Here is a 144,179-nt window from a genome sequence, read left to right on the forward strand (position 1 = left end):
CGAACGTACTCAGACATTTCTCTCTTTACTTATTCTGATCATCACTAAACTGACACACAATATTTTTAGCGCAACGCAGTCTGACTTCCAATAATCCCTACAAAAGAATGGCCCTGACTAACAATAACCTATACCTTTCATGAATCACTTACTTCACAAAAATCTTCATTACTCGAACTTCTGCAATACAGCGAGTGCCAATAGTGCCAGCTAAATAAAAGATTATAACTACTGAAGTCACTAACTACTGATAGGCATAGTTAGCAAATGAAAGATTTTGATAAAGAACAAACAATGTATTTACCTTAATAGGGTTCAAAAGTCATAATATGACATCCAGTATTACAAATTTACTTTCTCTGGTGGACACACGTCCAGATCATCCAATCTCAAAACTCCGCCATCTCTCTCCTCATATCCACCACCGCTGGCGGCTCACCTCCAACTGCGCAACGGTACGCGCTGTTAACAGCCAACTGCCCAACACTACAATGGTAAATATTCCAACAATGCAAACCAGCCACAGACTGTACACAGCACAGCCAGTGATTTTCATACAGACCGTTAGGTGACGTTACCAACATAAAAACCTAAACAGCCTACTTACAGTCAGCCCAGTTGGCAATTTAGCCTAATGATGGACTGTGTTAACGTGAAGAGCAGCAGATATACAGGTAAACAGAATCAATACAGGACCATAAATAGAGAGTTTTGAGAGACGAATGTATGAACAGGAATATAAACGTAATTCTTTATTAATTGAATCACCGATGTAGTAGACATAGGCATAATCTGTAAACAATTGGAGGTTCAGCACAGTAGTGTAGCTCCGAATAACCAGTTGAAAGGTTCTTACAGATCGCTTGCATACTACAACAATATAAGCTTCACAACAAATATGCTGGCTAACAAATTTTGAATATTAATTTAGATTTTCGGCAGCCTCCTAATACACTGTCAGATTGTGTAACTGAGACATCAGCATTATCATTCGCATGATCGCCGGTTGCTGGCAGAATTAACCAGCTGAATGCAAACAATAAAATTCTCTTCGAACATACGGTGTCTGACAAAAAACGTGAATCATCCACAAGTCAAGGTCAGATGTCACTGTAACTTGGTGCATGCACACACCTCTGGCGGGTATATCAGTGATTACAGTTGGAACTTCTTATCACAGACGGAACGGCCACCAAAATGCAATGGCGTTATTTGTGTTTAGTGTTACCAAATTGGTTCAAATGGCTCTGAGCACTATGGGACTTAACATCTGAGGTCATCAGTCCACTAGAACTTAGAACTACTTAAACCTAACAAACGTAAGGACATCACACACAGCCATGCCCGAGGCAGGATTCGAACCTGCGACCGTAGCGAGCGCATTTCCATACTGAAGCGCCTAGAACCGCTCGGCCACACCGGCCGGCTAGTGTTATCAGCAGGCTCGGTACGGTAGGTAAGGAATGTCAACGGTGTCAGATGTTAAGTGATCTTGTGCTGGACACGTGTGTGGCGGCAGGATCAGCAAAAGGGAGCCACTGTTTGTCTCCATTTGGCTAACTGCTCGTCTCGTACAATATGCAGATTTCTAGAACATTCGGATGTGGCAGTGGTGCAGCGTTTGACTGCACAGCAACTTGAGGGCTGACATACTCGTCACCAAGGTTCCAGTCAACCACTCCCGGCCACCACTGGGATCGCCATTTTGTGGATCAAGCACACTGCAACCCTTTCATATCTGTGCCTGCCAACCAGAAGATAGTATTCTGCATCGTCCATCACCCCTGGTAGGTGACTGCCAGCATCCGATCTAAGGAACTACCGTACTAAGCGCAGCTGCCGTTAACCCCTCAACACTAAAGGCTTCATTTGGAGTGCTGCCACGTCCAGGAAGCATGGACAGCTGATGAAAGGTGTCGCATTGTGTCCGGCGCTGAATCACGGTTCTTTACTACGCTTGATGAGCCTCGTCGGCGGGTATGGTGGAGACCTGTGGAGATCTTGCATTCTTCCAACGTTTTGAAGAGGCTCAGTGATGTTACATTTGGTGTCATGGTGTGGGGAGACATCGCGTGTGAGCCCACAGACGATAATGTTTGAGGGAGCTCTAGCGGCAAAATTGTACGTCCGCGATATCCTGCGTCTTCATTTGTTACCTCTGAGGTGACAGTGTCGTGATACCATTTTTTAACGGGACAACGCTCGGTCACATAATGTGGCATGTCTCAGCAAACTTTCTGTGTGACGTTGAGATACTCCAGTGGCCAGTAAAATCACCAGATCAGTCCCCGATAGGAAGATGTGTGGTACCATTCCGTATGTCATCTCTGTCCCAGTGTGAGTATCAAGGATATGAAGTACAAGCTACAGCGGATTTATGAGACCATTTCCGCCAGATCAGTGCATGCCTCCAGGTCAGAGGGAGCGCAAAGTCATACTGCTAAGTGAACTCGATTTTTATCCGCAAATATCACATACACGAATTAAGTGTCATTTTAATTCTGCCTCCCCGTCCGCGTGCTTCACTCTTTTTTTTGCAGGCAGTGTGTCTATCTTTGTCTTAAATATTTTCTTCTGTCGATTCTTGGGGATGACTGTTTCCTAAATGTTACTAAGGTCCTTTGGTTTCCAACGCAAGGTCATACTCGACGGGGTCCTGAAAAGTGATGTCTCCGTATTTTCTGCGAAATCTCTTAAGGCTTTTGAAAAAGACTATAGAGTAGACCGGGGGAAGATGCCATACTTAAGGTTTGGAGGATCACAAGACGAGTTAGAATTGGAGATTCAGGATCAGCACTAAAATATTGTTCACCGATGAGATTTTTCTATGTAAAGGGCAGTTGGCGTTACGAAACCATTAGTAATTATATGCGTATTTAATTTAGGCATCTCACCGCAGGCATCGGGGTGAGATGACAGTTATATTGCAAGGAGATCTCAGCACTAGTTTTGTGCATTTATGATACAACATAGCTACATAAGTAATTCATAAAGCAAATTTATTACGCTTGTAAGGAATAGAATACAAAACAGATATATAAATACATTTAAGAAAAAGCAAATGACAAGAAAGCATCCAAATGAAATCAGAATTCATTTGCACTGTTATTGCACATATTTTCCTCCTCTGTACAGGTTTCATGCAACCATTTATTGCAAATGACACACCGAATCCAATCCACCTGTGGTCCATTTTTATCATAGTAAGTCTTTTCACACTCAGCACAATAATCACTATCATTTGCTGAGTTACTTGGTTTGCTAAACTTAGACCGACCTGTGGCTGATTTTTTGCTTTTAATTCGCTGTGACCTAGCTCTTGCTGCTTCTTTTCGACTACCTTCTGTGAGAACATCACCCGCTTTCTTTCTGCCTTTGATGTGTAATGAATCCAAGATAGGCATAGGAGTAATTTCTTCGATCGATGTTCCTGGTATCGGCTCATTATCGACCTGTACTTCAAGTCTTCTATTGCCTTTCTGTGGGAGAACAACCTGAGCACATCCTCTACAGTCAGTGTTATATCCTTTATTCTTCTCTGCCGCACCAGTAGCAACAAGATCAGAAATTTAAAATGCCTCCTCTAGAATTATTTCCAGGTTGCGTGGGTAAAAGCCACAAGCTTCAAATTCAGATTGAGCATTGTAAGGAGCCGCAGCTTTCTTCCAGGCTTCGCTGAGGAAGACTGGGAACTGTGCTCTTGAGACTTTACGTCCAGGATGACACAATGTCCAGTTGCGCATTGTCCTGTAAAAAGCTTGTTTCAGTGATTTGAAAATACACATGTTAAGAGGCTGAAGGTAGTGTGTTGAACGCGGAGGTGAACAAATCATGGTCACATAATTTTCTGTTGCAAGATCAAGCATATCTGGACCAGTAGAATGTGAGGTGTGCCCATAGAGAAGCAGAACTACTTTTTCTTGTTGTTTTCTGGGAATAAAGTGGTCTTTCATCCAACTCATGAATATATAAGAGTTGACATACTCTGATCGCTCATTCATAAATACAATCGTACCGTTCGGAAGTCCATCCTCCCATTCAGACTTCTTTCTTTTACCTTTTAAAATGCACGCTGGAGGACTGAAGTTGCCTTCAGCATTGCAGCAAGTGATTACAAAGAAGGAGAACCTTTTTCTGTTATGTCTTTGTCTGGCCTAGGATTCATCTGAAACTCAGTTTCGTCCATGTTGTACAGGCGGCCAGGCTTATCCAGTAAATAATTTCCTCTTAAGACTTCCAGAACTAAAGAAAAATATGCTGCAATAGCTTCTTTATTCATTCCCATAGTCCTGTCAATAGAGATACCTTGTAGCTTCTTCATAGGTAGCTGTGGTTCAGAAAGGACTGTAACCTGTCCCAACCTGCCATTTGATTTTCTTTAGAAAATATATGAGGAATTCCATTTCTTTCCGCAAACTGGAATACCAGCCTACGAAGAGTTTCTCCAGTTGGTGGAAATCCACACATTTAAAATTGTCTTATGTAAGTGAGCAATTGTTTCTCATTTTCTTCACGAAGGCTACCTATAAATCAAAACAATAATTATAATGTGATACTTATTCATCACTGAGAAAAGTTTGAGGAATTAAAAAAGTCTAATTCAATCATTAATTTCTAGGTGAATGATTATATGAGTTAGATATTATCCTCATTTTGCTCCATAATCGAAGAAAACATAATGAATAGAATAGTGCTTACTTTGTGGGCCCATGCCATGCTTCCTTTCATCTTTCTTCAACAGACGTCGCTTCAGAATTCTATATTGGATTCCATATTCCTGGGGCGCTCAAAACAATTCATTCCATCAGTTCTTGCATGTTCCATAGCCATTCTTCAGACCACTGACTCCTGTTTGATGTTCTAACATACGTTCGAGACATTTCTTACGAAAAGAAAGTCTGTGTACCTGGGGGATACGATTCGGAATCTTACTCAAAGAAAACAATGGCGTCTCTCCCGAGGATCGGGGTGAGATGCAACTTAACATGACTGGTACCACATGGCCGTTGTGTGGCAACGGCGGATGAAACTACAAAGTATCTCCTACGCTCAACATGTGCAGCATTTGGTCCTACTACATTATTCAGACGCTCGTACGCTCTTGAAAATAGCTATGCACTATGAAGAAGGCGTCAGTTTTAGCTCTTACCTTGTATTTGTTCCTTCCAAAGTGGATAAACAATTACCACAGCGATACACCGAGCTGCCTTCGCCCCATACTACAGCTAGCTATTGCCGTTCAGGTTGGTGTGGCGAATTGTCGAGAGCCGGCGGAAATGTCAGCTCTAGGCATCACACCCCGATAGGCATCTCCCCCCGATCTACTCTATGGAAAAAATGAAAAAAGACGCGCCGCGAATGAATTATCCGACAGGACGGAAATCGGTAGATCCACAGACAAACAAAAGATAACACTTTCAGAAAACGTAGATGTTTTATTCAAGACAAAGAGCTTCACAAATTGATCTAGTCAATAGCGCGTCGGTGCGTCTCAGGCCCTTACCCTGAGGATTAACGTGCCAAATTCTGTCCAATTGGCGCGTTACATTATCAAAATCCACAGATGTTGGAGGGCCCTGTCCAAATGCTACAAACGTTCTCAGATGGGGAGACCCAGCGACCTCGCAGTTCCAGATAGGGTGTGTCAAGCACGCAGATGAGCAGTAGAAATACTGACAGCGTATGAGTGGGAACTTGGTGAAAGGTAAACCACGCATGGCTTGCAATGAAAGGCAACGGAAAGGAGCGCGGAATATCGTCGATGTACCACTGTACTGTAACGGTGGCTTGGATGACAACCAAAGGGGTTCTGCTATGAAAAGAAATGGCTCTGCAGACCATCACTTCCTGTTATGGGACCATATGGTTGGCGATACTCGTGTTCGTATCGCACCACAGTTTGGGACATCTTCAGACATGGTTCCGGCCTGGACTCTCATTGTCTGGAGTAGAACTGTCTTCAGTGATGAGTCCCAGTTAGAACTGAGCCCCTATAAGTAGCGAACTCGTGTCTGGAGAAGCCCTGGGCAGTAGTGGGATGCCAACTTGATTGTCGCTCACTATACGGCTCCACAAGGAATAGTGACAGTGTGGGGTGCCATTTCTACCGGCGGCGTCCTTACAGTACAGTGTTACGTCGACGATATTCTACGCCCTTTAATGGGATGCCATTCTGGGCTTACATTTAAGCAAGATAATGCACATGCCCACAAAACGAAAGTTTCTACTGCTTGTTTTCTTGCTTACCAATCCCTACCTTGGCCAGAAAGATTGCCAACTCACTCCCCAGTTGAGAACGTTTGGAGCATTACGCCTATGGCCCTCTAACCATTTCGGGATTTTGGCGATTTAACATTCCAATTGGACAGAATTTGACACGATATCCATAAGGAGGACACACACATCAACTCTGCCAGTAAGAACGTGCCTAAGGGCCAGTGGCGGAACAAGGTGTTATTGACTTGCTCAGTTTCTGAAACACTTTCTCTTGGATAAATCATCCAATTTTTGTGGTACTTTAATTATTTGTTTGTACGTAAATGTACAATGCAGCTACCAATTTTCGACCCATTCGGCTAGTTTCTTCGTGACGCTTCGTTACTTTTTTTCTGTTCTTGCCTTAGAGTGTAAAAGAATCGGCGTTAACAATCTACATCGTTGCGTCTACATAATGCATTGAGTTTGACGGACCTCATTTTGAGCATTTATTGCATTAATGTGGTATTTACAGGTAATCACATTGTAACAGCATGCGTTCTCAGAAATGATAAGTTCACAAAGGTACATGTCACATTGGAACAACCCAAATAAAATGTTCAAACGTACCTACGTTCTGTATTTTAATTTAAAAAACCTACCTGTTTACAGTAAATTGATGCCCAGGAGTCACTCGACTGCAAATTGAGACGTTTAATCCCAATACAGAACATAACACATTTCTACTGTGCAAACAGAAAATGAAGAAAATGTGCTCAAAAGTTACTTATTTTGCCATTTTGCGCAAAAAGCAAAAAAAAAAAAACTTATCGCTTTTTACGAATTGTGGCTTCCTTGGTATAGGACGCAGAAAAAAATTTTTAGAGAATTTTGTGTTCATTTAAAAAGAATATAGACATCAAGGCGCTAGGAGCACAAGAACTGAGAAGTTTTGAAGGAAACTGAAAAACAAATTATCGAAATTTTTGTCTAGCAAAAGCTTAGCGAACATAAATTTTGTTGACAAAACTTGGTCTTCTGGCCTTTCCAAGCATATGAGCGAGTTAAAGAATTAAAATCTTCTATCCCACCTTTTGCGGGGTACGTCTACTATTTGGGTGGACTATAGTCATTTGTTCGTTAATACAAAATAAAGATTCAAGGGCAGCAGTTCTTCGACGTCCACATTCCTATATACTTTCATCTATGCTCTATAGGGCCGATACGTGCAAAAATTTGCCAGTGTGCTACAGTGTGGTGGCTAATAGTCTTTTGGCATACAAGGGGAGAAATCGTAACTAAATTGAAAGTATTAAGGAATAAAGTGAAATGGCAAAGAACCATGGCAACAGTGGGAATAGAACTGGAATCAACGAATGGCCAGTCCACACACAGAAGCAGTAGGCTAATGAATTGATGTGTGCACCGCTGTTCAAACATCCCTCATACTCTTAGATAACTTAAGCGCTAATGGCGTGTTTATGCGGCCTGTTCCGCCGACCCTCTCACTGCTATAATACGGTTGGGTTACTTTCATATCTCGGTGAATAAAAAACCTTCAAATAACTATCATAAAATACACGTGCCTCTTCGCTTAATATTTGCAAAGTACCTCGTTTCGATAACTTGAAACGTTTATGAAATGTGACGACTGTTATGACCAAATGATTCTCGATGCGTGATAACAGAAGTGCCCGACTCATATAAAAACCAATAGCCCAACAACGAAATGAGATATCGTTCTGATTTTAGTTATAAATAATATTTCGATATCTTATTTACATTCAAGACAAAATTTGGCTTTAAATTAACGATACACAGAGTTTAAAATGTTGTACAATGCTTTACTTAATTCAGAGCAGCACAGTAACTGTGACCACTAAGGAAAAGAAATTCAGTCCTTCATCAAGCCAAGATATCAAGCTGTAAGACGCGCAAAAATATTTTTTTTCACTAAATAGTTTTCTTAAAACTGGATAATAAATGTCTCATAGCGGCCGTCACACTGTGCCTCAGCGCATGCAGCAGCCTAACCGAGCAGTACAGCGACAACAAAGCCCTCTCAGCACAGACTGTAGAGACCCCGTTGATACGTGGCGCCATTGAGTTAGTAGATTGTTCTTCCTGGCGCCACCGGCTCAACGAGTATCCCTCCTGCGGCCCCATTGCCAATATCTATGAGGAAGAGTTGGTATCTGTGGGTTGTGTCCTTAGAAGGTCTGTGCTTGCCTATATATCTACGGGTTCGCGGCCCGAGAAAAGGAGGCACGAAATTTCGGGATTGGCGGCAGCGTCGCGACAGGAGGTGGTCACGAGGTCCGAGTGGTGGAAGCCACGAGCTTCGCAAGGAGAGCTTCCGCAGAGCGAAGCTACCGGAGCACTTCACTAGGATCACCGTCGACTACAAGCAGCAGGCCGATATCCCGTCGGTCGGTTGGCAACATTTGCGTCGGACGACCGCTCGTGGCCTGGCTGCCCTCTTCTACCTATCTTTCATCGGCACCACTCACTAACCGTTGCAAAATGGTTCAAATCACCCTGACCACTAAGGGACTTAATTTCTGACGTCATCAGTCCCCTAGAACTTAGAACTACTTAAACCTAACTAACCTAAGGACATCACACACATCCATGCCCGAAACAGGATTCGAACCTGCAACCGTAGCGGTCGGGCGGTTCCAGGCTGTAGCGCCTAGAACCGCTCGGCCACCCCGGCCGGCAACCGCTGCAGCTGACTGTGGATCCATGGAACTACTTGCTGATAAAGGGGACTAACATTCTGTAACCCTCGTGGTGAATTGTGTCATTGTCTACCTGACCCCCTAATTATTTTCTGGTTTGTATCCGACCATCAGAGTTTTACTCGGTCGGCTCTTTGGTCGTAAATATAGGCGTAGTGTTGTACTAAGACACTAGTTGTCGTTTTTGCAAATTTGCTCATGTGGTAAAAGAAATTATGGTTACATATTGTTAAATAAGCATGTTGTATGAAAAGAAAATTGTATTGGTGGGTCCTCCCTTCTACGTTTTCCTTAATTCCAGTGATAACCATGTCTCACCCGTCTGTAGCAGCAAAAGATTAAATTTTATAAACAACAGTTTAACACTGAGAGGAATAATATAGAATGAAAAATATATTGGTTGTAGAAGAATTTAAATATAGGACAACAAATTACAATTCTATGTGCTAAACTGCTCTGCCGCAACACTGCAACAAAAAGCGCTGCCCTAGAATTCCTCATAAAAGTACTCTACGTTTGCACAACACCTTACACCTAATGCTCAAAGAAAAATGTCCTCAAAGAAAAATGTCTTGGTGCTGTGAGCAACGTTGCACCATCAGTGCTGACAGTGGTCATACTGAAGCATGCATAATCGAAAACAGACAGCTGTGTCCTTCTCTGAAGTGACTGTAGCGTGGCTGATAATGATTTCAGCGCACGGCGCTGGTTTCTAGTAATCGCCCAAAGCACACAACGAAACATGTTTCCGTCCGTTGTATTTGCATAAAAGCATACATTCGAAGAGAACTGTTGTAATTTTAATGCAGTTTAGAGCTTGCATTCAAAGATAAATGGCATAACCTCAGTGCAACATTTACAGTGTGCTGTAGCACAGTTGCACATGATCAAGAGTCGCCACTAATCCTCCAAAAAGGCAGTCAATTGTAGTTTGTACAAAACATAGTATAGTGCCTCAAGTTGCTTACTGGCATCACAGGCATGCTACTTTAAATGGTGTCTCCACGTCAGTTGTTCAGTATTATCCAGTACATTCTCGAGTTCGCATGTTTACGACACATCAGGATACGTGTTCATCAATACGTGTTCACACACGCACTTAGCACAGTAACAGCATTTATTGCTGCTTGAGGGTAAATCTTTTGCATATTTTACCGTTTGGCTATGCCGAAGTAGTTTTACTCACCTTTTACCGCAATGTAATGTCAGTTCACATACTCGTGACTCAGTTGTTTAATGTTTTAAATTTTCATATTGTCAGTTTACGAATGCAAATCTGTATGGGTGACACTGAATCCTCACAAAACAGCATGTTTCACTGCTATCCCAGCCGGCCGAAGTGGCCGTGCGGTTAAAGGCGCTGCAGTCTGGAAGCGCAAGACCGCTACGGTCGCAGATTCGAATCCTGCCTCGGGAATAGATGTTTTTGATGTCCTTAGGTTAGTTAGGTTTAACTAGTTCTAAGTTCTAGGGGACTAATGACCTCAGCAGTTGAGTCCCATAGTGCTCAGAGCTATTTGAACCATTTGAACTGCTATCCCAACTACCCCACGAATGGAATAACTATGCAACGCATAAAACTTATCACTTTAAAACAAGTAATTCAAATAGATCTTAAATATGGATAATCTAAAGCACGAGTATCACTACCGCATCTGTTCCAACTTGTCCTTTTTTATTTCCTTGGTTGCTCCTCTCAAACTCAAGTGCTTCGTCCATACAGCAACTGGCGGTACAGAGTGCTGCGTATTTGGTTGCTTCCGCGTCCCCCCCCCCCCCTCCCAATAAACTATTTTGCACCAAATTCATAAGGGTTGCAAGACGAACAAAGCTAAGCAAGATAGTCAAAACGTAGTTAGCTGGGCAGTAATGCGTAATACTCTTAGCCTAGCATGAAATATTCTTTCCTCTAACGATCGCTCAAATTCAGCATACTTAAGCCTCAAATCCACTTGACCTATAAAGAGCAAGCTACGTCGATTGGCTTTGTGCAAGCAATTTTCCGTAGCTTTTACCTCTACATCTACATCTACATACATACTCCGCGCAATCCACCATACGGTGCGTGGGGGATGGTACCTCGTACCACAACTAGCATCTTCTCTCCCTGTTCTACTACCAAACTGAACGAGGGAAAAATGACTGCCTATATGCCTCTGTACGAACCCTAATCTCTCTTATCTTATCTTTGTGGTCTTTCCGCGAAATGTAAGTTGGCGGAAGTAAAATTGTACTGCAGTCAGCCTCAAATGCTGGTTCTCTAAATTTACTGAGTAGCGATTCACGAAAAGAATTCCTCCTTTCCTCTACAGACTCCCACCCGAGTTCCTGAAGCATTTCCGTAACACTCGCGTGATGATCAAACCTTCCAGTAACAAATCTAGCAGCCCGCCTCCGAATTGCTTCTATGTCCTCCCTCAATCTGACCCGATAGGGATCCAAACGCTCGAGCAGTACTCAAGAATAGGTCGTATTAGTGTTTTATAAGCGGTACGTCACATGATATGAGAATGCTCTTCGTGCACACATAAAAAATAGCATTCATTATGTAAGCCTTACCTTACTATTTTTTTTATCGCTACATAAACTTACTTCCCTTACACAAAGCGTCTTACAGGGATTGGCTAGACTACCTCAGCTAATGCTTCCACATTTCTCACAGTTAATATAACTTTTATATCAGTGAGAGGCACTTCTTTTCCCGTTTCATTTTACATTCAGTAGATATTGTTCAGAGATTAGCAGAAAATACAACTTAATTTAAGATATACACACAATGCAACACGTCTTTCTCTCTCAGTGGCACTACCATTATACACTCTCACATTGTATCAATACACCTGTCCATCGACAACTCATTATCCGCGGCATATAATTTCTTTTCGAACCACGCATATTCACTGTTGTTCATGGTGTATCACCGCTAGTGAAGATAGTTCTCTTCACTGCCCATACGTCCAGTGATCTTTATCACATATTCAACATACTCGTGAATAAGTTGTCAGGCATATTTTCTTTGGTGTTTCGGAAGATATTTGCAATTTATTTTATGCAACTGTAGCTGGGATCAGTCCAAAGAAATCCTGCTCATCTGTTCCTAATGGGGCAAGACAAACGAAACCAATAAGGTAGCCCAACTTCAATGGAAAGCGTAGATTTGTTTCCCGTCACAATCCAAATAATTTTTAATGGATAATTTTACGTGCCCATTACACAGAGCGGCCCCAAATTAACCTAGTGCGATAATCGTTTTATCGATATTTATTAACAGGGACAATAAAACTCAAAGAAGAACTAATACTCCAGTAGTGACACCACCGCTCTGGCCCGCGATGACGGCTGCCTCGTTGCAGAAGCGCTGCTCAGTGACTGCCTGAGTACTGGTTACTCTTCGTGTTTTACTGTCCTGTTATCGTATAGTTATAAAGCTTTGAGGTCACTCTATCGAAGGGGTGAGAAACAAACCAACGCTTTCTGTTGGCGCTGGATGTCTTGTTGTTGCTGTTGTTGTTGTTGTGGTCTTCAGTCCAGAGACTGGTTTGATGCAGCTCTCCATGCTACTCTATCCTGTACAAGCTTCTTCATCTCCAAGTAACTACTGCAACCTACATCCTTCTGAATCTGCTCAGTCTATTCATCTCTTGGTCTCCCTCTACGATTTTTACCCTCTGCACTGCCCTCCAACACTAACGTGGTGATCCCTTGATACCTCAGAACATGTCCTACCAACCGATCCCTTCTTGTAGTCAAGTTGTGCCACAAATTCCTCTTCTCCGCAGTTCTCTTCAGTACCTCCTTATTAGGTACGTGATCTACCCATTTAAACTTCAGCATTCTTCTGTAGCACCACATTTCGAAAGTTTCTGTTCTCTTCTTGCCTAAACTATTTATTGTCCATGATTCACATCCATACATGGCTACACTCCATACAAATACTTTTAGAAAATACTTCCTGACACTTAAATCTATACTCAATGTTAACAAATTTCTCTTCTTCAGAAACGCTTTTCTTACCATCGCCAGTTTACATTTTACATCCTCTCTACTTCGACCATCATCAGCAATTTTTCTCCCCAAATAACAAAACTCAATTACTATTTTAAGTGTCTTATTTCCTCATCTAATTCCCTCAGTATCACATCATTTAATTACACTATATTCCATTATCCTCATTTTCCTTTTGTTGATGTTCATCTTATGTTCTCCTTCCTAGACACTGTCCATTAAGTTCAACTACTCGTCCAGGTCCTTTGTTGTCTCTGACAGAGTTACAATGTCATCGGCGAACCTCAAAGTTATTGTTTCTTCTCCACGGATTTTAACATCTACTCCGAATTTTTCTTTTGTTCCCTTTACTGCTTGCTCAATATACAGATTGAATAACTTTGGGGATTAGCTACAACCCTGTCTCACTCCCTTCCCAACCACTGCTTCCCTTTCATGCCCCTCGACTCTTATAACAGCCATCTTGTTTCTGTACAAATTGTAAATAGCATTTCGCCCCCTGTATTTGATCGCTGCCACCTTCAGAATTTGAAGTAGAGTATTCCAGTCAACATTGTCAAAAGCTTTCTCTAAGTCTACGAATAGTAGAAATGTAGATTTGCCTTTCCTTAATTTATCTTCTAAGATAAATCGTAGGGTCAGTATTGCCTCACGTGTTCCAACATTTCTACGGAATCCAAACTGATCTTCCCGTATGTCGGCTTCTACCAGTTTTTCCATTCGTCTGTAAAGAATTTATGTCAGTATTTTGCAGATGGATGTCTTATGCAGGATATAATGAAGTGGATTTGTTTGAGCCGACTCCAGCTACACGTTGTAAAAACGAAATTGAAAATATCTGCCGAAACACCAGCAAAATATTGCCTGAAGACCATAGGAGAGACAACCGGTATATCCAGGGTGAATCACCTAACACTTGCACCCAAAATATTATATAAATGGAGAGTGCTATTGGTGTTTGTTTTCACAGAAGGGATTGGTTGTCAGGAGCTTGTATAGTTAGCCAATTTACAGATTGTAATAGTACTTAGGAAGTGTACTTTTTGTGCAAACATACATTTTTTAAATGGAACAATGCCTCTTGACATTAACAAACTAAATACAGTGTAAATTAGAATGTCAGTTGTGTTTGCTGCACGATTATAGTGCTACTCGTTTACGAGATATCGAATTCTGAAAAGTTTCCACACAGAAACTTGCACAACACTGTGACAGCACACATTAGAGAACCACGCAAGTGCTTATGCTAGTTATGCGGATTCTGGCCAGTAACGAGACGACTGATAGCCACAGGTTGTGTTCCAAGGACCAACGGCAGTGACAGCACACGCTTCCTGACTGGTATTGAACGACTACTGCACATGGCCTAGCATTTCTTAGGAGATATCCGAGCAGACTGCTGTAATAATCAGGTGCAATTGGTGTGTCCTTGTAGGCAGAGTCTCTCGGATTCCCCACAGAAAAAAGGTCTACGAACGTCAATTTTGGGGAACGGGCCGGTCAATGTATAGATTCTTTACGTACAATGCAACGATTTGGAAATAATTCTTGAAGAGATGCAATTGTACTTCGTGCACTATGGGCTTTCTACCCATCAGGTTGGTACCACAGGTTCCTCCTAGTCTGCAGAGAAACGTCTTCTAGCATCCACTGAAGCCTCTTCCTTGTGGACATTATGAGCTGAACTCTTAATTCTTCCTGCATCATTTGCAATGAGTCTTCGCATGTTTGGAGATATACAAATCAGGGAAATCTTCTGTTACTTGTTCACTAATAATTTCTGCTCCTGTCCGGCTTTCCTACAATGACAGTTGCCGCATTAGTCAGTAGCTCACGTCTCCTTACCGTTGTGCACAAAGTCGCATCTAACACTCAGTTCCTGTACATAAGCGGCGGTAGCAAATTCTGGTGGCTGCTCATCTGTGTAACCAGTCTCATGCTTAGCATTTTAATCCTGAGGCTCTGGCAATGTTTACCAAGCCCTACTCCACAATTTAACTAATCTCTCTGTATCCTGACACCATTAATAGCTATGAGGCTTTGCCTCTTGGAAAGGTCCATTGTGGCGTCTCTTTCCTGTAGAAATTCAATGCTTAGGATACAGTCCACAATTAAAAATTCAACTTCCAGAAACATGAATAGCCGCGCGGAGTGGCCGCGCGGTTAGAGGCGCCATGTCAATGATTGCGCGGTCTCTCCCGCGGGAGGTTCGAGTCCGTCCTCGGGCATGAGTTTGTGTGTTGTTCTTAGCATAAGTTAGTTTAAGTAGTGTGTAAGTCTAGGGTCCGATGACCTCAGCAGTTTGGTCCCATAGGAATTCACACACATTTGAACATTTTTTTAACATGAAAAACACAGCTATATTTTTTGTGTTATGGGTATGCAAACTTGCCATCTTATATTGTGCGACCTAGAGCCCGTCGCTCGATGTATTTTGCAGTTACTCACTGGCAGGATATGTGCATTCATCCTTTCACCTACATTTTTGTAATAAGGTATTCGAAATCACGTTGTCAGCAGTTCCTGCCTCCAGGAGACTTGGGGTATCGCCTACATACACATTTACTGGTGACTGTCAGATCGTTACATGTTTATGTCACAAATAAAGTCTCTCTTTTTCACTTCGTGGAACTCTTCTGCTGTGGTGCACATACAGGAGAACAATATTCTTGCCCACCTAAGGGTCTCTCACCAGGCTTTCAAATTTCAACTGAACACAGGTGCATCTGTTTGCCTAATCAATAAAAACATCTATGGTATGTTCAGTAGCTCAGGGCTACGAAATCCTGTTTCTGTTTTATCTGCTTATAATGGACACGAGATACCAATACTAGGTATGCGCAGTTTGCCAGCAACATGTACGTCATATGAAGAACTGTGCGATGCGTTAATGTTCAGTGTACAGTAATTTTACTCTTTTTATCACTGCATTTTTTCATTTGCAATCTGACACTTGCCTTTGCAAACAATTTTAGTATATTCTTCACCTGTGTGGCCATAGTACCCGTAGCTGCTTTACAATTCTTGAGGGTAATTTTGTTCTGTCGTACCAACTACAAAAATGCGTCATTATTTTACCAGACGTGTTTGGCTTTATTGAGGTAGAACATCATCAGTGGTCTGTAATAAAGCTATTTACATTTTGATTTGCTTTTACATCGAAAAACAGTTCGTTAAGAATATGTTGATTTGTACTTACGGTGATTATTAGACTGATTTCTCGCTTACATCGGGAAATCCGTGTGCTAGCACATCGTTATTTTTCTGTGTTAGACACTGATAATTTTGGTCTAATTTTTAGATGTTCTGCAGCCCTATGCATTTCTCATATTTTTCACAACACACTAATTAAAAAAAAAGAAATGTTGTAGGTCAAAGAATGCAGTCGCGATAGTTTCGGCTATGTCGGCAATCGGGAACACCTCGGGCCAACGGGTAAAACGATCGATGGCTGTAACGCAGTAGGTGTATCCTTCGGATGGTGGGAGAGGTCCTACTAGGTCTATGTGGACATGATACAATCTCTGATTTGGAGGAAGAAATGTGCCAAGAGGTGATCTAACGTGACGGCTAACCTGATTCCGTTGACAGGCCACACATTGTCGCACATGTTGCTTGCAATCTTTGTCCATGTGTGGCCAGACAAAAGCTCGCTTCACCGTGGTGGTAGTGGCTTGTATTCCAGGGTGCGACAAGTTATGTAAAGAGGCGATTGCCTGTTGGCGAAAGTCAATAGTCACAAAAGGTCTAGCTTTGTTGGTGGCGACATCACAATACAGGAGCGCAGTTGACAGTGGCAGCGTAATAAGGCGGAGTTGTAGGCCTGATGGTTGCGCCAACAAATCTCGGAGCTCACTATCAGATTGTTGCGCTACGGCGAGAGCTTCAAAATCAACTGCTTCAGTGATTGCTTCAATCCTAGAGAGTGCATCAGCTGGCACATTTAGTTCTCCTTCAACGTGGACAATATTGGTGGTGAACTGTCCGATATAGTCAAGGTGTCGCAGCTGACGTGGCGATGCCTTCTCAGGGCGCTGGCGGAAAGCGTATGTTAGTGACTTATGGTCTGTGATGAGAGTGAACTGCTGTCCTTCCAACATGTGACGAAATTCCTTAATAGCAGCAAATGCAGCATACAGTTTGCGATCATATGTCGACCAATTCTGCTGAGATGGCGATAGCTTTTTACTGAAAAAGACTAAGGGCTGCCAGTGTCCGTCAATATGCTGTTGCAGTGCAACACCGATTGCAGTTGCAGGTGCATCGACCATCAGAATGAGAGGCGCCTGCGGAACTGGGTGCACTAACGATGTAGCTTCTGCGATGACAGTCTTCAGCTTGTTAAATGCCAACTAGGCCTCACTGTCCCACTGGGGTTTGTCTTTCGGCTTCGGTGAACCCTGCAAGAACTTATTCAGTGGTACAGCTAGGAAGGCATGATTGCGAACGAATCGACGGTAAAAATTGGTTATGCCAAGAAATCTACGTAATTCTTTAGCGGTCGTAGGCTGGGAAAAATTCAGTACAGCGTCCACTTTCTCCTGTGATGGCCGTATGCCTTGAGCGTTCATAGTGTAGCCTAGGAACTGTACTTCAGCTACTCCAAAAATGCACTTCGACGGGTTGATGAACGGGCCATGTGCACGTAAATGAGTGAACATCTGTCGTACGTGTGATAGGTGTTCCGCCTCTGAATGTGACATGACCAAAACGTCGTCAATATACACATAACAGAAGTCGAAGTGACGTGTCACTTCATCCATGAACCGTTGAAACGTTTGGGCAGTATTACAAAGTCCGAAAGGCATTCGGGTAAATTCAGAGTCCGAACCGCGTGCAGACGCCAGTCTTAGCAACGTCTTCAGGTGCCACAGGTATCTGGTAAAACACACGATTTAAGTCCAGCGCAGAAAAGATTCGCTTACTGTGGACACTTGTAACCGCTCAATGTCATTCAATACGATCACGACGACACCCCTCGATCGACGTTAACACTCGTGGTGTCACTCACCTTCATACATGGCAGTTGACGTTTGAAAATTCGTGACGCCAGCTCAATGGTCGTCAATTGATTTAAATGTATTTCCCGGCTGACTCTTAATTCAATTACTGCCACGGGGGTGAGGAGAAAGAACACATCCTGGTGGTACCAGCATTATGCGTATTTAGATGTTCGATTAATCTGAATGGTTTGCAATGTTCCAGCGATTCTATTCGAACTCTATGCTGATATACCGACAAGGACAATTTTCACAGATAAACATGCAAGTACGTAATGTTTGTTCAGTTTCTCAATATAGTTCGTCGCACTCACACATTATACATCCGCTGTAAGAACAATTTCATGCATTTACATTTTTGGTGTCCCACAATATTGGTTGGCTAAATATTATGACGATACGTTGCATAGAACTTCCACAAATATTGTTTATCATGTAGTCAAGACTACGTAATGAAGCCAACATCGTGGATAAAATTAAAATGTAGTTTGTTTATTAACACTTCTCTTTTCACTAATTAAATATGAAATATGAATCGAGATTGGAGGTGATGATCCTATCCTTCCTTTCTAGTATTTTAGGTCCCCGTTAATTAATATCTGGTAGTTAATAAGCGAACTATTTTTTATGCTGGCGCGTTGTTTGTATCAGTTACCCCGGCAACCGTCCAAGGATAAGATTCTATTAATGTTCCGCGCACAAGCGTTTCACCATTTTATAAAATACAGAATTACGTAAACTATAGCTTTACGTTGCGTACAACTGTCGTGGATTCCACAACCATAATAGTTTCCCAAGAGTATTTTTCCCAGCTAACACAAAGTTCGAATTATGCTGTCGGATTCATTTTCACTTCACCCGACAATAAACGTCTCTGATCACTTCATCACACGTAATGTATTTTCAACGTGCTTGAAGAGTCTTTAAATAATCTCCTTAACGAATTTCGCAGTCGCGTACCACTTTTTCATCGACTAGCCCGATCGCGATAACTGAAGGTAGAGAGCTCAATAACGTGTTACATGTTCTTTTATATGTATTAAAAACAAACGCGCCCCTATATCTTTCTGTCCCGCTTGGTCTTTGTTACTTTGCTTTTTACTACTTTTCATTATATTGCTTCTTAGTAATACTGTGCAGTTATTAAAGTTTCGTATAACTTTCCCCTTTTTAATTCTTCCCCGATTTTAATTAATATGATGCTAATTGACACGCCTGCCCGCAAAGTACCGTTATGCACTGAATGTAATATCTTCGATATGAGGTGCTGTATAACGATCTGGAATGGTTCTGGCGTTGAGCTGTCTGTAGTCGCTACTTGGACGCCTTCCGTTATTCTTCTTTGGTACCAGGTGTAGAGGAGATGACCAACTACTGCTCGATGGGCGCAGATTCCTTGTGCTAGCATATACGAGAATTCCTGCTTAACTATCTTCAGTTTCTGGGGTGTCAAGCGGCGCGGTCGAGCATGAAGTGTTGGCCCAGGTGAAGTCAAAATACAGTACACTGTCGAATGCTGCACAGGTGCTAGTGTGGGAGTCTGGCCTGTTATCTCCGGGAACTGTCTGAAGAGCTCTATAAATGGAGAATCACCAGTAACTGCTGTGTCTTCCACACAACGTACTCGAGCTTGGCTTGTTAGGTCGGTAGTAGTGTCAAGAAGGCGTCGGTGACGAAAGTCAGGCAGGAGTCCATAAAATGATAAAAAAATCCGCTCCAAGTACGGGGTGCGTCACATCTGCTACCACAAATTGCCATTCAAATTTGCGCCGCAGTCCCAAGTGGCAGTCATCACATTTGCGACGTGACAGACAGGCAGATGGATAGACTGATACGTCAGTACCTGTGTCTACCAAATACTGTAACTTTGTGCTGTTCCGTTACAAACAGTCAACAGCTGCCGTCTGGAGAGCCAATGGCCATCATCACTGACTTCCTGCTAAATTTTCCTATTCACACGGCAGTTTACACCTGCGCGCCTCGGAACCATACCGTCTGTGATACCAACATATTCTTACTGACGAAGGTGAGCGGCTGCACATACCCGCTAATCGGTGGCGACGAGGTCGGCGGCTGGTAGTCTGGGTCCGTAATGCAGCTACTCGCGCGGTGAGCTGAGCGACCTGAGCTTGTAGCGCGGAGAGAGTATTATCTGTCTGAGGCTGCGAGCGAACTGCTGCCACGCATGCGGATGGGTACATTTCCGTTACGCAATCTGCGGTTTGCGTGAGTGCATCCAGGTCGCCGGCACACACTGTCAATATTTTCTGCGAGTCGGGTGGCAGGCGCGATAGCCAAATATTCCGCAAAATGTCATCACTGACGACGTTGCTCGCTAACGTACGCAGTCGGCGTAGTAGCCACGATGGCGTGCGATCGCCTAGCTCTTCTGTGCGGAGTAGCTTCTCCAACCTGTTCGTCTCGGACTGTGAGTGCCGGGCTATCGGGGCGTTCTTGATGGTTGTGTAACGATCAGTACTCGGTGGTAACGCCAGAATATCTTGCACTTCTGTGGCCATATCTTTACCGAGTGCAGCATCTACATAACTGTACTTCGCTTCGTCTGAGGTTATGTGCGCTAGCACAAATTGACTTTCTAGCTGAGCAAACCGCAGCATGGGATTCTGTTGCCAAAACGATGGCAGTTTTACTGTCTACTGTGCCAGAAGACACTTCTGCAGTTGGTGGTGGGTCTGCCATTGTGAGTAACGGCGAAATGGATCACGGAAGATGGGCGACGCGGCTGACGCGGATGTTTGTATTTAACGCGACGCGGCACGATACGGAGCGTTAGTGACCGTCGGATTTCACGTTAGTGACCGTCGGACATCACGTCGGGGTCACCAGTGTTGCGAGACTGGTTGTACTCACTTAATTGCAAGACACCGTAACTCATACAACTGCTTTACTACCAAAATAACACCAAATAACATCCATCAAAGAGAAAACATAGGTCAGAGACTGCGTCAAAGATAATAATTACAAATAGCAATCACTCGCGCATAGTATTGCACTGCACCTAACACTGCACTTCAATGTTCTCTTTCTTCAGTACATGGCTACCACATACATGAACTCCATATAGCGACCAACGAACTGACTCAAAATAAGCCTGAAGCTTTCTTGAAATACTTACGAGACACGATTTAACTGTGCTCAGTATCGCTATTCCTGATAACGGTACCTGTTTTATTTACAAAATATGATTTTGTGTAGCGCTATTTATGGATAAATTTAAAAGTCTGTCCACCATTAGATCATCTGACAGCCTAACAAGAGTAATTATTTTGTTTACAGGGCCCGTACGTCATAGACTTAGAGGAATTTTCACCATGTCATGATGTTGGCAGTCTTGGTATTGAAGTCAATGTGCGCTATGTTCAAAAATACTGCAGAATTGCTTACAATGGAAACCTGACATTTCCATATCGCCAAGACGACGAGGAACTGCTGGTATGTAGCTACAAGGGCAATGCATGTCGCCCTCTATCCTCTATTATCGTGTACATCTTTCTCCTCCGTTTAAAATTTCTGCTAATGTTACTTCGACTACTACCTGCATTCAACTGTCATATATTTTTTGAAGGAACGGCTTCAACTTCTGTCCGTTTATACAGAGTGCTGCTGGTGTTAATTATCCGGAGCAGAAACAATGACGATAAATTCCAAATTCTCTCTGGCTGTAATAGCTTCTGAGTTATCTAACACCAGTTCCTCAAAAGAAAGCCAATAATTTGAATTCTATGTGATAAGTCTCATTAAAGAAGAAAATGGAGCATATCCTGTGGAAAAGGCAGCATTATAAAAGCACAATACTGCTTGAGTGAGTTAATTAGTTGCATTTTTTCTCTTTGATGGATGATTGACTGATCTGGCCTTGTAACAATAACCAAAACGGCCTTGCTGTGCTGGTACTGCGAACGGCTGAAAGCAAGGGGAAACTACGGCCGTAATTTTTCCCGAGGGCATGCAGCTTTTACTGTATGATTAAATGATGATGGCGTCCTCTTGGGTAAAATATTCCGGAGGTAAAATAGTCCCCCATTCGGATCTCCGGGCGGGGACTACTCAAGAGGATGTCGTTATCAGGAGAAAGAAAACTGGCGTTCTACGGATCGGAGCGTGGAATGTCAGATCCCTTAATCGGGCAGGTAGGTTAGAAAATTTAAAAAGGGAAATGGATAGGTTAAAGTTAGATATAGTGGGAATTAGTGAAGTTCGGTGGCAGGAGGAACAAGACTTCTGGTCAGGTGACTACAGGGTTATAAACACAAAGTCAAATAGGGGTAATGCAGGAGTAGGTTTAATAATGAATAGGAAAATAGGAATGCGGGTAAGCTACTACAAACAGCACAGTGAACGCATTATTGTGGCCAAGATAGACACGAAGCCCATGCCTACTACAGTAGTACAAGTTTATATGCCAACTAGCTCTGCAGATGACGAAGAAATTGAAGAAATGTATGATGAAATAAAAGAAATTATTCTGATAGTGAAGGGAGACGAAAATTTAATAGTCATGGGTGACTGGAATTCGAGTGTAGGAAAAGGGAGAGAAGGAAACGTAGTAGGTGAATATGGATTGGGGCTAAGAAATGAAAGAGGAAGCCACCTGGTAGAATTTTGCACAGAGCTCAACTTAATCATAGCTAACACTTGGTTTAAGAATCATGATAGAAGGTTGTATACGTGGAAGAACCCTGGAGATACTAAAAGGTATCAGATAGATTATATAATGGTAAGACAGAGATTTAGGAACCAGGTTTTAAATTGTAAGACATTTCCAGGGGCAGATGTGGACTCTGACCACAATCTATTGGTTATGACCTGTAGATTAAAACTGAAGAAACTGCAAAAAGGTGGGAATTTAAGGAGATGGGACCTGGATAAACTGAAAGAACCAGAGGTTGTACAGAGTTTCAGGGAGAGCATAAGGGAACAATTGGCAGGAATGGGGGGAAGAAATACAGTAGAAGAAGAATGGGTAGCTTTGAGGGATGAAGTAGTGAAGGCAGCAGAGGATCAAGTAGGTAAAAAGACGAGGGCTAGTAGAAATCCTTGGGTAACAGAAGAAATATTGAATTTAATTGATGAAAGGAGAAAATATAAAAATGCAGTAAATGAAGCAAGCAAAAAGGAGTACAAACGTCTCAAAAATGAGATCGACAGGAAGTGCAAAATGGCTTAAGCAGCGATGACTAGAGGACAAATGTAAGGATGTAGAGGCTTTTCTCACTAGGGGTAAGATAGATACTGCCTACAGGAAAATTAAAGAGACCTTTCGAGATAAGAGAACCACTTGTATGAACATCAAGAGCTCAGATGGAAACCCAGTTCTAAGCAAAGAAGGGAAAGTAGAAAGGTGGAAGGAGTATATAGAGGGTCTATACAAGGGCGATGCACTTGAGGACAATATTATGGAAATGGAAGAGGATGTAGATGAAGATGAAATGGGAGATACGATACTGCGTGAAGAGTTTGACAGAGCACTGAAAGACCTGAGTCGAAACAAGGCCCCCGGAGTAGACAACATTCCGTTAGAACTACTGACGGCCTTGGGAGAGCCAGTCCTGACAAAACTCTACCATCTGGTGAGCAAGATGTATGAAACAGGCGAAATACCCTCAGACTTCAACAAGAATATAATAATTCCAATCCCAAAGAAAGCAGGTGTTGACAGATGTGAAAATTACCGAACTATCAGTTTAATAAGTCACAGCTGCAAAATACTAACTCCGAATTCTTTACAGACGAATGGAAAAACTAGTAGAAGCCGACCTTGGGGAAGATCAGTTTGGATTCCGTAGAAATACTGGAACACGTGAGGCAATACTGACCTTACGGCTTATCTTAGAAGGAAGATTAACGATAGGCAAATCTACATTTCTAGCATTTGTAGACTTAGAGAAAGCTTTTGATGATGTTGACTGGAATACTCTCTTTCAAATTCTAAAGGTGGCAGGGGTAAAATACAGGGAGCGAAAGGCTATTTACAATTTGTACAGAAACCAGATGGCAGTTATAAGAGTCGAGGGGCATGAAAGGGAAGCAGTGGTTGGGAAAGGAGTGAGACAGGGTTGTAGCCTCTCCCCAATGTTATTCAATCTGTATATTGAGCAAGCAGTAAAGGAAACAAAAGAAAAATTCGGAGTAGGTATTATAATCCATGGAGAAGAAATAAAAACTTTGAGGTTCGCCGATGACATTGTAATTCTGTCAGAGACAGCAAAGGACTTGGAAGAGCAGTTGAACGGAATGGATGGTGTCTTGAAGGGAGGATATAAGATGAACATCAACAAAAGCAAAACGAGGATAATGGAATGTAGTCGAATTAAGTCGGGTGATGTTGAGGGTATTAGATTAGGAAATGAGACACTTAAAGTAGTAAAGGAGTTTTGCTATTTGGGGAGCAAAATAACTGATGATGGTCGAAGTAGAGAGGATATAAAATGTAGACTGGCAATGGCAAGGGAAGCGTTTCTGAAGAAGAGAAATTTGTTAACATCGAGTATAGATTTAAGTGTCAGGAAGTCATTTCTGAAAGTATTTGTATGGAGTGTAGCCATGTATGGAAGTGAAACATGGACGGTAAATAGTCTGGACAAGAAGAGAATAGAAGCTTTCGAAATGTGGTGCTACAGAAGAATGCTGAAGATTAGATGGGTAGATCACATAACTAATGAGGACGTATTGAATAGGATTGGGGAGAAGAGAAGTTTGTGGCACAACTTGACCAGAAGAAGGGATCGGTTGGTAGGACATGTTCTGAGACATCAAGGGATCACCAATTTAGTATTGGAGGGCAGCGTGGAGGGTAAAAATCGTAGGGGGAGACCAAGAGATGTATACACTAAGCAGATTCAGAAGGATGTAGGTTGCAGTAGGTACTGGGAGATGAAGAAGCTTGCACAGGATAGAGTAGCATGGAGAGCTGCATCAAACCAGTCTCAGGACTGAAGACCACAACAACAACAGGCCATGTTAGTTATTACGTAACATGTAACATCTATTCACACCATACTACACGAAAATAATAGTGATTTTTTGCCATGTCTGTATGAAATAACAATGATATTCCAATGAAAGTGCCGGTCTGTTTTTAAAACTGCGCTGTCTACTAATAACTTTGAGTGGTAACTGGTGGCATATTTTTGTGAGGTATATAATCTAAGAATAGAAGAGCATAATTTAGCGCTCGAGATGGAAGGATATACGACACTGATGTCGTCTTTGCCCCCTACTGTCCACTCTATACATCGAAAAGACAGTGGCGAAATTAAATGAAAATATTCAGGAACTGGATTAAAACTCAGGGTGAAAGGATTCCAATAGAAAGATTCGCGACATTTGTATCGTCTGTGAAAGTGGGGAACAATTACAAGATCTGTTGAATGGAATGAACTAAGCATTTAGAGTAAACCAGAGAAAGATGACAGCAATAGGCAGTAGCAGAAATGACATTAGAGATAAATTTAACATAAAAATTGGGGACCATGAAGTAGACGTAGTGAGGGAATTCTGCAGTCTATAAAGCAAAATAACGTACAACTTGAGATACACGGAGAAACTGAAAAGCTGACTAGCACAGACAAGTAGAGCGTTCCTGACGGAAAGAAGTAATCTGGAGAATAAATTTCGTAGAATGTACGTCGGCAGTAGAGCATTGATTGGAACGGAATAATCAGGTGTGGAAAAACCATAAAAGAAAAAAAAATGAAGTGTTTGGAATATGATACTGTAGAAAGATGTTGAAAATTAGGTGGACTGATAAGAAATGAAGAGATTCTCTGCTGACTGGCTTGAAGACGATTATATGGAAAACTGGTACAAGAAGAAGTGGGGAAGTTTTAGACACGTTTTAAGGCATCTATAAATAAGTTCCTTGTTAGTTGTAACAAGTTCTGTAGGTGGTAAAAACTACAGAGGAAGACAGAGGTTGCAACGCATCAAACCAACAATTGAGACTTTGGATCCAAGATCTATTCTAAGACGAATCAGTTTTCAGAGACTTGTAAACTGTGGCGGGCCACATCAAAAATATTCAGAAGACGGTCTTTCCGAACCCTGATTACATTTTAGCAATAAACTTCCAAATAAGTAAAATTGTGGTAATCCTGTTGGTAATGTGTCCAGTTTAAGCAACTCTCTGCGTGAGGATTGAGCATTTTATGCTCCATACAATCCTTATTACATGATTTTCTGCACTAAACTCATCGTTCAAGGTTAAAATAGCTTGAATACTATTCCTTATCTGCATGCATCCTTAAAAATTTGCAAAAGTATGTCCCGCTTGTTCCACTGTTTGCCACCTCCCTTGTATAAATTGTGTGACATATGAAATGAAGTAACTAGGATATCAATTAAAATTACACAGTCACCATACATCGGATAAATAAGACTATGCTCACATCGAATGAAGTTTGTACCGTCTTTAACTTCGTATTAATTTTCATTGGACATTTTCACCGCCTCAGCAAAATGCTATAGATGTTTAAAATAATGCCCTTCGTTTTTCCCAATAAAATTCGTATCAAACAAAGAGGTTGGAAAAGATGATTCACATCAGTTTTTCGAAATGTTATAAAAAATATTCTGCTGTATAAACACACCGTTGTCCTTCAAAAGTGAAACATTATTAACGCGACACGCAATAAACATTCAATTGTGTTTAAGTGTAGGCCAACTGCTTGCTTGGTTACGCAAAATATTACCATTTCAGCACAACCCTACGTACGAGTTGACCCTATTAGATTCCGTATGTAGTGAAACATTTCGCAGCCTGTTTTCCATTCATAATTATTCGTCTATGAAGTTTTATTGTTTGTGAGAATATATTGATCTCTTGCAAGAAGGAGAAACATCTACCAGTGAGAGTCGAATTTCTAGCAGTGGCAGAATCGTGGCCTAGAAAGACTCTGGTTTTTCACTACACAGTGTTGCTGCACGTGCTGCCTGAGGTCCCACGGTTGCCTAGTGACTATTGAATCGGTGGATTCAGGATGGCTACATTCAACGCCATGCCTGATTTCAACGACGCCACGTGTCTAGCGCAAGAGGAGACAGGTCTATTTTCCGCTCAGCTGTGCAAGATTGTACGCCCTTGTCACGGATCCTGAGGCAGGATATGAGGTTGTGTAAGGCTACGAAAAGAAAGATGTCCGGCCCTAAGTTCGGAAAACCCATCCTTCGTCCCACTACTTACACTTTATTTTTATTATTGCTTAGTTCGATCGCTCATTTTAGTAATCTTAAACGCGGCACTATCGGACGTAAGCATTTGATTTTGAAAAATTCCAGGCTCAGTTAGGTTAGCTTTACAAGAACATAGATACGTGTAAAATAATTCTAACGTGAGATCAATTAAAAAGTATAGGCTGCTTTCCACCTGAAATGGTGTATCGTCCATATACAGACCACCCTTATGGATAATGTTTCATCTGACAGCATCAAATACCTAACTACATAGTACTCTAGGTGGTAAAGCAACTCTACCGATTAGACTGTAATAGAAAGAGAATAACAACATAACTCTGTATCATTCGACCACCCTAGTCCGATCCTACTTCTACGTGAATATAGTTAACCACACCATTCTTTATAAACCACAACACAGGTTCACGAATTTTCTATTCAACCATTCGCATATTTCGGTCTAGGATAAAGTAATACAGTGCTGTACAGATATTTATGGTTAGTTCTGAGTAATGACACTAAATTGACTGTTTACTACCGCCTCTTTTCCTAAGCTCGATACTAGGTATCGTAGCTCTACCGATAATCTGTAGGCGTTCAACTTTCAAAGTGATCTACGTACCCTATTAATATTAATACTATAAGCGTTAATTTCTGCTTTTGGTTTCATGCAAATTTCCCATGAATTTATGATCCCACAAACATTCCAGGTGTCATGAATATTAAGTAACAATCACAGAGCAATAGAATAAAGAAGACACGTCTACACTGCGAGCTAACTTCACGGTAAATTCCTGCTGGTGCTCAACAAAGAAATTTTTTGTGCTTTCAGCCTTTCAGATACCGTCAATGCATTTTATTCTGTTTCATTAAACATTAAGTAGGCTTCACTATCTTCTGATTTAAATTTACTGCGAAACTAAGCAAAGATGTATCTTTATCAGTCAGGGATACAATCCAATCTATCGTCTTTTGCTTAGATCATCATACGCGAACATGTTTGTATTTGGTTACAGAAGCCGACGTTTGTATGTGGAGCACTGTGAAAAAGGTATTATAAAGCTTGTCGTCGAAACGAGATGAGTGTATGGTGTTACACAAGAGGGTAGTGTGAGATCTGGGGCGACAGCAGGAGCTCCGAGGTAATGGTCGCTGGAGGAGCATATAGGTAGCAGCCCATTTCAGGGGGGTATGTAAGACTATGCTCATCGGTGCCGTCAGAGCAAAGTGGCGCAGTAGCTAGTCCTATATGATGAAGTCGTCGATTGGTCCGGAATTTACCGTTGACAACGACATACCAGAGTGTAGACACGTTCGATGGTAACAAGGGTGTGGACGCACCCCCCCAAACCACCCGCCAGTTAACGACTAGGTGCTGTTCCTCCATGTGGTTGCAAGGAGTAGACTATATAATCAAAGAATAGGTCGTCTGACTGGAAGATCATTCCGAACATAGCTGAGTTTGACGAAATAAGTTACGATGTGTTACAATAAGACGAGATATATGCTGTGTCAATCGGTGATTGGAGAGAAGCTGTTCAAAGGTTATCCAAGGGACTGTTTGTATGTTACAGATGGGGAAGACCCCGCCAGTGCTGCGGCATAGTATGCACGAAGAGTGTGGTGGATCGCATTTGTGCATTGATGAGTCCGAGGCCGCTTTTTAGAGGGGAGAGTGTCAGTGTTGTAGCGGACATTAAAAAGGGTCCCTGCTGACACAAAGTACCCGAGTGGATGTGGTTCTGTTTCCTTGAGCCGCCAGTCTTCTGAATAGTTTGATACGATCCGCCCAAGGATTCGTCTTCATCTCAGAGTAGAACATGCAACCTATATCCTGAATTATTTGCTGGATATATTCCAGCCTCTGTCTTACTCTACAGCTTTTACCCTCTACAGCTCCCTCTAGTACCATGGAATTTATTTTCAGTGTTTTCCATGCATTCTTTTCCTCTCCAATACTGCAGAGAACCGTCTCATTCCGTACTTTATGAGTTCCCATAATTTTCAACACTCTTTTGTAGCACCTGAGTTCTCATAATTTTCAACACTCTTTTGTAGCACCACATTTCAAACACTTCGATTTTCTTCTGTTCCGGTATTCCCGTTATCCATCTTTGACCACCATAGAATTCTGTGCTCCAAACGTCCATTCTCAGAAACTTCTATCTCAAATTAAGGCCTTCGTTAGGTAGTAGTAGACTTCTCTGGGCCAGGAAAGCCTTTTTGGGAGTGGTAGTCTACTTTCTATGTCTCCTTGCTCCGTCCATCATGGATTATTTTGCTGCCTGGGTAGCAGAATTCTTCAGCATCATTTACTTCATGATCACGCAACCTGACGTTTCTTACAGTTCTCATTTCTGTTACTTATCGTTACTTTCGTCTTTCTTCAATTTACTCTCAATTTATATTCGGTACTCTCTGGACTGTTCATTCTATTCAACAGATCCTGTAATTCTTCGACACTTTCAATGAGAATAGAAATGTTATCAGTGAATCTTGTCACCACTGCTTCGTCGATGCACAGATCGAACAGTAGGAGTGAAAGACTACATCCCAGTCTTTACCCTTTTTTAATCCGAGCACTTCGTTCTTGGTCTTCCACTCATACTGTTATCAAATGTTCAAATGTGTGTGAAATCATATGGGACTTAACTGCTAGGGTCATCAGTCACTAAACTACTTAACCTAAATTATCCTAAGGACGACACACACACACACACACACACACACCCATGCCCGAGGGAGGACTCGAACCTCCACCAGGATCTTACTGTTATCTCTTGGCTCTTGTGCGTAGTGTACATGACCTCTTTCCCTATAGCTTACGCCTATTTTTCACAGAATTTCGAAGATCTTGTACCATTTTACATTGTCTAAAAGCTTTTCCGAGCGTCATGAAAGCTCATTACCCTTGCATTCACTATCAGTTCCACGTCAGAACTGGGTCTCTGGTGCGTTTACCTTTCCTAAAGCTAAACGGATCGTCGTCTACCACATCTGCAATTTTCCTTTCCATTCTTTTGTACATATTTTTTCCAGTAGCTTGGATGCATCAGCTGTTAATAAGATTGTTCGGTGATTCTCGGACTTGTCCTGTCTTGCAATCTTCGAAATTTCGTCTACGTTTTTCCTGAGTCAGATGGTACGTCGCCAGACTCATACATCCGATACACCAGCATGAAAAGTCATTTTGGAATCACTTGCCCCAGAGATTTCAGAAATTCTGATGGAATATTGTCTACGCTTTCTGCTTTATTTGTTCTTAAGTCTTCCAAAGCTCTTTTATGTTTTGATTCTAATAGTGGAACCCCTGTCTCTCCTATTCTGACTCCAATTTCTTTTTCCTTATTAGAATTCTTCACTGTTTTCGTGCAGCCATTTCGCAGTATCATGCCTGCAAATTCTGTTTATTTCATTCCGAAGTGACCTGTGTTTGTGGATTTCTGAATTTTCTTTTGTCGATCGAGTAAAGTATTTCTTCAGTTAACCGTCTATTCTTCGCCGGTATCTTCCTTGTAACTGTGTTTTTATTTTCAGCTTCTGCAATTACCCATTTTGGAAACGTCCATTTCTCTTTCAGCTGGACTGCCTAGTGAGCTATTCCTTGTCACAGTCTCTGTAGCCTTAGGGAACTTCAAGCTATCTCTTCACTCCTTAGTATGTTCGAAACCCACTTCTTAGAGCATTGAACCTTCATTCCCAGTTTCGTAAACATCAGCATATTCTTCACCACTAATAAATTGTGATCCGAGTCTATATCTGCTCCTGCGTATTCCTTTACAACCTAGTATCTGATTCCGGAATCTCTGCCTAACCTTGGTGTAATCTAACTGAAACCTTCCCGTATCTCCCAGACTTTTCCAGGTATACCAACCCCTCTTGTGATTCTTGAACAGGGTATTTGCCTTTAGTAGCTCACATTTATAACACAACTCAATTAGTATTTCTTCTCTCTAATTTCTAGTATCAAGCCCATATCCTCCCGTAACCCTTTCCCCTACTCCTTCCCCTACAACCGCATTTCAATGCTCATAAATATTAGATTTTTACTAACTGATTTAGCCGTTCAATGTCCTCATAAACTTTCTCTGTCTCTTCATCTTCAGCTTACGACGTCGGCATGTATATCTGAACTATCGTTGTCATTATTGTTTTGCTATCACTCCGATGAGAACAACCCTATCACTTAACTGTTCACAGTATCTCACTTTCTACCCTACCTTCGTTTTGCTAACGAATCCTATGCGCCTTTCACCATTTTCTGCTACTGTTGATATTATGCTATACTCATCTGATGAGAAATTTTTGCCTTCGTTCCATTTCACTTCACTGACCTCCACTGTATCTAGATTAAGCCTTAGAATTTTCTAGCTTCGCTACCACGTTCAAACTTGTGACATTCAACTTCCCGACTCGTAGACCATAATCCTTTGACAGGCGGTTAGATCATTTTCTCAAGGCCGCCTCCCCCTTGACAGTTCTCTCCCTGAGATCCGAATGTAAGACTAGTCCGGATTCTTTTGCCAATGGAGAGATAGTCATGACGCTTTTGCGGTATGGGCCACGTGACCTGTGGATACACATTATTTGTTATGCCACTGATCATTGCTGATTGATCCGCCTTTAGGGCCAGTTTCCCATCCCAAGTGTAAGAGAGTGCCCTGCAGCTCTGTCCACTCCTCCGCCCTCTTTGACAAGACCGTTGGCTAAAAGAAAGTGGTTTCTAATGCTGGAAATCTTTGGCCGCTTTGCTGATTTTTCTTAAAAATTTAAGCAATGACGGGTTTCGAACCTGGAACTGAGAATTTTTTCTGAATAATCAAAGGTACTTCCCCTAGACCACAAGTGCCGTATTGACAGCAAAATCGGGAGGTAAACAAATGCCACGCTGCATTGTGTGTGTGCGTGTGGGGAAGGGGGGGGGGGGGGAGGGCGGAAGAGGGGAATTAAAGTCGATCCCTAATTAAGAAAGTGTGGATTGGGTTAGGTGCTCCATATGTATCATCATCGACTTGCGGATGTTAACGATGCTACACTGTTGGATCCAGTGGGTGGCGTCATTGAGTTCAAGTGTGGCGCAGGTGAGAAGTAAGAGACAATCTGCATAGGTCCTACAGTGATAGGTATGATGGTGCAAGGTGAGATCCTGTAGGCAACTGTAAGGCAAGTGATGAGGGGCTCCAGTGGAGTGGCTTATAGTAGTGTGGACAGGTGGCATCCTTGATGCACAAAGTAGGAAGTTTCCTGTTGACCTGGATCATGGAGACAGCAGGAAGCAACAACCAGCAAATGGCGTCCACAAAGAGTGGTGGGAAGGAGTAATGGGTGTCGAACGCGACTGAAGTCACCCATGAAATCAATGGGGACCAGTGCCATGTGAAGCCAACAGCCAACGACTAGCACAATGAGGACACGATATTTTCCCAAAGCTGTTAGAAGCGTAACCACACAACCACGTGCAATCTATTTTGATGAAAGCATTGTAGTTAAGACCATGTGTATGCGCTTCACTAACAGACGCATTTAGATTTTATAATCAGTGGTCATTAATGTAAGAGGGCTGTATGTGGAGACATTTGTTCCCTCCAATGGCTGAGGCACTGGTAAAAGAACGTCACTCACGAATTCAGATGGTATTGGGGGGAGGATGGAGTGAAGAGTTTGTGAAGCATCTCCGCCCAGTTTGGGCGAATTAAGGAAGTGAACACTTGGTAGATCTCCACCGGGAAGCCGTATGGCCCCAACGACTTGTTCTTTGTCCCCTTGTCGGCTGTGTTCACAATGTCGTCCGTGATGATCACAGACAACATTAGTGTCCACTTTGCAAGGTGAGGGTCCATTAAGCTACTCGTTCTTCGTCCCCTTATCGACCATGCCCACCATTTCGTCCATGATGATCACAGACAACATTAGTGTTGACTCTGCAATCGTTAGGGTCCGTTCAGACGTCGTGTAGAAGGGCCTGTCGTCGACAACCATCAGACCACGACGCCGTAAAATTTATCGCGCTAGAGAATGAGGAGACAGGTTTTAGTATACTGGCGTTATCTGCGGACAACAGGTAATGTGTGGATCACGTCAGGCTCACGAAGGACGGTGTAGTGAATGTTGGTAGTGTCCCACTGCCAAGCACTGCTTCCTTACCACATTGCATGAATACCATTGTGACTGCAGGTTTCGCACACGAGAGTTACCACTGCAACATGGATGCATAATACAGGAGACACTTTTCACAGGATGCCAATGTGTTGGCATAACTCTGTCAGCAATGAGGGTCACAAGTAGGAAATTATTAAGCTTCCAGAACTCTTTGCTGCACCAGACTGACTGAGGTGGTAGAGCGAGTGTGCAGATGATATCGCAACGGTTCAAAAACGCAATGGGCCATTTTTCTGCTTGGGGACTACATTTCCAAAGTGGACACAGATGTAAAACCAGTCGAGTCTACTCGCAGGATGTAGTGTATAATGGATGTCTCCATGAATTTTATTCCAAATGTCAACGAGATTAATGTCATCAGCCAGGGTACATGGTGTCGGGCAAGGGGAATAAGCGGGGGTCTGGTCCTACGGCTGGAGGACGCAGTCTAAATCGCCGCTTAGAACAAAGCGATCATAGTACTAAGAAAACAGGTAGCCCAAGTCGTCTGCGAAGAACGCGGAGTGCTGCTGATGATTCCTGGAGCCAGACTTGGCGTACACGTTAACAATGTGGTGTCCGTCGCTGGAGTCTGGGTGGTGGCCATATCGTCGGGTGGACTGCGCCGTTCAAATGGTGGTGCCGACTGGAGAGACCATGCAATGGGCTGGTTGAAAGTCTAGGCGTGGAGAGGGCCGCAGCCTAAGTTACTGCTAGCGCTGTCAACCTGGCTGGCACGGACGCTTCTAACAACAGCAGATGCACGACACGTCGATTGATGCATTCAGACAGTAAATGGCCCTCCTTCCCGCAAGCGGAATAAGTGCGGGGCTAATCATTGTATATTGTGATGGCATGGTAGGCTCTGATATCAAGGTAGGAGGTCAGATGACTCTGCAGATCGATAGCAACCTGCCTGAGACCATTTAAGACGAGATAGGTTCGGAATTGTACCCATCGGCTGGCAACACGTTCCAGAACGTTTCCATAGTGTCGGTGCGCTGCAATGACGGCGTCCACGGGTAGTTCGAACGGCAGTTGGTATGTACTTACCGTTCGTACGCAGAGACCGGCGTAGTCGACGGTAACTGACCCTACATTACCATCGGAATGACAGAAACGTAGTCCTAGTTTCGCCTCCTGTTGCACTCTGTCGCACGTTGCGTCGTTAGCCATCTTGACGTCCACATTACTACTACCCGTGGACACGAGGATTCCAATCAGATCTTGTGGTGGTATTTTAACGTCGTCGAGACGAAATCGTTCGATGTCAGCCGCGTTGAGACAGTCTGAACAAAAGCAGAAACAAAGTCGTTTTCCAAGGCTGTACGCCATGTTGTTCGATAAGGAAGACGGCAGTTAGCAGCAGCCAAAGTAAACATAACACGCGACACGTGCCTCGCTAGCGTGACGACTCCGTGGCGCTGCAGGCGGCAGACTACCACGCCGCTACGGGGCGATGGGATGGTGAGTAACTGCACTAAACTAGCTACTTCACTACATGAGCGATTTTAGATACACAGGAAATTCTCAATAAATTCAATTAATAGTTTTAGATACATAGGAAATTTTCAATAACTACCAGTGTCACATTCAGTTACTGTAATAACGTGTTTTTCGTTTTGCTTTTCCACTAACTTTCATTTTATGTGTACCGTACAAGTTTTATGTGGGAGATTTCATGCATGTAAGTGTGAAAGATAAACTCCTGTGCTGTGGAGTGTTAACCAGTCAACTGAATGACTGGGTAATCTCCAACAGGTATTATTTGCTAAATATTTGCAGTATTCGGTAATTTACAATGGAGTGATCGTACGAAGAGGATCTATGTTGTATCCATCCTACTGTCACTGGCTCCGCTACAAAGGAAAATTTCTTTGTTACGATCGAAAATCTTTCGGTATGTTTGAGGCCTTAGATATGGAAATTGGATGTTTAGTACATTCTCTCGTAGTCTCCAGAACAATCTTGACCCTCTGGCTTGGTGTGAACAGTTTCAAAATTTTGTCAAGGAACTATTTTCTTAACAGGTCAACATAGATTGACACAACAGCATGAAATCGAAAATATGGGTACATTCTGTAAGACTAGTGTCCACTTTTCTCTATGCAGTGGCCAAGGCTGCGATCAACTATAAAAAGCACAAAGACATGCTATAACAAGGCTTTTATGTATCACATTAAGAGATTGGGAAGACATCCTTTCTTCTACCAGGGTGTATACTAATTACACTCCTTATAAAGACCCATATTATGAGTAACTACAAGACACTGTAAGTTGTTAGAATTTGTCCACAGTGCAAAAAATAGAAAAGTGTGATTTACAATATTGCACTTTGTGATATTCGCTATTTTTGACTTCATTAAAACAGCAAATACGAGTAGTTAATACTTTCAGCCAGAAGGCAAATACTTGTTTGTAAATAATGATTAATGTATAATGAGGCGTCGCATAGCGACGGTGGAATTTTCTAATGATGTAATTTGTCGTCTTGGGCGGCAATAAAAACAGAAAAATACGGATAGATATACGATCCTTCACTATTTTGTTCGCTGGAGAACAAATGAAGCCTTGAGCGCTAAGAAGACTTGTACTGTTTTTCTGAAGTAAGACGGACGCAGATTTGTGGCAGTCTGATCTAATTTTTACTAAATGTATAAAAACGTGTATGTCTGAGTTGAGTGAAGTGTAAAGAACTGTTATAACTTACCGTGACGACGCACGAGCGACTCAAAGAAGACAATGGCTATATAAAAGAGCGCTAAATGGACATGATACGGACATAAAAATCTACCGTCATTGTTGTATTAAGCTTAAGGTACGATATATGTTTTAGTTATAATAAATATTTGTTCTGGGAATACTGAATCATTTAGCAGTGCTCATTCCTATTATCTCCTCAGTATTATTTTCATTTTAATTATGCATTTTGCTAATATTACAGACACCAAGATCAGCAGTCTAATGTGCGTGTTACATTGATAAAAAGAAAACTGTTTTATCGTCTTCTTGCATCAGCTTTAATATCGAATTTCCCTTTTGTGTGATGTTACAGTTGTTTTTGCGCCCTTAAGAACTTTCTGGTCCCTTAGGAAATTGTTTTGTCATAACAATAACTTCACAACCGGGTATGATCGTATCTACGAACATGAAGTAATTAGAAAGACGATAACGCAATTTCTTAATCAATAGCACGCTAGTTGAGACTGCCTCAAGCCACGCGAAACTGCAAGTAGAAACTATTCACATCTCATAATGCAATATTTTATGACAATGGTCAATCCATGATTCGTACGCCAATTGCGATTGATAAAACAGTAAGCTAAATCTCAATTTCCAACTTTCCATTGAATAACAACATCACTTTTATTTTGTAACATCACAACTTCCATATAAATATGTTTAAATTGTAAAGTATGTTAAAACTGAAAAATAATAACCCAATATTCATACTAAATTGTGCTGCAATATTACAGCATCTAACTTCTCTGACTAAAGTCTTTAACTATCTCTGAAAAACATCACGAAAGCAATCGACAAAAATTAATATTTATTCTCTGTTTCGAGATATATTTGGAAATTATATTTTTACTTTACACATAATTTTATATCTGTGCAAACGTTATGATTATAAATAATACAAGTCAATCAGGGGGCCTTATCCAAGATGTGATATTTCTTGAAGTATTTTCATAAAATTCTTGTTTCGTAGAAATATTTTTTGTGTAATCGGGTAGCCCTTAACTAAAAAATACAAATAATATGGAGGTCATGCTACATCTCGCGAGTGTAACGAGAAAATATTATGGAGAAACTGGGTTAAACAACAGATGCGTGGTTATAAGAGAACACTGCTATCAATGTAAGGAGCTAACTAAAAAGAAGGAAAAGAAACGTGCGTACTAGAAAGTAACTTCAAATGTGAGGACTGTTTGCGACCTCGTTAAACCAACATGTAAAAAAAGCTACAGTTGTAGCAGTGACTACAGACGATGCTTAGAAATATAAAGGAATGCATTTTGTCAAAATAAAAGTTCGTACACTTGCAAAAGACGGCATAACCCCCATATTATTTGCAAAAACTGTGAATATTGAAGAAGGTTTTCATGGTGTAAAATGAAAACCTCAATATATATATATATATATATATATATATATATATATGTTATAGGAAGTATTGTTCCTTGAGATTTACTCTCGGAGCAGAGTTTCTTTATCATTCCCGAATTCAGAAATATCTTATTTGTACATAATAATAATTATCTATTACAAAGTAAAAATGCAAAAACATTTACGACCTAATTATTTTTTTTAGATTCAGTGATCAAAGTCTGCTTGTTTAATTAGCAGCAGTTGCTAACGATGTCCAGATGCTCAGAACTTAGATGGACTTTTTGCCTTTACAGATTTGAGGTGGAACATACGAAGCTGACAACATCAGAGATGGGCTAAACCTAAGGATAATGCAATAAACAGTGTAATTTTAAAATGAACACGATTTTAAAAAATAGGAAACTTTATGTCGGAAATAAAACTGTCGCCTGCTATGTTTTCTAGTTGTCAACGAGTTCATTGGCCAGCCACCACAAGCACTCTTGTTTTGGCATCGGTGGTTGTTTTATTTAGCGACGGTCTATGGGAGTAGACCAGTAGACATCAAGAACTTATTTGCTTAATAGACACGCATTGTACTTATTGTTAATTTAGTGCAGTTTATAGGACTCGAGGGCTTGACGATCTTCAACATGTATCTGTAAATAAATGTTTGTTGTTCAAAGTCATACAGCTGTCATGGCTGATGTGCCTGAAGACATGTGCAAGTAGTTGGATGGATACTGCCGTAGCCAGTCCGACACTGGTGACACCCACGTAATCAGCCTATAGATACTAGAAGAAGAAGTATTAACTGCTGTCACTGATCACAGAAGTTTGTAATCAGTGAAATGCAAGATTCCAAGGGCCACGAAGATCCGACAGTAACGACTTGGATTGCAGTTACTGCCATTTCTTGTCTCACAATCCTATGGTCCGGTCTGTGCAGTTGGAAGCTAGTTTTTATTATGCTTCTACGGAGTTTGCTCTAGTGGTCAGTCACTGGACTACCACTACGCTGTCAATGTTGAAGACATAACCGTAGCACCTCCCGTAAAAGATTCATTCAGTAAACTAAAGACAGAGTTGATTCACTGGGTGTCTTAGTCACAAGAGGAATGCATGTATCAAGTGTTAGCTCAAGAAGACAATGCAGACAGGAAGCTGTCGCAGTACTAAAGGCACCTGCTTTTTAAAGTGGATGTGGGAGATGTACCCTACATGCTAACTGGTACACCCTGGAGCAGCCGTATTTCGGCTCAAATTAAAGCCATAGTAGCGTCTCAGACAGAAATGGACTAGGAAGCCGTCGCAGATCTCGCTAAAGTAGTTCAGGCTACAATACTGTCGCCATCAAGCAGTACGGTAGCGGCGTCACACAATAGTGTCTCTTCGTCGCCAGTGACGCGGGAGAATTGCGATTTTCAGTCAGACGAAGTGGAGGCTCTGGCCAGCCACATGAGTGAACTCTTAGTTCAACGCATCTAAGCCACGGATAGAAGTCGTTACAACAGAAGATCATGTAATCGTGCCGGAACGAACTCGTTGGTTCTAAATATCGGAGGGCAGTCATCCACAACGTGTTGGACGTAGGCACAACAGATTACCGGACAAAAAAATGGTTCAAATGGCTCTGAGCACTATGGGACTTAACAGCTATGGTCATCAATCCCCTAGAACTTAGAACTACGTAAACCTAACTAACCTAAGGACATCACACAACACCCAGTCATGACGAGGCAGAAAAAATCCCTGACCCCGCCGGGAATCGAACCCGGGAACCCGGGCGTGGGAAGCGAGAACGCTACCGCACGACCACGAGCTGCGGAACGATTGCCGGACAATCTCTCAGCATCTCTACATGGGTGACCGGAAGACCGGACGAAAATTCTTTTTGGACATGGACTCCGATTTCGGTATTATCCCACAAATCTATATAACAGCCAGCCATCAACTTCCTTCTGTCTTTCTGCCGTTCACAACTCATCAGTAGTCACTCACGGTGTGGAACGGGCCTTGGGACTGTGTCGTGCCTTCGTCTGTGGTTTTACTGTTGCGGATATCATGGAGCCTAAAGTCTGAGCCGACTTCCTGTCTTACCTGTTACCTGACATAGCAAATGCATGGCTCGTAGACAGCGTCTCCAGACTTTCTACTTCTGGATTCCGATACAGTGTAATGATTATCAGCGCAAAACTGGAACATGTGGCAAAAAACAGATACGCCGACTTGCTCGACCAGTTTCCTGCTGAAACCCGACTACTCACAACGACAAGGGAAGTAGGCCATAACACAGTGCATGTTATCGAAACTACCGATAGTCCACCATTTACATACCGTCCGAGACGTTTAGTTGCCGACTGCCTTGCAATCGCAAAGGCAGTGTTTAACTCAATGCTCAGAAAATGTGTTATTTGCCTTCTCGTAGCTGTTGATCTCCAGTACTTCATCTGGTGCCCTGAAAAGGATGGCCCGTGGTGGCTGTGTGGTGATTACCGCGTCCACACAGATACCCAGTGACTCAAATAAGGGCCTGCAATTACGCTTTCAGAGATTCACATGTGTTTAGCCTCCTGGGTTGTGCAAAGGTTTTTGCACAAATCACAGTGGCAAATGAAGACATTTCAGAGACTGCTACAGTAATTTCAAAACTCTTTACAAGACACTTTGTTTGTACATTGTCGGTCAATCATGGCAGAGGTTCATTAATTTCGTGCTGCTGGGACTGTCATCCTGCTTTGCACACTCCTCGTCTTTTCAGTCACAACAGAACAGTATCAGCAATAGTTGGTGGAGATTATCAAACGAATGGAACAGCATCAAGCAAACCTCAGGCCACCTTCCTGGGCCGTCTAATTTCACCTACATGATGTGGATGTATCATGAAGATCACATAACTGGAAACCAAGGAGCTACTCCGTTTCTTGAGTATGCTGATTTTCTTCTGACAACATATGCACGACTAACCTGAGTTGTAAGAACTTCTAACTGCAGCACTTACTGGACCCAAGATTAAAGGGGCTTCAATCGTCCACTGAACAGATAAGTCGAGCTCTGAATTTAATGTAGCGAAGCAAAGCCTAATACTCAGCACTCGCATTGGCAGTTGATGCTAGCGAAACAGCTGTTGGTGCAGTGTTGCAGCAGCAAGTCGATGGCGCTTGGCAACCACATGTCTTCGTCTCGCATACGCTCTCCACTTACCAGTGGAAACAGAATGCTTATGATTATAAGATTCTGTCTGTGTACAAAACAATCAGGTACTTATGACCACAGTAGGAGGCCAGAGAATGTACGATATCTAATGATCTCAAGCCGTTTACCTATTACTTGAAACAGAACAATAACAAATATCCACTGGGGCTGTACAAATATCTGCAACTTATTGCCGAATTTAGCAGTGATATCTGAAACATTTCTGGTATAAAGCACATGCTCGTCATCTGTCTGCCAGGGATTAACAGTGTGACAAATTTTATTGATTTTATTCAGATCGTAAAGCTACAAGAATCTGATGACGAACTCCAAAAGCTACTGCACGATGTATCATCCAGCCTCCATCTACAACATGTCGACGTTCCCGGTTCTGACATCAAACTATATTTTGACGTATCTGTTGGAAGTTCACTCCCGGCCGCGCCAACCCGCTTTCCGCAGACGTGCTTTCGACAGCCTCCAAACCCATAACACCCTGGGGTGAGTGGTCCCTGCCCACATATCCAAATGGGGGACTATTTTACTTCTTTTACCAAAGAGGGTGGTATCATCATTAAGCTATACATTAGAGCTTCACGCCCTCGGGAAAAATAACGGTAATAGTTTTCCCTTGCTTTTAGCTATTCACAGTACCAACATAGTAGGTCCATGCTAATGTAACAAGGGCAGATCATTCAATCATCCAGCCCGTTTCCCGTGAAGCTACTGCAAAGTTTGCTGCCTCTCTTCAGGAATCGCAGATTAGACTGGCATCTCCACGGATACCCTTCTCTTGTGGTTATACCACCAGTGCGGCTACCAGTACTGTTGACATACGAAACCCATCACTGTCGCAAGGTTAATCGTTCAAGGTCGGAATGTATCATTAGAAGCAGGTACTTCTTGGAAATATAGACAAAACGTACGAGAGCCAAAACTCGCCATAAGATGCAGGATGACTCAAAGTCTGAGACTACGTTTACTCTATTGAAATGCTGTTGTAGAACACAAAAGTTAAAAAAAGCTCTCAGTGTAGCTACAAAGCCTTTGGCATATAAATTTTGTTCAGTCATGTAGTATTCCAAATACTGTAATGGGGAATTTCGCAAACAAATGAAACGAAAATGAAACTTTGTTTATTGATTATACGGTTTTCGCTCCTTTAGTAATTTTAAATAACCCACAATGCTTCTTAGGCGATGGTTGCGCCGGAATGTAGTAGGAGTGAGCGTCTCCCAAACATTTCTGGTGTCGAACCCACTATACAGCATAAACAAAATTTATGTGACCATAGACAGTTACCCTTTACAGTCAGATTTAATGCACTTCGGCCTGGAATCTCACAGACTGGAAAACAGTTGTCTTCGGCGATGAGTCCCTTCTCCAACTGAGCCCGGTTGAGCCGCGAAGAGTTGTTTGCAGACGCCCCAGACAGCGGTGGGATACCAACCCTAACGCGAACAGCTATAGTGCCCTGCAAACAGGAATGGTGGTCTGTTACGTCATTTCGTTTCATAGCAGGACCCCTTCTTTACGCCGGCCGGGGTGGCCGAGCGGTTCTAGGCGCTATAGTCTGGAACCGCGCGACCGCTACGGTCGCAGGTTCGAATCCTGTCTCGGGCATGGATGTGTGTGATGTCCTTAGGTTAGTTAGGTTTAAGCAGTTCTAAGTTCTAGGGGACTGATGACCTCAGAAGTTAAGTCCCATAGTGCTCAGAGCCATTTGAACCATTTTCTTTACTCAATCGTCCAATTTTTCTGAAACTATAATCATTTGTTTGTCTGTACGTGTACATCGCATTTACCGATTAGCGTCCCATTGGGATAACTTCTTATGATGTGTTGTTTCTTTATTTTCTTGTCTTACAGTGTATTAGGGTCTGTAGGAAGTAATTTCCCTTTGCTCCATTTGACAGATCGATGGGTTATACAATTCACACATACTACAAAGGAACTCTGGTTACATACAAATATAAGTAATTTCTATCAATACGATTGGGATGAATCCAGACAGAAGCCACTGAATAATGGAAATTATTAAGTTTCTGTGATGTCCGTGACTTACGTTAATGTATACCTTGACTCGTTTAATGTCCCTCTAGGCTGTACTTCTTGGTGAGATAAATGAAACATGATGAATGGATGTATGTATCTGCACTCCTTGCGTCATACTACTTGCAGAATATACAGCAACCACAGAGCACATGGATCTCCGAAGCCTTACGAGCATAATAGAAATTTTCATTCTCCAGCCCCGAAATTCATTGAATTGTCGGCGAGTGGGTATCGTTTCAATTAGTATATGATTCATCACAACCCTTCACTACTGTGTTGAAAACTCATACCACCTTGCTGGCTTCACGTGCTGTCTGGTTCTATAATACAGCGTTTAGCAGTCGGTACTACAGTCTATCATTTCAGGAAGTGTATCAAATTTATTTAAGGTGTTGTGGTTGGCAGGAGAGCCAACACCGTGTTACTAGAGGAGGCCGAAATGCACGCGTTTTAGCTCACGCAGGCTGGCGTGAGGTCTGGAACAGGACAAGGAAATTACAATTTAGAAAAACGGACGTAGCTGGTGGAATACTTAACTTTAATCCATTAATGATGAACGTCGCTCTTGACGGTACATGATTCACAATATTAATAGTAACTGAATATGGCGCCTTGCTAGGTCGTAGCAAATGACGTAGCTGAAGGCTATGCTGAACTATCGTCTCGGCAAATAAGAGCGTATTTTGTCAGTGAACCATCGCTAGCAAAGTCGGTTGTACAACTGGTGCGAGTGCTAGGAAGTCTCTCTAGACCTGCCGTGTGGCGGCGCTCGGTCTGCAATCACTGATAGTGGCGACACGCGGATCCGACGTATACTAACGGACCGCTGCCGATTTAAAGGCCACCACCTAGCAAGTGTGGTGTCTGGCGGTGACACCACAGAAGGTTCTGTATTAGCCTAAAATTTTATCACTTATTTGCATCACTGTTATCCGCATTTTCACAGTCACAGCTGTCCCAGTTTCATCTCATCTCTCTTCATCTGGTTATCTAGACATCTCTTCAATTATACTTCCTCATTATTCTTGATGCCTGACAATCTAAATTATTGCCATCAAAGACCGAAACCGTATCACAAAAAGTGTTTTTGATTACTGGCTACTGGAAGCAAAGGCAGGGACAGTATATTAGTACACATGAAGATGCGTTAACGAAGGAGAAGCGCTGTAGAATTAGAGAAGGCAGTGAAGTTTGAGATCCCTTAGTCTCACTACTTAGTTATAAATCTAGATCTAGCTTAAATGAGATGTACATTGAGTGTGTAAGTAGTTAATACTTATAATTTGAGTGACTGTTAAGAATATTAAATATTAATCATTTACACCGATTACAATTCTTTTAAAATTAAAATATGTGTTGACCGAATCGAATCATAACTCATTGGAAATCATCTTTTGTCGCCACAATTATTTTCTCAAATCAGATTTGGTATGTACAAAACATTTTAGACTACATTTGTTTAATCTTATAACCAGTATGTCAACATGGTTCAAAGTTGCAATATATTTTTATTTCCTCAGACCGCAGTAGACTTTGAGAGGTGGGGCAGCACTGGTGGCTGGTCATATCATGGTACTATGAAGAGGAAAGACATTATGACGTTCCTGATTAAGAACTTCCCAAATGTCTTCAGAAGTATCTATGGTAGCATGGGCATCACAGGAAAGCCAATGCCAGCTGTAAGTACTAGAAACACATTGATTTCTATATACATACACAGACTTGAAGAGATTGCATAGGGCTTTGTGGTGTTAACGTTAGACACCACGCTAGAGGTTTGCGATAATCGATAGCGGTCCAGCACTTGCAACCTCTCTGGACTCGCTGGCGCTTGCAGCGCCGCTGTATGGAACGGACAGAGACTTGCAGGTCGCACCGGCCGATTCAGCTACAGGTCGTGAGCGAAGTCAGATTAGAATAGCCTTCAGCTCGCTAGGTTCGCAGCCTCTAGTTAGCGCATGTATTACGCACGTAATAGGATAACTGTGTTATCTTACCTGTTATATAATCCAGCTAATGTTTGTTAATGAGTCATTTGTATTCAAGAAAGATAGTTGTTATTAGTTGCCGGCCGGGTGGCCGGGCGGTTGTAGGTGCTTCAGTCTGGAACCGCGCGACCGCTACCGTCGCAGGTTCGAATCCTGCCTCGGGCATGGATATCTGTGATGTCCTTAGGTTAGTTAGGTTTAAGTAGTTCTAAGTTCTAGGGGACTGATGACCTCAGAAGTTAAGTTCCATAGTGCTCAGAGCCATTTGAACCATTTGATATTAGTTATGTTCCAGGAGCGCAGTAGCAAGACAAAGTTAAGTAAAAGTTATTTACTAAAGTATTCTAGTACTGATTATTATAGATTGTTCCAGAGTCCTGCAACCACCCCACTCGTGCTAGCCTCTATCATCCCACTGCAAATCCCAGGGGTAGCGATCGAAAAGCATCCTGCACTTGTGTGAGGTCATGACATGCTGCCATCGACCTTCACATCAGGTTTCTTGAGCAACAAACCGAGGACAGGAACCTGTGTCCGGTAAAGTCATCGATTGACGCTACAGAGCGTCGAAGTTATAAGCGCCTGTGCCCGCCACTAGGCCACTCCTTCTGCAGCAAACGTGGTTTGGTACACTGACGGAACGTAGGCGGAACGCGTCGCAATTTTGTTTGTTACGCAGTGATCGTGACTGATTGCCACGATCGCCAGTGGAGGAAATGGAACTAGCTGCTGCGTAGAGATGCCTCGTCTCCTTTGAAAGCGATACTCTGTTATCTTGGTGGATGGCAGTTTCTGACAATGGTTTCCATCTACAGTTTCTTTTCTTTTAGAATCCTCTAAAATCTCCAAAGAGTTTCGGTACACAAGAGAAAAATTCACTACAAATGGAAATTCGTGTCCGACCTCAACCAAGGTAACAGGTCGCCAAATTCATAGCAGACAAGGCGTTTCTACGCGACAGATAGCTCCGTCTCCTCCACTGGCGATCTTGGCGAGACTTTCCGGCTACCGACCGTCACCGTACAAAGTCACGTTTGGTGCCAAAGGGGTGAGTGGTGGGGGAGGGGGGGGGGGGCAGTGGCAGGCGCCGGTGTCCACAACCTCGGTGCTATATAGCGTAATTGGATGACGTTTCCGGACACGGATTCTCATACTCAATCTGTTTGTCAAGAAACCCGTGACTACCTCTCGAAGTTTGACGCAACATTTTTGGAAATCCGCCCTGAATATACACTATTCGCCATTAAAATTACTACACCACGAAGATGACGTGCTACAGACGCGAAATTTAACCGACAGGAAGAAGATGCTGTGATATGCAAATGATTAACTTTTCAGAGCATTCACACAAGGTTGGCGCCGGTGGCGACACCTACAACGTGCTAACATGAGGAAAGTTTCCAACCGATTTCTCATACACAAACAACAGTTGACCGGCGTTGCCTGGTGAAACGTTGTTGTGATGCCTGGTGTAAGGAGGAGAAATGCGTACCATCACGTTTCCGACTTTGATAAAGGTCGCATTGTAGCCTATCGCGATTGCGGTTTGTCGTATGGCGACATTGCTGCTCGCGTTGGTCGAGATCCAATGACTGTTAGCAGAATATGGAATCGGTGGGTTCAGGGGGGGTAATACGGAACGCCGTGCTGGATCCCAACGGCCTCGTATCACTAGCAGTCGAGATGAAAGGCATCTTATCCGCATGGCAGTAACAAATCGTACAGCCACGTCTTGATTCCTGAGTCAACATATGGGGACGTTTGAAAGACAACAACCATCTGCACGAACAGTTCGACGACATTTGCAGCAGCATGGACTATCAGCTCGGAGACCATGGCTGCGGTTGTTCCCTTGACGCTGCATCACAGACAGGAGCGCCTGCGATGGTGTACTCAACAATGAACCTGGGTGCATGAATGGCAAAACGTCATTTTTTCAGATGAATACAGGTTCTGTTTACAGCATCATGATGGTCGCATCCGTGTTTCGCAACATCGCGGTGAACGCACATTGGAAGCGTGTAATCGTCATTGCCATACTGGCGTATCACCCGGCGTGATGGTATGGGGTGCTATTGTTTACACGTCTCGGTCACCTCTTGTTCGCATTGACAACACTTTGAACAGTGGACGTTACATTTCAGCTGTGTTACGACCAGTAGCTCTACCCTTCATTCGATCCCTGCGAAACCCTACATTTCAGCAGGATAATGCACGACCGCATGTTGTAGGTCCTGTACGGACCTTTTTGGATACAGAAAATGTTCGACTGCAGCCCTGGCCAGCACATTCTTCAGATTTCTCACCAATTGAAAACGTCTGGTCAATGGTGGCCGAACAACTGGCTCGTCACAATACGCCAGTCACTACTCTTGATGAACTGTAGTATCGTGTTGAAGCTGCATGGGCAGCTGTACCTGTACACGCCATCCAAGCTCTGTTTGACTCAATGCCCAGGCGTATCAAGGCCGTTATTACGGCCAGAGGTGGTTGTTCTGGGTACTGATTTCTCAGGATCTATGCACCCAAATTCTGTGAAAATGTAATCACATGTAAATTCTAGTATAATATATTTGACCAATGAATACCCGTTTATCAGCTGCATTTCTTCTTGGTGTAGCAATTTTAATGGCCAGTAGTGTATAAGCTCACCAGATAAAAAGTTTGTCACCCCAGTACGCATACACAGCTGGCGTATGGATCGGGTCACGTGCTCAACTGCACATGCACAGCCTCTACCTGAGCGTGAGGCAGCAGCGATCAGTGAGACATTTGCGTTTCAAACGGACAGTCTACATAGGCATGAGTAAATGTAAGGATGTGGCAGACTGCCAAAAAGGAGTAATCGTGTCTGACTGTGCTCGTGGCCATGCAGTCTGTGAAGTTGCTGGATTTGTTGCTATTTCGCATCGGACAGTCCAACATGTCTACAAGTAGCGGTATGTAACACACTTCAGAACTGAGGTTGGAAAAAGATCCCGACTAAGGACTTGAGACGCGTTTCACGGCTTGTGGTTCACAGTCGGTTTCACACCTGACAGAAAGTGCTGCAGTCAGTGAATGGCCCATCCGAACCTGCTAGCGAGAGACCACGGCAACGAATACAGTGCGCAATGGACATTTGGCGTCTGTTACCTCGCAAGGGATCGTTGCTCACACTGCGTAATAAAGACTATAACAGGAAAGTATATTTTATCGGTTTTCTGAACACTCCCCCACACTATTACACCTCGATTAGCCTGCAAAATCACCTAACCCCACAGAAAATCTGTGGGACACATTGACGCCAGCTTCCCCGCAATTTTGTGGAATTGAGCTATTTGATTCAAATGGCTCTAAGTACTACGGGACTTAACATCTGAGGTCATCAGTCCCCTAAATTTAGAACTACTTAAACCTAACTAACCTAAGGACATCCCACACATACATGCCCGAGGCAGGATTCGAACCTGCAACCGTAACAGCCGCGTGGTTCAGGACTGAAACACCTAGAACAGCTCGGCTACGGCGGCCGGCCTGGATGCTGCATACTGCACAACCTCTTGGACTCACTTTCTGACCAAATCAAGGCGGTTACAAAGTCTGTGGACGGAATTACTCGGTATTAAATGGTGCATGTAATGATTTCTCTAGGGGTGACTAATTTTTATCAGGTGAAGTGAGCTTCAGTGTGTGTGTGTGTGTGTGTGTGTGTGTGTGTATGTGTGTGTGTGTGTGTGTGTCAGATTAAATTAAGCAGCTGCTATGAAAAGTTCAAAAGAAAAGAAAATGGGGAAACGGAACAAGAAGACGAAAATTTCAGTCGATAACACGTGGAATTAGTTGAAATATTTCTGAATGTTTTTGAGACTGGAGAAAACAGAACGAAAATATAGCAAAACAATGAATTGCAAGCAATGAAACCATGACGAAGTAAAACGAAGCTTACACTTGATAGATATCACATTCCATCCGTTAAGATGGCTGATGGTAGAGCAAATAACAACAGAGAGAGCATTACCAAAACGTTATAAGAATTTTTTAAACGTTTTTATAGTTCAAGAAGCGAATCAGAAAAACAAATGATGTGGCGTTTCTCCTATCGGGAGGTGATCAAGAATGTTTCTAATCTATCCATCTGTTTCCATATTCCCGGTCCTGAGCGCACCTGAAATTATAATGCTGTCATGCACTGCACGTACATTCTTCAAATTCTACATCTACATCTATATTGATACTCCGCAAGCCACCCAACGGTGTGTGGCGGAGGGCACTTTACGTGCCACTGTCATTACCTCCCTTTCCTGTTCCAGTCGCGTATGGTTCGCGGGAAGAACGACTGTCTGAAAGCCTCCGTGCGCGCTCTAATCTCTCTAATTTTACATTCGTGATCTCCTCGGGAAGTATAAGTAGGGGGAAGCAATATATTCGATACCTCATCCAGAAACGCACCCTCTCGAAACCTGGCGAGCAAGCTACACCGCTATGCAGAGCGCCTCTCTTGCAGAGTCTGCCACTTGAGTTTATTAAACATCTCCGTAACGCTATCACGGTTACCAAATAACCCGGTGACGAAACGCGCCGCTCTTCTTTGGATCTTCTCTATCTCCTCCGTCAACCCGACCTGGTACGGATCCCACACTGATGAGCAATACTCAAGTATAGGTCGAACGAGTGTTTTGTAAGCCACCTCCTTTGTTGATGGACTACATTTTCTAAGCACTCTCCCAATGAATCTCAACCTGGTACCCGCCTTACCAACAATTAATTTTATATGATCAATCCACTTCAAATCGTTCCGTACGCATACTCCCAGATATTTTGCAGAAGTAACTGCTACCAGTGTTTGTTCCGCTATCATGTAATCATACAATAAAGGATCCTTCTTTCTATGTATTCGCAATACATTACATTTGTCTATGTTAAGGGTCAGTTGCCACTCCCTGCACCAAGTGCCTATCCGCTGCAGATCTTCCTGTATTTCGCTACAATTTTCTAATGCAGCAACTTCTCTGTATACTACAGCATCATCCGCGAAAAGCCGCATGGAACTTCCGACACTATCTACTAAGTCATTTATATATATTGTGAAAAGCAATGGTCCCATAACACTCCCCTGTGGCACGCCAGAGGTTACTTTAACGTCTGTAGACGTCTCTCCATTGATAACAACATGCTGTGTTCTGTTTGCTAAAAACTCTTCAATCCAGCCACACAGCTGGTCTGATATTCCGTAGGCTCTTACTTTGTTTATCAGGCGACAGTGCGGAACTGTATCGAACGCCTTCCGGAAGTCAAGAAAAATAGCATCTACCTGGGAGCCTGTATCTAATATTTTCTGGGTCTCATGAACAAATAAGGCGAGTTGGGTCTCACACGATCGCTGTTTCCGGAATCCATGTTGATTCCTACATAGTAGATTCTGGGTTTCCAGAAATGACATGATACGCGAGCAAAAAACATGCTCTAAAATTCTACAAGAGATCGACGTAAGAGATATAGGTCTATAGTTTTGCGCATCTGCTCGACGACCCTTCTTGAAGACTGGGACTATCTGTGCTCTTTTCCAATCATTTGGAACCCTCCGTTCCTCTAGAGACTTGCGGTACACGGCTGTTAGAAGGGGGGCAAGTTCTTTCGCGTACTCTGTGTAGAATCGAATTGGTATCCCGTCAGGTCCAGTGGACTTTCCTCTATTGAGTGATTCCAGTTGCTTTTCTATTCCTTGGACACTTATTTCGATGTCAGCCATTTTTTCGTTTGTGCGAGGATTTAGAGAAGGAACTGCAGTGCGGTCTTCCTCTGTGAAACAGCTTTGGAAAAAGGTGTTTAGTATTTCAGCTTTACGCGTGTCATCCTCTGTTTCAATGCCATCATCATCCCGTAGTGTCTGGATATGCTGTTTCGAGCCACTTACTGATTTAACGTAAGACCAGAACTTCCTAGGATTTTCTGTCAAGTCGGTACAAAGAATTTTACTTTCGAATTCAATGAACGCTTCGCGCATAGCCTTCCTTACGCTGACTTTGACATCGTTTAGCTTCTGTTTGTCTGAGAGGTTTTGGCTGCGTTTAAACTTGGAGTGGAGCTCTCTTTGCTTTCGCAGTAGTTTCCTAACTTTGTTGTTGTACCACGGTGGGTTTTTCCCGTCCCTCACACTTTTACTCGGCACGTACCTGTCTAAAACGCATTTTACGATTGCCTTGAACTTTTTCCATAAACACTCAACATTGTCAGTGTCGGAACAGAAATTTTCGTTTTGATCTGTTAGGTAGTCTGAAATCTGACTTCTATTACTCTTGCTAAACAGATAAACCTTCCTCCCTTTTTTTTATATTCCTATTAACTTCCATATTCAGGGATGCTGCAACGGCCTTATGATCACTGATTCCCTGTTCTGTACATACAGAGTCGAAAAGTTCGGGTCTGTTTGTTATCAGTAGGTCCAATATGTTATCTCCACGAGTCGGTTCTCTGTTTAATTGCTCGAGGTAATTTTCGGATAGTGCTCTCAGAATAATGTCACTCGATGCTCTGTCCCTACCACCCGTCCTAAACATCTGAGTGTCCCAGTCTATATCTGGTAAATTGAAATCTCCACCTAAGACTATAACATGCTGAGAAAATTTATGTGAAATGTATTCCAAATTTTCTCTCAGTTGTTCTGCCACTAATGCTGCTGAGTCGGGAGGTCGGTAAAAGGAGCCAATTATTAACCTAGTTCGGTTGTTTAGTGTAACCTCCACCCATAATAATTCACAGGAACTATCCACTTCTACTTCACTACAGGATAAACTACTACTAACAGCGATGAACACTCCACCACCGGTTGCATGCAATCTATCCTTTCTAAACACCGTCTGTACCTTTGTAAAAATTTCGGCAGAATTTATCTCTGGCTTAAGCCAGCTTTCTGTACCTATAACGATTTCAGCTTCGGTGCTTTCTATCAGCGCTTGAAGTTCCGGTACTTTACCAACGCAGCTTCGACAGTTGACAATTACAATACCGATTGCTGCTTGGTCCCCGCATGTCCTGACTTTGCCCCGCACCCGTTGAGGCTGTTGCCCTTTCTGTACTTGCCCAAGGCCATCTAACCTAAAAAACCGCCCAGCCCACGCCACACAACCCCTGCTACCCGTGTAGCCGCTTGTTGCGTGTAGTGGACTCCTGACCTATCCAGCGGAACCCGAAACCCCACCACCCTATGGCGCAAGTCGAGGAATCTGCAGCCCACACGGTCGCAGAACCGTCTCAGCCTCTGATTCAGACCCTCCACTCGGCTCTGTACCAAAGGTCCGCAGTCAGTCCTGTCGACGATGCTGCAGATGGTGAGCTCTGCTTTCATCCCGCTAGCGAGACTGGCAGTCTTCACCAAATCAGATAGCAGCCGGAAGCCAGAGAGGATTTCCTCCGATCCATAGAAAGTTGAATGCAAGCATGCAAACGTGCATGCATCGTGTTGAACAGGCGTTTTTCCCTGTCCATTCTTCAAAATGTTTCAATTCAATTCAAATTCAACATTAAACGAAATGAAATCTCGGCATGATGCAAAATACACTGTCGGGAAAAAAGGAAGAGTTTTGCGACGTAAACGAAAGTTGGTAGGCGCGTTTCTACATCTGAAAGGTGATGTCTATTCTGTTTTCGCCACAGTCTCATAAGAGTGGCGATAGAAGCGCCTCTATGAGGAAACAAATCAGGTTTGCATGAAGTTACTCAAAAATGCCTTTAAGGTGACAAAGACGCCATTATTAGTACCTCTGAATGAGGTCGTGCAATAGGGCTATAAAAAGGTGCATGTTTGTTCTGCGAAGTTGCAAAAATGGTTAGCAGGAATGTAACCACTGTTTATGATTGTTGGAAGCGGTTGTCACGAGAAAGTACGGTCACAAGACGCCTGCTCTCCGGACGGCCACATTACAATACCGGGAGGGAAGATCGTCGTGTTCCGCGTATGGCTCTGCGCATCGTACTGCATCAGCAGTTGGCACCACTGTGACACGAGGAACTGTTCAGGGGAAGCTCCGTGCCAGACGCCCTGTAGCGCGCATTACACTGGCCATAAACCATCGCGACTTCAGTGACGTCAAGCGAGAGCTCGTAGAAAGGCAGGTTGTGAAAGCTAGTTCTGCCTCGGTGCCAGTGATGTGTATTTGTCTAGGGAGGCCAGTGGAAGGCCTGCAACCAACCAGACTGCGTGCTAGACACAGTGCACCTATAGCTGGGCTAATAGCCTGGGTGCCATTTTGCATGACAGCTGAAATACACTCCTGGTTATTCCACGCACCCTGTACGACAATCTGGTGATTCGACCTGTTGTGCTGCCATTCATGAACAGCATTCTTGGTAGTGGTTTCCAACAAGATAAAGCTCGCCCACATACCGCTGTTGCTAACACAACATGCTCTACAGAGCAGCGACATGTTGTCTTGGCCTACTCGATCACCACATCTGTCTCCAATCGAGCACATAGGGGACATCATCAGACGGCAACTCCAGCGTCATTCAGACCATCATGAACTGTCTCCGTATTTACCGACCTAGTGCAACAGACATGGACCTCCATTCCACAAACTGACATCCGGAGCCTGTTCAACACGATGCATGCACGTTTGCATGCTTGCATTCAACTTTCTAGCGGTTATATATGGTATTAACGTAGCAACATCTCACATTTGCAATGGCTTATCTCGCGCTCACATAACCTTTCATCTTACAATGTTAATCATTTAAATATGTTACCTAGACAAATCTATTTCCGAAATTTCATTACTCTACATTAATTATCTTTTTGGTGTTGTGATTTATTTTCCGTCAGTGTAATAGTACTACATCAGTCAAAAGTTTGTGGAAATTAACGCATCTGCAAAAGGTCGAAAAAACCTCAGGTGACTCCCGTACATAAGAAGTGTAAACGAACTGACCTGCATAATGACGGACCGATTTCCTTAACGTTGGTTTCCTGCAAAATGCTTAAATACATTCTGATTTCGAACGTGATAAATTTCCTTGAGACAGGAAAGCTTCTGTCCACGACTCAGCACTGGTGCAAAAATCAACTTGTCTCTTTCTAACATGGTATCCTGCGAACCACGGATGAAGGGAAAGCAGCAGAGTTCATAATCCTAAATTTTCTGTAAGCATTTGACACTGTACCGAGGTGCAGACTGCTGACGAAGATTCGAGCCTACAAATAAGACTCACAGATAACGTGAGTGGCTCGAGTCTTCTTAAGTAACAGAAACCAGTACGTTATACCCTGACGACGCCTGCCGCTCGGATTCTGAGGTCATCCTCGGCTTCTTTTGGCGGATGATTGATTGGTGAAGGCAACTAGCATCGCACACGGCGTGCAGACGAAACTCACTATCTTAGCATTGTACACAGAGTCGATCGCAGTCCTCTGGGTTGGAACGGAGAGGAAGGTCTAAACCAGAGACATCGACGACTCCGCCACGTTATCGGATGCGAATTTCCCGATGTCCGCTATCAGGTGCAGATCCGTAGCGTTCCTCTTAGTTGAACAGGCGTACACTACATGCAGAAAGCTGTGACTAGGATAGCAGAGTACGTGTGACATGCACGTGGGGGTTATTATGTAAGAAGAACCCCCCTTGGGTTCAGAGACGAACTGCCCAACATAATCTAGCTTACAAGGGAACCTCCCCATCGCACCCCCCTCAGATTTAGTTATAAGTTGGCACAGTGGATAGGCCTTGGAAAACTGAACACAGATCAATCGAGAAAACAAGAAGAAGTTGTGTGGAATCGTGAAAAAAATTAGTAAAAATACAAACTGAGTAGCCCATGTGCAAGATAAGCAATATCAAGGTGAAAGTGAGCTTAGGTGCGTCGTGGTCGCGTGGTTAGAGTGAGTAGCTGCGGAACGAGAGGTCTTGGGTTCAAGTCTTCCCTCGACCGAAAATTTTACTTCCTTTATTTTCGCAAAGTTATGATCTGTCCGTTCGTTCATTGACGTCTCTGTTCACTGCAATAAGTTTAGTGTCTGTGTTTTGCGACCGCAACGCAAAACCGTGCGTTTAGTAGACGAAAGGACGTGCCTCTCCAATGGGAACCGAAAACATTTGATCGCAAGGTCATAGGTCAACCGATTCCTCCATGGGAAAACACGTCTGATATATTCTATACGACACTGGTGACGGCATGTGCGTCACATGACAGGAATATGTTGTCGACCCACCTAATTTGTACACTTAGCGAATGGGTAAAAAGATTCTTCTACCTTGCCCGATTTAGGTTTTCTTGCGGATGTGATAATCACTCCCAAAAAAGTGATGAAAACTTAAGAGTTTGTCACATAAACGGAAAATAAAAAATTAAACCTTTTACTCGACGGACGACTTGAACCCAGGACCTCTCGTTCCGTACCTGCTCTCGCTAACCACGGGACCACGGCGCTGCTTGACTCCCAGTGTCCTTGATGTTGCCTATCTTCGCATGGACTACTCAGTTTGTATATTTTACTAATTTTTTTCATAGTTCCACACAACTTCTTCTTCTTTTCTCGATTGATCTGTGTTCAGTTTTTCAAGGCCTATCCACTGTGCCAACGTATAATTAAATCTGAGGGGGGTGCGATGGGGATGTTCCCTTGTTAGAACAGCCTCAATGTTCTCACAGAATGCGCCTCCTCATCGATCTGATACGATGTTGTGGTCTTCAGACCGAAGACTGGTCTGACGTAGCTCTCAATGCTACGCTATCATGTGCTAGCCCCTTCATCTCTGAATAACCACTGCAAGTTACATCCCACGGAATTTGCTTACAATATCCGTCTCTTGGTTTTCATCTACAATTGTAACCCCCGACACTTCCATCCAATACTAAATCTTTGATTACGTGACGTCTCAGAATGTGTACTATTAACCGATCCCATCTTCTCGTCAGGTTGTGCCACAGATTTCTTTTTTCCCCAGTTCTGTTCGGTACCTTCATATTAGTTACGTAATCCTAATCTTCAGGATTCTTCTGTAGCACCCCTGTTTGGCGCAGCATTCACGCTGACCTCACGTCATGTGACGTCCACCTTTCTGTACACGACTGAGAGGCCTCTGGTAACATGCTCCCGTATTATCATTCATATCCACCGATTGGTTATTATTTCTTACTTTATCTATCCCATTCATAAGGTTTGAGAGCAGTGAACTTCTTGTGAATTGCTTCGAAAGCGACTTCAACGACTTTGATCAATTAGTACCCAGATAGCAACGCCGCCGATCACTATTTCACTGACAGGGAAAGAGCTCCTACAAACTTTCAATCTAATATACTTAATGTAAACAAGCAGGCAAGTCAGGTGTGGTTAGCTGCTGTTATAACTGGGTAGCTATAAAACTTGAAAAATATTTACATGCGTTAGAAAATGCGACGTATTGTTCGCAATAACCGTGATACATTTAATTATTTTGGATGTATTTCGGGTGCGCCGTCTCATAAGATACTTTCATGAGGTATACATTCATCTGTTTCAGAGGACTACTAGATATTATGTATTTTAGTGTTTCTCGTACTTGTAAATAACAGTCCGTGTATAGCAGTATTCGCATCAGAGTCTGGTGGTTGTATTTTGTTTCCCATCACAATCACTGAAAGAGATATAACACAGAGATATTAATGCGTCTGACCATGTCACCTGTTTGCAGGATACTTACCAAATGGTGAACTTCAAACCGGAGGGTCTGAAACTTGAAAAACTTCCTCAGCTGCCGTATGGTCGGTACAGATTAATGGCGAAACAATCCAAAGATGACATTGCGTTAGGCTGCCTGCAGTTTATTGTCAATGTCCTGGAAGTCGCTTAATAGGTAACAGGTACGTTGATCTACATGTATTACACGGATTATTATTCATAAACGTAGACTGTATGCAATAAGTACGCCAAATTCGCCAGATAACAAGATGACAAATGTATTCGTAGGCAGTTCTTTCGTTACACAGTCCAACACACCAGCGTTACAGTGGTCATTACCTTCTTTGAGTCTGTCTTCCTTTAGTAACAGGTGTTGGAAATCGTAGCATAAATGATATTACACTGCACAACACTATTATCACACTGATGTGAACACATCACTTGTACTAGATTGTTTACTGATTCACAGTATGTCTTTTCCCTTGTACTTCATCATATTCAGAAATGTCCTGTGATCGTTATACTGTTGTGTTGACCTATCGCAATATCGAAGCTTACTGAGTTCCAAAGATGACAGAATTCACAGTGCCTGCTGCGTCTGTCACAACAGTCTCAAAACGGTTAAGAGTATCTACTGCCATGACAGGTCTATGTTCGAATGCTCAATCACGTCAGCTAAGCACACCTCGGAAGAAAGTCTTGGCTTGTTGGCAGAGAACGCAATGCATCTCTGACGGCTATACTCTCTAATAGTTCTGAACCTTCCTGAGGTCATTACTCCACCCCACCACCAGCCCATAAAAACATTAGTATCTAACTAAAGAACAGAAATTTATTTAATTGAGCACTTTCATTTTTAAAATAACGAAAGATAAATTATACGTATTTGTTGTGTCTATTTTATTAAACCACTAAGTAATGAATCAGTGAGACAATTGGTACTGACGATTCCTAACATGTTTCTCTCTTTACAGTACGATGGAAAAAATGTCAATGCATTGGTAGCGCTATCTGCAACACTTTCTCAAACAAAAAGCTAACTATCCACATTGAGGGTAGCCACTTGCTACGAAATATTCCTTCTCTGCACCGCTCTCCTCCCTAGCGACACTTGTTCCACCCACAATTATACCTCACTTGGGATGTTGCCAGTGCTTTATGCCTGAACATTACCAATAACAATAATAATAATAGAGTGTAGAACCTACAGAAGTGTGGTAGCCACTGTATAGTTATAGTTATTTTGTGCTGTCAGTTATTCCGTTCGGTGCTGCGAAGCAAAAACTAAGCAATTTATATTCTGTTGCTGGAACCACTTACAACTCGGAGAAGGCGTTTTAATGAGATATTTATTTATATTTGACGTATGTGTCTCAATCTTACTGTCATATACCAGTTATACAAAATACAAGTGTGAGTGTAGTGGGTCGGCTATGTGAGAAAGATATAGTACGTACCTTAGTATCAGTAGCCGTAACGTCTGCTACAGTGTCACGCTTTAATGCTACTATATTTAAGAAATTGGCCAAATGCGGGTAGGAGTCGTGTACTGAGAGTTCTGTGCAAACTTAATACCAGTGTATATATACAGGGTGGACATTAATAATGCCGACAAACTGCAGGGACGGATTCATGACCGGAAATGGAAGGAAAAACATCTATGAACATGTGTCTGGGTATGCAGCGCTGCCGCAGTAGACGGTGCTGGCAAATGACAGTTCTTCTGCCTACGTGGCGTGGTTCCTTGTGTAATGCGGGCTGTGTGATTGACGCAATGTACTGTAAGCAGCAGAATGATCCGGTGCTCATGTCGGGAACACTCCGAATGGTGTTTCTGTACAGCCAAGCATATGGAAATACAGCACAGCTTTACTAAAATAAATACCCTAACAGGCACCAGTCACATCACATAACATGCCAAGTCCTTTTCGGGCGTTTGTAAGATCGTGAATCCTTTCAGATAGACGAATGTGCAGGGAAGTGGCGGACTGTGCGCACCGCCAGATTTGAAGTACCAGGTTCCACAGGATACTGAGATAACCCTAGTAGATGCTCCATACAGAAGATTTAATAAAATATATTTTATTTACTTACTAAAACATGACCACAGCTTACATTTTATTTTTGCATGCAGTAATGGTCGTCTACTATGCTTTTGACGGATGATGAAGGCAATGTACATTCTAATGACAAAAGATTTTTTTATGTGATACAGCCGCAGTTTAACTATTTTCGCATTGTTTTTACTTTAGTTGCAAAATTTCATGATTCTAGGTCAACGGGAAGCACCCTATTGGTATTGATGAGCGAGTTTCCGATTATCAAAATATGTATCTTTTGACTGAATTGACATGTAAGTTTAAAAGTTGTCCACCGCCAAGGGACGACACACCTTGACGTTTGACGTAAATTGAAACTTAATAAGTCTACCTGTTCGTGAGGAAACAGGTTTTCAACAGTAGGACGGACGGGCAGACAGAAAGACAGACAGACAAACGAATAACAAAGCAGGCCTAAGAGGGTTCCGTTTTTACAGACTCAGACACGGAACCCTAAAACGAAATGGTGGCAATAGTAATGCTCCGTCAAAAATAATTTAGGTTCGTTACAAAAAAACAACTAAAACCATTCGTTATTACTCCACACACTGTGAACCTCTGTTCTATTAAGAAGATGTATTGCGTCAAAGTTACTGCCATCAATAAGCCCCTAGAGCAATAGTTTCTAGTCTTGGTAGTAATTACTTCCTAAGGAGTAAAATGAAATTTTCTGAACGGTACAAGTAGGATTAATTTGTATTTCAGTCACTAAATAATACTGTTTTTAAAAGACCGCTAATGTTATCACTATTTCCTAAGACTAAAATACTTACTTCGTAAGCTGCTAAATATTTACTTTTTTTCAAGTTATATATGGTACAGTGAAACTTGCTGGTCGATTAAGACTCTGTGTCAGCCCGACACTCGAACTCGGGACTTTTGCTTTCCGCGGGCAAGTGTTCACCAGCTGAGCTACCCAAGCACGAATTACGGCCTCTCAGCGCAGCTTTACCTCCGCCAGTACCTCATCTCGTAACTCCAAAAATTCACAGAAGTTCTCCTACCAAACTTGAAGGACTAGCAGTCCTGGAAGAAAGGATATTTTAGAGACAAGACTTATCCACAGACTGGGGGATGTTTCCAGAACGAAATTCTCACTCTTCAGTGGAGTATGTGATATGAAACTCCCTCGTAGATCAAAGCTGTGTGCCTGACGGAGACTCGAAATCGGGACTTTTGCCTTTCGCGTGCATGTGCTCACGAAGCACAGCACAGCTCTTGAACTGTCCTCACAGATTTTCTTCCACCAGTATCTCATCGCGCACCTCACAAAGCTCGTAGAATTTTCCTGCTAAACTTGCGTGTCAAACACCCCTGGAAGACGGAATATTGCTGAGACAAGTCTCGAAGGTAGGAGATGAGGAACTGGCGGAAGTTAAGTTGTGACGATGGGTCGAGAATCGCGCTTGGGTAACTCAGATGGTAAGCGCCTACCCACAAATGGCGAAGGTCCTGAGTACTTGTCTTGGTCCGGGACACAGTTTTAATCTGCCAGAAACTTTCGTATCAGCGTATACTCTGTTGCAGAGTAGCTGAACCAGTCTCCAGGCTGTGGTTAAGCCATGTCTCTGCAATAACCTTTCTCCTGAGTGTTCTAGTCCTCCACGTTGCGCAGGAGAGCTTTTGCGGAGTGCGGGAAATAGTAGATCAGGTTCTGAACGGAAGAGATTTGCGACGACAGTCATGAGCTCTGCTGGAGTAACTTAAAAGTATAGGAACTACCCGCGAACAGCAAAGATCCCGAGTTCGAGTCTCAGTATGCAAAACAGTTTTAATCTTCACCGAGGTTTCACATCAGCGCACGCTCCCCTGCAGAGAGAAAGCTGTATTCGAGAAGCATCCTCCAGGCTGTGGCTGAACCATGTCTGCCGTATCCCTTCCCCCATCATTGCTAGAACTGGCAGTATCGCGAAAGAGCTTCTGTGAAGTTTAGAAGGTAGGAGATGAGGTGCAGGTGAAAGTGAAGCTGTGAAGACGATAGCGAGCTGTGCAGGGGCAAGACAACAGGTGAGCAAAGCAATGGCACCGGGTTTGGCCTCGGTTCAGCAGACAGTTTTAATCTCCCAAGATTTTTTCTATCGGGGCACATTCCGCTGCAGAATAAAAATTTCTTTCTGAATACATTCCACAGATGGTCGCTAAACTATATATGCGCAGTATCCTAACTTCCTGGAATGCTAGCCGGTCGGTGTGGCCATGCGGTTCTAGGCGCTTCATTCTGGAACCGCGTGACCGCTACGGTCGCAGGTTCGCAATCCTGCCTCGGGCATGGATGTGTGTGATGTCCTTAGGTTAGTTAGGTTTAAGTAATTCTAAGTTCTAGGGGACTGATGACCACAGATGTTAAGTCCCATAGTGCTCAGAGCCAAACTGGACTGCTAGTCCAGCAAGTTTCGTGAGAGAGCTACTGTGAGGTTTGAAAAGTACGACAGGATGGGTCGTGAGTCGTGGTTGTATACCTCAGTTGGTGAAAACTTCCCGGGAAGCGGCAAAGGTCCAATGCTCGTGTCTTGGTCTGTCACACAATTTCAGTCTGCCAGAAAGTTTCATAACAGTGCATGCTCTCTCGTACAATGAAGATTTCGTACTGGAAAAATCCTTCAAGCTGTGACTAAGCCACGTGACTGCAATATCCTTTTTCCAGGTATACAAGCCCTGTGAGTTTTGCAGGAGAGTTTCTATTGAGCTTGGGAGGTAGGCTATGAATTACTGGGTGAAATAAAGCTGTGAAGACGGGGTAGCGAAATTGGTGATCACTTACCCGCAAACGGCAAAAATTCACTGTACGAATCTTGGTTAGACACAGTTTTAATCTGGCAGGACGTTTCGTATCGGCAGACGGTCAGCTGCAGGATGAAAACTTCATTCTGGAAACATCCCCCGGGCTGTGTCTAACCCATGTCTCTCGAATATCCTTTCTTCGAAGTGTGCTACTCGCGGACGTTTCGCAGGAGAGCTTCTGTGGAATTTTTAAAGTAGGAGATGAGGTAGTGACAGAGGTAAAGCTGTGAAGGCTGTCGAGAATTTTGGTGGGGTTACTCAACAGATGAGTATCTACCTGCAGAAGAAAAAGGTACCAAATTCGAATCTAGTTACGGTACACTTTTTCAATCGCCCAATAAGTTTCGTATCAGTGCACGCTCCGCTGCAGAGCGAAAATCTCCTTCTTGAAGCATCAACCACGCTGTGCCCAAGCCAGGTCTCTGCAATATCCTTTCTTCGAGGAGTGCTAGTCCTGCAAGTGTCGAAGGAGAGCTTCTGTGAAATTTGAAATTCGACGGATGAGGCACTGGTGAAAGTAAAGCTTTGAGGACGAGTCGATAATCGTGCTTGGGTCCTCAGGGATGGGCACTTACCCACGAAAGGCTAAGTTATCGAGTTCGAATCTCCGGCACACAGCTCTACTCTGCCGGGAAGTCAAGCATCGGCACACAGTCTGTTGCGGAGTAAAATTTTCACTCTGGAAACATCCCACAGACTGTTGCTAAGCCGTGTCTCAGTGATTTTCTTTCTTACAGGATTGATAGTCCTTCAAGTTTCGCAGGAGATTGTCTGCGAGGTTAAGAAGGTAGGAGTTTGGTATTAGCCGAACTAAAGCTATGAAGACAGGTCGTGAGTTACGCCTGGGTAGCGCAGTTGGTGAGCACATATCCTGCAAAGGTAAATATTCCGAGTTCGTCCCTCGGACCAGAAACAGTTCAAATCTGCGAGGAGATTCCATATCAGCGCACACACCGCCGCACAATGAAAATTTCACTCCGGAAACACGTCCCAGGTTCTGGCGAAGCCATCTCTCTGCAATATCCTTACTTCCAGGAGTACAGACCTGAAAGTTCTGTAGGACAGCTTTTGTTACGTTGAATGATTTAGATAAGTTACTGTCTGATCTAATGATCGGAGGACGGGTCATGAGTTGTGCTTTGTTGCCACAGTTGGAGAGCACTTCCCGCAAAGTGCAAAGGTCCATTGTTCAGGGCTTGGTCGGAAACAAAGTTTTAATCTATCAGGAAATTTTATAACAGCGCACAGTCCGCTGCAGAGTGAAAATTTCATTCTGGAAACATCCCCCAACCTGTTCAAATGGTTCAAATGGCTCTGAGCACTATGGGACTTAACTTCTGAGGTCATCAGTCCCCTAGAACTTAGAACTATTTAAACCTAATTAACCTAAGGACATCACACACACCCGTGCCCGAGGCAGGATTGGAACCTGCGACCGTAGCGGTCGCGCGGTTCCAGACTGTAGCGCCTAGAACCGCTCGGCCACCCAGGCCGGCCCCCAACCTGTGCCTAACCCATCTCTCTGGAATATCCTTTCTTTCAGAATTAATAGTCCTGCAAGTTTCGCAGGAGGCATTTTGAGAAAGTTTTAATGTGGGAGATGGTTTACCGTCGGAAGTATAGCTGTGAGGACTGTCGTGATTCGTGGTGGGATAACTCAACAGATGAGCAACTAACCGCGACCATTAAAGGTCCCAAGTTCCAGTCTCACTCTGGTGCACAGTTTTAATCTCCAGGAAATTTCATATCAGCTAACACACCGCTGCACAGTGAAAATTCTTTTCTGGAAACATCCTCTAGGCTGTAGTTAAGTAATCTTTCTGCAGTATCCTTGCTTCCCGAAATGCTAGATGTGCATGGTTTGAAGGCGAAATTCGTTGAAGTTTGAAAAGAACGGGACGAGTTACGAGCTAAAGTGAAACTGTGACAACAGGTCGTGGTTAGATTTTGGGTAGCTCCGCTGACGAGCAATGGGCGCGAAAGGCAAATGCCAGGGATTCAAGTCTTGGTCGGGCACCCAGTTTTAATTTGCCAGGAAGTTTTATATCAGTGCACACTCCGCTGCAGAATGAATATTTCGTTCTGGAAATGTTCCCGAGATCGTGGCTAAGCCATTTCTATGGAGCATTGTGTTTTCCAGGCGTGCTAATGGTGCAAGTTTTGCGAGAGAGCTGCTATGAAGTTAGAAAAGTAGCAGACGAGGTACTGTCTGAAGTAAAGTGGTGGACGCGTCGTCTGACGTTCTTGGGTTGCTGAGTTGGTGAGCGCTTACTCGAGAATGGCAAAGGTCCCGTGTTCGACACTCAGTCGGGGATACATTTTTAATCTGCCAGGAAGTTTCGTATGAGCGATGGGGGGTGAAATTTAATTCTGGCATATGACAGTGTTACGGAGGCCTCGGTTTGTGAAACGAATATGTGATTGTCTTCCTCACATTCTTTGTACCTTGTACCGTCTATGACAATAAAATTGTGACAAGCGTATCACACATGCTTACGAATCTCAAGATAATGCTTTTCCCGTGTTATATGAATTTTCCGCAGTGATCACAAATTTGTTTCATTATTCTCTCGGCAACAATAAATAAACTAATTTACAGCACAGTACAACAATAGCAGTGTAATGCCTACTACGCTGCTGTAGTTCCTACAAATATTATTGTTGCTATATTATTAATAATATTATTATTATTATTCTATTATCATTGGCAGTGCTCAGACACAAATCATCGTCAGCCTGAAGTTTTCCCATTTTTGCTATTTCAGAAGTAAAGTGTTCCGCAATCAAGTGATTTAATGCGCAACATTGTTAACTTGTTGACTTTAAATAGTGGTGCAGGGATGGGTGAAGCAAGTGTTGCAACGGAGAGGAATGGTGCAGAGGATGCATGTTTTGCAATCATTGTTCATTCTCAATGCGGATAGTTATTTCGGATAGTTATCTTTCCTTTCCGAGAAGGAGTTCTAGAGAGCACCCACAATGCGCTGAGAAGTGATTCATTATTCTGTAAGAAAAGATTGTTAGATATAAGTAGTTTCAATTATCTCATTGACTCATTAGTTAACTGTTTAATAAAACAACTACAGAATCATAGCGAACATTCTTCGTTCCAGAATCTTACTCGTAGTGCGAAACACTTATTGAGCGAAACAATTTAATCCGTATAAATTAATATAAATTACGAGAATGCGTTCCATAGTGAAAAAGTACTAGAAATTTTATCTTATTCATGACAATTATTCAAAGAAAATTATACACACAGTATTATGTTCTTTATTATACACGATACATAACTAATTCTTTTTTACTAGGAAGCTATCTATAGTTATTTGTTTCTGCCGACGCTTCAACTCTTGACGAAAATGCGACACAGCATTATCGTCAAATAAATTTGTAGCGCATAGAGGCACTGCTTTATTGGGGTGATGATTTTCAATGTACGATGCAACCTATTCCCCTGCTTTCGGCATTGCTCTTACTGCGCCAGAAGATGTCTGCTTTGCTTTTACCGCCCCCTCCTCATACCCTGCAGGGCTCGTCTCCACAACTTCTTGCTGGGAACTCCACTGGAACTCCATATGTTCTTCGGTGGCTGTGATATTCCACAAGCTCACAAGCTCATCGATATTATTGTTTTCCACTTCTAGTCCCATGCTGTTGGCCAAAGACATAATCTCGTTGACTACAAGCTCCACGGGTAACGACTCAAATGCCTCAGAGTCACATTCGACGATGCACTCCAGCCAGTTCTTCTTCCAAGCAGAAACGAGAGTTCTCTTGGTAACCCCTTCCCATGACTTTTCGATCATCTTCACGCAGGCGGAGATGTTGAAGTGGTATTTCCAAAACTCTCTGAGAGTGAGATTGGTAGCTTCCTGCCTCGGGCATGGGTGTGTGTGATGTCCTTAGGTTAGTTAGGTTTAAGTAGTTCTAAGTTCTAGGGGACTTATGACCTAAGATGTTGAGTCCCATAGTGCTCAGAGCCATTTTTGTAATGACTTCAGAAACATGCAGTTTCTCTTATTCTAGCTACGAAACGCAGTGTAATTGTTCAAGTGTCTATCCAGAAGGTGTAAGTGGGCCGAACAGTTGTAACGTTGACATGAATTTGTATCAAAGCACTGTGGTATGCAATAGGAAAAAAAAGTAATCATTACATGAAGCTAGTGTTTCTTGGGACTTTCATCACAAAAAACTATATAAAACCCATTTCAGCTAGATTCGGGATTCATACTGTTTTTTCAAGCAACTGTATATGATATATCGTGCTCTCCATGTGTGGAAAATGCTCTCTTTTTGGTTACCAAAACCTCCGTTACATCCATTTCATCCATTACTTTACCAACTCAGTAAACATAGATAATTGTACCAAACTTATTGCAAAAGTCTTAAAATAACACCTCTGTGTTAATTCTCCACTTAATTTCAAATATGATTTAAGCATTTATCTTGTATCTTAATGAATTGGCAAATGTCTTGTCATAAAATTCTACCGATCGTGACACCAATTATTTTCGAGGAGACCGCATTATACATACTTATTGAATTGCTATTTCCGAGTAATGTTGGACGTATTCACACCAAGGACGTCGGTAGTTCAATTTCCATACCCCAGCCTGCAACATTATGATGTGTGTGAGAGCAATGTCACGGTTGAATGTTTCGTACCAGGTAATGCGACGGAAAACTGTCTGTGAGTACGACCTACGTGCAATCTTACAAGGAACCCACTGAGTGCGAGGTCGCAAGTTTAGCCTTTAGTAAGGATCATTTGAAAGCGTTGTATTAATAATTATGACAGGAAGAATATTAGCTGGTAATGCCTCGCCATGTTCATCAGGAGGGCGACAAAAAACGGATGTCCGGGAGACGCAGGGATCAACGTTCTGTGGCATGTATGCATTGCATCTCACAAATTGAACAACGTTAACATTAAAAAGATGGTAAAAGCAAATCTTTAACTTGCATCATGAACACCGAGTGAAAAATGGCGCACAGCGGAGATCACAATGGTTCGCACCATCAATGTCGAAAGCGACCTCCCTGGGAGTTAGAAACCGTGCAGGAGGTTCAACTAGGTATCCACTCCTAAAGGATACATATAGCATCATATTGGTGTAACGGGATAATGAGAACTGATGGAATGTGATGGCCTGCAATCAAACGCGAAAGAGTCTGTCGTGGAGCTTATCATGAAACTGACTAAAAGGCGTACCTACGGATTGTGAGATAATGTTTTATAGGCACGGAGAGAACAAACATCTAGAGGATGCATTTGTCCAGTGATTCCTGGTGGTATGAATTGCAATGCAAAACTTTTCGGGAGGGATAATTTGCTCTAAAGCAGTATGAGTTTTATACATAGACGAGGAATTAACCAAAAGCAAGTTATTTTGACCAGCTATTGGCTAAAAACAGCGCTCATACCATAGTTGCTGTACTCTTACGCCCATTTTCCCACTCTTACTGCTGCGATGTAAATATTTCCTTCTGCCCTTGCAAGAACAAGCACACGAGACAGAACTGCACGGGCACAGTACCTCCACTTTATCACAGCACAATAAATAGCTTTCCAGCCAATTTACTACCAAGATTAACAGTCAGTTTAATTGTATACGAATGCGTTAGGGCACTGATGTTAGTTGATGTTGATAATACTCTCTTGGTCCTGCGTTCCTTTCATATGCATTTCCTCTTCAAATCCCGACTGGTCAGAGTTGGAAACAAATTACTTACTGAACGATGGGATAAGTTCGTTTGTCTCTTCTTCTGGTCGTTCCGCAGTTTTCTGTGCACCGTCAAATTGACGATTTGTTTGAAATTTCGTTATCTTGCGTCTTCCAATTCTGTAGCACTGTTTGAAGTTTGCCACCATCCACTACTTCCCTTGAAGCCACTGTAATATGTTATATATATATATATATATATATATATATATATATATATATATATATATATATAGTTAAGGCACACCGGCCATTTGACCACCTTCTTCTGTGTGGATGTACAAACAGTACCCGAACTCACGGGAATCGGCAAAAAAGCCGCGAGTAATGAGTAAGATGGGCAGGGGCACAATGAATATAGTGCGGGACAATACGTTGGGAATGTGGGTCTCATGGGAGGCGTGGCAGAGATAAGTCCCTGCAGTCGCAGTATCGTCTGTGTCCTCGGTGGCTCAGATCGATAGAGCGTCTGCCATGTAAGCATTAGATCCTGGGTTCGAGTCCCGATCGGGGCACTCATTTTCAACTGTCCCCCTTGACGTATATCAACGCCTGTATGCAGCTTGGGGGTATTCATTTTATTGTAATTTCAATGTAATCTATGTTGCGCTCAGTTTGATGTGCATAACTTAGTAGGTCACTAACATGCACATCTTGTTAACTTTATCGAGCATCCTTGAAACGCGCAAACGCCAGTTTTTTTAAAAAAGTGCACCGTGTCCTCTCTTGCATATTTGCAGTTTTTCTTATGCACTGCACGGTCATTTTTCTACGAACTTATTCGAAATCTGTTCATAATTTCTTTTATTATACTGCGGATGAACTTTCATGTAAGTAACTACATTTAGTACCCGCTTCTTGGACAAAGACTGTCCTTCACTACCTCTCCCAGGAGACGAGATTTGTGACTCCCTGTCTCACAAGGATGATGAACTACATGACTCGACACCTGTTTCAGCATCACTTTTACGTGTTAAGCATGTACCCTCATCGTTGTGCTCCTCTTGTACATTTCTGCATGGTCGATCACATACGACACCACACATTCCACTGATTCTTCTCGCAGAAACGCTAATACTCCACCTGACACTTATTTATCACTCTGCGAAATTTCTAGGCTTTCTTTCTGATGTCAACTTCAGCAACCGTTGTTATACATATAAGGCAACGGTTGCTTCGTTTGTCTTTGCCATTGCTTCGTATGAACACCACTGCCAGTGCTCTGAGTTAAATCGTCGAATGAGCAGTTCAGCTACACTCCGTAGTCTCAAACTGTGCTCACCATAGGACGTATTCAGCCCCGCGGGCTTTTGCCATAGGCAGAAAATATTTTGGTTCCATGGTAGCTAATATGTGGGCGTCGAATGTCAAACATCACTGGCCTTTTGCGACCTCTCACTTAAGGGGTTCCTTGTTAGACATAAAACGCGGCAGCCAGATGGCTGTCACAGATACTAATCCGGAATCGTTCACGTAAGGCGGCCAATGTGACCGGCTGCCCTTCAGGATTCTAAGGCCGGTCATATGCACGATCTGGCAACACAGTGGGAGCGACACTGTAGGATGCGGAAGTATATGCAGGATGAGTTTTATCACTTTTCGCGAGCTGCCATCGTGCTGTAGTTGCACACGGCCTTTGGTAAGTCTAGTGGAATGTGAGTATGAATTCTCGAAATTGAGTCCATTCAATAAGTTATATTTTTAAATCGCGTTTCAGTTGTCTGCTAATGTTATCAGTCTGATTGAAGCTCAAAGACAATTCGTTTACTTTCTAACCCACCTGCAATAGCAATAACTTCCAGAAATTATTCCGTCAGCTCGTGACAGCGTCAAGATCAGGACAGTTTATGCTCGAGAGTTTCCTCGCCCTAGAGCGACCGCCGGCTACCGGCTACCGGCTACCGGCCGTACTCCACCCGCAGCCTAGCACCAAGGCACCCTCTGCCAGGTGAAAACAGCAGCGTACTAATCAACTGTCATTTTCTTATTTGAACTTCTCGTGCCTACTTGCAGTTACGTATTGTATTTTGCATGTCTGAAACATATAAACTTTTTCAACAATTCTAAAAATAGACTCGCAGGTGGAAAACGTTCCAACATTTGCCAGATAATATTCGCTTTGAATTTAATAGGGGGAGAAGGCCACAGAGACAGTTAAGTGCGTTTGTGGTGTGTGTTGGATGAATGCCTCTGGACAAAAAAGGCCAGAAAAGGATTTTCTAGCTTCAAGAGAGATCGTTCTGGCGTGAATAAGTTTTCACATTCAGGAGGTCTCGATAGCAGACATACGTTACGAACTGCATGTGATGAACTGCGACCATTAAAGCGTCGTGCGACAGTTGCATTAAGTAGGCAAGGCTCGAAAGTCTAATTCAAAGCAACAATTTCTTTAAAAAAAATTAACGGCTGAGCCGTAGCAAGACACATACAATCGAGCAAAGGTCAGCGTAAACGTATTTTGGTTCAAATGGCTCTGAGCACTATGGGACTTAACATCCGTGGTCGTCAGTCCCCAAGTACTTAGAACTACTTAAACCTAACTAACCTAAGGATATAATACAACACCCAGTCATCACGAGGCAGAGAAAATCCCTGACCCCGCCGGGAATCGAAGCCGGGAACTCGGGCGTGGGAAGCGAGAACGCTACCGCACGACCACGGGCTGCGGACAAGCGTATTTTGTATCTGTTGGTTCGGAACGGGTCTTTTGCACAAGGAACGCCTTCCCAGGCGTGTGCCCATCACAGCTGATATTTGTTGCCATCAACTGAGACACTTTTCGGTCGTAATGAAAGAAACAAGTCAGACAAAACTGCATAGCATGTTGCTACTGCATGGTGACACACTCCGCTGATTTCACAACCAAATACTATCCAAGAGGTTGTTTTGGGAGGTGTCCGTCACTCGCTTATTATCCTGATCTTATACCATTAAATGTTTACCTTTCTGGCTTGTTATCGAACAGCCGTCAAGAAAATTCGATTCCGGACGAAAATACACTTCAGACCTGGTTTGACGACTTCTTCAACTCAGAACCAATAGGTTTGTGCAGGCGTGGAATAGGTAAACTACCTATTTCAGATAACGTGAGAGAGTGGCTAGGACACATAAATCACAACATGAAAGACGAGATTAGATGCAATTTCATGGATGATTGACTGACTGGACTCAAAACCATAAATTGATAATCTTCTTTCTAACCTTAATTGAAAATCACAAAGATTATTCAATCGTAATGACATGTAAATTCAAATGAATCTAGCAGGACACTTCTGTGCCACCCAGTACGTAACCAGTAGGTCACAGAATTCGACAAACCTATTCTGGTTGTTGATGACAATCAATTATAGTATCGGCAGGAAGGATACCAGCTGATACGTGGCTTGAGGGGACTCGGAATTGATTATAACTTACGTCTCAAAGACGTGGCTGTTAAGGATCAGAATACCGAAAGTGTACGTCGCTGAATTTGCTCGTAGAGGTTAACTTTAATCGCTGGGAAGAGGGTGATGGTGATTTTAGTGGTGCCGCAGACTACTGCCCGCCGTTATCTCGGATACATTGCACATCACGAGGTTGTAGTTAGGTTAGGGCATAAGTTTGAATTCAGGGTGACAAAACGCGTCGTATCCCGCAGTTCAGTCATTTGTCACTTAAAATCAGGTCTCTACACACAATCACAGATTTCCGTCATACCAGGCTGCGGCCACTTCCAATATTGCTTCGCATTATGTATTAACAGCATTTGTGAACTGACGGGCCGTGTTTGTGTGTGACCTGCAACCGAGCGGTAGCTGGCAGCCGACGTTGAACCACTTTAGCGAGAAGTGGCAGATGTCGCCTATCAACTAATTTTAATCGGGCTGTTGTTGTTGTGGTCTTCAGTACTGATAATGGTTTGATGCAGCTCTCCATGTTACTCTATCCTGTGCAAGCCTCTTCCGAATAACTACTACAACCTACATCCTTCTGAATATGCTTAGTGTGTCTTACCTCCATGCTTCCCTCCAGTACTAAGTAAGTGATCTCATGATGCCTGAGAACGTGTCCCACCAACATATCATTTCTTCTAGTCAAGCTGTGCCACAAATCCCTCTTCTCCCAGATTCTATTAGTACCTCCTCATTAGTTACGTGATCTATCCCTCTAATCTTCAGCAATCTTCTGTAGCACCACAATTTTGAAAGCTTCTATTCTCTTCTTTTCTACGCTGGCCGGCGTTCTAGGCGCTACATTCTGGGACCGCGCGACCGCTACGGTCGCAGGTTCGAATCCTGCCTCGGGCATGGATGTGTGTGATGTCCTTAGGTTAGTTAGGTTTAAGTAGTTCTAAGTTCTAGGGGACTGATAACCTCAGAAGTTAAGTCCCATAGTGCTCAGAGCCATTTGAACCATTTTTCTACGCTGTTTATCATCCATGCTTCACTTCCATACGTGGCTACACTCCATACAAACACTTTCAGCAAAGACTTCCTGACGCTTCAAGCAATATTTGATGTTAACAAATTTCTCTTCTTCAGAAATGCTTTCCTTTCCATAGCCAGTCTACATTTTATATCCTCTATACTTCGACTGTCATAATTTATTTTGCTTCCCAAATAGCAAAACTCACCTAGTACTTTAAGTGTCTCATTTCATAATCTAATAACCTCAGCATCACCTGGTTTAATTCGACTACATTCCATTATCCTCGTTTTGCTTTTGTTGATGTTCATCTTATGTCCTTTGAAGACATTGTCCATTCCGTTCAACTGCTCTTCTACGTCCTTTGCTGTCTCTGACAGAATTACAATGTCATCGGCAAACCTCAAAGCTTTTATTTCTTCTCTACGGATTTTAATTCCTATTCCAAATTTATCTTTTGTTTCCTTTACTGCTCGCTCAATATACAGATTGAATACCACCGGGGATAGGCTACAACCCTGTATAAATCCCTTCTCAACCAGTGCTTCCCTTTCCTGCCACTCTACTGCTGTCTCGTGTATGCACACATTGTTAATACCCTTTAGTTCCCTGTTTTGACCCCTGCCACTTTCAGAGTTTGAAAGAGAGTATTCCAGTTAACATAGTCAAAAGCTTTCTCTATGTCTACAAATGCTAGTAAACGTAGGCTTGCCTTTCCTTAATCTATCTGCTAAGATAAGTCGTAGGGTCAGTCAGTATTGCCTCACGTGTTCCACCATCTGAACTGATCTTCCCCGAGTTCTGTAAAGAATTCGTATTAGTATTTTGCATCCGTGACTTATTAAACTGATAGTTCGGTAATTTTCAAATCTGTCAACACCTGTTTTCTTTGGGATTGGAATTATTATATTCTTCTTGAAGTCTGAGGGCATTTCGCCTGTCTTATACATCTTGCTCACCGGATGTTAGAGTTTTGTCAGGGCTGGCTCTCCCAATGGAATGTTGTTTACTCCCGGGGCCTTGTTTTGACTCAGGTATTTCAGAGGTCTGTCGAACTCGTAACGCAGTAACATATCTCCCATTTCATCTTTATCTACGTCCTCTTTTATTTCCATAGTATTGCGCTCAAGTATGCGTCCTGTTGTATCAGTAGAAATTGTAGAAGTCTGGCATGGAACTGTAAGTACAAAGGACCAGTAAGGCAATTTCGTTTGCATACTATGATAAAGTTAGCAAAGGACTAAGGGCAGCAGTTAAAGTGTCTTTTACCTGCAAGGCTTAAAGCAATAACGCATTCAATACCCGCAGTTAAACTGTAATCGTGTCTCAGAAGATCGCTAATTTATCCGGAATTCGTAATCATTTAAGATAGATGACCATACCTTTGACTACTGGTTTGGCTGAAAGGTATTGTTATTATTGTACTTTCAACATTGCAGCCCAGTCAGCAATCGTGATAATCTAATATATAAGAAATTATCATTTCCGCAATCGAGGCTGATAGTTCCTTGTATATTGTTATTATGTTTTATTACGCAGTTTTCAAATACCTTTTTATTTGCCAAGAGGGTGGCAAATGGCCGAGTTACGATGTTGTTGTTGTTTGGAAGTTAACAATCGCACTCTCATATCATTTAGGCTTTTGGGTATAGTGTCTCTCAAAAACACACTCCATAATGAAGTATTTTCAGTTTTTTGGTGTAGTGATCTAAGTCAGTGTTACAAAAATGTTAGTGAGCACTATTATTGGAAGACTGTTTGAGGAGTTCGCCAAGTACGGACAAAACACGTTTATTTAAAATGGTTCTAAATACGGTCTTTCTCAATTGTATTATGCTGTTTTTGCAATTCAGCTAGTAATTTCTCACCACTTCTTGTATCATTAACTACTTTAGCAACCCATGCTATACCTTCAACTAATTCCCCAAGAGCTACTAAAAAAACGAATATTGGAATGAGGGGCTTTATTTCACCTGGGTTTGGAGCAGGTGTTACACAATGAGGTGACAAAAATCACGGGATACCTCCTAATATCGGGTCGTGACCTTCATTCGCCCGAAACAGTGCAGCAACTCGACATGGCTTGGCTCAGCAAGTCGTTGGAAGTCCCCTGCAGAAATATTGAGCCATGCTGCCTTTTTTATCGTCCTTAATCGCAAAAATGTTGCCAGCGCAGGACGATGTACACCAACTGATCTCGATTAAGTCCCATAAATGTTCTATGGGATTCATGTCGGGCGATGTAGGTGGTCAAATCATTCTAGCGAGTTATCCAAAATGTTCTTCAAACCAATCGCGAACAATTATGGACTGGTGACATAGCGCATTGTCATCCATAAAAATCCCATCGTTGTTTGGGAACATGCAGTCCGTTAAAGGCTACAAAATGGTCTCCTTGTAGCCGAACATAACCATTATCAGTCAGCGATCGTTTCAATTGGACCAGAGGATCGAGTTTATTACACGTAATAACAATCCACACCTTTATGGAACCACCAGCAACGTGCACAGTGGCTTGTTGACAACTTGTGTCCATGGCTTTGTAGGGCCTGCGGCACACTCGATTCCTGCCACCAACTGAAATAGGGACTCATCTGACCAGGTCATAGTTTTCTAGTCTTCTAGGGTCCAACCGATATGCTCACGAGCCCAGGAGAGTCGCTGTGGGCGATGTCGTACAGTAAAAGCGTTCGCGTCGACTGCACTGCCCCTACGGATATGTTCGTCGTTCATTCCACATTGATATTTGCGGTTATTTCACGCAGTGTTGCTTGTGTGTTAGCACTGACAACTCTACGCAAACGCCGCTGCTCTCGGTCTGAGGCCGTCGTCCACTTCGTTGTCCGTGGTGAGAGGCAATGCCTGACATTTGGTATTATTGGCACTCTCTTGACAATGTGGATCTTGGAATACAGAATTTCCTAACGATTTGGGAAACAGAATGCCCCATACGTCTAGCCCTAACTACCATTCTTCGTTCAAAGTCAGTTAATTTCCGTCGCGCGGTCAGATTCTTTTGGCATGACTCACCTGAGTACAAATGACAGCTCCGAGCATGCACTACCTTTCATACATTGTGTACGTGATAATACTGCCATCTGCATATGTGCATACTGCTACCCTCTGAATCTGTGCCCAGATTCTCTCTCTCTCTGTTGATTTTGATTTTGCAGTCACTTGTGAAGCGAAAAATTACGAGGAACCTTTATAACTTTCTATCCAGACCACTTTGAACTTTTGTAAACATTTTGTCTGAATTTTTCGTGTGGTTACGGAGCTGTTAATAACATAATCAAGGAGATATTCATCTTGCTTCTTCTTCCTACTGAGGCTACAATTGTTCCCTGTTTATGCAATAACTAGTGACATCTGTTTTTTTGTCTAAAGAATATTCCTATATTAGTGAGTGTAACATAAAAAGACTCATTACTGAGTTTGAAGATGTAATTCACGAAATACGCACTTCAACCACCTACCACAAAATCTTAAACATGGTGTTCTATTCCCTAATAAAATTAGATGCATAACATCCAGTCCCTCGAACTCTAGGAGTACAAATGTGTTTATTAATCTTCTAATTCATGAATATGAGAATGAAATTTAAGAATATCTGCGTCTTCTCCAAATTTCTGGAACAATAAAAGCACGAATTCCCGGAATGTGTTCTTGAACTCTTTAATGACACTGGGTACTTAATATTTTCTGAGAAAGAAAAAGTAATACGAGCGCATGAAGAACTGCATCTTTCGCAGATCATTTCCAAAGACATTGCTCGTGATAATCAAGATCATGTGACAGCTTTTCTGAGAGTTTCTTTATACTGCAGACAGTTCTCATTTATGTCAGACGTGCTGATTAGTAAAAATGTTAGTGTAGCTGGTTTTTCCGACAGAATCGATATGAAGTGAAACATGTATTCAGTGATTGTGTGAATCCTGAGATGACGTTTATAAGTTTCCTGAAATGTGGAAAAGACAGTGGAGTTGGAATACATATGGCTTTCTTGCTTTTGGTAACGATGATGAGTTAACAATCGTCGGTGTTAAGCAAGTTTCTATAATTTCATTACATCTCCTCCGCGGGAGGCAGTCGTGGATGATGTGCAGCTCACTGATGCACAAGGCGTTGGCTCCGACGTCGACCAGTGGAGTGATACCATGCGGGCATACAGGAACTCCCAGTAAAGTGCCGTAGAGCTGTGTCATCGAACGGAGATAATACTGAAAATTAGGGTTTTGTAATCAAAATAGTAGGGAATAACATGGTGTATTGAAATCCTGAATAAAGCAAACCAGCTTTCAAAAAAAAATTTTTTTTCTATTACTTTTGCAACGTCCCTCGTAGTGCAGTCACTTTTAAGTCCCATTCGAATTGACGTGACATTTCGTGTGTTTGTAGGTAAGAGCGTTGCCGAGCACTGTCATGTAAAAATATCGCACTGCAGTTAGAGAGATCGCATTGCTAGTTTTGAACTGCTCTTCTCAGATTTGTTAATGTCTCGCAGTAGGCTTCAGAACTCATTGTGCATCCAAGTTCTACGAAATCTGCTAAAAAGATTCACTTAGCGCCCCAAAGAACGGGAGACAGAATACTTTTTTTTTACCCTATCGTTATTACCGTGCTGTCGTAAAGACAAGTGTGTCGGTTCATTTGGCAATATTATCAATATTTGTCTCATGGAATAATCGTGCGGGGCTGTGCACGTAAAGAAGTAACGCGTTTATTCCTAAGTAGCGACCAATAATGGTCTCCCACTTGACAACTCATGACTCTGGAGAGCCTCTCGAGTACCTAACATGCCTCCACCATCGAAGCACAATATCCCAGATGAGCCAGCTGGGGGACATGGATCCATTGGTCAACTGACATTTGTTTATGCCTTCCAGCTTTTTGCTGTATACGAAAACATTTTTTCAATCCTCTTGTCAGATTTTCTTAGCTGCCCCTGAGGTGCAAGCCATTTCAACAGTATGAGCCATAGGGCGACCCACATACAGACAATGCAGTGCCTGGTTTCTCTTAATAAACAATGCGCGCTTCGAAAAGCTCCTCGTCGTTCATTTCCTCCTCTTTAAACAGCTGTCGACGCAGTTCACACGTAATGCTCCAGTGAGACTCTAGCAGAGCTGAAATACTGAGCGCGTGCAGTTCGTGTTTATTGACAGGCCCGAATAGGTAGAAGGGCTACACACGGTTGACAACACTTCTCCTCGCCACCGAACGAGATTTTAACAGTGACTGATTATAGAAATCGGAATTCGCATCCCTATATACCACTTCTCCGCGTTACGACTCTCATCCCCTGCTTTTAATTGAAAGTAGTCTTTAAAAGTATTAAAACAACCTTCTTGGTCGCTGGGAATCAATAGTATACGGTACCACCGTCATGATTACATTGTTCCACAACATTATCACTCCGATTCAGAACAGGCTCTACGTGCCTTCTCTCTGTTGGTAGACAGTACATTCGCTACGACCTTAACTAATGAAACAAGATGTCCGCCCCCATAAGATATGTGTGCCCCCATGTTATAGTTGTTTCAAATCATAGCACTAATAAAATTTCCATTATATCTTCTAAAGTCGTCTAGGTTTACAAACAGCATAGTGTAAGTCACCATATTATTTCGTATTATTATTATCCTTTGCTTGAAAATCTTACCTCTTGTTTAGTACTTGTCCAGTTCTATTTGAGATTGTCTTCTTGTATACCTTCAGTAAATTCGCTTATTTCCTTATGTTCAATTATTAAATTATGGCCCCTTATGTTGGCGTCACTGTAATCTTGCTTTTCATTCTTCTGAATCTGCACAGTTCTACTTTCCATTATTATTGGATAATACAGTGTTATTTTATATTATGAAACATAGGATGCCGGGAAAAATTTGGAAAATCAGCGCTACATAAATTGAAAGTAACTACTGTACAGAAAGGTACATATTTGTGGGGACTGTGAAAATGGCTTTGGCCTTTTATACATGCATTATTACCTGATTATTTGACCATTTACCTCAACTGTAGCGTGAAAGTTTTTATTTGCAGGTGACTCGAAGAAAAGGAAGAAAGGCAAGAGACGTATGAACATCATCGGCTGGAGCACATGGAAACAGGACTAAATCGTCTCACTGCCTCAGTAAAGATAAGAGAAAATAAATAAAGTGAAACAAGAAAACAAAAATGCAATAAAAATATGTAATTAAAAACACACAATTTTGCTTTTGTTGTTGTATTGTTACAAAAGTAAATCAATAAACCTAGCTACTTAGGAACTGAGAGCTCAGCCTTGCTTCACTCACAAATGGAAATTGATTCTCATCAGTGACAAACATAGAAATAATTATTTTGAAATTATAGTCATAACGTAATATGTTTATCAATGAATGCAACTGTGATGCGTGTGAAGCATGAGGTATTACGTTAATTTATATTTTACTGTGGCCGCAATCCGTTAATCCAAACATTGTAATTTTAGTCGACAACTGAGATTTTCATAAACAGCACATTCAGAGCAATAGACAAGAAATAAGGAAGAATTCTATAGTAGGTGAAGTTCACAGGGTTTACGAACTCACTTACACGTTACGAATTTTGATTCTTCAATTTCTCCAGGCGTATTTTATGACGAAATAAATCTCGGGTGAGCAGCCTGGTATGAGTGTGCATAGGACACAATATTTCGGCAATTAACCACGTTGCCATCATCAGGTGCGCTGATGTACTGACCGGCGGTGGACCGGCGCCATGTATATAGGGCAATCCCCCTCCCAATCCTCCCTCAGGCGCTTCCTACGAGTCGGTGCGGTCCGCGTCCCGCGCAAGGTCCAGGTACAGCGTCCGTTCTCCCGTCGTCTGGGCGCTGCGTCCTAGGTCATCTCGTTCAGCAGAGTCTGCCGGCACCGCTCTCATTATTCTTCCCTCCTCCCCCGAAGTCGGTACACTCTGATAAATATCCTTTTTCCTCTTAATCCGGATGCTCGCGGGTTCCCACGCCTTGCTAAGGATGTAACCGCTGTCACGATTTAGTTGTGGCCCCCTTACTCTGATCTCTATGGCTTGTTTGATGACACAGTCCCAGTATTTGGAAGTCTGTGTCAGGACTTTGGTTTGGTCATAATCCATGCTGTGGAGATCCGACAGGCAATGCTCAGCGATTTCCGACTTACTGGGCTGTTGCAGTCTAGTGTACTGTTGATGTTCTCAAAAAATGGTTCAAATGGCTCTGAGCACTATGGGACTTAACATCTATGGTCATCAGTCCCCTAGAACTTAGAACTACTTAAACCTAACTAACCTAAGGACAGCACACAACACCCAGCCATCACGAGGCAGAGAAAATCCCTGACCCCGCCGCGAATCGAACCCGGGAACCCGGGCGTGGGAAGCGAGAACGCTACCGCACGACCACGAGATGCGGGCGTTGATGTTCTCGGCATCGGTCCTCAATGGTACGAATTGGCTGCCCTCTGTATACACTACCGCATTGGCAAGGTATCTGATAAACCCCTGATTTACGTAGACCAAGATTGTCCTCGACACTACCAAGAAGGCTCTTGGTTTTGCTTGGAGAACGGAAGATGGTTTTCACTTGATGTTGGGCACATGTTACGTAAAGAGCATGGATTATGACCAAACCAAACTCCTGACACAGGCTTCCAAATACTGGGACTGTGTCATCAAAGAAGCCATAGAGACCAGAGTAAGGGAGCCACAACTAAATCGTGACAGCGGTTACATCCTTAGCAAGGCGTGGGAACCCGCGATCACTCGGATTAAGAGGAAACAGGATATATACCAGAGTGTACCGACTTCGGGGGAGGAGGGAAGAATAACGTGAGCGGTGCCGGCAGACCCTGCTGAAAGAGATGACCTAGGGCGCAGCGCCCAGACGGCGGGAGAACGAATGGTGTACCGGGACCGCGCGCGAGGCGCGGACCGCACCGAAGAGGAGTGGGAGGGGGATTGTTCTATATATGCGTGGCGCCGGCCCACCGCCCGTCAGTACATCGGCGCACCTGATGATGGCAACGTGGTCGATTGCCGAAACCTTGTGTCCTATGCACACTCATACCAGGCTGTTCTCCCGAGATTTATGTCGTCACGTTACGAATTGACACATTTTACACCTTTTAAAATAAGAAATAAAATGCTGATCTCCCTGTACAAAACTAAGTGAAAGGATGCCCTTTCTCATTTATAGTTTTATATGACTAGTTATTAGCTTCTTTCAAAAAACTGCAGCATTCTCAAACAGTTCAATGCACGCCACGTATAGTGTGAACAGGAATACATTTGCGGTCCAAAATATATCATTTCCACCGGATTGTTTCTATTTTAGTCATCGGTACCACGAAGCGAGATTTGCATGCTCTCCTTTTCTCATTATCGTTACATTCTTGGCGATTTGTCAGTTTTGCTTCCAGAGCAGCTTCCGATTTGAAGTCATGACGGTTTTTCCGTCAGGGACTGATAAGATCAAACACTAAGGTGACAAAAGTCATGAGAGAGTGAAATGAACATATACAGATAGCGGTATTGTCGCGTACATAAGGTATGAAAGGAGTCAGATGATTCGTGTGAAAAAGTTTCCTACGTGATTATGGCCGCACGACGGGATTTAATTGACTTCGCAACGTGGAACGGTAGTTGGAGCTGGAGGCACGGGATATTCCATGTTGTGACTTGGCAAGACAGCCAAGCCACTATGAGAGGAAGCCGAAAGGCACGCGTTTAAGCTCACGCAGGCTGGCGTGAGGTCTGGAACAGTTAAAGGAATAGAGACTAGCAAAAAAGGAACGTAGCTTCTGGAATACTTAACTTTAATCCATAATTGGTGAACATCGGTCTGACAGTACATGCATCACAAGATAAATAGCAAATGATAATGGCGCCTTGCTAGGTCGTAGCAAATGACGTAGCTGAAGGCTATGCTAACTATCGTCTCGGCAAATGAGAGCGTAATTTGTCAGTGAACCATCGCTAGCAAAGTTGGCTGTCCAACTGGGGCGAGTGCTAGGAAGTCTCTCTAGACCTGCCGTGTGGTGGCGCTCGGTCTGCAATCACTGATAGTGGCGACACGCGGGTCCGACGTATACTAACGGACCGCGGCCGATTTAAAGGCTACCACCTAGCAAGTGTGGTGTCTGGCGGTGACACCACATTCCATTTCAGGAATCGTTAGAGAAGAGTGTGCCGAGAATACCGAATTACAGGCACTATGTCGCACCATGGACAACGCAGTTGCCGACGACCTTCACTTAACGATCGACAGCAGCGGCGTTTGTGTAATGTTGCCAGTGCTAAAAGACAAGCAACGCTGCGTGAAGTGGCCGTAGAAATCAAAGTGTGACGTACGATGAGCGTACCCGTTACGACGGTGCGGAGAAATTAGGTATAAGGCTATGGCAGCAGACGACCGACGCGAGCACTTTCGCTAACAGCACGAATCGCCTGGAGTGTCTCTTCTCGACTGGTGACCATATCGACTGGAGCCTTGTCGACGGGAAAACCGTGGCCCCGATTTCGGTTGGTAAGAACAGATGGTAAGGTTCGAGTGTGGCGCTGACCATACGAAGCCATGTACCCAAGTTATGAACAAGACACTCTGCAATCCGGTGGTGCCTCCATAATGGTGTGAGATGTATTTACGTGGATTAGACTGGGTCTTCTGGCCCATCTGAACCGATCATTGACTGGAAATGGTTATGTTCGGCTACCTGTAAACCATTTGCCACCATTCATGGACTTCATGTTTCCGAAGATGTTACCGGGCCACAGCTGTTCGTGATTGGCTTGAAGAACATTCTGGACAATGGTTTGGCCACCCACATCGCACGACATGAATCCCACCAAATATTTATGGAACCTAATCGAGAGTTCAGCTCGTGTACAACATACTGCACAGCCAACAGCTACGCAATTATGGACGGGTACAGAGGCAGCAGGCTGTTTCCAACGACTTGTTGTGTCCATACCACGTCGAGTTGTTGCACTGCTCCGGAAAAAGGAGGTTTGACACGATATTAGGTGTCCTATGCCTTTTGTCCCCTCATTGTAGAAGAGGCACAGTATGTACGTATAATCTTCAGGCTAACTTTTACGATATTTCTTTTACAAAATAGAAATGATCAATATACTCATATTCAGTACAATCAGTAAAAATGTGAGGTACAGTTTTTAGCGAATCAAAATAAAATTTGTATAGCATATTGATGAACATGAACGTGCATTGTAAATTTTGTAAGTGTGAAATGTTGTTGTTACGTTTCAAACATGTTCCAGTGCTAACGTTATGATGGGAACGCTATTACGTTGTGGATGAAGAAGTTTAGGAGCGTAATAGGGAACTAAAACCGTTGACATGTGAGACACGTCACTACCAAGTTATTTCCCCCATCAAGCCCTAAGCCAATGTAAGTCATCGACTAAATTAAGTAACGGTGTAACTTATTGTACAACCGATTTCAGAATATGTCATTGGAAGTTTGCACATTATTTGCGCTACCCTTGCCTACATCCTAAGTGTGGTTCGAGTGTTAAGCGATTTTTAATTGAACTCATCAGAGTTCGGACAGGGGAGCAACAACCATGTTCGACCGACCACTGTCTCGCCAGGTGACGAAGCTCGGCCGCGGGAGATGTCAGTCCGCTGCAGTAGGGGAAGCCACGTTGCAGAGAAGGGAAAAGCAGGCGTCTCGAATGTTCTGGAACTTTTGCGTAGGAATACTTCCGTCGAAATTGAAACATAAGGGGCAGTTTGAGGAGGAAGACACTTCTTGGTAAAAGCAGGAAGGACTCATCAACGGCCCTGCAGGATGGGAGGAAATAAATTACCCATCAGTAAAGATAAGTTATGTATGCGACAGATCGACCATGTAAAGTATGATAGGAAGGGCTCCGAGTGAGTGTAAGTCTAGATTACTGTTGTGATTCATAAAAGTAGCCTAATTGTGGATGTTAGGGGAAGCCACGCCTGATGTCACGGACGAAGTAACAAATAGGGTACCGTCCCCTTTTTGTAGACAAATTTAGACGGGTGTTCGCTGAGGTTGAACTACGCAGTTGGTGGCCGCTCCACTTCAGCAGTGCAATAAGCTTTACTGTTAGATCATCTCTGTAACATATCAAACTACAATTGCAAAAGAAGTGACTTTGACTTGTGCTCTAAAGCTACATCTTGAACTGTGACAATACCTGCAGTTTAGAACAAGTCATTAGATAAGATGAACAAAGCGTATGTCGAGTTACTGTGAAGTCTCACACTGGTGCTGGTAACCAGGGCTATGTTTATTTTCTCTCTGTGTACATACTCAGTGTAGTGGTAGATAATCGCAGGTGGCTCTTCGGTCACTAGTGAGAGTGGAAATTTAATAGTAGTGAATAATTCCTTGGGATAGGTGCTAATCAGTATTATAGCTATCCTGGCGTTTTACGTATGAAGTGGGAACGTGGAAGCTTATTAGGTATGGTAGCTAATTGATGTCGCTAGATCGTCAGCGTTGCGTTAATGAGATGATTACTCTGCGTTAGTGACTTCCATGAATGTTAGTTGAATTCTGGTGTGGTGCACCTGTTTTGTCTGTGACAGGAAATAGATACTGATGTATGCCAGTTTAACTAGGCGGCACAGGCCGTTAACAATACTCACTTGTATAGTCTGTTTTTAGCAGATGCGTTGGGTACTTATTTCTGGAAACCAGTCTCTTCCCAGGCCCATAATTTCATTCAAAGTTTGTGCACGTCACGCCAGCTGCGGCGTAATGTCAGAACTCGTGAAGGACAGGTAAGGCAGCTGAGTTCTAGGAAGGCTACAGTATCGCTGACACGGACAGAGCGACAGGAACCACGGAAACCAGCAGCTGGGTTCGTGGTAACGCTAGATGACGCGCTACCGTAACTCACCCAGCCACGGCTGCGGAGAAGTTTTGCTCCTAGTCAAGTTGTGTGTTTGGACTTTTTATCTAACTATTGTTAAATAAGAACAGTCTTGGTAGCCAAATGATTTAATGTCAAAGACGCGTTTTACTCTTTGGGACACCGTCAGATTGTCTTTATAAACAAGAAAATAATCAATTAGCGACAGGTAGAGGAAGGGGGATGGTTTTATCTTGCAGACTACATAGGTAAAATTAGCTAAAACTAATAGAAACTTACATAAAAATAATTCGATATGAAATCCATCTACATCTACAGCATACTCCGCAAGCCACCTAATGATGTGTGGCGGAGAGTACTTTTTGTATCACATACTAAGCTCTTCAAATCTGTTCCACTCACGAATAGTGCGTGGGAAGAGCGACTGACGGGAAGCCTCTGTATTGGCTCTAATTTCTCGAATTTTCCGCTCATGGTCATTACTCGAGACGTATGTAGGGGGAAGTAAATGTTGTCCGAATCCTCCCGGAAAGAGCTCTCTCGAAATTTCAATAGTAAATCTCTCCGTGGTGCACAACTCCTCTCTTCTAAGGTCTGACAATGCAGCTTGTTGAGTACCTTCGTAACGTTCTCGTGCGGAATAAACGATCCCGTGACGAAACGTGCCCCTCTTAGTTGTATATTCTTTATCTCTTCCATCATACGTATCTGGTAGTGATCCCAGATAATAAAAAATACTAAAAAATGTGTCGAACAAGCGCCTTATAAGCCACTTCCTTCATCAATGAGTTACATTTCCTTAAGATTCTTCCTATAAAATATGCGTCTAGCATCTCCTCTTTCCACCATTTGTTTTATATGGTCATTCCACTTAAGAATGCTAGATATTTTACGGCAGATACTGTTCCAACGGTTTGTTATCAGTAGTGTAGCTATATAGTAGTGGACTTCTTTTCCTATGTACGCGCAATATGTTACATTTATTTACGTTCGGGTTCAACTGCCAAAGCCTGCACCACTCATCAATTCTCTGGAGGTCATTCTGCAAATCGTTGCTATCGTCTAGCGTTATTATAGACAGCCGCACCATCTGCGAACACCCTTAGAGAGCATCCGACGCTTTCTACTAGATCATTTATATATATTGTAAACAGTAAAGTTAATATCACACTTCCCCGGAGTGGACTGGGAATTACCTTTATATTTGTCGATTTTGTTCCATTAAGAATAACGTGTTGAGTTCAGTTTGCAAGGAAGTCTTGAACCCAGTCACAAATTTACTCTGATACTCGATAAGCTCGTAACTTTTTCACTAAACGGCAGTGCGGGACGGGGTCGAATGCCTTCCTGAAGTCAAAGAACATGGCAAAAACCTGAGAGCCATTGTCTAGACACTGTGGATCTCATGGAGTAACAGAGTGAGCTGAGTTTCGCAGGATCTCTGTTTGCGGAATCCATGTTTATTTTTATAGAGGAGATTTTCCTTCTGCAAGAAAGTTATAAATCTTGAGCATAAAATATATTCCATAATTCTACAACAGACGGACGTCAACGATATAGGTCTACAATTGTGTGCATCTGTCCTACGCCCCTTCTTAAAAACGGGAATGACCTGCGCTTTCTTCCAGTCGTTAGGCAGTCTTCGTTGCTTAAGCGATTACTGCTAGAAGGGGAGCATTCTTTCGCATAATCTTTGTAGAATCTTATAGGTATCTCATCTGATCCTGAAGCCTTTCCGCTACTGCGCGGTTGTAGCTGTTTTTCTGTTTCGCCATCGGTTATCTCAATATCTGCCATCTCGACGATTGTACGACGATTGAAAGGAGGGACCGTGTTACGATCTTCCGCGGTGAAACAATTTTGGAAGACCGAATTCAGTATTTCGTCCTTGCTTCTGTCATCTTCCGTTTTGGGTGCCAGTGTGGTCCCTGAGTGAATGAATAGATGGTTCTTGACCCACTTGCTGATTTTACATACTACTAAAACCTGTTAGGCTCTTTATTCAGATCGGTTGACAAAGTTTTACTTTCAAATTCACTGAACGCTTCTTTCATTGATCTCATTACGCTCATTTTCGCTTCTTCCAGCTTTTCTCAGCCAGATCTTTCTCTTGAATCTGAGGTGAAGTTCTCTTTGTTTACGTTGCAGTTTTCTAACACGACTGTTATGCCATGGTAGGTCTTTCCCATCCCTGAACTGGAAACATATTGGTCTAGGGCATATTGTAAGTTTCCTTGGAATGTTTTCCATTTGCTGACCACATCTTGGTCCTCATCACCGTATATTTGATGCTGACTGTTCAGATAATCTGAAATTTGTGTCCTGTCACTCTTGCTGAGCAAATATATCTTCATACCTTTCTTAACATTCCTTGTAGGACCCGTCGTCATAGAAGCCTTATGTCACTGATACCTTGCTCTGGGTTAATTTATTGGATAAGTTCAGGTCTGTTTGTTGCCAGGAGGTCTAAGACGTTACCCTCACGACTTGTTTCGCTAACTATCTGCTCAAAGTAATTTTCGGAGCAGATATCCAGAACAGTGTCATACGAATCACTGTTTCTGGCACGAGTTTTGATAGCATGACACTCCCAACCTATACCTGGCAAGCTGAAGTCACCCTCTATTACAACAGCGCGATCAGGAAAATTACTAACGATATTCTGCATTTTCTGTCTGAAGCGCTCTGTCATTAGAACTTCTGACCCAGGCGGTCTATAAAAGCATCCGATTACCATTTTTGACCCACTTTCGATAATTAACTTCACCCAGATTAACTCGCTGGATTTTATCGAATTCTTTGCTGCAATAAACACGCCGCCACCATTGGCGAATAACCTATCATTATAATAAATATTGCACTCTGAACTTAGGATTTCATTGTCATTAATGCCCGGTTTCAGCCAAATTTTTGTTCCTAATACTACCTGCGCTTTATAATCTTCAGTAATCGATACTAATTCTGCGACCTTTCCTTGGAGTCTCCTGCATTTTACTGAAATCGTATTAACCTTTTATGTCTATGATCTGCGACGACAAAAGTTATCGCATTACATTCTGGCTAATATATCAGGTAAATCGTCTCTGATCCCAAGGGAGGGTTTCTCTAACATAAAGAAGCCCAATGTGCACACTACACGTAGCCTAATAGCCGCTTCCTATGTGTAGTGCACGCCTGCCCTACTAAAGGGTTCCCCATAATTCCGTACCCGATAGTGGAAGTCGAGAAATATGCCTCCTATATCGTCGCAGAATCGTCTCAGCCTCTGGTTTAGACCTTCTACTCTGCTCCAAACCGGGGAACCGCGATCAACCCTGGAAACGACGCTACAAATAGACAGCTTAGCTTGCAACCCGCGAGCGATGCTATTTGCCTTCACCAAATTAGCCATCCGCCGAAAGGAGCAGAGGATGCTCTCAGAACCCGAGCGTCAGGCGTCATTCCTGCCAACATGTGCCACTACATTCAACCGATTGCACCCAGTATGCTCGATAGCTCCCGGCTGGGCCTCTTCCACATAATGGACGGGCCACGCAGCAAACATACCGAGTGCGCGCTGGCAATGTTTCCTGCCTTGCCTGCTGTTTCCCTGAGGGACTCTATGCAGCGGCATCCCGATTACCAGGGGATTCCAAAAGTATCATAGGTGTCGCAGGTCTCGTCCACAGCGCCGCAACCTTGAACATTAGCCAGAAGCATGCCGACGGTAGCCAACGCTGCTTCCAGCTGTTTACGAACAGCAGCAGATTCTCCTTATGTCCGCTCACAGCAAGCACAGTTCCTATCCACATCGTAGGGTGTAAAAATAGATATAAAATCTCCATTTGTCATATGGCGATACGAAGCAGAAAAAGGACGCAACAGGAACTGGAAATGTAATCAGTCCATCATAAAAATACATAAAATGCAAGGTGAATCCAGTTAAAAGAAAAGAAAACCGCCAGTGTATTATTAAGAAGATATAGAGAGGTCGCATGTTACGTTGAATACTCCAACTGGCACGGCCATAGTAGGACAAATTAGGACCATGCTTACAAAAATAAACGCTATATGTGCCAAACCCAGTACGCACCACAATGTAACTGTGACAGAATAAGATGTAAACACGGCGTTTAGTGTGGCAAGAGGTGCCCAGATGGCGAGTATGACCGGAATAAGGCACATTTGCTAAATAAAAAGACTACATAAGCCTAATAAGTTAAGACGCATATTAGCAAACAATTGCAACCACATAAAGCTAACACTACATTAAGGTATCCTCGTATAAAACAGAAAAATAGTCAAAATTATGGCGTAAATTAGCAAAGTAAAATATGTCACTAAATTTGTCATACTAGCTAAATTTTAGAGTGCCTGCCCGGGGTATGTACACAAAACCAGCAACCCAAACATCAAGGCATCACGAACAGGGGCAGTCTTAATCATTCAAAACTATTAAAAAGACTTATTTCTCATCATTAGAATAAAAATATAATTTACAGCATACAAAAAAGTAAAGTCACCTAATATAATGTAAGATCGTTAATAAGCCTCCACCTGAAATATAACTCCCCTAACTTCATATACAACAAAACAAATAAGTTAAAAATTAGGCTTCATATACAACAAAACAAACAAGTTGAAAATTAGGCTGTCGACAAAATGAAAGGTATGGATTAACATTCCAAACAATGCAAGCATTGCATCATAATACACACTATGTGATCAAAAGTATCCGGACACCCCACAAAACATACGTTTTTCATATTAGGTGCATTGTGCTGCCACATACTGCCAGGTACTCCAGCCGGCCGCGGTGGTCTAGCGGTTCTAGGCGCGCAGTCCGGAACCGCGCGACTGCTACGGTCGCAGGTTCGAATCCTGCCTCGGGCATGGATGTGTGTGATGTCCTTAGGTTAGTTAGGTTTAAGTAGTTCTAAGTTCTAGGGGACTGATGACCACAGATGTTAAGTCCCGTAGTGCTCAGAGCCATTTGAACCAGGTACTCCATATAAGCGACCTCAGTAGTCATTATATATCGTGGGAGAGCAGAATGGGCGCTCTGCGGAACTCACAGACTTCGAACGCGGTCAGATGAATGGGTGTCATTTGCGTCTTACGTCTTAAGTGAGATTTCCACACTTCTAAACATCCCTAGGTCAACTGTTTCCGACGTGATAGTGAAGTGAAAACGTGAAGGGGTACGTGTAGCACAAAAGCGTACATGCCGACCTCGTCTGTTGACTGACAGAGACCGCCGACGGTTGAAGAGGATCGTGATGTGTAATAGGCAGACCTTTATCCAGACCACCACACAGGAATACCAAACTGCATCAGGCTCCACTGCAAGTACTACAACAGTTAGGCGGGAGGCGAGAAAACGGATTTCTTGGTCGAGCGGCTGCTCATAAGCCACACATCACGCCGGTAAACGCCAAACGACGCCTTGCTTAGTGTAAGGAGTCTAAACATTGGATGACTGAACAGTGGAAAAACGTTGTGTGCAGTGACGAATCATGGTACAGAATGTGGCGATTCGATGGCAAGGTCTGGGTATGGCGAATGCCGGGTGAACGTCATCTGCTAGCGTGTGTAGTGTAAAAAGTAAAATTCGGTGGCGGTGGTGTTACGGTGTGGTCGTGTTCTTCATGGAGGTGGCTTGCACCCCTTGACGTTTTTCGTACCACTATCACTGCACAGGATCACATTGATGTTTTAGGTACCTTCGTGCTTCCCACTGTTGAAGAGCAATTCGGGAATGGCGGTTGCACTTTTCACCACTGTCGAGCACCTGTTCGTAACGCACGGCCTGTGGCTGAGTGGATGGACGACAATAACATCCCTGTAATCCACTAGCCTGCACAGACTGCTGACCTGAATCCCATATACCACCTTTGGGATGTTTTGGAACGCCGAATTCGTGTCAGGCCTCACCGACCGATATCGATACCTCTCCTCAATGCAGCACTTCGTGAAGAATGTGCTGGCATTGCCCAACAAACCTACCAGCACCTGACTGAACGTATGCCTGCGAGAGTGGAAACTGTCATCAAGGCTAAGGGTGGGCCAACACAATATAGAATACCAGGATAACGATGGAAGGCGCCACGAGCTTGTAAGTAATTTTCAGCCAGGCGTCCGGATACTTTTGATCACATAGCGTACTAGGTTTCACCCATTCAAAAATGGTTCAAATGGCTCTGAGCACTATGGGACTTAACATCTGTGGTCATCAGTCCCCTAGAACTTAGAACTACTTAAACCTAACTAACCTAAGGACATCACACACATCCATGCCCGAGGCAGGATTCGAACCTGCGACCGTAGCAGTCGCGCGGTTCCGGACTGAGCGCCTAGAACCGTTCACCTATTCAACTGATCTTTCTGCAACTTATTTTTGACCGACATAGAGATGTTTACAATTTCCAACTCCTCTAGCAGATTCTAGTTTTTCCCATTCTGTCCTCTCAACAGTTTGCTTTCCGTCCGGCCGCCATATACGGAAGCGATCTGATAGGGCCTGGCTCCATCGCCAACAGCAGGAGCCTCTGGTCTCACAATTCGGCTACGAAGAACGTGGTTTGCTCTTCGAAAGAAACTTGAAAGCAACATCAGCGATGAGGTCAACGAAGGTGACAAATAAATGTTGCGAATCGAGATAATCGCGTCGTTGCAGTAGTTGTTATACTGAATGCACAGGACATTTCTCATTTGCATTAGACAACGCTACATGAGGATTCGGTGCTTATTTCTGCAGTAAGTAAGTGGGCCGACTACTTTCCTCCGATCGGATACCGACGTGGACGGATGCCATAATTAAATGATTCACGAGTGGGAGCTTGGTCAGCTGCACTGCAGCAGGGCGTTACAGCGTGAACACCAGCCACAGTACGATGCGTTTTCGAATCGACAAACGACTTCTTTCCGTAAGGACTAGCGAGGGACGCAGTTTCCGATGCATCAGACGAGGTGGCCGAGTGGTTATTCGCTGCTCGGCCGCCGAGACCGGACGGACGCGTGGCGGCAGCGCTAGGAGGGCTGGCGTAAACAGTGGCTGTGTGGCTATTACGAAAGTCAGTAGAGCGCTTTGTTTACTTTGCACCTTTCAGTGATTTAAAATGACAAAATGAATGAAATTTACTGTGAAAGAAAAGATACGGTTAGATTCACTTTTGATTGGACCTGTAAAAGACCAAAGGCTTTTGAGATCAAAAGGTGGCTTTCCGAAACAGTTAAGATCACAGGAGACGAAATTATTGGCGTTCATCTTTCTTTTATTTCCAATTCTGTCTTTTTGAAATTTATTTCTTATGATTTGTGCTCCTCGATAGTTGACAAGTGTGGTGGCAAAATGAAATTCAATGATGCAGACGGAACCGTTAGTGACGTTCTTGTTTCCCATGCTGGGCTAGGCATTCGAACGGTGATAGTTTTCTAACTTCCGTTCGAGGTCCCTGCCGGAGCAATCAATGCTGCTCTTCAGCCCTATGGTAGGGTTATATCTAATATTGCAGAAAAATGGTCGGAGCAATATATGTTTCCGGTTTTGAATGGAGTTAGACAGATTAAGAATGAGCTCTTACGACATATCCCTTCTTACTTGAATATCTGTGGCCATCGCGCTCTCATAATTTATGATGGGCGACCACGGACTTGTGCGTTATGTAACGCCACAGGGCACGTCAGAAGTGAGTGCAGTAGAAGGCGGGTTCCTCAATTACCGACTAACGAGGCGGCTGTCCCAGGACAAGTTGTTAGCATGCAAGTGACGTACGCTGCCGCGGCAGCTAGCCGGGCCCCCTATCAACAGAATATGGCTCAGAAGACTGGACCCTCCGACGCGCGCACGGCTACGGGAAGCACCGCGGAGTTGACTAACGATGACAATCAGCATCTGGCCAGTAATGACGTCACTGACGGCGCACTGCACTTACCCTCTGAGTCTGGCAACTCTTCCAACGAGCGACAAGCTTCATCGATAATACCTGATGTAGACATGGTAGAGTACGAAGCGTTAGTTACACACGACAGGGCCAACATTCCAGAGGGAACTACAGTGGATGGACATAAAGAGGAAGTGATACAACAGACAACTGACAACCACACAGATGACAGGACACTACAGACAGGTTCAGGAAACGTCAAAGGAAAAGGGGGGGCGCAAGAAGACGAACCAATGACACCACCCGTCTCACGTGTCGTAGAAACAGCAGCAACGGCCGACTCCGAAATTAACGGAGCTCAAAAATCTTCCGCCACGAAGGCGGGACAGGTGACTTCTCCTCGACCTTCCACGGAGTCGCCAGGAAGTTTATCAAATGTTTCACCGACGGTTTCACCAAAATCATCAAAAAATAAAAAGAGACGAAGAGCACATCAAGCTGCAGAGAATTTGGCTCCTCCTTTAAGAGAGCGGCTGAGGAAGATGCAGGAGACCGAAAAGAAGGACGAAGATACACAAAAGGAAGCGGTCGGCGAGTCTTCGGATCGGAACAAGAGACAAGAACGGGCTGACACGCCACACGGAACATATGAACCCTTGCATGACAATACGGCATCAGATATGGACAATGATACCCGACTTGGACAAGGACACGGACACGACATCACCAAGCCACGATTTAACTGGGCGGACGAAAAGGAAGATCAGACCGATGCAATGGGGGCGGAAGGGGCTTTTGAGGAAGAATTTTTTTATTAAAAATTGTCACACCGAACTCTAAGAAGAAAGAAGAAAAAAAAGCAAAAAGACGGAAAACCGTCAATGGAATAAAAGTAAAATAAAATAACACTATATATATCTAACCCGAAGTTATTGTACTCGGCTCCAATACCGTGTCCTCTGTTTACTGTCTTGTAGCGTCTCACAGTGGAACATACATATAACGTCACCACCTTAAACATAAACAAAATTCAGAGTCAAGCAAAGGTAGCTGCACTGAAGGACTTTCTGTATCAGTCAGATACAGATATCGCCTTCCTGCAGGAAGTTAATGTCAAAGAATTGTATGTTTCAGGATACAAAGAGGTGTTGAATGTGGCTCCAGAAAACGCGTGTGGAACAGCCATCCTTGCTAAAGAAGGGATCGAGATGACAAACGTGTGCCTTTTAGAGTCGGGGAGGGGAATTAGCTGCAAAAATTTTACCACCACTGTTATAAACCTATACGCACCTTCTGGAAACAATGCGAGACGAGAGAGGGCAGCCTTTTTTAAAAGTGACATTTTATTTCTACTCCAAGAAAACCCGGCAGAAATTGTCGTTGGTGGAGATTTTAATTGCGTTTTAAATAAAAAGGATCAGCGACCAAATTTTGAATTCTCCCAAGAACTGCAGGCGTTGGTCACCAACATGAAGTGGTTTGACGCGTGGGAAATACAATATCCGACGCTGGTTCGCTTCACATATATCACTGGTACTACACAGAGCAGAATCGACAGAATATATGTCACCCCCATTTTAGCCACCAAAGTCAGTAGTATCGAGGTGATACCAGCTGCCTTCTCTGACCACCTCGGAGTGAGATGCAGCATCAAATTAACCAGGAAAAAGACATATTGGGGTCGCCCACTATGGAAATTAAATATCAATACCCTCTCTGAAAATGCTCTAGCTTTAAAGATGCAAGAAACTTGGCAGTCTGTTTTAAGGATGCGTACTAAATATAGAACAACTATTGAATGGTGGACTATGGCCGCTAAGAGACAGATAAGAGCAGCGCTGATATCTTACGCCAAAGGACGGTCAATGTGGTCAAGATATACGATGGAGTTTTACTACTCGTGCTTAAGAGACCTTTACGACCAACCAATGTCTCAAGACGTCTTTATCAATATTAAAAACGTTAAAGCCAAAATGATAAGTATCAAGAGGGTACATTTGGAGGGATTACAAATCAAATCACACACTAGAAGACGGTGGAGGTACAAAACACCTCCATCTACCACTTGTTACAACACACAAAAAACAGGAGAAGAAATTTTATTGCCAGCCTCAGAACGGAAGATAACAGAGTCCTGACAGAACAGAGGGACGTCTTAAATGAAGCACATAGATTTTTTCAGCAATTATATTCTGGAAATGCTACTGATGACAACTCAGTACAACAGATTTTACAGAACTCCGGAATAGAGGCAGTTGTTACAGAGGAGGAGAACAGAGGTTTAACGTTAGAAATTACGAATGACGAGGTTTTTGATATACTCAAATCTTCACCTTCACGTAAGTCTCCAGGCCCAGACGGCCTGCCTGTGGAGTTTTATAGTACCTTTTGGCACCTAATAGGTTCCCAATTCACGGAAGTAGTTAATGACGTCTTGAGGGGAGAGGAAATTCCTGCTGCTTTCAAGGAAAGTGTAACTGTACTACTTCCAAAAGGAAGGAGTACGGACACGAAAGATATTACTAAAATGAGGCCTATCAGTCTAATGAACTCAGATTACAAGGTAGTTGCACTTGTAATTAAAGAACGAATGGTACCGATTTTAGCAAAAGTCATTGGATGCCACCAGACGTGTCTCCCTCGACGTACCATTTTTAAGACTGAATGTGAATATCGAGACATTATTTCTATTTTCTCATCATCGTCAGCGAATGGAGGCATTGCCTTCATTGATTTTGCTAAAGCGTTTGACAGAGTCAACTACGGATATCTGTTCAGAACCTTGAAACACACAGGTTTCAATGATGGCAACTTAGCGGTTTTAATGAACATCGTCAGAGGAATACGAACCAAAATCTCGATCAATGGACAATATACTAATGAAGTATTGATATCTAGTGGGGTTCCTCAGGGAAGTCCTTTGTCCATGTTGTTTTATGTGGTTTCTCTGGAACCCCTTTTATGGCTTTTGAACACAACCTTAGAAGGCATAACAATAGCTGGGCTGAAGACGGTTACAAATGCATACGTTGACGATGTGGGAGTTCTAGTAAGGAGCGATGATGTCTGTGCCCAGCTAACAGACAAGTTGTTGCTTTATAGCAGGGCAACTGGTGCGAGGATAAATGAAATAAATAGTTCCTTTTTAAATTTATAGGGTCTTGACAATGTGCAGCTACCGTTGGCAAACAGGGTGGAGCGTCACACTGCTTTGGGCATAACTTTTTACAGTTGCCCATTCAGAACAACGGCTGCTAATTGGAAACAGGTGTTGGGAAAAATCAGAGGCAGCTTAATACTGCATGAAACGAGAGACTTAAATATCAATCAAAGAATTAAACTAATCAACTGTGCAGTTCTTTCGAAAGCTGCATATGTCGCTCAGATTTTACCAACACCTCCAGACATAGTGAAATCTATAATGAGCACAATCTGTCGATACGTATGGAAAGGCCATATTTTTAGAGTAGCAGTAGGAACGACTACATCGAGACCCGAAAACGGAGGCCTAGGGCTGACAGACCTTCGGAGGAAAAACACTGCGCTCTTCATTAAAAGAACGCTAAAACTTATAGAGACGCAGCCGAACAGCATAACTGCCGCTCTATTTGACCTTCTCAAACCCGGAAGCATGCAGCCGCCGGCAGATGTTCAAAACATAAATTACAACCTAAAGCATATTAAGGATATTTATGTAGAATTAAGCTACTTGACATGCATTTTAACAGACGAAAATAAGAGGACAAGACAATATATAGTAGAGAAGTGAAAATCACGCGAAAACCAAAATAAAATGGAGCTGAAGTATCCCAACAAAAACTGGGAAAAAAATATGGACTAATATAAATAACAAAACACTGACTACGGAAGTGCAAGCGTCATGGTACAGAGTTTTCAACAACATTATTAGTACCAATGAAAAACTGTATTCAATAGGACTACAAGAAACCAATGTGTGCCAAAAATGTCAGACTTTGGACTCCTTAAAGCATCGCTTCATCTGCAATGGATACAAGAATATTTGGAATTACATTGTATTGCAAGTCGCTTTTCTTAAAAGGACCGACGGAAGAGAAATCACGCTAAACGATATACTCTAACCAGAAGAAATTTCCTTTCCACAACAAAAACAGATTGTCATCTTGTGGCTATTCGGAAATTTTGTCAATTATGTTGTTAACAACAAAGGCAATGACAATCTACAAGAATATCGAGAATATATGAAAGACGAATACTTCAAAATATACCGGAACAAAGACCATAAAAAGAAGTTCGGAAATATGATACAAATTAATTTCAGAAACAAGGCATCGGTTAATACCTAAATAATATGAAATCGACCGAACAAGATCGACTGCCAAAGTAGGGGATTGCTGTTGAGGGTGAAGTAGGGTGGGGACTTCGTGTGCCCTGGGAACGTTACGGTAGCCGCGAAGGCCTCAACAGATCCTCGAAAAAGCATGTTCTCCCAAGAAGTAACAGGAGTCACGCCAAAGCACAAGAATAGTAGGGAATAACTATTCTCATGCAAAAGACGTGCATCACAGAAGAAGTTTAATTTCCTCTCTTAATTTTTACTTTTGTTTCTCTATCATTTTTGTTTAAATTCTAATGAAAGAATATTTTGCGTTTCGTTAATGCAGTAAATAGTATTATAGAAGGAGTTATTTTCACCGTAATCGAAACCAATTACAATCTACAATTTTCTAACATTGTCTTTAAGATGCAATTCAGTTTCCTAAGAAACTGAAAAAAAGAAGAGGTGGGGCATTGAAGCTCGCCGAAGAAGGCGCTTGAAGGAGAGCGAATGGAAGGGCTAGAAGGGGAGATGGGAGGTCCTAAAAAAAAATATATATATATATATATAATAAAAAAAGTGGTTAAGGCGTTGGACTGCTAATCCAATGTGCTCTGCACGCGTGGGTTCGAATCCCATCCTCGTCGAAGAATTTTACGTTAAGCACCCATTTCGGATCACGCCTTCTACATGCGAAACGCCACTCAGTAGTAGCAATGGAACGTGTAGGTGGCAGATAGCATCTGTAAGAAATACGAAACTAAACCGCCTACTAATTGGAAGGACACAACATTCAATAGCGTACGTCTTTCGAATCAAACATCGTCTCAAGATCTATAAACGAATCGAAGTTTGGCACCATGGTGGTGTTTGGGAACGGTGCATTCTCATTCATATTTAAGTGCTTACTTCTTGCAGTCATTTTAACGTATCGAGCCTAAAATACCACCAACTCATCGAAGGTGACAAATAAATGTTGCGAATCCAGATAATCGCGTCGTTCCAGTAGTCGTTATACTTAATGCACAGGACATTTCTCATTTGCATTAGACAACGCTACATGACGATTCGGTGCTTATTTCTGCAGTAAGTAAGTGGACCCACTACTTTCCTCCGATCGGATACCGACGTGGACGGATGCCAGCATTAAATGATTCACGAGTGGGAGCTTGGTCAGCTGCACTGCAGCAGGGCGTTACAGCGTTAACACCAGCCACAGTACGATGCGTTTTCGAATCGACAAACGACTTCTTTGCGTAGGGACTAGCGAGGGACGCAGTTTCCGATGCGTCGGACGAGGTGGCCGAGTGGAAGGACAGCGATCGGAAGTGCTGTGTATTCGATCCGCCGATTCCCTCGGGTTGTGACTATTTACTTTCTGTGTGTGACGTTTCTTTGTCTTCTTTTCTTCGTTGTTTCGTCGCCTTAGTGTTTGTGTTGTGTCTTGTGTTGTATAGCGGCTTTTGCCGCATTAATTAAGTGTTATGGCCTCTCGGTTGCTTCCGCGGAAGTGTACTCTAAGTTTTCAGTTTAACAAGGCCACCAGGAATGTTCAGCCAACTTCGTTGGAAATTCACGAATGGATTGTGGATACGATTGGAATTACATCGGACCAGGTACATACGGCGTATTTTGATACAGAACTTTACTGCTTTTTTGTGAAATTGTTGAACCCGGTTTTGCTAGATAAGATTTTACTTCAACATGGTGAGCAAGTGTCGTTCCGTCATAGAGATAGTTCTGTTAGCAGTGTTACTGTTTCAAATGCTGAAATTACGTATACCACAGTTCGGGTTTATAATTTACCCCCTGAAGTTGAAAATAGTTATCTCAAGGAAGCTTTGCTTGGTTATGGTACCGTTCGGTCAATTCGAAATGAACGTTGGTCTGCACAACATAAGCTGCAATGTTATAATGGTGTCAGATCGGTTGAAATGCATATTAAGTCTAATATACCGTCCCATCTGGTTGTATGTGGATATCGTGTTCATCTTACTTATGAGGGCAAGTTGGTACATGTTTTCTATGTAATGAAAATGGTCATGTTCGTGCTAATTGCCCTAAGCGGGTATTTGTGCTTAAAAATGGCCTAGCACAGCGCCGCAAATTAACGGTTGCCGATCTTGTGCCAGCAGCTTCCTCCACTGTTTCCTGTCAGCCTTCTGCAGTAGATTCTTCACAACGGGTGGCACCTTCCTCTGATGCAGATTTTCCCCCGTTACCCACTCGCCCAGATGTATCGGCTGCTCCTACACCGATCCCGTCTGTTTCCAATAACAAACGCCGTCGTGCTAGTGATACCGGTAGCACTGATGACGAAGCTGCTGTTTCGCAGCCTGTTTGCGAATCTGACGAGAGAATTCCGGAATCTCCCATGCCTGTTTCGGATTCTGTTCCCGCTGTGTCTCCTGACGACGTCAAACTTGCTGCCACGCCGTCGGCGCAAGAGCCACAACATTCGGTCGAGGTGGTGTTGACATCCCCCCCCGACACAGGCATCACAACATGTTGACGACACTTAGGTGCAGACAGCTGTTTGTCGGAAAGTCGCTTCTAGACCTGCGCGCTCCGCTTCAGCGGATTCCAAACCTATCTCTCCACCTCCTACACTTCCAATACCTACACCTTCTGATGCCGGTGCCGATGTTCCTGATGCAGTTTTCCCCTTGCTGGCTCCTTCTTCTGATTCCTCTCGCCCTGCTAATCCTTCGGATGCCTTGGTTGACGTGCCTGATCTCGAACCCCCCACTCCAGCTGCTCTTGAATCTGGTGTGCATCAGATACTCCGTCGGGTGAAAGTGCCCCCCAATCTTCACGCGGTGCGGAAAATACACAAGCATGCAAAGGATGACTCTGATTCCGTTGATTCCGGGCAATCACCCTCTGCCATGTCTGATGTTGATGATCTGGATGTAGTTGCTTCTAATGTGGTGTAATTAGGGTTCATTTTCCCTTTTTTGGTTGATGTTGCAGGCGTACACGTTTATTACCTTAAATATAAATAGCATTCAATCTGCACTGAAGTTAGCGTCTCTGCAGCAGTTTATTTATGACTCTGCAGCTGATGTTGTTTTCCTACAGGAAGTCTCCGTTGCACACCTGTTTGTTCCTGGCTTTCGCACTATTATAAATTTTGCGCCTGAGTTTTCCACAGGTACTGCCTTACTAATTCGTGACGTTATCCCCATTACCGAAATTGAGCTCTTAGACTCGGGAAGGGGTATTGGTTGTTGGTTATTTGACACAACCTTGGTTAATATTTACGCCCCCTCTGGTTCCAGAAAACGGCAGGAAAGGTCTCGTTTTTATAAAGAGGATCTGATTTATCTTTTACGCAAAAGTCCTGCGACTGTGATATTGGGGGGGGTGATTTTAATTGTGTATTACAAGCTAAGGACCAATCCCCTCATTTTAATTATTGTTTCGAGCTACATTCTCTTGTACGTCAACTACGACTACGTGATGCGTGGGAGGTTAACCACCCCACTTTAGTTAAATTTACATTTTTTACTGCCACCTCAAGTATATTTCTTATCCCCTTAGTGTTTCTGTTTTAAATGTAGATGTTATTCCAGCCAGTTTTACGGATCATTGTGCCCTTACGGTTATAATTAATTTGGAGCGTCAGCCTCTTAAACTTTATCGGCCGCTGTGGAAATTAAATGTCTCCTTGCTCGATGACCCTGACATCGAACCTCTAATACAGACGACGTGGGACATGTGTTTACGTTCTCTGCGATACTATCCGTCTAAGCTTCACTGGTGGATCCACTGTGCGAAGCCAAAACTACGTCGCACTTTAATGTCCTACAGTTATAATAGAGCGCGAGATCTGAAACTGACTTTTGAGTATTATTATTCGGTGCTTCGCCAACTTTATGATACTTCTCGAATGACATGTGCCCACCTTTCTGAGATTCGGAAAATGAAAGCCAAGCTCCTTAGTTTTAAACGGCTTCAGATGGAAGGATTGAAGATTAAATCTAAACCGCCGTCCACCTTAGCACATGAAATGACTTCCATGTACCATCTGTTTCGTCACCACAAGAACCGTCGACGTGTATTGATTGACGGCCTTATGGCAGCTGATGGTCGCCGGCTTACCTTACAGAATCAAATAACCCATGAACTTACCTGCTACTATGAAACCTTATATGCTGTGGCTGATTCTGATCCGCTTGATGTTGACGAGATTTTAACTGCTATCCCATCAGTTTTAACAGAGGACCATAATATGGAATTTTTAGCTCCTTTTACTGCAGACGAAATTTCAGCTTTCATTGCTTGTTCACCATCTCACAAATCTCCTGGTCCGGATGGCCTTCCTAAGGAGTTTTTCGTTCGCTTTTGGACTATTATAGGGCCTGTTTTTACGGATATTGTAAATGAAATCTTGAATGGTGGCACAATTCCAGCCGATTTCAAGAGAGGTACGGTTGTCCTGATACCAAAATCTGCTGGTTTGAAGACAGCTAGTGACTTTCGTCCCTTTTAAATTTTGATTATAAGACGGCTGCTAGGGCTGTTAATGCACGTCTATCCCTCTTGCTTACACCTGTGATAGCTCCTTGTCAAAGCTGCTTTCCAGGGCGCTCCATATTGACTCCTCGACGGGGTATCGTGATATCGTGTCGATTGTCGCTGTCACCAATATTTCCTGTGCGCTTTTATTTGTTGATTTTAGTAAAGCTTTTGATCGTGTGTCCCATTCGTTTTTAGAGCTTCTGCTGCGCCGACTCGGTTTTAATGAAAAGGCGCTGCTGGTACTTAGGAATATGACGACTGGTATTTCTGCTAAGATTGACATTAATGGCCAGCTAACGAAGGTCATTGATATTAAACGTGGCGTCCCGCAAGGTAGCCCTTTATCCATGACCCTTTATGCTCTCTCCCTTCAACCACTCCTCTCTCGTCTCAACTCGACACTTCATGGCCTTACGATTTCTGGGGTTACCCTGACAGCAACAGCTTATGCTGATGATTTGGTTGTTTTGCTTTGTTCCGCCGCAGAAGTGCCGCAGTTGAAAATGGAACTAAATAAATTTTCTGCGGCCTCAGGTTCTCGTATCAACCCCCGTAAAAGCAAACTCCTGAATTTGCGGGGCTTTGAACGTATGGTTGTTCCGTGGGTTACGGCTGTTGCACACCATACACATTTGGGTATCTATCTTGAACGGTGTCCTCTTCGTATGGCTGCAAAAAATTGGCAAGTCGCCATTTCCAAGCTACAAGGTGTTTTATTAGAACACTCATGGCGTTCGATACCGCTACAGCAAAAAAAGCGTGTCTTAGACACTTATGTTTTATGTAAAGTATATTACGTTGCTCAGTTGTTTCCGCTTCCCCGACTGCAGGGTGTAAAAATGGTCCAGCTTCTTAACAGGTATATTTGGCGGGGGCACATTTTTAAATTACGTTGTGATGTTCTTACGAAGTCGCGTCTTGAGGGCGGCTTGTCGTTCACCGATGTCCGTGTCAAGGCTGCTGCCCTTTATGTTAAGCGAACCCTCCATCTTTTATTTTCTGAGTCCCCGACTGTTACTTCGCGATTATTCCATGTCGTTCGTCCTGCGAGCTTGTCACCGCCAATTCACGTTGGGCCTCTAAATGCGAAGCTACGGCATGTTCGGGACTTCTATATTGAGATTAGTTATCTAGATCTCCACTTACAACGTCGTCCTGTTTTTACTACGCGAACACTGCTTGAAAAATTGCACAGGTCTTCTTCTTCCAACCCGGTTGTTTTGCAATATCCCCGCTTTAATTGGCGTAACATATGGACGAATATTAGCTTACCCGTTCATTCTGCAACTGTTGCCTCCCTATGGTATAAGGTAGTTAATCAGCTGATTCCTACGAACGAACGATTTCATCGTATAGATTTATGTGTCTCTCCGCTTTGTCACACGTGTGGTTGTGTTGATACACTCCAACACCGATTTACCTGCTCTGACCGTCTTCGCATGTGGTACTGGCTGCACCGACAATTGGCTTTACTCACCAGGAGCTCGGAATCGACATTTACAACTGATATTCTCTGCTGGCCGGACACGTTTTTTTATCCCCAGACCAAGAACAACACCATTATGTGGCTTCTTGGTCGTTACATTTTTTCAGTGGTTGATGGTGATGGTATTTCCGATTTTATTTCGTTTACTGGTTACATGCTTCATGAGTACTGGACGCAGAAATCTTTCCCACATCTTAAGAGAGACTTTGCGAATATGCTTAGTATTGTTTTCGAAAAGCAGGGGGTTGGTTAAGTTTCGATTTCTGTTGATCGCTCCTGTGCCAGATTCACTAATGGCACCGGTATAGGGGCATACTGATCTACCTTCCTGATAGGGAAGACATTCTCGCTAGTTTTTACGAGGGCAGTTCAATAAGTAATGCAACACATTTTTTTTCTGAAACAGGGGTTGTTTTATTCAGCATTGAAATACACCAGGTTATTCCCCAATCTTTTAGCTACACAACACTATTTTTCAACGTAATCTCCATTCAATGCTACGGCCTTACACCACCTTGAAATGAGGGCCTGTATGCCTGCACGGTACCATTCCACTGATCGATGTCGGAGCCAACGTCGTACTGCATCAATAACTTATTCATCATCCGCGTAGTGCCTCCCACGGATTGCGTCCTTCATTGGGCCAAACATATGGAAATCCGACGGTGCGAGATCGGGGCTGTAGGGGGCATGAGGAAGAACAGTCCACTGAAGTTTTGTGAGCTCCTCTCGGGTGCGAAGACTTGTGTGAGGTCTTGCGTTGTCATGAAGAAGGAGAAGTTCGTTCAGATTTTTGTGCCTACAAACACGCTGAAGTCATTTCTTCAATTTCTGAAGAGTAGCATAATACACTTCAGAGTTGATCGTTTGACCATGGGGAAGGACATTGAACAGAATAACACCTTCAGCGTCCCAGAAGACTGTAACCATGACTTTACCGGCTGAGGGTATGGCTTTAAACTTATTCTTGGTAGGGGAGTGGGTGTGGCGCCACTCCATTGATTGCCGTTTTGTTTCAGGTTCGAAGTGATGAACCCATGTTTCATCGCCTGTAACAATCTTTGACAAGAAATTGTCACCCTCAGCCACATGACGAGCAAGCAATTCCGCACAGATGGTTCTCCTTTGCTCTTCACGGTGTTCGGTTAGACAATGAGGGACCCAGCGGGAACAAACCTCTGGATACCCCAACTGGTGAACAATTGTGACAGCACTACCAACAGAGATGTCACGTTGAGCACTGAGTTCCTTGATGGTGATCCGTCGATCATCTCGAACGAGTGTGTTCGCACGCTCCGCCATTGCAGGAGTTACAGCTGTGCACGGCCGGCCCACACGCGGGAGATCAGACAGTCTTGCTTGACCTTGCGGCGATGATGACACACGCTTTGCCCAACGGCTCACCGTGCTTTTGTCCACTGCCAGATCACCGTAGACATTCTGCAAGCGCCTATGAATATCTGAGATGCCCTGGTTTTCCGCCAAAAGAAACTCGATCACTGCCCATTGTTTGCAACGCACATCCGTTACAGACGCCATTTTAACAGCTCCGTACAGCGCTGCCACCTGTCGGAAGTCAATGAAACTATACGAAACGAAGCGGGAATGTTTGAAAATATTCCACAAGAAATTTCCGGTTTTTTCAACCAAAATTAGCCGAGAAAAAAAAAGTGTTGCATTACTTATTGAACTGCCCTCGTAGTTATTTTGCCTTCCTGTTAAGCTTTTACCTGTTTGGATGGACAACGATTCCTAAGAAGCATGTCCACATATGAGTATTATAGGACTCCGATCCAAGGACAGTTACATCGTATTAGTGACACTGTGCTCCAGTACAGGGTGGAGGAGACGTCGTGGCCAGGCCTGGGGATTCGACCCCTGCCCACCGCGCCTCCACCGACCTGCCCTGGGTCATTACACAGGAATAACAACAAAAAAAAGTGGTTAAGGCGTTGGACTGCTAATCCAATGTGCTCTGATACCGACACCTCTAGTGCGCATGAGACCGCGAAAAAGGACGATCGGGAATCCACCTCGGAAGCGAAAGCTCCAATCGGTGAGGCTATTGTGGACGCTTCTCCTCCCACAATTTCAAGTGCCGATACTTCCGTGGAAGTTAAGCAGTTACCGCTGGCTAGTGCCTTAGAACTTCCGCGACAGCCAACACAGGCCGACCAACCTGTACGTGTGGCTCACATTGCTGCAGGAAGTACACACACAGAGGCCTGTGATGGTGGTATACAAACATCTCTGAGCGCCGACGGCACACATCACGTGGCAGCCGCTTCGGTTCAGGACTCACAACAAGGGGAATGTCAACAACTCCAGGAAATAATACAAACACAGCTGTCCGGGTCTGTCGGTGACAACAAACAGCTGCGGGCAGAGAATGTTGCCAAACAGGCTGATAGTGCGCGTGATAGTTCAGCTGCTCGCGCGCCGGCGGTATCGCCGCGTGCGATCCCTTCGCGGGATATGCCGGGAGAGCAGCTTGACATCACCCACGATCCTCCCACGCCGCCGGCTGCGGCGGTGCTCCACAGTGTCCGCCCCAGGATCCGAGTGCAACCTAATGTAAATGCTGTGCGTAAAAAGAGTAAGAACAAAGACGCAAGAATGCAACTCAGTGACGTCACAGACACGAATTTCCCGGCCACAAATATGGAATGGCATGAAGATGTTGCCCTTTAAAGACATTTGCTCCTTCCGCCTCTACAACGTACTGCCATTATGTCGCAGGCCTATACGATCACGACATTAAATATTAATAAAATCCGGTTGGAGGTGAAACTGAGTGCCTTAAAACAATATCTCTATGATTCGGGAACAGATATCGCTCTTTTGCAGGAGGTGGCCATGCCACACTTAACTCTTCCTGGTTTTGTTGCTATTACAAATTTTTCCCCCGACTCGAACGTGGGGACTGCCATCTTACTTAGAGAAGGCATTCCCGCCACTCAGGTTGACAAGTTAGATTCGGGTAGAGGTGTGGGTGTCACCGTTTTCGGCATCACCATCATTAACTTGTACGCGCCTTCTGGCAGTACCTATAGAGCGGAACGAGCAAACTTTTTTAAGGAACAAATCATCTATTTGTTACGGAAAAATCCCGAACGTGTTGTCATTGGAGGTGATTTTAATTGTGTTTTATCCCAGAAAGATCAGTCCCCGAATTTTAATTATTCGCCTGAATTAAAGCGTCTCGTGACCGACCTCAAATTGAAAGACGCGTGGGAAATTAGGTACCCGACCTTGGTACGATTCACCCACATCGTCGCGAATTCCTGCAGCAGAATTGACAGGATTTATGTTTCCGACGTTTTAGAGAATGTCTTGTTACAAATTGAAACAATACCCTCCAGCTTCTCCGATCACAGCGGTGTCGTTGCGTGCCTGAATTTGCTGCCACAACCAACGCGTTGGTATAAAAATCAATGGAACTTGAACGTCTCCTTATTAACGGATGCTGACCTAGAGGCGGCGGTGCGACACGCTTGGGAGCAGTGCTTGCGCACTACCACAAACTTTCGTAGCACCATAGCGTGGTGGACTCAGCATGCAAAACCCAAACTGCGAAAAGTTGTCATATTCTTCGGTATTGACAGAGCAGCCGCGATAAAGAAGACAATGGAGTTCTACTACACTATCTTACGCGACCTCTGTGATAGAGCCGACGCCGCGAACACCAGAATAGACGACATTCGAAAAATAAAGGCGAAATTAATCAATCTTAAGAGGATGCAACTGGAAGGCTTAAGATCAAATTTAAAGTGAAGTCGGTCAGGGACGATGAAACAGCCGCTCTCTACCACCTTGTCAAACATGCTAAGAACAGAAGGAGGACTTTTATTGAGGCCCTGAAACTCGGTGATGGCACAACTGTCGACACCCAGCGAGAGATTATAAAGGCACTACACGACTATTTTGTTGACACCTACACGTCAGCGGCTACTCATGACGACTGCTATGACGAACTGTTTAGTGCCATTTCCTCTACTATAACTAGAGACGACAATGACACCATTTCTTTGGAATTTAGTAATAAAGATGTTTTGGAGATTGTCTGCCACTCGCCGATCAGGAAGTCCCCTGGTCCTGACGGATTACCCATTGAATTTGACAGGAGGTATTGGCACATCATCGGGGACAAAATCACCCAATTAGTGAACGAAGTTTTTCAAGGGAAGCCTATACCACTTGCCTTTAAGGAATGCACAATTGTGCTTATCCCTAAAAGCAGAGGTACCAAAAATATCGCCAACTTCCGCTCCATTTCATTGTTAAACTCCGATTATAAAATAGTCGCCCGTGCAATCAACACGCGAATGATGCCACTCACTGCAAAATTCATTGGACGTCAGCAGACATGTGCCTTCGGGAGAACTGTATTGCAAACGGCAGCTTTTTACCGGGATATCATTGCTTTAACGAACGCCAGTAACGTGAAGTGTGGGCTGATCTTTCTGGACTTTTTTAAAGCCTTTGACCTCGTCACTCACGAGTACCTCCTTGAAACCATGAAAAGATTCGGTTTCTTGCAGAACGCGATTGACATGATCACAAACATGGCACTGGGGATCAACGCAAGACTTTCTGTCAACTCGCAACTAACCCCACCGATTCAAATCAACAGAGGGATTCCACAAGGCAGCCCTTTGTCCATGTTACTTTTTGTTCTTTCACTCGAACCTCTGTTGCTCCAACTGCAGGCGAAACTCACAGGGCTAACACTTTCAGGAGAAAAAACTGTCGTAGGCGCCTATGCCGACGATGTGGGTGTGGTTGTCCGCAATGAGAACGATGTCACCACTTTAGCGGCTCACCTCCAGCAATACTGTTTGGCGTCGGGGGCTAAATTAAATGACAAGAAAAGTAAATTTATTAACCTCTGTGGCCTGCAGCATTTGCGAGTTGGCTATGCTCAGGAAGTCAGCGTCCACAAGGCTCTCGGCATCATATTGACGGCGTCCTCTTTAAAGATGGCGGCGGCAAACTGGAGGGAAATAGTGCGTAAACTTACCGGTGCACTCATTGACAATTCCCACAGAAGCCTCAATCAATTTGATCGGATCCATCTGGTCAACTCCTGTATTTTATCCAAAGCCTTCTACACGGCGCAGCTCCTGCCACTGCCTGCAGTCATTGTTAAGCAAATTATGTCGAAGGTAACCAATTTTATTTGGAGAGGGGAAATTTTTCGCGTGTCTGCCAAAACTGCGACACTCCACCCCCCGAATTGAGGGATGGGATTAATAGATATCAAGGTGAAGGCGATGGCTCTCTATGTTACAAGGACGGCCGCTATAATTAACAATGATCCTTCCGGCATTACAGCGCAATTATTCACTGCCGTCAGGCCGCAAAGTCTTGACCCACCGCTGAATATTCAGCCCATCAGTTATCGGCTAAAACATATCAGAGATTATTACCTTTCACGGAGCTACATCAGTAAAGAGGTCATAAACTCCCAACATTTAACTGCACAAGCCATAATAGCGGACTGGAGACAACACGAAGGAACGAATCCATTGGCAACGAAGCTCGGTGGCATGAACTGGGATATCGTATGGCGCAATGTCAGTTCCCGTGTCCTCAGTTCCGATGCTCGCACTGCCTGGTACAAAGCCATCAATGATGTGGTTAGCACGAACGAGAGGTTACATAAAATCGGGCTCAGTGACACCCCTCTCTGTCATCGCTGCAAACTGACGGATACAGTTATCCACCGTTACACCTGCGGGGAACGTTTCCAGAACTGGGTTTGGCTTCGAGAAAAAATAGCTCTTATTACCAGGACTACAACCGCCAATGTTTCGTCAGCACTAGTGTCTCGTCCCGATGTGCATTTTTATTCGCAGACGAAAAACAATGCAGTTTTGTGGTTGCTGGGTACCTATTCCAGCTACGTCTTTAATAAATTTGGCGTTGACAATTATTTGGAATTCAAGATGTTTATGGCTATCGAATTCGCCAAAACATGCACGTACCCGAATCATGGGAAACTCTTCGGCAATATGCTTAAAATAGCGTTTCATCGCATGGGTATCGGATAGGTCAACTGAGTGTGACGGGGTGAGGCCAGGCCGCGGGACACCAGTAGTGCCGCGAAGAGGCCCCACTGCTTCTGTGTCGCGTCCTGACTCCCCCTCCCACTGGGGCCTTCACTGACTCGCTGCACACTGGCTACAGGAAATTTCATTAAGTGAGATAAGAAGCTGTGTTTATGTTACGTTTATTCTTCGAGCAGCAAATCTACTATACCCAAGGGCGAAGTCTTTTCGTTGTCATTTTCACCATTCCAATTTATTTTCATAGAAGGTTATGGGTATCGTTTTTCATAAAAAAAAACGTGGTTAAGGCGCCAAAAGAAAAAGGGCAAAATAATAAAAATTAGAAACTTGGTAGAGGGAAATAAAAAATGGATAAGCCGTCGGACATCCAAAAAAAAAAAACAAAAAAAAAGTGGTTAAGGCGTAAAAAAAGGTTAAGAACAAAAAACACGCAGAAGGTCCCCGGTTCGATCCCGGTAAAAATAAAAATAAAAAATAAAAAAAAGTGGTTAAGGCGTTGGACTGCTAATCCAATGTGCGCTGCACGCGTGGGTTCGAATCCTATCCTCATCGAAGAATTTTACCTTAAGCACCCATTTCGGATCACGCCTTGTACATGCGAAACGCCACTCAGTAGTAGCAATGGAACGTGTAGGTGGCATATAGCATCTGTAAGAAATACGAAACTAAACCGCCTACCAATTGGAAGGACACAACATTCGATAGCGTACGTCTTTCGAATCAAACATCATCTCAAGATCTATAAACGAATCGAAGTTTGGCACCATGGTGGTGTTTGGGAACGGTGCGTTCTCATTCATATTTAAGTGCTTACTTCTTGCAGTCATTTTAACGTATCGAGCCTATAATACACCCAACTTCGACAGTTTGCCTTCCGTCCGGCCGCCATATTCGGAACCGATCTGATAGGGACTGGCTCCATCGCCAACAGTAGGAGCCTCTGGCCTCACAATTCAGCTACGTAGAACGTGCTATGCTCTTCGACAGAAACTTGAAAGCAACATCAGCGATGAGGTCATCGAAGGTGACAAATAAATGTAGCGAATCCAGATAATCGCGTCGTTCCAGTAGTCGTTATACTTAATGCAACATCAGCGATGAGGTCATCGAAGGTGACAAATAAATGTAGCGAATCCTGATAATCGCGTCGTTCCAGTAGTCGTTATACTTAATGCACAGGACATTTCTCATTTGCATTAGACAACGCTACATGACGATTCGGTGCTTATTTCTGCAGTAAGTAAGTGGGCCCATTACTTTCCTCCGATCGGATACCGACGTGGACGGATGCCATCATTAAATGATTCACGAGTGGGAGCTTGGTCAGCTGCACTGCAGCAGGGCGTTACAGCGTGAACACCAGCCACAGTACGATGCGTTTTCGAATCGACAAACGACTTCTTTCCGTAAGGACTAGCGAGGGACGCAGTTTCCGATGCGTCGGACGTGGTAGCCGAGTGGTCAAGGCGTTGGACTGCTAATCCAATGTGCGCTGCACGCGTGGGTTCGAATCCTATCCTCATCGAAGAATTTTACCTTAAGCACCCATTTCGGATCACGCCTTGTACATGCGAAACGCCACTCAGTAGTAGCAATGGAATGTGTAGGTGGCAGATAGCATCTGTAAGAAATACGAAACTAAACCGCCTACCAATTGGAAGGACACAACATTCGATAGCGTACGTCTTTCGAATCAAAAATCATCTCAAGATCTATAAACGAATCGAAGTTTGGCACCATGGTGGTGTTTGGGAACGGTGCGTTCACATTCATATTTAAGTGCTTACTTCTTGCAGTCATTTTAACGTATCGAGCCTATAATACCCCCAACTGTAGTTTGCTTTCCGGCCGGCCGCCATACACGGAAGCGATCTGATAGGGCCTGGCTCCATCGCCAACAGCAGGAGCCTCTGGCCTCACAATTCAGCTACGAAGAACGTGGTTTGCTCTTCGAAAGAAACTTGAAAGCGACATCAGCGATGAGGTCATCGAAGGTGACAAATAAATGTAGCGAATCCTGATAATCGCGTCGTTCCAGTAGTCGTTATACTTAATGCACAGGACATTTCTCATTTGCATTAGACAACGCTACATGACGATTCGGTGCTTATTTCTGCAGTAAGTAAGTGGGCCCATTACTTTCCTCCGATCGGATACCGACGTGGACGGATGCCATCATTAAATGATTCACGAGTGGGAGCTTGGTCAGCTGCACTGCAGCAGGGCGTTACAGCGTGAACACCAGCCACAGTACGATGCGTTTTCGAATCGACAAACGACTTCTTTCCGTAAGGACTAGCGAGGGACGCAGTTTCCGATGCGTCGGACGAGGTGGCCGAGTGGTTAAGGCGTTGGACTGCTAATCCAATGTGCTCTGCACGCGTGGGTTCGAATCCCATCCTCGTCGAAGAATTTTACCTTAAGCACCCATTTCGGATCACGCCTTGTACATGCGAAACGCCACTCAGTAGTAGCAATGGAACGTGTAGGCGGCAGATAGCATCTGTAAGAAATACGAAACTAAACCGCCTACCAATTGGAAGGACACAACATTCGATAGCGTACGTCTTTCGAATCAAACATCATCTCAAGATCTATAAACGAATCGAAGTTTGGCACCATGGTGGTGTTTGGGAACGGTGCGTTCTCGTTCATATTTAAGTGCTTACTTCTTGCAGTCATTTTAACGTATCGAGCCTATAATACCCCCAACTGTAGGGCCGCCATACACGGAAGCGATCTGATAGGGCCTGGCTCCATCGCCAACAGCAGGAGCCTCTGGCCTCACAATTCAGCTACGAAGAACGTGGTTTGCTCTTCGAAAGAAACTTGAAAGCGACATCAGCGATGAGGTCATCGAAGGTGACAAATAAATGTAGCGAATCCTGATAATCGCGTCGTTCCAGTAGTCGTTATACTTAATGCACAGGACATTTCTCATTTGCATTAGACAACGCTACATGACGATTCGGTGCTTATTTCTGCAGTAAGTAAGTGGGCCCATTACTTTCCTCCGATCGGATACCGACGTGGACGGATGCCATCATTAAATGATTCACGAGTGGGAGCTTGGTCAGCTGCACTGCAGCAGGGCGTTACAGCGTGAACACCAGCCACAGTACGATGCGTTTTCGAATCGACAAACGACTTCTTTCCGTAAGGACTAGCGAGGGACGCAGTTTCCGATGCGTCGGACGAGGTGGCCGAGTGGTTAAGGCGTTGGACTGCTAATCCAATGTGCTCTGCACGCGTGGGTTCGAATCCCATCCTCGTCGAAGAATTTTACCTTAAGCACCCATTTCGGATCACGCCTTGTACATGCGAAACGCCACTCAGTAGTAGCAATGGAACGTGTAGGTGGCAGATAGCATCTGTAAGAAATACGAAACTAAACCGCCTACCAATTAGAAGGACACAACATTCGATACCGTACGTCTTTCGAATCAAACATCATCTCAAGATCTATAAACGAATCGAAGTTTGGCGCCATGGTGGTGTTTGGGAACGGTGCGTTCTCATTCATATTTAAGTGCTTACTTCTTGCAGTCATTTTAACGTATCGAGCCTAAAATCCCCCCAACTGTAGCACAATTGTCGCCTTTCGACAGTTTGCTTTCCGTCCGGCCGCCATACACGGAAGCGATCTGATAGGGCCTGGCTCCATCGCCAACAGCAGGAGCCTCTGGCCTCACAATTCAGCTACGAAGAACGTGGTTTGCTCTTCGAAAGAAACTTGAAAGCGACATCAGCGATGAGGTCATCGAAGGTGACAAATAAATGTAGCGAATCCTGATAATCGCGTCGTTCCAGTAGTCGTTATACTTAATGCACAGGACATTTCTCATTTGCATTAGACAACGCTACATGACGATTCGGTGCTTATTTCTGCAGTAAGTAAGTGGGCCCATTACTTTCCTCCGATCGGATACCGACGTGGACGGATGCCATCATTAAATGATTCACGAGTGGGAGCTTGGTCAGCTGCACTGCAGCAGGGCGTTACAGCGTGAACACCAGCCACAGTACGATGCGTTTTCGAATCGACAAACGACTTCTTTCCGTAAGGACTAGCGAGGGACGCAGTTTCCGATGCGTCGGACGAGGTGGCCGAGTGGTTAAGGCGTTGGACTGCTAATCCAATGTGCTCTGCACGCGTGGGTTCGAATCCCATCCTCGTCGAAGAATTTTACCTTAAGCACCCATTTCGGATCACGCCTTGTACATGCGAAACGCCACTCAGTAGTAGCAATGGAACGTGTAGGCGGCAGATAGCATCTGTAAGAAATACGAAACTAAACCGCCTACCAATTGGAAGGACACAACATTCGATAGCGTACGTCTTTCGAATCAAACATCATCTCAAGATCTATAAACGAATCGAAGTTTGGCACCATGGTGGTGTTTGGGAACGGTGCGTTCTCATTCATATTTAAGTGCTTACTTCTTGCAGTCATTTTAACGTATCTAGCCTATAATACCCCCAACTGTCGCCTTTCGACAGTTTGCTTTCCGTCCGGCCGCCATACACGGAAGCGATCTGATAGGGCCTGGCTCCATCGCCAACAGCAGGAGCCTCTGGCCTCACAATTCAGCTACGAAGAACGTGGTTTGCTCTTCGAAAGAAACTTGAAAGCGACATCAGCGATGAGGTCATCGAAGGTGACAAATAAATGTAGCGAATCCTGATAATCGCGTCGTTCCAGTAGTCGTTATACTTAATGCACAGGACATTTCTCATTTGCATTAGACAACGCTACATGACGATTCGGTGCTTATTTCTGCAGTAAGTAAGTGGGCCCATTACTTTCCTCCGATCGGATACCGACGTGGACGGATGCCATCATTAAATGATTCACGAGTGGGAGCTTGGTCAGCTGCACTGCAGCAGGGCGTTACAGCGTGAACACCAGCCACAGTACGATGCGTTTTCGAATCGACAAACGACTTCTTTCCGTAAGGACTAGCGAGGGACGCAGTTTCCGATGCGTCGGACGAGGTGGCCGAGTGGTTAAGGCGTTGGACTGCTAATCCAATGTGCTCTGCACGCGTGGGTTCGAATCCCATCCTCGTCGAAGAATTTTACCTTAAGCACCCATTTCGGATCACGCCTTGTACATGCGAAACGCCACTCAGTAGTAGCAATGGAACGTGTAGGTGGCAGATAGCATCTGTAAGAAATACGAAACTAAACCGCCTACCAATTAGAAGGACACAACATTCGATACCGTACGTCTTTCGAATCAAACATCATCTCAAGATCTATAAACGAATCGAAGTTTGGCGCCATGGTGGTGTTTGGGAACGGTGCGTTCTCATTCATATTTAAGTGCTTACTTCTTGCAGTCATTTTAACGTATCGAGCCTAAAATCCCCCCAACTGTAGCACAATTGTCGCCTTTCGACAGTTTGCTTTCCGTCCGGCCGCCATACACGGAAGCGATCTGATAGGGCCTGGCTCCATCGCCAACAGCAGGAGCCTCTGGCCTCACAATTCAGCTACGAAGAACGTGGTTTGCTCTTCGAAAGAAACTTGAAAGCGACATCAGCGATGAGGTCATCGAAGGTGACAAATAAATGTAGCGAATCCTGATAATCGCGTCGTTCCAGTAGTCGTTATACTTAATGCACAGGACATTTCTCATTTGCATTAGACAACGCTACATGACGATTCGGTGCTTATTTCTGCAGTAAGTAAGTGGGCCCATTACTTTCCTCCGATCGGATACCGACGTGGACGGATGCCATCATTAAATGATTCACGAGTGGGAGCTTGGTCAGCTGCACTGCAGCAGGGCGTTACAGCGTGAACACCAGCCACAGTACGATACGTTTTCGTATCGACAAACGACTTCTTTCCGTAAGGACTAGCGAGGGACGCAGTTTCCGATGCGTCGGACGAGGTGGCCGAGTGGTTAAGGCGTTGGACTGCTAATCCAATGTGCTCTGCACGCGTGGGTTCGAATCCCATCCTCGTCGAAGAATTTTACCTTAAGCACCCATTTCGGATCACGCCTTGTACATGCGAAACGCCACTCAGTAGTAGCAATGGAACGTGTAGGTGGCACATAGCATCTGTAAGAAATACGAAACTAAACCGCCTACCAATTGGAAGGACACAACATTCGATAGCGTACGTCTTTCGAATCAAACATCATCTCAAGATCTATAAACGAATCGAAGTTTGGCACCATGGTGGTGTTTGGGAACGGTGCGTTCTCGTTCATATTTAAGTGCTTACTTCTTGCAGTCATTTTAACGTATCGAGCCTATAATACCCCCAACTGTAGGGCCGCCATACACGGAAGCGATCTGATAGGGCCTGGCTCCATCGCCAACAGCAGGAGCCTCTGGCCTCACAATTCAGCTACGAAGAACGTGGTTTGCTCTTCGAAAGAAACTTGAAAGCGACATCAGCGATGAGGTCATCGAAGGTGACAAATAAATGTAGCGAATCCTGATAATCTCGTCGTTCCAGTAGTCGTTATACTTAATGCACAGGACATTTCTCATTTGCATTAGACAACGCTACATGACGATTCGGTGCTTATTTCTGCAGTAAGTAAGTGGGCCCATTACTTTCCTCCGATCGGATACCGACGTGGACGAATGCCATCATTAAATGATTCACGAGTGGGAGCTTGGTCAGCTGCACTGCAGCAGGGCGTTACAGCGTGAACACCAGCCACAGTACGATGCGTTTTCGAATCGACAAACGACTTCTTTCCGTAAGGACTAGCGAGGGACGCAGTTTCCGATGCGTCGGACGAGGTGGCCGAGTGGTTAAGGCGTTGGACTGCTAATCCAATGTGCTCTGCACGCGTGGGTTCGAATCCCATCCTCGTCGAAGAATTTTACCTTAAGCACCCATTTCGGATCACGCCTTGTACATGCGAAACGCCACTCAGTAGTAGCAATGGAACGTGTAGGCGGCAGATAGCATCTGTAAGAAATACGAAACTAAACCGCCTACCAATTGGAAGGACACAACATTCGATAGCGTACGTCTTTCGAATCAAACATCATCTCAAGATCTATAAACGAATCGAAGTTTGGCACCATGGTGGTGTTTGGGAACGGTGCGTTCTCATTCATATTTAAGTGCTTACTTCTTGCAGTCATTTTAACGTATCTAGCCTATAATACCCCCAACTGTCGCCTTTCGACAGTTTGCTTTCCGTCCGGCCGCCATACACGGAAGCGATCTGATAGGGCCTGGCTCCATCGCCAACAGCAGGAGCCTCTGGCCTCACAATTCAGCTACGAAGAACGTGGTTTGCTCTTCGAAAGAAACTTGAAAGCGACATCAGCGATGAGGTCATCGAAGGTGACAAATAAATGTAGCGAATCCTGATAATCGCGTCGTTCCAGTAGTCGTTATACTTAATGCACAGGACATTTCTCATTTGCATTAGACAACGCTACATGACGATTCGGTGCTTATTTCTGCAGTAAGTAAGTGGGCCCATTACTTTCCTCCGATCGGATACCGACGTGGACGGATGCCATCATTAAATGATTCACGAGTGGGAGCTTGGTCAGCTGCACTGCAGCAGGGCGTTACAGCGTGAACACCAGCCACAGTACGATGCGTTTTCGAATCGACAAACGACTTCTTTCCGTAAGGACTAGCGAGGGACGCAGTTTCCGATGCGTCGGACGAGGTGGCCGAGTGGTTAAGGCGTTGGACTGCTAATCCAATGTGCTCTGCACGCGTGGGTTCGAATCCCATCCTCGTCGAAGAATTTTACCTTAAGCACCCATTTCGGATCACGCCTTGTACATGCGAAACGCCACTCAGTAGTAGCAATGGAACGTGTAGGTGGCAGATAGCATCTGTAAGAAATACGAAACTAAACCGCCTACCAATTAGAAGGACACAACATTCGATACCGTACGTCTTTCGAATCAAACATCATCTCAAGATCTATAAACGAATCGAAGTTTGGCGCCATGGTGGTGTTTGGGAACGGTGCGTTCTCATTCATATTTAAGTGCTTACTTCTTGCAGTCATTTTAACGTATCGAGCCTAAAATCCCCCCAACTGTAGCACAATTGTCGCCTTTCGACAGTTTGCTTTCCGTCCGGCCGCCATACACGGAAGCGATCTGATAGGGCCTGGCTCCATCGCCAACAGCAGGAGCCTCTGGCCTCACAATTCAGCTACGAAGAACGTGGTTTGCTCTTCGAAAGAAACTTGAAAGCGACATCAGCGATGAGGTCATCGAAGGTGACAAATAAATGTAGCGAATCCTGATAATCGCGTCGTTCCAGTAGTCGTTATACTTAATGCACAGGACATTTCTCATTTGCATTAGACAACGCTACATGACGATTCGGTGCTTATTTCTGCAGTAAGTAAGTGGGCCCATTACTTTCCTCCGATCGGATACCGACGTGGACGGATGCCATCATTAAATGATTCACGAGTGGGAGCTTGGTCAGCTGCACTGCAGCAGGGCGTTACAGCGTGAACACCAGCCACAGTACGATGCGTTTTCGAATCGACAAACGACTTCTTTCCGTAAGGACTAGCGAGGGACGCAGTTTCCGATGCGTCGGACGAGGTGGCCGAGTGGTTAAGGCGTTGGACTGCTAATCCAATGTGCTCTGCACGCGTGGGTTCGAATCCCATCCTCGTCGAAGAATTTTACCTTAAGCACCCATTTCGGATCACGCCTTGTACATGCGAAACGCCACTCAGTAGTAGCAATGGAACGTGTAGGTGGCAGATAGCATCTGTAAGAAATACGAAACTAAACCGCCTACCAATTAGAAGGACACAACATTCGATACCGTACGTCTTTCGAATCAAACATCATCTCAAGATCTATAAACGAATCGAAGTTTGGCGCCATGGTGGTGTTTGGGAACGGTGCGTTCTCATTCATATTTAAGTGCTTACTTCTTGCAGTCATTTTAACGTATCGAGCCTAAAATCCCCCCAACTGTAGCACAACTGTCGCCTTTCGACAGTTTGCTTTCCGTCCGGCCGCCATACACGGAAGCGATCTGATAGGGCCTGGCTCCATCGCCAACAGCAGGAGCCTCTGGCCTCACAATTCAGCTACGAAGAACGTGGTTTGCTCTTCGAAAGAAACTTGAAAGCGACATCAGCGATGAGGTCATCGAAGGTGACAAATAAATGTAGCGAATCCTGATAATCGCGTCGTTCCAGTAGTCGTTATACTTAATGCACAGGACATTTCTCATTTGCATTAGACAACGCTACATGACGATTCGGTGCTTATTTCTGCAGTAAGTAAGTGGGCCCATTACTTTCCTCCGATCGGATACCGACGTGGACGGATGCCATCATTAAATGATTCACGAGTGGGAGCTTGGTCAGCTGCACTGCAGCAGGGCGTTACAGCGTGAACACCAGCCACAGTACGATGCGTTTTCGAATCGACAAACGACTTCTTTCCGTAAGGACTAGCGAGGGACGCAGTTTCCGATGCGTCGGACGAGGTGGCCGAGTGGTTAAGGCGTTGGACTGCTAATCCAATGTGCTCTGCACGCGTGGGTTCGAATCCCATCCTCGTCGAAGAATTTTACCTTAAGCACCCATTTCGGATCACGCCTTGTACATGCGAAACGCCACTCAGTAGTAGCAATGGAACGTGTAGGTGGCAGATAGCATCTGTAAGAAATACGAAACTAAACCGCCTACCAATTAGAAGGACACAACATTCGATACCGTACGTCTTTCGAATCAAACATCATCTCAAGATCTATAAACGAATCGAAGTTTGGCGCCATGGTGGTGTTTGGGAACGGTGCGTTCTCATTCATATTTAAGTGCTTACTTCTTGCAGTCATTTTAACGTATCGAGCCTAAAATCCCCCCAACTGTAGCACAATTGTCGCCTTTCGACAGTTTGCTTTCCGTCCGGCCGCCATACACGGAAGCGATCTGATAGGGCCTGGCTCCATCGCCAACAGCAGGAGCCTCTGGCCTCACAATTCAGCTACGAAGAACGTGGTTTGCTCTTCGAAAGAAACTTGAAAGCGACATCAGCGATGAGGTCATCGAAGGTGACAAATAAATGTAGCGAATCCTGATAATCGCGTCGTTCCAGTAGTCGTTATACTTAATGCACAGGACATTTCTCATTTGCATTAGACAACGCTACATGACGATTCGGTGCTTATTTCTGCAGTAAGTAAGTGGGCCCATTACTTTCCTCCGATCGGATACCGACGTGGACGGATGCCATCATTAAATGATTCACGAGTGGGAGCTTGGTCAGCTGCACTGCAGCAGGGCGTTACAGCGTGAACACCAGCCACAGTACGATGCGTTTTCGAATCGACAAACGACTTCTTTCCGTAAGGACTAGCGAGGGACGCAGTTTCCGATGCGTCGGACGAGGTGGCCGAGTGGTTAAGGCGTTGGACTGCTAATCCAATGTGCTCTGCACGCGTGGGTTCGAATCCCATCCTCGTCGAAGAATTTTACCTTAAGCACCCATTTCGGATCACGCCTTGTACATGCGAAACGCCACTCAGTAGTAGCAATGGAACGTGTAGGTGGCAGATAGCATCTGTAAGAAATACGAAACTAAACCGCCTACCAATTAGAAGGACACAACATTCGATACCGTACGTCTTTCGAATCAAACATCATCTCAAGATCTATAAACGAATCGAAGTTTGGCGCCATGGTGGTGTTTGGGAACGGTGCGTTCTCATTCATATTTAAGTGCTTACTTCTTGCAGTCATTTTAACGTATCGAGCCTAAAATCCCCCCAACTGTAGCACAATTGTCGCCTTTCGACAGTTTGCTTTCCGTCCGGCCGCCATACACGGAAGCGATCTGATAGGGCCTGGCTCCATCGCCAACAGCAGGAGCCTCTGGCCTCACAATTCAGCTACGAAGAACGTGGTTTGCTCTTCGAAAGAAACTTGAAAGCGACATCAGCGATGAGGTCATCGAAGGTGACAAATAAATGTAGCGAATCCTGATAATCGCGTCGTTCCAGTAGTCGTTATACTTAATGCACAGGACATTTCTCATTTGCATTAGACAACGCTACATGACGATTCGGTGCTTATTTCTGCAGTAAGTAAGTGGGCCCATTACTTTCCTCCGATCGGATACCGACGTGGACGGATGCCATCATTAAATGATTCACGAGTGGGAGCTTGGTCAGCTGCACTGCAGCAGGGCGTTACAGCGTGAACACCAGCCACAGTACGATGCGTTTTCGAATCGACAAACGACTTCTTTCCGTAAGGACTAGCGAGGGACGCAGTTTCCGATGCGTCGGACGAGGTGGCCGAGTGGTTAAGGCGTTGGACTGCTAATCCAATGTGCTCTGCACGCGTGGGTTCGAATCCCATCCTCGTCGAAGAATTTTACCTTAAGCACCCATTTCGGATCACGCCTTGTACATGCGAAACGCCACTCAGTAGTAGCAATGGAACGTGTAGGTGGCAGATAGCATCTGTAAGAAATACGAAACTAAACCGCCTACCAATTAGAAGGACACAACATTCGATACCGTACGTCTTTCGAATCAAACATCATCTCAAGATCTATAAACGAATCGAAGTTTGGCGCCATGGTGGTGTTTGGGAACGGTGCGTTCTCATTCATATTTAAGTGCTTACTTCTTGCAGTCATTTTAACGTATCGAGCCTAAAATCCCCCCAACTGTAGCACAATTGTCGCCTTTCGACAGTTTGCTTTCCGTCCGGCCGCCATACACGGAAGCGATCTGATAGGGCCTGGCTCCATCGCCAACAGCAGGAGCCTCTGGCCTCACAATTCAGCTACGAAGAACGTGGTTTGCTCTTCGAAAGAAACTTGAAAGCGACATCAGCGATGAGGTCATCGAAGGTGACAAATAAATGTAGCGAATCCTGATAATCGCGTCGTTCCAGTAGTCGTTATACTTAATGCACAGGACATTTCTCATTTGCATTAGACAACGCTACATGACGATTCGGTGCTTATTTCTGCAGTAAGTAAGTGGGCCCATTACTTTCCTCCGATCGGATACCGACGTGGACGGATGCCATCATTAAATGATTCACGAGTGGGAGCTTGGTCAGCTGCACTGCAGCAGGGCGTTACAGCGTGAACACCAGCCACAGTACGATGCGTTTTCGAATCGACAAACGACTTCTTTCCGTAAGGACTAGCGAGGGACGCAGTTTCCGATGCGTCGGACGAGGTGGCCGAGTGGTTAAGGCGTTGGACTGCTAATCCAATGTGCTCTGCACGCGTGGGTTCGAATCCCATCCTCGTCGAAGAATTTTACCTTAAGCACCCATTTCGGATCACGCCTTGTACATGCGAAACGCCACTCAGTAGTAGCAATGGAACGTGTAGGTGGCAGATAGCATCTGTAAGAAATACGAAACTAAACCGCCTACCAATTAGAAGGACACAACATTCGATACCGTACGTCTTTCGAATCAAACATCATCTCAAGATCTATAAACGAATCGAAGTTTGGCGCCATGGTGGTGTTTGGGAACGGTGCGTTCTCATTCATATTTAAGTGCTTACTTCTTGCAGTCATTTTAACGTATCGAGCCTAAAATCCCCCCAACTGTAGCACAATTGTCGCCTTTCGACAGTTTGCTTTCCGTCCGGCCGCCATACACGGAAGCGATCTGATAGGGCCTGGCTCCATCGCCAACAGCAGGAGCCTCTGGCCTCACAATTCAGCTACGAAGAACGTGGTTTGCTCTTCGAAAGAAACTTGAAAGCGACATCAGCGATGAGGTCATCGAAGGTGACAAATAAATGTAGCGAATCCTGATAATCGCGTCGTTCCAGTAGTCGTTATACTTAATGCACAGGACATTTCTCATTTGCATTAGACAACGCTACATGACGATTCGGTGCTTATTTCTGCAGTAAGTAAGTGGGCCCATTACTTTCCTCCGATCGGATACCGACGTGGACGGATGCCATCATTAAATGATTCACGAGTGGGAGCTTGGTCAGCTGCACTGCAGCAGGGCGTTACAGCGTGAACACCAGCCACAGTACGATGCGTTTTCGAATCGACAAACGACTTCTTTCCGTAAGGACTAGCGAGGGACGCAGTTTCCGATGCGTCGGACGAGGTGGCCGAGTGGTTAAGGCGTTGGACTGCTAATCCAATGTGCTCTGCACGCGTGGGTTCGAATCCCATCCTCGTCGAAGAATTTTACCTTAAGCACCCATTTCGGATCACGCCTTGTACATGCGAAACGCCACTCAGTAGTAGCAATGGAACGTGTAGGTGGCAGATAGCATCTGTAAGAAATACGAAACTAAACCGCCTACCAATTAGAAGGACACAACATTCGATACCGTACGTCTTTCGAATCAAACATCATCTCAAGATCTATAAACGAATCGAAGTTTGGCGCCATGGTGGTGTTTGGGAACGGTGCGTTCTCATTCATATTTAAGTGCTTACTTCTTGCAGTCATTTTAACGTATCGAGCCTAAAATCCCCCCAACTGTAGCACAACTGTCGCCTTTCGACAGTTTGCTTTCCGTCCGGCCGCCATACACGGAAGCGATCTGATAGGGCCTGGCTCCATCGCCAACAGCAGGAGCCTCTGGCCTCACAATTCAGCTACGAAGAACGTGGTTTGCTCTTCGAAAGAAACTTGAAAGCGACATCAGCGATGAGGTCATCGAAGGTGACAAATAAATGTAGCGAATCCTGATAATCGCGTCGTTCCAGTAGTCGTTATACTTAATGCACAGGACATTTCTCATTTGCATTAGACAACGCTACATGACGATTCGGTGCTTATTTCTGCAGTAAGTAAGTGGGCCCATTACTTTCCTCCGATCGGATACCGACGTGGACGGATGCCATCATTAAATGATTCACGAGTGGGAGCTTGGTCAGCTGCACTGCAGCAGGGCGTTACAGCGTGAACACCAGCCACAGTACGATGCGTTTTCGAATCGACAAACGACTTCTTTCCGTAAGGACTAGCGAGGGACGCAGTTTCCGATGCGTCGGACGAGGTGGCCGAGTGGTTGCGGCGAGTGGACGTGCCCGTCGCGAGCTCCGCTAGCAGCTGTGTTTACATCGTTGGTCGTCGTGGTTTGCAGCGGCCTGGTGTCTATACTCAGCGTGTTTCTTCTCTTTTTGTAAGTGTTTCAAGGATTTATTGTGGAAAATGGTGTCGTACAACCGGTCCAATACTATTCAGTTGTTGTTTGATCGCGAATTTCCGCGTCCCACGGCTTTTGAAATACATCATTGGATCCGATCGGAATTGCAAATAGACCCAGCTTTGCTTGACGGTGTTCATTTAGATTTTATTGTTAATTCCGTGTTCTTGAAACTCCTTGATAGTGAACTGTGTGAGCGTTTGGTGGCCGTCAATGGCGGGGTTCGGAAGTTTAAACATGCTGATGGTACTATTAGTGACGTGCAGGTTCTACATGCCGGTTATGGTGTACGAAATGTGAAGGTTTTCCATCTGCCTTTTGAAGTGCCCTTGGATGAAATTCGCCGTGCATTAGGTTTATATGGGACTATCTTTGCTGTCACTAAAGATTATTGGTCGTCCGCGTATGTTTATCAATGTGATAACGGCGTCCGTACTGTGCGGATGGACTTAAAGAAACACATTCCGTCTTTCGTTATCATAGGCGGCCATAGGGCTTTCGTCTCCTACACCGGCCAACCTCCAACGTGTTCTCTCTGTCATTCTACTGAACATATGCGGAATTCTTGTCCCCGTCGGCGCCCTGTGCAGTTGCCCCTAGAAAATTCAGGTAGTTACGCAGGTGCCCTTCTTAGAGGTTCTCCGCCACCGGCTGACTCGTTAGTTCGTGCACCGGTTGTTGCGGGTAAGTCTATTCTTCCTAGTGTAACTGTTGTTCCACATACGCCTGTTGTTGACAATGTCCCTGACGTTAGCACTGAATGTCGTCCGACCAACCGTTCTGCTCCGTTGCAGGAGACGACTTCCGCGACTTCACTTGTTAATGAATGTGTTCAGAGCATTCCGGAATCAGGTGCTATTACTGTCGCCGTTTGCGACACCGCGCCTGCCTCAACGGTTCTACAGTGTCAAACGTCCTCCCCATGTGATGTTGCTACTTCAGTGCCTGTTGTGTCGGACATCCCTGCTGGGGATTGTGCACTTACTGCCACTCCTGACAAGGTCGCGGACTCCAACCCATCCCCCAGTAACATTACTGCTCCAGCGAATACCTTGCACCTTTCTCCGCCTCACGCGGAGAACTTGGTTATGGATGTAGAACAGCACTCTGTTGCCTCCGTACGGAACGTAAAGACCACGTTGCAGGATACTGACTTTGCCACGCAACGAGAAAAACGTGTGCGAGAACAAAGTCGGAAACTTAAGGGTATGCTAGGAAAGGGTACCGGCGGCCGGGAAATTTCGCCCCCTTCGAAAAAGATTAGTCCTGACACGGAATCTCGTAAACAGCGCAATTCGCAGACTCGCGCGTCCAGGAAAACCGCGTCGGGTGACCCTACCGGCGGCAGTCTGTCGGACGGAGACACGACCAATCCTACGCCGCTCTCCTGGGCGGACGATGAAGACATGTAACTGCCACGGTACCCTGCTTTCCGTCTCCGGTGCGCCTGCAACTTGCCGGTGACTCCCTTTCAAAAAATTTATCTGTGCGCCCTACACCCATGCGTCCTGTAGCCACATGGTTCAAATAGCCACGTTAAATATCAACTGTATTGCGGCTCCTCAGAAATTGCAAGTCTTGGCAAATTTTATCCAACATTGTCGGTTTGATTTTATTTTTCTACAGGAAGTGAGCGTTGTGTGCCTTGATGTTTTAACGGGGTATTCCGCCATTTATAATGTCGACCCGGAAGCTCGGTGTGGTACCGCTATTTTATATAAGTCTGCAGAAGAGCCCACGCGCGTCCAACGACTACCGACCGGCAGGGGGATCTCGTGCGTTATCGGAGGCCTGCATCTAGTTAACATTTACGCTCCGTCTGGCACTAGTTTCAAGAGGGCGAGAGCGAGATTTTTCATTGAAGATGTACCCACCTTGATTGGTAGCCCGACGCTGCCCATCGTGTTGGGGGGCGATTTTAATTGCGTGGTCGCGGACAGTGATCAGTTTCCTACGGCTCATAAGTGCGTTGACCTTGATCGTCTGATTGCAAGCTTCCAGTTAGCAGATGTGTGGCGTGTTCTCTATCCTCAACAGCAAGTTTTTACGTATTTCTATCGAAATGGGGCTAGTAGACTTGATAGGTTCTATGTGTCGACCTGCATAGCAGATCACCTAATCAGTGCTGACGTTGCCCCTGTTTGTTTTTCCGATCACTGCGCCTTCATTTGTGACCTTCGCGCGCCGCAACTCCGCCAGTTACGTCGATCTCGGGTGTGGAAGTTTAACGTGACCCATGTCCGTGCCCCCTCGTTGCGTCGGCAGATTCACGATACGCTCTCTTCCTGCGGCGAAAAGCTGGCTAACTATGCCTCGGTTGTCAATTGGTGGGTTCACCTGGCCAAACCGTCCATCCGTGCTGTTTTAAAGTGTTTTAGCGCCGAAGCTGCGCTGTGGAAACATAGAACCACTGAATTTTATTATCAGATTTTAAAAGATGCCGTCTCTCTACCAGATATTGTTGATGAGCAATTTCTGCTTCAGTTAAAGGCTGTGAAAGCTCAAATTTTTAAATTGCAAGCCCAAGATTTTCAGGGCTCCTTACTTAGAAGCCGCTGTGTAGGGACGTTTGATGAGTCACCGACTATTCACCATATCGAAAGAGAGCGGAGACGGGGTGCTACTAAATTTATTCGGTGTCTTAGACTGGAGACTGGGGAGCGACTCACCACTGAGAGGGACATTCGTGCGTACATTTTTGCCCATTTTAGTGCCGCGTTCCAGCGTAGCGACCACGATAGGGCGGCCGCACATGTCCTCATGGGTGAAATGCGGAACCTGCTTACACGTGAGGACAATGACACCCTCCTTTCCGCCATCACGACGGAGGACATGAGCGATGCACTCAGTTCGTCTGCTCGAAACAAGTCCCCAGGCCCTGACGGAATTCCTTTAGAATTCTACCTCGAGTTCTGGGATCTCTTAGAACCTATCCTCACAAAGGTCGCAAATGAATTGTTGAGTGGCCTTCCGTGTCCGGCAGAGTTCCTAGAGGGTATCGTCATTCTTCTCCCTAAGACCGCTGGGGCTGACAAAGTTGAAAACTTCCGCCCTATCACGCTGTTGAACAGTGACTACAAGCTTTTCAGCAAATGCGTCGCAACCAGGCTGCACACTGTGCTGCGAAAAATCATTAGCCCTTTCCAGATGTGCGCTGTGACAGGGAGGGGTATCCTTGCCGCCGTGAGCACGTATAGGGACGTCGTGGCTCACACTGCTGCCACACGGACTCCAGGGGCGATTCTCTCGATTGACTTTAGGAAGGCTTTTGATAGGATTAACCACGATTACCTCTTTGCCTTGTTAGGTCACATCGGCTTTCATATGAACTTTGTCTCCGCTCTTGATAATGTCCTAACGAGAGCGTCTTCTCGCATTCTGATAAATGGCACCCTTTCGGCTCCCTTTAGGATTGCACGGTCTGTGCGGCAAGGATGTCCCCTCTCTATGTCCCTCTTTGTTATCGCTCTTGACCCCCTCCTCCGCCGAATTGGGCGCACTGTCAGTGGGATCGATGTAGAGGGTGTACGGGCGTCGTGCATTGCGTACGCCGACGATGTCGGCGTCTTTATACGACAAGAAAAGGACATCCCTTTAGTTAAACCTGTGTTCAGTCTTTTTGCCCAGGCTACCGGTGCGGAACTGAACCCGCATAAAACAGTGCTACTCCCAATAGGTGCCTGTCGCAACTATGCTGCCGATTCGTGGTACACCATAGCTGCCTCCCACATGTTGCTCGGCATTCAATTCTTTGCTTGCCCCATAAAGATGGCCGCTCATAACTGGCGCCGTATTTCCACAACTGTCAAGGGTCTCATGGTTCGTCACGCCACCCGGAAATTACATCTTCTACAGCGTGTTGAGTTGATCAATGTTCACATTTTGGCTAAAGCGTGGTATGTGGCTCAAGTGCTCAACGTCCCACCTCCGTTGGCACGCACGATCAGCCAAGCTGCACATTGGCTGCTGTGGCGTGGCCATATTTTCAAGGTGAAACTTGCCACATGTACGCAGCCTCCGTCTCGCGGAGGACTAGGTCTCGTAGATGTCAGAAAGAAATGTTCTGCCCTGCTAGTCAACAGAATTGCCACCATTGTCGAGAACAGCCCCCACAGTACGACGGCTGCCCTCTTCCGCGCCCATGAGCCCCTTTCTGACAGTGCACCGATCAATGTCTCGCGGATACCTTACAAGCTTGCTGTATTCAGAGATTTTTTCTTGTCCCGCAGTTATCATGTTTCACTAGCTCGCGACCGCAGGATGCGGTCTGCCACCTCTTTGTATCGTGAGATGATTGGTTTGTCACCACCGAATAACTTAGTCCGTCAATGTCCCCACAACAACTGGGTTCTTGTTTGGCAAAACGTCAGCAACAAGTTGTTACCGGCGGAAGTGCGAAGCACGTGGTATACGGTCATCACTCGCACTGTGACCACCAACGACCGACTGGCGACTATTCACCTAATTCCGTCCTCTAAGTGCGAGTACTGTGACGAAAGGGGTACACTTGAGCATCGGTTTATTTGCAGAACCACACGAGATGTGTGGGCTATTTCCTGCGACATGCTAGCACTCATTAACAGGACTGACAAACGGTCGTTTTCCCCGCTAACGGCTGTCATCCCCGACATTAAACCTTTTCCGCAATCTAAGCGAAATGCTACAGTGTGGATTTTAGGGCATACCACTTACGCTATATTTGCCGAAAATATAACTGATCCAGTCGACTACTTGTTTTATCTATGGGAGCGCCATGAAACGCTCCGGAGGACAGCCTCATATCGGAGGTGTTTTCAGCGCTTTTTGCAAATCCCCATTGACCAGCAATTTCGGAAAGTTTTCAATCTGGCACCGACTGTCCTCCAACCTTAATGACGACGTCGATCATGGTCCTGCAATGTGGACAGATGTAATAGCATGTTGCCGTAACGAAAGAACTCGAAATAAGAAAACTGAAGAAGAAACTAGAGACAATTTGACCTGAAAAATAATGGAATAAGGAATTACTTTTCTTTCGTCCTATTCTTTGATTGTTTTCATAACTTTCCTTTTCCTTTCTTTGAGGTTGGAACGCACTTTCGTTTTATTTCGAGCGTGAATTTTAATCCCTTTCGAGGGCTTAGTCTTTCTTTCTTTCTTTTGGCATTTCGCTTTCATCTTCCTACTGAGATTGCTTGCTTTGAAATTCTATGGTGCCTATTTTGCTCGCACCTTTCCGTGAAGACGGCACATTGAAAATCTTCCGTTCCTTTCACACTCCTTTCCAAGAGAGGTGTTTTGTTTTTCGTTGCCAAATTATGTGCCATTTCGATTTTTTCCCCATTATGGAGAAATAGAATTTGCTCATTTTTTATTTATTTATTTTTTTTTCCTCAGGTTCGTTTCTTAAATTCATGTCCCGGAAGAGTTGAGGGGTTCTAAGTTCTTCGTGTTTTCCTTTCTTCACCCACTGAACTTCTTGTCGTCCTCTTCCAGCAGGAAGCGCTGAATTTCTTTAGTTTTGGGGCGATGTTTTCGTTTCCTTTGTGGCTCCAAATATTTCTTTCCTTTTTTCTCCAGCCAACGGGCTCAAATGTTAAGTTCCACACTATTCATCATACCAGTCGGCAATTAATAAACAACCAAAAAACACTAAAAACAAAACCAAAATTTTAAAACCACAAAAAAAAATTAAAAAAAAAAAATTTTTTTTCAGTAGCCAAAAGAAAATCACAAAAAAAAAACCAGGTACCTACAACTGACTCGGGAGGCGACTTGGTGACAGGCCTGGGGGAGACATTATGGCCAGGCCTCGGGATATTCGACCCCTGCCCTCTTTGCCTCTGCCTGCCTGTTGCTCTGGTTGCATCTGTGTTTATTATATAAACAAAAAAAAAAAAAAAAGTCCTACCGACTGCGTCTCTTTTTTTTTTTTTTTTTTTTTTTGTTTAAGAAGAAGGAGCACAAAACTTCGCAGTTTGCCTGTCGTTATGGTACTTCGCTACACCTCACCTCTCACAGCCGTTCATATCGCCTGTCCTCTTGATAAGGGCGAATTCCAAGCGTCAGCTTTCAATTTTCTCGAAAAAAAGAAATAAAAAAAAATAAAAATAAAAAAAAAAAGTAAAAAAAAAAAAAAAAAGAAACAAAATAAAAAAAAAAAATCCCATCCTCGTCGAAGAATTTTAGCTTAAGCACCCATTTCGGATCACGCCTTGTACATGCGAAACGCCACTCAGTAGTAGCAATGGAACGTGTAGGTGGCAGATAGCATCTGTAAGAAATACGAAACTAAACCGCCTACCAATTGGAAGGACACAACATTCGATAGCGTACGTCTTTCGAATCAAACATCATCTCAAGATCTATAAACGAATCGAAGTTTGGCACCATGGTGGTGTTTGGGAACGGTGCGTTCTCATTCATATTTAAGTGCTTACTTCTTGCAGTCATTTTAACGTATCGAGCCTATAATACCCCCAACTGTCGCCTTTCGACAGTTTGCTTTCCGTCCGGCCGCCATACACGGAAGCGATCTGATAGGGCCTGGCTCCATCGCCAACAGCAGGAGCCTCTGGCCTCACAATTCAGCTACGAAGAACGTGGTTTGCTCTTCGAAAGAAACTTGAAAGCGACATCAGCGATGAGGTCATCGAAGGTGACAAATAAATGTAGCGAATCCTGATAATCGCGTCGTTCCAGTAGTCGTTATACTTAATGCACAGGACATTTCTCATTTGCATTAGACAACGCTACATGACGATTCGGTGCTTATTTCTGCAGTAAGTAAGTGGGCCCATTACTTTCCTCCGATCGGATACCGACGTGGACGGATGCCATCATTAAATGATTCACGAGTGGGAGCTTGGTCAGCTGCACTGCAGCAGGGCGTTACAGCGTGAACACCAGCCACAGTACGATGCGTTTTCGAATCGACAAACGACTTCTTTCCGTAAGGACTAGCGAGGGACGCAGTTTCCGATGCGTCGGACGAGGTGGCCGAGTGGTTAAGGCGTTGGACTGCTAATCCAATGTGCTCTACACGCGTGGGTTCGAATCCCATCCTCGTCGAAGAATTTTACCTTAAGCACCCATTTCGGATCACGCCTTGTACATGCGAAACGCCACTCAGTAGTAGCAATGGAACGTGTAGGTGGCAGATAGCATCTGTAAGAAATACGAAACTAAACCGCCTACCAATTAGAAGGACACAACATTCGATACCGTACGTCTTTCGAATCAAACATCATCTCAAGATCTATAAACGAATCGAAGTTTGGCGCCATGGTGGTGTTTGGGAACGGTGCGTTCTCATTCATATTTAAGTGCTTACTTCTTGCAGTCATTTTAACGTATCGAGCCTAAAATCCCCCCAACTGTAGCACAACTGTCGCCTTTCGACAGTTTGCTTTCCGTCCGGCCGCCATACACGGAAGCGATCTGATAGGGCCTGGCTCCATCGCCAACAGCAGGAGCCTCTGGCCTCACAATTCAGCTACGAAGAACGTGGTTTGCTCTTCGAAAGAAACTTGAAAGCGACATCAGCGATGAGGTCATCGAAGGTGACAAATAAATGTAGCGAATCCTGATAATCGCGTCGTTCCAGTAGTCGTTATACTTGATGCACAGGACATTTCTCATTTGCATTAGACAACGCTACATGACGATTCGGTGCTTATTTCTGCAGTAAGTAAGTGGGCCCATTACTTTCCTCCGATCGGATACCGACGTGGACGGATGCCATCATTAAATGATTCACGAGTGGGAGCTTGGTCAGCTGCACTGCAGCAGGGCGTTACAGCGTGAACACCAGCCACAGTACGATGCGTTTTCGAATCGACAAACGACTTCTTTCCGTAAGGACTAGCGAGGGACGCAGTTTCCGATGCGTCGGACGAGGTGGCCGAGTGGTTAGTTCCGCTTTAGACGCCGTGCAGTGTGGACGTGCCTAGTCTTCCGCTCCGCCGTAGCGTTACGTATAGTGGACTATCGTTTTTGTTTACGTGTTGTGTTGCAACTTCTGTGAGTGTTTCTCCGTCGTTGTTTCGTACCTTGTGTTACTTTCTGTCCTTATTTCAGTGTTTTTTGTTTAGCGGTTTCGACCGCATATTTTGAAAATGTCGTCCCAGGTTATTCCTCGTCAGGCTACAGTTAGTTTTGCTTTTGACAAGTCAACCCGCCATGTGCAACCTAGTTCTCTTGAGATTCATGATTGGTTGGTAGATACCTTTGGTGTTCATTCGGATCAGGTGCACACTGCTTATTTTGATACCGAACTGTATGTTTTCTTTGTTAAGTTTATGGACCCACTTCAGGTTGATAAAATTCTTTCTAAATACGGTCATCAAGTTCTCTTCCGGCATCGGGATGATTCTGTAAGTACCGTGCTGCTTTCCAATGCTTCCATTACGTACACCAGTGTTCGTGTTTACAACCTTCCACCGGAGGTGGATAATGTCTATCTTAAGGAGGGTCTACAGAAGTATGGTGATGTAAAGAGCATTCGCCTTGAACGCTGGTCAAGCCAACATCGCCTGCAATGTTACAGTGGTATTCGTTCAGTCGAAATGCACGTTAAGCAGAATATTCCATCTCACCTGCAGATCGGTGGATATCGTGTCCATGTAACATATAGTGGTCAGGTTGGCACCTGTTTTTTGTGCAATGAAAGTGGTCACGTGCGTACCGACTGTCCGCGGAGAGTTTTTGTTTTAAAAAATTCTCTCGAACAGCGTCGCAAGTTAACGGTCTCTGACCTCGTTGCAGGTGGTTCTGCTCTTGGTGTAGCACAGTCCAGTGGTAGTAGCGCCCCGCCACAGGTTTTGCGCATCCCTGACACAGAATTTCCTCCTTTGCGTGCTAAATCTGATGTTGTTCCGTCTGTCCCTCAGGTGGGTGTGCCACTTTTGAATAATAAGAGGCGTCGCCCACACGATGGAAATAGTACGGATGAGGATCTCCCTGAGATGCCCCAGTCCGAGCGACCGGCATCCTCCGAGCCACTGTGTACTGTAGCTGCTCCCTGCCCTCCTGAGGTAGCGGTTCCGGTGGCGGCTGCTGGCGCCCCTCCGGCCTCCGACGCAGCTTCTCTCGAGTCGGGTCGTCGGTCGGGCCTGTTGGCGCCGTCTTCCGAACCGACTTCGATGTCACAACAAGTGGAGCCGCGACAACTTCCTGCTTCGCTGCCCCATACCTCTGCCAGCGGAGCTGCTCCGCTTCCTTCCAACTCTGCGGCCTCGGACCTTCCTGCTCACGTTTCGCCTCCGTGCAGTCCATGTTTGCCGGAAGCTAGTGCAGGTGTTGACCATTCCGTTTTGTCGGATGTTTCCCCCGCGACCCCGGATCCCGCATGTGGACCGGCGCGGGTGGTGTCGGATACAGAACTTGACCCTCCTACGTCACCGGCGGCTGAAGCTTCCTTGCCCGTCAGCCGACGCAAGTTACGCGTTCAGCCGAACGTTAATGCTGTTCGTAAAAAACCGAAACGTAAGGGATCCGCGGAACGGGGTAGCAGTCCCCCTCCCTCGGAAGCCTCCGTCACCCCTGCTATGGACTGTGACGCTGGTGCGTCGGTGTAGGTGATTTGTTTTCTCGCTTTCTCTCTATGGTTCAAGCATACACCTTTCTTACCTTAAATGTTAACCGTATTGAGTCCGACGTTCGCATTGCCTCTTTGCGGCAGTTTATTTACGACGCCTGTGCGGACGTAGTGTTTTTGCAGGAAGTGTTGTTTTCTGATCTCTCTCTACCTGGATTTCAAACTGTTTTTAATGTCGCGCCGGAATATTCAACAGGAACTGCTCTTTTCTTTCGAGAGGGCATTCCTATTACTGACATTGAATTCCTTGACTCTGGCCGTGGGATTGGTTGTCGTCTTTTTGATCTCCGCCTCGTTGTTTTGTATGCCCCCTCTGGTTCGGGTCACACTGTGGCTCGATCGCGCTTTTATAAAGAAGAGCTTATTTATCTTTTGCGCCAGAGTCCTCGGAGTCTCCTGCTCGGAGGCGATTTTAATTGTGTTTTACGCCCTGAAGACCAGTCCCCCAATTTTAATTATTGCCGTGATTTACATGACTTAGTTCGTACGATGCATCTGCGTGATGTTTGGGAACACAAATATCCAACCCTGGTGAAATAAACGTTTTTTACCGCGTCCTCATGCAGTAGACTCGACAGATTCTATTTATCTGATTTTTTATGTGATAAAATTCTTTCTGTCGATGTTATTCCTACTAGTTTTTCTGACCATTGTGCTTTTACTGCAACTGTAAATCTTAGTCACCAACCTGCAAAACTTTATCGCTCCCAGTGGATGTTAAATGTTTCCCACCTTGCCGACAGTGCTATGGATGATGTTATAAGTGGCGTGTGGGAGCGATGTCTTCGCTCTGTCCCGCGATACCCCTCCTTGCTGGTTTGGTGGACTGCGTTTGCCAAGCCCAAGATTCGTCAGACTTTGATTTTTTACTGTGCTGCAAGGGCGCGTGATTTTAAGAACACGTATGAATTTTACTACTCTGTCCTGCGTGAACTATATGACGCGGGGGGTACCTCTCCTCTGCGGATCCATGATGTTCGTCGTATTAAGGCCAAGCTCTTGAGCCTTAAACGACGACAGATGGATGGTCTGCGAGTTAAGTCGAAACCTCACTCTCTTGTTGAAGGTGAACTGACATCCTTGTACCACCTGCTACGGCATCAGACTCGTCGTCGTCGCTCCTTCATCTCTTCTCTTACGGTGGATGATGGACGGCAGCTTATTGCACAAGAAGAAATGGTTCGTGCTCTCCATCAGTATTACGCTAGTCTCTATTCTGCCGATGATTCTGGTGAGTCTCTTTCGGATGATGTCCTTGGGGATCTAACTGCGACGATCGCGCCTGACGCGAACGGCGAATTTCTCCGGGAGTTCCAGGTAGATGAGGTTTTCGATTTTATTGCTCGCTCTCCGTCCAGTAAATCGCCGGGTCCAGACGGCCTGCCTAAAGAATTTTATCTCCGTTTTTGGCCTCTTTTGGGTGGCATTTTTACGCAGATTTTAAATGAGATTGTCAGGGGGATGGATGTGCCTGCCGATTTTAAAGTAGGGAAAATTGTTTTAATTCCAAAGTCCTCTGGTCGTTTATCTGCTGCCAATCTTCGTCCGCTCACATTGCTGAATTTTGACTATAAGACAGCTGCTAGAGCGCTCAATAGCCGGTTGTCTTCTCTGCTTCGGGGTGTGATTGGTGCACATCAATGTTGTTTTCATGATAGATCTATTCTGACACCAGTAGCCGAATATCGGGATGTTGTCTCGGTTGCGGCGGTTACAAACGTACATTGTGCCTTTGCCTTCCTTGATTTTTATAAGGCTTTTGATCACGTCAGTCATGTGTTTTTAGATCGTGTTTTAGGTACAATAGGTTTTAACGCTTCATCACGTGGTGTTCTTGGCAATTTGTATAGGGGAATAACAGCTCGGGTGTCAGTCAATGGGCAGCTGACGCCGCCCATTGCTATCCGCCGCGGAGTGCCTCAGGGTAGTCCGCTCTCTATGTCTTTATTCGTATTGTCCCTGGAACCGCTGCTTCGGACTATTGCTCTCAAGCTTCAGGGTATGTCCCTCTCTGGTGGGAAGCTCTCTGTTAAGGCATATGCGGATGATGTCGTTGTTCTCCTCCGTCAACGTGATGATATCCCGTTGTTAAAAGGGGCAGTTGATGCATACTGTCGTGTCTCTGGAGCGCGTCTCAATCAGGGTAAATGTAAGTTCCTTGATATTCGAGGATTTCGCGATGCTGACGTCCCTTGGGCCACTTTTGTCGATCGCCATACGTCCTTGGGGATTATCATTGATCGGTGTCCTCTAAAAATGGCGGCTCTCAATTGGAAATCTGTCACCGAGAAGATACAGGGGGCTCTGATGGTCCATGAGCAGCGCTCTGCTACCATTTTGCACAAAGTCAGAATTTTAGACACCTACGTTTTATGTAAAGCTTATTATGTTGCTCAGCTGTTCCCACTTCCCATGATGGTGGCGAAAAGGTTGCGCCAATTGTCTAGCAGGTTTATATGGAAGGGCCATCTATTTAAGTTACGTTACGAGGTAATGACGAAACCGCGTATCTCAGGAGGCTTGGGCCTCTCTGACATTACTCGCAAGGCGTCTGCTTTGTACGTCCGCCGAACGACTCTAATTGTTACGCAAGAAGTGACTTCAATTACATCCAGGCTTTTTACTGTTGTGCGTCCGGCGAGCCTTGCTCCACCTGTCGATGTCGGACGCCTAAATTTTAAGTTGAAACACATTCGGGAATTTTACATTGCGGTGAGTTACCTCGGTGACGTTTTCTTGCGGCGACCGGTGCCAACGACCAAGGGCTTGATTGCCCGCTGGGAGGGGCTGGCCGGTCCCAATCCAATAGAACTGGCGTCTCCACCTGTGTCCTGGAGGAACGTCTGGAAGAATGTTAGTCTGCCGATCCACTCTATGGCCGTGGCGTCCACGTGGTATAGGGTAATAAATAATTTGGTTCCCACCAATGTACGACTGCACCGTATTGGTCTTTCTGACACGGACACCTGTACTCGGTGCGGTCTCGTGGATACCCTTGAACATCGATTCACCTGCTGTGGGCACCTTGCTAATTGGCGTTGGCTCAGGAAACAACTTGCTTTTGTCACTAGGTCTGCTGAAGCCGCTTATACTATTGACATCATCGTCCGGCCCGATTCTTCCTTTTTTCCGCGAACGAAGCTCCATACCGTCATGTGGTTGATTGGCCATTTCGTACATTTTGTCAACAGTTGTCATGAAGAGGATGGACACCTAGCGTTTCGGCAGTACATGCTTACTGCTTACTGGCAGCGCTTGCGATTGCCAGGCCTCCAAGACGATTTTGCCAATATGCTTAGCCTGACATTTGAAAGAGAGGGTGTTGGCTAAGGTCACCTGTGTGAGCCATTTTCTTTTATACTGTTTCTGGATTTGCCGCCTTTATGTATGTTTCTTCTCTACGCCAGGACTGAAGTTTTTCGTGTTTTAATCTTTATTTCAGTAAGCAGTCTACATTATATAGTCATGTTTTAGGCTTTTAATTTCAGTAGTGTACTTCTTTTGAAGTGGCTGTGTTGTGGATGTTCCTTAATATTTTTTTCAATAGATATATTTGTTAGAGGAATAATAATTACGCATTCATTTTCTCATAATGTGCTGAGACTGAATTGCAGGCAATTAAAAAAAAAAAAAAAAAAAAAAAGTTGGGAGAGCGTTAGACTGAAGATCTAAAGGTCCCTGGTTCGATCCCGGGCTTCGGCAGGTATTAGTTTTGATGCGACGCCAATGGAATTGCTCTTATTAAAAAAAAAAAAAAAAAAAAAAGTGGTTAAGGCGTTGGACTGCTAATCCAATGTGCTCTGCACGCGTGGGTTCGAATCCCATCCTCGTCGAAGAATTTTACCTTAAGCACCCATTTCGGATCACGCCTTGTACATGCGAAACGCCACTCAGTAGTAGCAATGGAACGTGTAGGTGGCAGATAGCATCTGTAAGAAATACGAAACTAAACCGCCTACCAATTGGAAGGACACAACATTCGATAGCGTACGTCTTTCGAATCAAACATCATCTCAAGATCTATAAACGAATCGAAGTTTGGCACCATGGTGGTGTTTGGGAACGGTGCGTTCTCATTCATATTTAAGTGCTTACTTCTTGCAGTCATTTTAACGTATCGAGCCTATAATACCCCCAACTGTAGCACAACTGTCGCCTTTCGAAAGTTTGCTTTCCGTCCGGCCGCCATACACGGAAGCGATCTGATAGGGCCTGGCTCCATCGCCAACAGTAGGAGCCTCTGGCCTCACAATTCAGCTACGAAGAACGTGATTTGCTCTTCGAAAGAAACTTGAAAGCGACATCAGCGATGAGGTCATCGAAGGTGACAAATAAATGTAGCGAATCCTGATAATCGCGTCGTTCCAGTAGTCGTTATACTTAATGCACAGGACATTTCTCATTTGCATTAGACAACGCTACATGACGATTCGGTGCTTATTTCTGCAGTAAGTAAGTGGGCCCATTACTTTCCTCCGATCGGATACCGACGTGGACGGATGCCATCATTAAATGATTCACGAGTGGGAGCTTGGTCAGCTGCACTGCAGCAGGGCGTTACAGCGTGAACACCAGCCACAGTACGATGCGTTTTCGAATCGACAAACGACTTCTTTCCCTAAGGACTAGCGAGGGACGCAGTTTCCGATGCGTCGGACGAGGTGGCCGAGTGGTTAAGGCGTTGGACTGCTAATCCAATGTGCTCTGCACGCGTGGGTTCGAATCCCATCCTCGTCGAAGAATTTTACCTTAAGCACCCATTTCGGATCACGCCTTGTACATGCGAAACGCCACTCAGTAGTAGCAATGGAACGTGTAGGTGGCAGATAGCATCTGTAATAAATACGAAACTAAACCGCCTACCAATTGGAAGGACACAACATTCGATAGCGTACGTCTTTCGAATCAAACATCATCTCAAGATCTATAAACGAATCGAAGTTTGGCACCATGGTGGTGTTTGGGAACGGTGCGTTCTCGTTCATATTTAAGTGCTTACTTCTTGCAGTCATTTTAACGTATCGAGCCTATAATACCCCCAACCCGTCCGGCCGCCATACACGGAAGCGATCTGATAGGGCCTGGCTCCATCGCCAACAGCAGGAGCCTCTGGCCTCACAATTCAGCTACGAAGAACGTGGTTTGCTCTTCGAAAGAAACTTGAAAGCGACATCAGCGATGAGGTCATCGAAGGTGACAAATAAATGTAGCGAATCCTGATAATCGCGTCGTTCCAGTAGTCGTTATACTTAATGCACAGGACATTTCTCATTTGCATTAGACAACGCTACATGACGATTCGGTGCTTATTTCTGCAGTAAGTAAGTGGGCCCATTACTTTCCTCCGATCGGATACCGACGTGGACGGATGCCATCATTAAATGATTCACGAGTGGGAGCTTGGTCAGCTGCACTGCAGCAGGGCGTTACAGCGTGAACACCAGCCACAGTACGATGCGTTTTCGAATCGACAAACGACTTCTTTCCGTAAGGACTAGCGAGGGACGCAGTTTCCGATGCGTCGGACGAGGTGGCCGAGTGGTTAAGGCGTTGGACTGCTAATCCAATGTGCTCTGCACGCGTGGGTTCGAATCCCATCCTCGTCGAAGAATTTTACCTTAAGCACCCATTTCGGATCACGCCTTGTACATGCGAAACGCCACTCAGTAGTAGCAATGGAACGTGTAGGTGGCAGATAGCATCTGTAAGAAATACGAAACTAAACCGCCTACCAATTAGAAGGACACAACATTCGATACCGTACGTCTTTCGAATCAAACATCATCTCAAGATCTATAAACGAATCGAAGTTTGGCGCCATGGTGGTGTTTGGGAACGGTGCGTTCTCATTCATATTTAAGTGCTTACTTCTTGCAGTCATTTTAACGTATCGAGCCTAAAATCCCCCCAACTGTAGCACAACTGTCGCCTTTCGACAGTTTGCTTTCCGTCCGGCCGCCATACACGGAAGCGATCTGATAGGGCCTGGCTCCATCGCCAACAGCAGGAGCCTCTGGCCTCACAATTCAGCTACGAAGAACGTGGTTTGCTCTTCGAAAGAAACTTGAAAGCGACATCAGCGATGAGGTCATCGAAGGTGACAAATAAATGTAGCGAATCCTGATAATCGCGTCGTTCCAGTAGTCGTTATACTTAATGCACAGGACATTTCTCATTTGCATTAGACAACGCTACATGACGATTCGGTGCTTATTTCTGCAGTAAGTAAGTGGGCCCATTACTTTCCTCCGATCGGATACCGACGTGGACGGATGCCATCATTAAATGATTCACGAGTGGGAGCTTGGTCAGCTGCACTGCAGCAGGGCGTTACAGCGTGAACACCAGCCACAGTACGATGCGTTTTCGAATCGACAAACGACTTCTTTCCGTAAGGACTAGCGAGGGACGCAGTTTCCGATGCGTCGGACGAGGTGGCCGAGTGGTTAAGGCGTTGGACTGCTAATCCAATGTGCTCTGCACGCGTGGGTTCGAATCCCATCCTCGTCGAAGAATTTTACCTTAAGCACCCATTTCGGATCACGCCTTGTACATGCGAAACGCCACTCAGTAGTAGCAATGGAACGTGTAGGTGGCAGATAGCATCTGTAAGAAATACGAAACTAAACCGCCTACCAATTAGAAGGACACAACATTCGATACCGTACGTCTTTCGAATCAAACATCATCTCAAGATCTATAAACGAATCGAAGTTTGGCGCCATGGTGGTGTTTGGGAACGGTGCGTTCTCATTCATATTTAAGTGCTTACTTCTTGCAGTCATTTTAACGTATCGAGCCTAAAATCCCCCCAACTGTAGCACAACTGTCGCCTTTCGACAGTTTGCTTTCCGTCCGGCCGCCATACACGGAAGCGATCTGATAGGGCCTGGCTCCATCGCCAACAGCAGGAGCCTCTGGCCTCACAATTCAGCTACGAAGAACGTGGTTTGCTCTTCGAAAGAAACTTGAAAGCGACATCAGCGATGAGGTCATCGAAGGTGACAAATAAATGTAGCGAATCCTGATAATCGCGTCGTTCCAGTAGTCGTTATACTTAATGCACAGGACATTTCTCATTTGCATTAGACAACGCTACATGACGATTCGGTGCTTATTTCTGCAGTAAGTAAGTGGGCCCATTACTTTCCTCCGATCGGATACCGACGTGGACGGATGCCATCATTAAATGATTCACGAGTGGGAGCTTGGTCAGCTGCACTGCAGCAGGGCGTTACAGCGTGAACACCAGCCACAGTACGATGCGTTTTCGAATCGACAAACGACTTCTTTCCGTAAGGACTAGCGAGGGACGCAGTTTCCGATGCGTCGGACGAGGTGGCCGAGTGGTTAAGGCTTTGGACTGCTAATCCAATGTGCTCTGCACGCGTGGGTTCGAATCCCATCCTCGTCGAAGAATTTTACCTTAAGCACCCATTTCGGATCACGCCTTGTACATGCGAAACGCCACTCAGTAGTAGCAATGGAACGTGTAGGTGGCAGATAGCATCTGTAAGAAATACGAAACTAAACCGCCTACCAATTAGAAGGACACAACATTCGATACCGTACGTCTTTCGAATCAAACATCATCTCAAGATCTATAAACGAATCGAAGTTTGGCGCCATGGTGGTGTTTGGGAACGGTGCGTTCTCATTCATATTTAAGTGCTTACTTCTTGCAGTCATTTTAACGTATCGAGCCTAAAATCCCCCCAACTGTAGCACAACTGTCGCCTTTCGACAGTTTGCTTTCCGTCCGGCCGCCATACACGGAAGCGATCTGATAGGGCCTGGCTCCATCGCCAACAGCAGGAGCCTCTGGCCTCACAATTCAGCTACGAAGAACGTGGTTTGCTCTTCGAAAGAAACTTGAAAGCGACATCAGCGATGAGGTCATCGAAGGTGACAAATAAATGTAGCGAATCCTGATAATCGCGTCGTTCCAGTAGTCGTTATACTTAATGCACAGGACATTTCTCATTTGCATTAGACAACGCTACATGACGATTCGGTGCTTATTTCTGCAGTAAGTAAGTGGGCCCATTACTTTCCTCCGATCGGATACCGACGTGGACGGATGCCATCATTAAATGATTCACGAGTGGGAGCTTGGTCAGCTGCACTGCAGCAGGGCGTTACAGCGTGAACACCAGCCACAGTACGATGCGTTTTCGAATCGACAAACGACTTCTTTCCGTAAGGACTAGCGAGGGACGCAGTTTCCGATGCGTCGGACGAGGTGGCCGAGTGGTTAAGGCGTTGGACTGCTAATCCAATGTGCTCTGCACGCGTGGGTTCGAATCCCATCCTCGTCGAAGAATTTTACCTTAAGCACCCATTTCGGATCACGCCTTGTACATGCGAAACGCCACTCAGTAGTAGCAATGGAACGTGTAGGTGGCAGATAGCATCTGTAAGAAATACGAAACTAAACCGCCTACCAATTGGAAGGACACAACATTCGATAGCGTACGTCTTTCGAATCAAACATCATCTCAAGATCTATAAACGAATCGAAGTTTGGCACCATGGTGGTGTTTGGGAACGGTGCGTTCTCGTTCATATTTAAGTGCTTACTTCTTGCAGTCATTTTAACGTATCGAGCCTATAATACCCCCAACTGTAGCACAACTGTCGCCTTTCGACAGTTTGCTTTCCGTCCGGCCGCCATACACGGAAGCGATCTGATAGGGCCTGGCTCCATCGCCAACAGCAGGAGCCTCTGGCCTCACAATTCAGCTACGAAGAACGTGGTTTGCTCTTCGAAAGAAACTTGAAAGCGACATCAGCGATGAGGTCATCGAAGGTGACAAATAAATGTAGCGAATCCTGATAATCGCGTCGTTCCAGTAGTCGTTATACTTAATGCACAGGACATTTCTCATTTGCATTAGACAACGCTACATGACGATTCGGTGCTTATTTCTGCAGTAAGTAAGTGGGCCCATTACTTTCCTCCGATCGGATACCGACGTGGACGGATGCCATCATTAAATGATTCACGAGTGGGAGCTTGGTCAGCTGCACTGCAGCAGGGCGTTACAGCGTGAACACCAGCCACAGTACGATGCGTTTTCGAATCGACAAACGACTTCTTTCCGTAAGGACTAGCGAGGGACGCAGTTTCCGATGCGTCGGACGAGGTGGCCGAGTGGTTAAGGCGTTGGACTGCTAATCCAATGTGCTCTGCACGCGTGGGTTCGAATCCCATCCTCGTCGAAGAATTTTACCTTAAGCACCCATTTCGGATCACGCCTTGTACATGCGAAACGCCACTCAGTAGTAGCAATGGAACGTGTAGGTGGCAGATAGCATCTGTAAGAAATACGAAACTAAACCGCCTACCAATTAGAAGGACACAACATTCGATACCGTACGTCTTTCGAATCAAACATCATCTCAAGATCTATAAACGAATCGAAGTTTGGCGCCATGGTGGTGTTTGGGAACGGTGCGTTCTCATTCATATTTAAGTGCTTACTTCTTGCAGTCATTTTAACGTATCGAGCCTAAAATCCCCCCAACTGTAGCACAACTGTCGCCTTTCGACAGTTTGCTTTCCGTCCGGCCGCCATACACGGAAGCGATCTGATAGGGCCTGGCTCCATCGCCAACAGCAGGAGCCTCTGGCCTCACAATTCAGCTACGAAGAACGTGGTTTGCTCTTCGAAAGAAACTTGAAAGCGACATCAGCGATGAGGTCATCGAAGGTGACAAATAAATGTAGCGAATCCTGATAATCGCGTCGTTCCAGTAGTCGTTATACTTAATGCACAGGACATTTCTCATTTGCATTAGACAACGCTACATGACGATTCGGTGCTTATTTCTGCAGTAAGTAAGTGGGCCCATTACTTTCCTCCGATCGGATACCGACGTGGACGGATGCCATCATTAAATGATTCACGAGTGGGAGCTTGGTCAGCTGCACTGCAGCAGGGCGTTACAGCGTGAACACCAGCCACAGTACGATGCGTTTTCGAATCGACAAACGACTTCTTTCCGTAAGGACTAGCGAGGGACGCAGTTTCCGATGCGTCGGACGAGGTGGCCGAGTGGTTAAGGCGTTGGACTGCTAATCCAATGTGCTCTGCACGCGTGGGTTCGAATCCCATCCTCGTCGAAGAATTTTACCTTAAGCACCCATTTCGGATCACGCCTTGTACATGCGAAACGCCACTCAGTAGTAGCAATGGAACGTGTAGGTGGCAGATAGCATCTGTAATAAATACGAAACTAAACCGCCTACCAATTGGAAGGACACAACATTCGATAGCGTACGTCTTTCGAATCAAACATCATCTCAAGATCTATAAACGAATCGAAGTTTGGCACCATGGTGGTGTTTGGGAACGGTGCGTTCTCGTTCATATTTAAGTGCTTACTTCTTGCAGTCATTTTAACGTATCGAGCCTATAATACCCCCAACCCGTCCGGCCGCCATACACGGAAGCGATCTGATAGGGCCTGGCTCCATCGCCAACAGCAGGAGCCTCTGGCCTCACAATTCAGCTACGAAGAACGTGGTTTGCTCTTCGAAAGAAACTTGAAAGCGACATCAGCGATGAGGTCATCGAAGGTGACAAATAAATGTAGCGAATCCTGATAATCGCGTCGTTCCAGTAGTCGTTATACTTAATGCACAGGACATTTCTCATTTGCATTAGACAACGCTACATGACGATTCGGTGCTTATTTCTGCAGTAAGTAAGTGGGCCCATTACTTTCCTCCGATCGGATACCGACGTGGACGGATGCCATCATTAAATGATTCACGAGTGGGAGCTTGGTCAGCTGCACTGCAGCAGGGCGTTACAGCGTGAACACCAGCCACAGTACGATGCGTTTTCGAATCGACAAACGACTTCTTTCCGTAAGGACTAGCGAGGGACGCAGTTTCCGATGCGTCGGACGAGGTGGCCGAGTGGTTAAGGCGTTGGACTGCTAATCCAATGTGCTCTGCACGCGTGGGTTCGAATCCCATCCTCGTCGAAGAATTTTACCTTAAGCACCCATTTCGGATCACGCCTTGTACATGCGAAACGCCACTCAGTAGTAGCAATGGAACGTGTAGGTGGCAGATAGCATCTGTAAGAAATACGAAACTAAACCGCCTACCAATTGGAAGGACACAACATTCGATACCGTAGGTCTTTCGAATCAAACATCATCTCAAGTTCTATAAACGAATCGAAGTTTGGCGCCATGGTGGTGTTTGGGAACGGTGCGTTCTCGTTCATATTTAAGTGCTTACTTCTTGCAGTCATTTTAACGTATCGAGCCTAAAATCCCCCCAACTGTAGCACAACTGTCGCCTTTCGACAGTTTGCTTTCCGTCCGGCCGCCATACACGGAAGCGATCTGATAGGGCCTGGCTCCATCGCCAACAGCAGGAGCCTCTGGCCTCACAATTCAGCTACGAAGAACGTGGTTTGCTCTTCGAAAGAAACTTGAAAGCGACATCAGCGATGAGGTCATCGAAGGTGACAAATAAATGTAGCGAATCCTGATAATCGCGTCGTTCCAGTAGTCGTTATACTTAATGCACAGGACATTTCTCATTTGCATTAGACAACGCTACATGACGATTCGGTGCTTATTTCTGCAGTAAGTAAGTGGGCCCATTACTTTCCTCCGATCGGATACCGACGTGGATGGATGCCATCATTAAATGATTCACGAGTGGGAGCTTGGTCAGCTGCACTGCAGCAGGGCGTTACAGCGTGAACACCAGCCACAGTACGATGCGTTTTCGAATCGACAAACGACTTCTTTCCGTAAGGACTAGCGAGGGACGCAGTTTCCGATGCGTCGGACGAGGTGGCCGAGTGGTTAAGGCGTTGGACTGCTAATCCAATGTGCTCTGCACGCGTGGGTTCGAATCCCATCCTCGTCGAAGAATTTTACCTTAAGCACCCATTTCGGATCACGCCTTGTACATGCGAAACGCCACTCAGTAGTAGCAATGGAACGTGTAGGTGGCAGATAGCATCTGTAAGAAATACGAAACTAAACCGCCTACCAATTAGAAGGACACAACATTCGATACCGTACGTCTTTCGAATCAAACATCATCTCAAGATCTATAAACGAATCGAAGTTTGGCGCCATGGTGGTGTTTGGGAACGGTGCGTTCTCATTCATATTTAAGTGCTTACTTCTTGCAGTCATTTTAACGTATCGAGCCTAAAATCCCCCCAACTGTAGCACAACTGTCGCCTTTCGACAGTTTGCTTTCCGTCCGGCCGCCATACACGGAAGCGATCTGATAGGGCCTGGCTCCATCGCCAACAGCAGGAGCCTCTGGCCTCACAATTCAGCTACGAAGAACGTGGTTTGCTCTTCGAAAGAAACTTGAAAGCGACATCAGCGATGAGGTCATCGAAGGTGACAAATAAATGTAGCGAATCCTGATAATCGCGTCGTTCCAGTAGTCGTTATACTTAATGCACAGGACATTTCTCATTTGCATTAGACAACGCTACATGACGATTCGGTGCTTATTTCTGCAGTAAGTAAGTGGGCCCATTACTTTCCTCCGATCGGATACCGACGTGGACGGATGCCATCATTAAATGATTCACGAGTGGGAGCTTGGTCAGCTGCACTGCAGCAGGGCGTTACAGCGTGAACACCAGCCACAGTACGATGCGTTTTCGAATCGACAAACGACTTCTTTCCGTAAGGACTAGCGAGGGACGCAGTTTCCGATGCGTCGGACGAGGTGGCCGAGTGGTTAAGGCGTTGGACTGCTAATCCAATGTGCTCTGCACGCGTGGGTTCGAATCCCATCCTCGTCGAAGAATTTTACCTTAAGCACCCATTTCGGATCACGCCTTGTACATGCGAAACGCCACTCAGTAGTAGCAATGGAACGTGTAGGTGGCAGATAGCATCTGTAATAAATACGAAACTAAACCGCCTACCAATTGGAAGGACACAACATTCGATAGCGTACGTCTTTCGAATCAAACATCATCTCAAGATCTATAAACGAATCGAAGTTTGGCACCATGGTGGTGTTTGGGAACGGTGCGTTCTCGTTCATATTTAAGTGCTTACTTCTTGCAGTCATTTTAACGTATCGAGCCTATAATACCCCCAAC

At 44.5% G+C, this 144,179-nt stretch overlaps 1 long non-coding RNA gene and 25 other non-coding genes across 26 annotated transcripts; all 26 read left to right on the forward strand.

Moving 5' to 3' along the window:
• The first annotated feature begins 34,682 nt into the window (after positions 1-34,682).
• On the forward strand, positions 34,683-77,418 carry LOC126457479 (uncharacterized). The gene is made up of 4 exons (XR_007585475.1): positions 34,683-34,738; positions 44,134-44,292; positions 56,247-56,415; positions 77,286-77,418. It is a non-coding gene; the product is annotated as an uncharacterized LOC126457479 (long non-coding RNA).
• Positions 77,419-108,797: 31,379 nt separating this feature from the next.
• On the forward strand, positions 108,798-108,879 carry Trnas-gcu (transfer RNA serine (anticodon GCU)). Its single transcript has one exon. It is a non-coding gene; the product is annotated as a tRNA-Ser (tRNA).
• Positions 108,880-109,679: 800 nt separating this feature from the next.
• Positions 109,680-109,761, forward strand: Trnas-gcu (transfer RNA serine (anticodon GCU)). The gene has a single exon. It is a non-coding gene; the product is annotated as a tRNA-Ser (tRNA).
• A 786-nt stretch (positions 109,762-110,547) lies between these two features.
• Positions 110,548-110,629, forward strand: Trnas-gcu (transfer RNA serine (anticodon GCU)). Its single transcript has one exon. It is a non-coding gene; the product is annotated as a tRNA-Ser (tRNA).
• An 822-nt stretch (positions 110,630-111,451) lies between these two features.
• On the forward strand, positions 111,452-111,533 carry Trnas-gcu (transfer RNA serine (anticodon GCU)). Its single transcript has one exon. It is a non-coding gene; the product is annotated as a tRNA-Ser (tRNA).
• Positions 111,534-112,344: 811 nt separating this feature from the next.
• Positions 112,345-112,426, forward strand: Trnas-gcu (transfer RNA serine (anticodon GCU)). The gene has a single exon. It is a non-coding gene; the product is annotated as a tRNA-Ser (tRNA).
• An 822-nt stretch (positions 112,427-113,248) lies between these two features.
• Trnas-gcu (transfer RNA serine (anticodon GCU)) lies at positions 113,249-113,330 on the forward strand. The gene has a single exon. It is a non-coding gene; the product is annotated as a tRNA-Ser (tRNA).
• A 786-nt stretch (positions 113,331-114,116) lies between these two features.
• Positions 114,117-114,198, forward strand: Trnas-gcu (transfer RNA serine (anticodon GCU)). Its single transcript has one exon. It is a non-coding gene; the product is annotated as a tRNA-Ser (tRNA).
• Positions 114,199-115,009: 811 nt separating this feature from the next.
• Trnas-gcu (transfer RNA serine (anticodon GCU)) lies at positions 115,010-115,091 on the forward strand. The gene has a single exon. It is a non-coding gene; the product is annotated as a tRNA-Ser (tRNA).
• Positions 115,092-115,913: 822 nt separating this feature from the next.
• Positions 115,914-115,995, forward strand: Trnas-gcu (transfer RNA serine (anticodon GCU)). The gene has a single exon. It is a non-coding gene; the product is annotated as a tRNA-Ser (tRNA).
• An 822-nt stretch (positions 115,996-116,817) lies between these two features.
• On the forward strand, positions 116,818-116,899 carry Trnas-gcu (transfer RNA serine (anticodon GCU)). The gene has a single exon. It is a non-coding gene; the product is annotated as a tRNA-Ser (tRNA).
• Positions 116,900-117,721: 822 nt separating this feature from the next.
• Positions 117,722-117,803, forward strand: Trnas-gcu (transfer RNA serine (anticodon GCU)). Its single transcript has one exon. It is a non-coding gene; the product is annotated as a tRNA-Ser (tRNA).
• Positions 117,804-118,625: 822 nt separating this feature from the next.
• Positions 118,626-118,707, forward strand: Trnas-gcu (transfer RNA serine (anticodon GCU)). Its single transcript has one exon. It is a non-coding gene; the product is annotated as a tRNA-Ser (tRNA).
• An 822-nt stretch (positions 118,708-119,529) lies between these two features.
• Trnas-gcu (transfer RNA serine (anticodon GCU)) lies at positions 119,530-119,611 on the forward strand. Its single transcript has one exon. It is a non-coding gene; the product is annotated as a tRNA-Ser (tRNA).
• An 822-nt stretch (positions 119,612-120,433) lies between these two features.
• On the forward strand, positions 120,434-120,515 carry Trnas-gcu (transfer RNA serine (anticodon GCU)). The gene has a single exon. It is a non-coding gene; the product is annotated as a tRNA-Ser (tRNA).
• A 7,946-nt stretch (positions 120,516-128,461) lies between these two features.
• Positions 128,462-128,543, forward strand: Trnas-gcu (transfer RNA serine (anticodon GCU)). Its single transcript has one exon. It is a non-coding gene; the product is annotated as a tRNA-Ser (tRNA).
• Positions 128,544-135,725: 7,182 nt separating this feature from the next.
• Positions 135,726-135,807, forward strand: Trnas-gcu (transfer RNA serine (anticodon GCU)). The gene has a single exon. It is a non-coding gene; the product is annotated as a tRNA-Ser (tRNA).
• Positions 135,808-136,594: 787 nt separating this feature from the next.
• On the forward strand, positions 136,595-136,676 carry Trnas-gcu (transfer RNA serine (anticodon GCU)). Its single transcript has one exon. It is a non-coding gene; the product is annotated as a tRNA-Ser (tRNA).
• An 822-nt stretch (positions 136,677-137,498) lies between these two features.
• Trnas-gcu (transfer RNA serine (anticodon GCU)) lies at positions 137,499-137,580 on the forward strand. The gene has a single exon. It is a non-coding gene; the product is annotated as a tRNA-Ser (tRNA).
• Positions 137,581-138,402: 822 nt separating this feature from the next.
• Positions 138,403-138,484, forward strand: Trnas-gcu (transfer RNA serine (anticodon GCU)). Its single transcript has one exon. It is a non-coding gene; the product is annotated as a tRNA-Ser (tRNA).
• An 822-nt stretch (positions 138,485-139,306) lies between these two features.
• Positions 139,307-139,388, forward strand: Trnas-gcu (transfer RNA serine (anticodon GCU)). Its single transcript has one exon. It is a non-coding gene; the product is annotated as a tRNA-Ser (tRNA).
• An 822-nt stretch (positions 139,389-140,210) lies between these two features.
• On the forward strand, positions 140,211-140,292 carry Trnas-gcu (transfer RNA serine (anticodon GCU)). The gene has a single exon. It is a non-coding gene; the product is annotated as a tRNA-Ser (tRNA).
• An 822-nt stretch (positions 140,293-141,114) lies between these two features.
• Trnas-gcu (transfer RNA serine (anticodon GCU)) lies at positions 141,115-141,196 on the forward strand. The gene has a single exon. It is a non-coding gene; the product is annotated as a tRNA-Ser (tRNA).
• A 787-nt stretch (positions 141,197-141,983) lies between these two features.
• Trnas-gcu (transfer RNA serine (anticodon GCU)) lies at positions 141,984-142,065 on the forward strand. Its single transcript has one exon. It is a non-coding gene; the product is annotated as a tRNA-Ser (tRNA).
• Positions 142,066-142,887: 822 nt separating this feature from the next.
• On the forward strand, positions 142,888-142,969 carry Trnas-gcu (transfer RNA serine (anticodon GCU)). Its single transcript has one exon. It is a non-coding gene; the product is annotated as a tRNA-Ser (tRNA).
• Positions 142,970-143,791: 822 nt separating this feature from the next.
• On the forward strand, positions 143,792-143,873 carry Trnas-gcu (transfer RNA serine (anticodon GCU)). Its single transcript has one exon. It is a non-coding gene; the product is annotated as a tRNA-Ser (tRNA).
• Positions 143,874-144,179: the final 306 nt, after the last annotated feature.

This window comes from Schistocerca serialis, chromosome 2 (assembly GCF_023864345.2).
Source record: "Schistocerca serialis cubense isolate TAMUIC-IGC-003099 chromosome 2, iqSchSeri2.2, whole genome shotgun sequence".
NCBI classification, from domain to species: Eukaryota; Metazoa; Arthropoda; class Insecta; order Orthoptera; family Acrididae; genus Schistocerca; species Schistocerca serialis.